Raw genomic sequence first — 144179 nt, forward strand, 5'->3', positions numbered from 1 at the left:
TTTATGGAGGTTTTATACAGATAGGCACTGTGCTAAACACTTTGCATTTGTTTATTTATTTGTTTCTTTAAATCTTTGCTCATGAGATAGGTTCACTGTTATTTCCATCTTGTAGTTGAGGAAACTGAAGCTTAGAGAGGCAGAGAATCTTACCTGACTTCACCCTGCTAGTGTGTGGCAGAGCTGAGATTTGAACCTCTGCCTGAGTGGTAAAGAACCCACCTGCTAATGCAGGCAGATGTAAGAGACACCAGTTTGATCCCTGGATCAGAAAGATCCCCTGGAGTAGGAAATGGCAATCCACTCCAGTTTTCTTGCCTGGAGAATCCCATGGACTGCAGTTCATAGGGTCCTGAAGAGTAGGACACAGCTCAAGCCACTTAGCATGCACGACACACTGGCTGAGTCCAGAGTTGGTGTCTCAATCATAATGCTCTATTGTCTCTCTTGGAGACTGCTATGAAAAGAATTAACCACTAAACAATGTAAAAAAAATTATTACTAAATTTGTGACAACTCTAAGAGAGGTATTTAAGGTCTTTAGTCTGGGAACACAAGATATCTAACCAACAAGGTTGTTTTCAAGCCATTTTACCTTGTGTTAAAGTCATACTTGATCATCCCTAGCCAGAGATGATGATTCAAAGAGTATTCAGTGTCGGATCTGCCTTAAGATCTCAGCCCCAGAAATGGTTGGAGCTGGAAGATCATTTGGTTTAAACTGCCATCAGAAACCCCAGAAGAGGAAATGGCAACCCACTGCAGTATTCTTGCCTAGAAAATCCCATGGAAAAAGGAGCCTGGCAGGCTACAGTCCATGGGGTTGCAAAGTATTGGACATGACTGAGCAACTGAGCATGCAAGCACACACACTATAATAAAAGTGCAGAGAGCTTAATGTGCAAACCCAAGATGGTCACCCAGGCTCTTAACTAAGAGCAGAAGGCAGTCTTCCAGTTTTTCTGTTCATGAATCTTTTCATGCAAATGTGAGCTTTCCTGATTGTGGACTCCACCATCCCCAGCAACATGGAGATATCCTTTACAAAGTTTTTTTTCTCCAGACCTCCATGGTGATGCCATGTGACCTTCTTATGCTGATTCTTTCAATCTGGTTCTTCAACATCACCTCCCCTCTGGGTCCCAGACAGGTTCAATAGGAAAAATTGCACATCCTGGATGTCAGTAGAAGAGCAGATGTGAAACCAGAGGAACCAAGTCAGAGCTGCTAAAATGTGATGAATGCAGAGATCCCTCGTGCTGGGAAGGAAGGAATATAAGAGATTATGAAATCTGGTAAAAATTCCATTAATCACCAGCTCTCTGACGTCGCACGTCGGCATCATTGTGTGTGTGCGTGTGTGCGCTTACGCACGTGTGGGCACGTATATGAGCCTACCCTCCTCTCTCTCACTCTCTGTATCGCTTTCAGAGTCCCTGTTTCTTTCCCATACCTTCCCTTCCTCTTGCTCACCAATCCCTTTCAGACTCCTTCCCTCTCGAAACCTGTCTTTCCAGGTTGCTGAAAGACGGAGAGCTGACAAGACGACAGTTCCAGTCCAGGGCCCGGAATGGTGCCATCTCTCTGAAAGCCTCAGTGGTGACAATAACAAATGGTATTTACCTAAGAGTTATTAACACATCAACTGTTCTCCCCTTGACTATTTAGTCTTGTCATTCAGCACTAATGGACTTTTCCAATGGCAAACAGAGAGAGAAAAAGAAAAACAAACAGTGTATTCACACTTGATAGAGCCGGTGATCCCTGCTGAAGCTGGGAAAACAGAGGCGATCTCTTCATTTTGACCTGAGGCCACGCCTCACCTGAGTGGGGAGGGAGACACAGGATTCGGGGCTTGTGAGGGACTCTCCACTGAGGTGTCCTATGAGAGGGAAAACAAGAAGGAAAGAACGTGGCTATGTGGTACTGGGGGAAAAGGGCTTCCCACAGTCAACAGTTTTCAGCTCCATATGGATCAGAGCCCAGGTGCCATACACTGCACTAGAGGCTGCCAGTCTTGCTGCTCAAGACACAGTACAAGGCAAAGTCAGAGGATTGGTCCAAGTTCACGCAGCAGGTTAGTGCATGAGCCCACTTGACTTCCTGTTCTACACCACTGTTCTGCATCCACCATTGATGTTCATTCTTTCTTGAGAAAGGAGATATCTTTAAGTCACTGGAAAACAGACTATTAGAATAAAAAGTACAGGCTTCTGAATGGGAACAATCCAAGTTCCAAATCTCATACCTTCACTGACAAGCTGGGTGACCTCGGTGACCAATGACTTAACCTCTACACCTCACCTTCCTCATGAACAAGTAGGGATTCTAAGCCAGTGCTTATACTTTCTGGGGGAGACAGCCAATTAACCAGCATATTACATGGCAAAGCAATCCATAATAGGGACATGCAGGAAGATGGGACCTGGGTTCCAGGCAAGGCTCCATTACTAACTAGCCATGGGCCTTTAGGCAAGTTTCTTAAACACTCTTGCTTTGGTTTCTTCATTTGTAAATCAACAGGTTGGACTAGATCACATCTGAGGTTGTCCCAGATGGAGAGTTCCAAGAATTTATGAAAGTAAGTTTGAATGTAGTCTGAAATATATTTAAATATTTATGATTCTGCCCTGGGAAGCATTGGTGAACTAAGGTAAACGTGAAATTATCTCTGATGGTTTTGTAAGGCCGTGGAAGTGGGAAGGGGAGTCGAGACAAAAGCAGCAGAGCCTGGATCCTTGGACATATGTGGTCAACTCCAGGGAAAGCTGCCCTTCAGGATCTAAGAACTATATCTCCACCTGGGAAAGCAGCCCCTGGGAATATGACTCAAGGGTAACAGTGAGGGCTGATATTTATGGAGTGCTTACTCTGATTGGGATAGTACCATGCACTTTACTTATATGATCTCATTTAACTCTATGAAGTAGGTAAATAGCATTGTTACCATATTTCCCTTGGGAGGAGGAAGTGGAGACTTAGTATGATTAACCAATTTGCCCGGGTAGCAGAATTGGGACTTGAACACAGCTCCCAAGCAATGACATTTCTATTGCAAGAACCATTAAGCTGCTAGAGGAAGAACCTCCTGAAATTTAAACAGCTGAGCAAAGTCCCTTCTTTTGTTGAGTAGGCTTTCTTAGAATCAGGAAGTCAAATTTTACCAAAAATGCAAAAATAAACCGCTTCCTGGGGCACTGAGTGTAATTTGAAACTAAAAACTCATGAGAGATATCACCTTTTCTTGAGGTTGATTGGTCCCTGTAATGCTAACAGTGGAACACAGATGGGACATCCAAGGAGCTGCTACAGCAGGAATGCATTGCATGTCTACAAATAGCATCAGTCTCACAGAATATGTTTATGACATGCGAGTGCTGCAGAGTAAGGGGTATGGATGATGGAGAAGAAAGAAGTAATTTCTGGTCCTGACAGTCAGCAAAGTCTTCACAGAAGAGTGGGATTTAAATTATATCTGATCACTGTGTGAAAAAAGAAGTATGGAAAAACATGAAGAAATTAAAAAAAAACAACCTCAAATCCCACCACTCCAAATAATCATGTACACATTTGGTGGATGTCATTCCAGGCTTCTAGACTAATAAAAAGATAGATGAATTAAGGGCTGGGAGTTGGGAGGTTGGAAGGTTTTGGTGAAAGCATGATTTCACACTGTAGAATCTTACATATAAACTTTACTAATGGATGAGCTATTCAGTAAAAAAGAATATATAAGTTATATAGATGGAATTATTTTATATTATTTTTATAATTTTAGTTATTTTTTGGCTACACTAAGCCAAATACTGAAAGGACTTCTTTAGGAACAAAAAAAATTATTTCAGTCTGTAAAGAGCTGAAAAGTCTAGTCTTTTGCTCTGTCTCTGGGAACACAAAACTCCCTGCTTTCAAGTAGTTTGGAGCCCAAAGATAATTCATGTAATGTCTGCACATTGCATAGAATGAGCACTCAATAAATGCAATGAAGAGTTGCATGGTCACTATATTTTATCTAAAATATTTACCTTTCTGGTCTCACTGGATGAAGAATAGCAGAAAAATGTCTTTGTTCTGGTACATAAAGTCTTGGAATTCTACCATATCTAAGTTGGGAGGGTGATGGTCTGGTTCACTGCTTTGGTGTTTTTCCTGCTCTGACAAGAACTAGAGGAGGGATTCCCAGGATTCAGGGACTTCAAGCTGCTTCACTGTCATCATTTGCCACACTGGGACGAGTTTGGAAATTTTTCCTCTGTGTGTGTGTGTGGTTGTACACACACTGGACTGTAAGCTCTTCTGGGGCAGATGCTAGTCATATTCCTTGTTGCTTCTTGGTACCCCACAGTTCTGGGCATGCGGTAAATGTTGAATGAAGGCAAGGATGTGCATTTTAAAAATATTATTTATTTATTTGGCTGCTCTGGATCTTAGTGGTGGCACACGGGATCTTCGATCTTTGTCGAGGCATGCTGGATTTTTAGCTGAGGCATTCTGGATCTCTCAGTTGCAACATGTGAACTCTTGGTGTGGCACTCAGAATCTAATTCCCTGACAAAGGATCCAACCTGGGTGCCCAGTGTTGGGAAGTCTTGGCCACTGGACCACTAGGGAAGTCTCAGGATGTGCATTTTTTCAGGTTTTGTGATTATATATGCTTTTTTAAAGGTAAATTTTCTTTATTCATTTTAACCCAAAAAAATTTCTTTTTCCTTTCATGAAAAGTAAAAGAAGCAAAACCTCAGACTGGTGATCCAAGAGCTAACAGTGGTTTCCTTTCTTTTCTGTGTCTTTTACTGTTTGACGCCATTTTCAGCGATTATTCCATTTTCTCTCAACAACCTTCTCAGGTTGGGATCAGGGCTCCATTTTACATGGGGCAAAACATGCTCAGAAGGATGATTTTCCTTGCTCAAATCACACATGGGTTAAAGAAGAGAGATGTGATGAGAACCTAGGTCTATCTGATTTCAAAGCCCCATGCACTTTGCACTGCCCATATTGTCTCCATCCACGTACAGATGACATGGTCCTTTGGTCCCCAAATGCATGGCCTCCTTTCTCACATTAAGAGGTGCACATGTCAGAGTTTCTTGGAGGAGATGAGGCTCTGGCCCTCCCATTCATTTTCAACAAAGTGGTTTCACTTTTGTTGACTCCACACTTCAGGCTTTCCTATAAAATTTCATTTGAGCAAAGTGTTCCAAAGCAAAATCAAACCAAATCAAACTGGAACACACAAACCAGTCTACTGACCTTGAGATCAGGAAACCTCTAAGGATTCTCCTATAAAAACCGAGTTCAGTTCTCTCCTGAGCCACCAGCCTTCGGAGTCTCGGAGAGGCTCCTGCAATGCAGAGGAGAGAGCTGGAAGGCCTGGCATTTGCTGCATTCCTGTGCTGTTTAGGGCTCAGCACAATTTCCCCCAGGAAAGAGGGACCTCTGGCAGCATTACACTGAGACTATCTAGTGACTCAACTTTCACTAGCTGACCTATGAGCTACTATGTCCTGATGGTTAAAAGCACAGGCTTTGGACTCAGATATATCTACTTTAAATCCTGATTTCTACTGATGGTAGCTTTTTGTCTGTGACCAAGTTCCTTTATCCCCTAAGCCTCAGTATCCTCAGTGGTAGTGTTAGTCACTCTGTTGTGTCCGACTCTTTGAAATCCCATAGACTGTAGCCCATGAGGCTCCTCTGTCCATGGAATTTTCCAGGCAAGAATACTGGAGTGGATTGCCATTCCCTTCTCCAGGGGAATCTTCCCAACCCAGGGATCATACCTGAGTCTCCCACATTGCAAGCAGATTCTTTATTGTCTGAGCCACCAGGAAAGCCCAGAGACTTTGATAATAAGCAATTTATAAATTCATTGCAAAGCTGAAAGGGGACTGTATGTACAGTACCCAAAGCTACCATTAATCGAACACTTACTGTGGACCACTTGCTCTGGCCAGTGCTGTAGACACGTTGTCTTATTGCATCTTCACAACAACCTTGGGAAGGGACATGTTTGGCCTGTGACTGGCTACACGGGAAGCAGTCAGTAAGTGGGAGTTGTCGTTGTCTAGTTGTTGCTGTTACAGTGACAGGGTCCTGGATCAGCGGTGCCAGGTGACTGCAGGGCGCACACACATGTGACGATGCTGGGCTGGACCCTCCCATGTGCTGCCTCTACCTGGGTCACTGGCTGGGGAGGCTGACAGCAGCCCCGAACTAAGGGCTCTTCTCAGTGAGCGCTTCCTGTTGGATTTTCTCCTCTCTTGGCCCTAAGAATTTGTGCTCCCCTCCTCAACTCCGGTTCTGATTAGGCCCCTACCAGTTGGCATTGATTGGCAAGAAGGCAAAAAGAATTTTCAGAAAAACGCATTGGATTTTATTTTTGTAAGTAATTTTATTTACTTTGTTTTCCACATTGCATGGCATCTGGATTGTAGTTCCCCAACTAGGGATCAAACGCAAACCCCTGCATTACAAACACAGAATTTCAACCACTAGAGCACCAGGGAAATCCCTTGATTTTAAAACAGGAAACTGACTTGACTCTAGTCCTAGTTCTCCCACTTTCCAGACAGAAAATGGAGGTCTGTCATTCATTCACCATTGATGTGGGAGACCTTTGGCAAACCATAGAATCTCTCCTAGCCTAAATTTCCATACTTGAATAAACTGGAAAGAGAATGGATAAGGAATGAAACATTCACTGAGCACTTCCTATACGCCAGGAGTTTCATGTAAACTCTCTGAATTATCTCAGCACCCTGGAATTACTGCCACCAGCTTACAGATAACAAAACTGACAGTCAGGGAAATTAAGTGACTCCCCCAAGATCATACGATCATTAGGTGAGAGAAGCAGAACTTGAATGCAGGCTTTCTGAAACCAAGTCATAAGTTGTCTCTGCCACACCAACCAACAATTCCAAAGGCCGTCCAAGAGCCCCCTCTCTGGGCACATCAAAGACAATATCTCTTCTTCAGTCTTCTGATAGGGAAACATCTCTCTGCCAGCTACCCAAGACACTTGGGGACAGGTGCCTGCAGTCTTTCAGTGGAATTTCAAGAGCTGTCTTATCTCTACCTGTAGGCCGCCTATCACTCTGTCTTTTGCAGGTAATTTGGAATAATATGAGCCTCTGGTTTTTTCCCGAGATTTTTTTTCTTCTCTGAATCTACAAGCTTGGAACAAATGTAGCTTTGGCCCCTGTAAACAAACAGTGACACAGCTATATGACTCACTCACCAGTCATTTCCAGTGGCTTTCCACAGCATGGGCATGGCATGGCCCTGACCACCTGTTCTCATGTTCTGGGAAACTGGCTCCAGGACATGTCTGGGAGGACTAGTCTAGTTCACACATCAGGCAGAGTGGGCTGTGCTATCCTGGTAGAAGAGGTCTGAAGAGGTGAGGTAGGAAGTCTGAGAGTGAGGGGAAATTTATGGCTTTGCTAGGAAGAGAAGAAGTCTTTTTGCTAGAAGAAATTGATCACTGGGCAACCAATTGATTTAGCATCTGCCAAGAGCCAGGTGCCTGGGATATAAAAAGGGGTGAGTTCACAAGATCTTAGAGGTAAAACCAAGGTTGGAGCACAGTGCCTGACCAACACAAGTGGTAAAACATTCAGTAATAGGACTGTTTAGGGAAATCTGGAATCCTGCCAGAGGTTTAAGGACATGAAATTCTGCAGGTAAGTATATAGCCTTTTGGTAAAAGAAAATGAAGGTGCTGCGGTTGAAAGGTCCTTCTTTCCAAATCTCCTTTCCCCAAAATTGGCCTCCTAAAATTCCACCTTGATATTTTTCTTTTTTGTCTTGAGCCTGAAGTTTTGATCTAGTGATCAAATATGTTAATAATTAATGTATAAATATCCTGGGGAGGAATAATGCATGGGACAAAAGATAGGCTTTACCAGTTTGTGCTATTTCAACTGATTAGAAGGAAAGAGCTGGACTATTGTTATAAGGATTGTAAATATCAGGTATTAATAGAATCCAGGGTGAGAATCACAGGTTTTGTTTAACTAGCAATGTCCTTAGGCTAAAATAAGAAGTGGCAGGACTGATGTTTTGTAGCCACATTGAGGGTGCATTTGTTTCCTCATTCAATGGTGGTACCCAAGTATGAAAAAAGCATCTAGGAATAAATCATAAAAGTAATAAAATACCTTTTTCCCATTAAAATTAATTTTATAGAGAAGTTAGGAAACCAGGGAAATACAAAAAGAAAAAAGAATCCATAGTTTTACCTCCCAAACGTGTGTTATATATGTTAACACATACATGAAAATTTTGATATATTTCTTTGCAGTATTTTTCCTACACATTACTTTTAAAAAATATATTTGAGATTATAGTAATGTTATCTCTTGTTTTTTCATTACATTATACTATGAGCACATACTATATTATTACCAACTTTTGGGGATTCCTTGGTGGCTCAGATGGTAAAGAATCTGCTGCAGTGCAGGAGACCCGAGTTCAATCCCTGGGTCAGGAAGATCCTCTGGAGAATGCAACCTACTTCAGTATTCTTGCTGAAAAATTCTATGGACAGAAGAGCCTGACTGGTTATAGTCCATGGGGTCACAAAGAATCAGACATGACTGAGCATGCTAACCCTGTGAGTGCAGTCTATATTCTTACAAACTTTTCATTCATCATAAAATTTCCAATATATTTTAAGTATCAGTGGTCATTACGTACTAGTTCAGTTCAGTTCAGTTGCTTGTCGTGTACTACTCTTTGCAACCCCATGAACTGCAGCAGGCCAGGTTTCCCTGTCCATCACCAACTCCCAGAGCTTGCTCAAATTCATGTCCATTGAGTTGGTGATGCCATCCAATCATCTCATCTTCTGTTGTCCCCTTCTCCTCCTGCCTTCAATCTTTCCCAGCATCAGGGTCAATGAGTCAGTTCTTCACATCAAGTGGCCAAAGTATTGGAGTTTCAGCTTCAGCATCAGTCCTTCCAATGAATATTCAGGACTGATTTCCTTTAGGATTGACTGGTTGGATCTCCAAGGGACTCTCAAGAGTCTTCTCCAACACCACAGTTTAAAAGCATCAATTCTTCAGTGCTCAGCTTTCTTTATGGTCCAACTCTCACATCCATACATGACTACTGGAAAAACCATAGCTTTGACTAGACAGACCTTTGTAGACAAAGTAATGTCTCTGCTTTTTAATATGCTGTCTAAGTTTGTCATAGCTTTTCTTCCAAGGAGCAAGCATCAATTTCATGGCTGTAGTCACCATCTGTAGTGATTTTCGAGCCCAAGAAAGTAAAGTCTGTCACTATTTCCAATTTTTCCCCATCTATTTGCCGTGAAGTGATGGGACCAGATGCCATGATCTTAGTTTTCTGAATATTGAGTTTTAAGCCAACTTTTTCACTCTCCTCTTTCACTTACAACAAGAGGCTCTTTAGTTCCTCTTTGCTTTTTTACATAAGGGTGGTGTCATCTGCATATCTGAGGTTATTGATATTTCTCCCAGCAATCGTGATTCCAGCTTGTGCTTCATGTAACCCAGCATTTCTCATGATGTACTCTGCATATAAGTTTAAAAAGTAGGGTGACAATATACAGCCTTGATGTACTCCTTTCCCAATTTGGAACCAGTCCATTGTTTCATTATGTTCTAGACACCGTGCTAAACACTGTGTTTTCTTCTTGTTTAATCTCTACACAGACTTCTCTACTGTTTTCTCATTAGAAATGCTGACACTGAGGCTTAGAGAGGTTAGTTCATGTGTTCACAGCCGTGTAGCTAGAAGTAGAAGGGTTGGGACATACACCCCAGCTTTCCAGACTGCTGTATTGTTTTTTTAAAAGACTCCATTATGTCATAATTACATTGACAGTGTTTTTCTTACTTAATGATACATAAAATAATGGAGTATCTTACACTCAATTAACATAGATGAAATCAAGTAGTGCTATGCCAGAATTACTTATGTTGCCTCTACAAATCTCTATGTCCTCATCCAATCAGTCTTGAAAAAATCTTTTATTATACATATTTTTTCCTGCATGATCTCCCTCTGTCAGCAAAAACCATTCTGAATTCCTAAAGGATTGGTAGAGGTGTGGAATTTGTGAAATACTGCTTGCAATGCAGATGAGACAAATCACCAGAGATTCCAGCCAGAACAACTCATGGGGAGAAACTGAGATCTGCTTGTGAACCTATGTTTCCAGCCACAATGTATCACCCCCACCTTAGTGCTCATTCTTCCTCTTCTACTTTAATATAATTTTCATGAGTCTATAATAGTCTATCAAATGGGAAACATCATTGGCTTAGCTATTCCCCTATTTGGGGGGCATTTTTGTTATTTCAACCTTTTCACCATTTAAATAAAGTTGTTATTGTTGTTCAGTCACTAAGTCATGTCTAACTCTTTGCGACCCCATGGACTGCAGCATGCCAAGCTTCCCTGTCCTTCTCTATCTCCTAGAGTTTGTTCAAATTTATATCCTTTGAGTTGATGATGCTATCTAACCATCTCATCCTCTGCTGCCTCCCTCTCCTTTTGCCTTGAATCTTTCCTATCATCAAGGTCTTTTCCAATGATTCAGCTCTTCACGGTATGTGTCCAAAGTATTGGAGCTTCAACTTCAGCAACAGCCTTTCAATGAATATTCAGGGTTGATTTCCTTTAGGATTGTGAATGAAGTGAGTGAAGTGAAAATCACTCAGGTGTGTCCAACTCTTTGTGACCCCACAGATTATAGCCCACCAAGCTTCTCTGTCCAAGGAATTCTCCAGGCAAGAATACTTAAGTGGGTAGCCATTCCCTTCTCTAGGGGATCTTCCCACCCAAAAGACTGAACCTGAGTCTCCTGTATTCCCGGCAGATTCTTCAGTGTCCAAGCTTCCAAGGAACCCCAGAAAATCTTTAGGATTATTCTTGTTTAACTAAAGTTGAAAAAGTATTAAAAGATGATGGGGGAGAAATTCTAGAAATGAGAGAGAAAAGAGAGCAAAGGAAAGGTTCATTTTCTTTGTTGGTACTTTTTTCTTCTATAAAGTCATAAAATCTAAAAACGTAAACAAATATAAGAAATAAACAGTTTATTGATGCTGCAAAAGATATAGACTCACATTTCTGTCACTTATTATCCAAAGTGCTGATGAAGACTGCAATGCCTTAATGAATTTCCATCAATTCCCACACTTGCATCTCTGATGTGTTGTGCTTAGATTTTTATTGAATAAACTGTTCCATTAATATACCTCCAGAAGAAGACACCTAGGATCTTCTGTCTGTAAAAAAAACTAGATGTTAGTCACTCTATATTATGCTGTGATACATCCTATATGATGGCTTTTATTATAGTCTGCCTGGCTTAAATAGGAGCATCTGTATAATGAGTATCTCTTCTTTGCCAGATGGCGTGTGAATTCCTTAATACATATACAATTTCTTTAACATTTGTAGTATCTTTTTCCCTATGAGAGTATAAGCACTTACAGGGCAAGTGTATCTTCAGTTGCAGAGTTAATCATACTCTTCAGTTTATGGGACATAATTATTAGTGGCCCCTCAAGGGTTTCTTTTTTACTTAATTTATGTATTTATTGTCTTTTTTTGTTTTCATATCCACTTCCATGAACAACCATTCTATTCTATCTATGTGTTTGTTGTTGTGGTTTACGTTTAGGTTTTTTTTTTAAAAATATGTGTTCTTCAAATATATATTGTATGTGTACTCTTTCAATTTTATGTAAATTATGTTTGATTATACAGGAGGGCTTCCCTGGTGGTTCAAACGGTGAAGAATCTGCCCACAATGCGGGACACCTGGGTTCGATCCTTGGGTTGGGAAGATCCCTTGAACAAGGAAATGGCAACTCACTTTAGGATCCTTGCCTGGAGAAGTCCAAGGACAGAGGCTACAGTCAATGGGATCATAAAGAGTCAGACACAACTGAGAGACTAACATTATGTGTATTATTTCTATTTTATGTAAATTATGTTTGATTATATACCTCATTCAATTTTTTATTTTTTACATTAGGTATGAAAGTGAAGTGAAAGTGAAAGTCACTCAGTTGTGTGGGACTCTTTGTGACCCCATGGACTACACAGTCCATAGAATTCTCCAGGCCAGAGTACTGAAATGTGTAGCCTTTCCCTGCTCCAGGGGATCTTCCCAACCCAGGGATTGAACTCGGGTCTCCCACGTTGCAGGCTGATTCTTTACCAGCAGAGCCACAAGGAAAGCCCAAGAATACTGGAGTGGGTAGCATAGGTATAATAGCGTTTTAAATTCTCTCCATATTCTACAGTTGATTCTGTTAATTTTATAGTTTTAGTGCTCACATTTAGGTTTTTCAGTTCAGTTCAGTCACTCAGTCGTGTCCGACTCTTTGTGACCCCATGGACTGCAGCACGCCAGGCTTCCCTGTCTATCACCAACTCCCGGAGTTACTCAAACTCACGTTCATTGAGTCGGTGATGCCATCCAACCATCTCATCCTCTGTTGTCTCCCTCTCCTGCTTTCAATCTTTCCCAGCATCAGGGTCTTTTCCAATAAGTCAGTTTCTTCACATCAGATGGCCAAGTATTGCAGTTTCAGCTTTAGCATCAGTCCTTCCAATGAATATTCAGGACTGATTTTCTTTAGGATGGACTGGCTGGATTTCCTTGCAGTCCAAGGGACTCTCAAGAGTCTTCTCCAACACCACAGTTCAAAAGCATCAGTTCTTCGGCTCTCTGCTTTCTTTATAGTCCAACTCTCACATCTATACATGACCACTGGAAAAACCATAGCCTTGACTAGATGGACCTTTGTTGGCAAAGTAATGTCTCTGCTTTTTAATATGCTGTTTAGGTTGGTCATAACTTTCCTTCCAAGGAGTAAGCGTCTTTTAATTTCATGGCTCAGTCACCATCTGCAGTGATTTGGGAGCCCCCCAAAATAGTCTGTCACTGTTTCCACTGTTTGCCCATCTATTTGCCATGAAGTGACGGGACCAGATGCCATGATCTTAGCTTTCTGAATGTTGAGTTTTAAGCCAACTTTTTCACTCTCCTCTTTCACTTTCATCAAGAGGCTCTTTAGTTCTTCTTCACTTTCTGCCATAAGGGTGGTGTCATCTGCATAGTCTGTCTAAAGTCTACCCTTATTAATGGGTTAGTAATCTAGCTTTAGTATTTTTTCCTATAATAGTCAATTTTCTAGTTTCTCAATGTTGTTTATTAAGCAAGTGTCTCTAAATCTTTCAGACTATCTATCTATCTGTCTTTATATAACACTAGTTTCTTCTCTTCCACTGATTGATTTATCCGTTTCTGTTGAATACCATACAGTTTCTATTATTAGTCTTCTAATGTGTCTTAAAACTAGTAATGTTTTAATTAGTTGTGAGCTAATGTAAGTGTTAAAAGATAAAGTTCCTAAAAACAATCTGACTGAAATTTTTATTGGGATTGCATTACTTTTACAGTCTTCACCTGAAACCCAAGAGATTTGCTTTGACTGTTGTGACCTCATGACCATGGGCTGGATGTGGCAGTAGGTGTTGGGGAAGGTTGGTGATTCTAGCACATCTGGTGAAGCCAGCACTTCAAGGCACTCCTCAGACTCCTGGAAATCTTCACCGATAGAGATGACTCATGGTTTCGTGAAAAGCTGCTGATCTCATTAGTTTCAGAAACGATTTCAGGGCTGGGCAGGGCCTTTCAGGTAGAAGCGGTGCTGACTGGGTGTCTCTAGAGCAACACCTCTCACCTCTCCTGAGATGGTGAAATAGCCAGAAACTGGTTCTCATCCAAACCCTGGAAACCACCATGGGTGGGGCCATTCCGCACATGCCACGACCTTTGTGAGGTTACCATCTGCATGGTCCAGAAAATCCTTTTCCACCAAGCATTCTAGAAAACTGATGGAGAAAAAAAATGTCTCCAGTTGTGTTGTCATTGTTACTATTAAGAAATATGTGCTGTATCACACACACACACATATATACATGTTATATCACACATACACACACATATATGTATGTGTATACACACACACACACATATATATGTATTCATATACACATCCAAAATATTCAGGTAGCAGAAAAGCCTAATTATTTAATATTCAGAAAAAAAAAAGAATTTCTTTCTTTGAACAACAATGAAAAGGAGAAATCCTAAAACAACAATAAAATAGATTCATATACTCAGAGAGAAGCACTGTCAACTCCTTGATTTTACTTTTCCTTCTGAATTTTTAAATCATTGTGAAATATTTCAAATATAAAGAAGCAGATAGGCTTTTTTCTTTTTGAGAAATAGAGAATTACATTGACAGATACAAATGGAATCCCCTGGGTGCCTATCCCCTACTCTATTAGCTTCTTTCTCTTCTGAAAGATAACCACTCTCCTTAATTCTCATGCTGAATTTAATACTTTTGCTATTTATGTATCCATCTCTAAGCTGTAAGTAGCAAATTTTGCACAATTTAAAATTTTATATAGATGGCTTTATGCTGTCTGTATCATCCTGTAATTGATATTTTACCTATATATATATATATATATATATATATATATGCTACTCTCTCAGCTTCATTTAAAGTGCTGAATGATGTTCCATTATATAAATGTATCACAGTTTATCCATCCTTCTGATAGATATTTAAACCACTCCCAAGTTTTTACTACCATGTAAAAGCTGCAATAAGTATTCTCGCACATGTTTTCTTGCACTCATGTGTTAAAATTTCTCTAGAATGTTGTATTGGAGAGCACAAATATCTTCTGTGTTCCCAGATGATGCCAAAATGTATTTTCTCAAGCAGTGGTATCAATTTACCCTCCCACCAACAGGCATGAATGTTACCATTGTTCCATGTTCTCATCAACAATAGGCACTGCCATAATTTTGAATTTTCATGAATGTGAGGGATATGAAACTATATCTCATTTTTGTTATAATTTGCATTCCACAAATGTTAATGAGGTTGAGCACATTTTCATATATTTACTATCATTCAAGTTTTCTTACCTGTGAATTGCCAGCTCATTTACATGAACATACTTCATTGCATTGGTTATTTTTCTTATTGACTTGTAAGCATTTTAAATAACATGCTGGATAGGAACCATTTGGGGTTATAACTTTGCAAGTATCTATGTATTTATAATCAGTACATGCTTTGCTTTTTAAAAAAAAAAACAATATTTTTAGAGCAGTTTTAAGTTCACAGCAAAATTGAGAGGGCAGTACAGAGATTTCCCATATACTTCCTGACCCTACACATGCACAGCTTCCCCCATTATCAACAACCCCCTCCGGAGTGGTACCTTTGTTACACTTGATGAGCCTACATTGATGCATCATAATCACTCAAAGTCTATTATTTACCTTCAGATTCACTCTTGGTGCTGTACATTCTGTGGGTTTGGACAAATATATAGTAACATATGTTTATGATATTCATTATCATACAGAGCATTTTCATGACCTTAAAAATTTCTTGCTTGCCTATTTACTCCTCTCCCTCACTTTAATCTGGGCCAACTTTTTTTCAAAAAATTTTTTTATTGGAGTATAATTGCTTCACAGTGTTCTGTTAGTTTCTGCTGTATGATAATGTGGATCAGCTGTATGTATACAAATTCCTGTTGCTCCATAGACTTGTCAGCATCTGGTGTTGTCAGTGTTTTGAATGTTGGCCATTCCAATAGATATGTAATGGTATCTCATCATTTTGATTTGCATTTCCCTAATCACAACACACAGACTGGTTCCAAATAGGAAAAGGAGTACGTCAAGGCTGTATATTGCCACCCTGCTTATTCAACTTATATGCAGAGTACATCACGAGAAACGCTGGGCTGGAAAAAGCACTAGCTGGAATCAAGATTGCTGGGAGAAATATCAATAACCTCAGATATGCAGATGACACCACCCTTATGGCAGAAAGTGAAGAGAAACTAAAAAGCCTCTTGATGAAAGTGAAGGAGGAGAGTGAAAAAGTTGGCTTAAAGCTCAACATTTAGAAAATTAAGATCATGGCATCTGGTCCCATCACTTCATGGCAAATAGATAGGGAAACAGTGGAAACAGTGTCAGACTTTATCTTTTTGAGCTCCAAAATCACTGCAGATGGTGATTTCAGCCATGAAATTAAAAGACGCTTGCTCCTTGGAAGGAAAGTTATGACCAATCTAGACAGCATATTAAAAAGCAGAGACATTACTTTGCCAATAAAGGTCCGTCTAGTCAAGGCTATGGTTTTTCCAGTGGTCATGTATGGATGCAAGAGTTGGACTTTGTGGAGAAAGCAGAGCGCTGAAGAATTGATGCTTTTGAACTGTGGTGTTGGAGAAGACTCTTGAGAGTCCCTTGGACTGCAAGGAAATCCAACCAGTCCATCCTAAAGGAGATCAGTCCTGGGTGTTCATTGGAAGGACTGATGCTGAAGCTGAAACTCCAATACTTTGGCCACCTCATGTGAAGAGTTGACTCTTTGGAAAAGACCCTGATGCTGGGAAGGATTGGGGGCAGGAGAGGGGGATGACAGAGGATGAGATGGCTGGATGGCATCACCGACTCAATGGACGTGAGTTTGAGTAAACTCCGGGAGTTGGTGACGGACAGGGAGGCCTGGCGTGCTGTGATTCATGGGGTCGCAAAGAGTCAGACATGACTGAGCAACTGAACGGAACTGAACTGAACTGAATGTCATATTATGTAGAGCATCTTTTCATATGTTTAGTCGTCATTTGTATGTCTTCTTTGGTGAGATGCTTGTTAAGATCTTTGATTCACTTTAAAATCAGGTTATTTGTTGTTAAGAGTTCTGTATATATTTTGGATAACAGTCCTTTATCAGAGATGTCTTTTGCAAATATTTTCTCCCAATGTGTGTCTTGTCTTTGCAGTCTCTTGACACTGTTTTTTTTTTCAGGGCAGAAGTTTTAAATTTTAATGAAGTCCAACTTATTAATTATTTCTTTCACAAACCAAGTCTTTGATCTTGCATTTAAAATGTCATTGCTACACCCAAGGCTGTCTAGGTTTTCTTCTATGTTATCTTCAAGGAGTTTTACAATTTTGTGTTTTACATTTAGTTCTGTGACACATTTTGAGTTAATTTTGGGGAAGGATATTTATGTCAGTTAAATTTGAATTTCAGATAACAATGAGTAATGTTTTAGTGTAAGCATGTCACAAATATTGTATGGGACATATACTAAAACTTGTTATTTTTCTGAAAATCAAATTTAATAGGTTAGCCTGCAATTTATCTGGCAATGTCAGTTTGAAAGCAGAGGGAAAAAAAGTCATGAAGTACACAATGGTTCTGAAACAGAACCACAGAAAGTTCCTTTCAGTGGTTCTGAAAGGTTCTGGAAGTAATGTATATTATTACCAAATACATTGCACTGGCCAAAGAAGTCCAATGACCAAGCCTAATGTCAGTAATTCAGAGAAGTATTATTGTTTTAAAAGCAGGGAAACCTCACAAGAAGCATAAACTTTGTTGAATAGAATTACAGCTTGCCATACATACACAATGGTAAATTTTTTCTGACAGTCCAAAGTTAATCAATGCCTTATATGTTTACTTTTTCATACACAAGACTCAGAACTTAGCATGCCTTAAGTTTATCCACTGCATATTCCTCATCTTGTTTGTGTTGTGTGAAGTTTAATTTTTACCTTCTAAAATAAGCAAAATACAATTTTAAAATAAAGTAAAGTAAGTAAAGTCACTCAGTTGTGTCCGACTCTGTGACCCCATGGACTATAGCCTACCAGGCTCCTCTGTCCATGGGATTTTCCAGGCAAGAGTACTGGAGTGGGTTGCCATTTCCTTCTCCAGGGGATCTTCCTGGGCCAGGGATCAAACCCAGGTCTTCAGCATTGCAGATAGACACTTTATCATCTGAGCCACCAGGGAAAATAAAATAAAAGTTATTAGTTAATTTAATTTATTGGCATATTTTACAAGTTTTGTGTTTGTCAATGCCATTCTTTCTATGGGTTTGCTTTACTTCTTGATGAAACATATCTTTTAATAGTTCTTGAGGTTGGTGAGGTAGTTTCTCTTGGTACCTTTGGGTCTAAAAATGTCTTAATTTTGCTTTCACTCAAATAATTGTTAACTGTTTATAAAATTTTAAATTAATGGTATTTTTCCTTATTAGTGCGAAGAAATTACCCTATTGTTTCTGGAAATCAATATTGCTGTAGACAGTATTGCTGTAGACTGTTTTTCTTTCAGTAGCTTTTAATATTTTTAGTTATCATTAATATTATACAATTTTACCACATTTTGCCTAAAGGGTAGATTTATCTTTATTTATCCTGCTTGACTTCAAATCTCAAATGTGAAGATTCAGTTTCTTTTCGAATCATAGAAAATTCTTAGCTCTTATCCTTTCAAATATTGCTTCTCTACTATTACCCCTTTCTCTCTCCTCTTTGGAGGCTTGACAACCTGTCTTTCATGTCTCCTATCTCCTCTCTTAATTTTTCAGATCTTTGTCTCTTTATGCTGTGTTTTCAAAGACCTTGCCAGCACATTATAATGAACTGATATTCTCTTTGTGTTAACTTAGAGTTGATTCTATCTTTTGCATTTCTTTCCTTTATGGCTGTATTTATTTTTTTATATTCAATATTTCTAACTACAGTTGACCCTGAACAACTCAGGGGTTAGGAGCACTGATTTCCTACACAGTAGGAAATCCACATTTAATTCTACAGTCAACTTTCTTTATCCCAAGTTCTGTATCCTTGGAATCAACCATCTGTGGATTATGCAGTACTGTGATACTTATTAGATGAAACCTTTTGCTCCTTTTACCTCCCAGGAACAGACTCTCAGTTATTACTATGTGCTTCCGGATCCAGAGCCAAGTGCATCTTTGACTTTAACCACACTCATAACTTTACATTTGTTGTGTTTCTAGTACATCTTATTGTTGAGCTCAACAATGTCTTTTCAATAGTTATTTTTAATATGGAAAGTCATTGTTCTGGTCTTGAATAAGATGGTTCCATCAAACATATGGAAGTCACTGAGATTCTTTTCTGTTTGTACACATTTATATATTTTCCCCTTTAAGAGATACTCTTTATGGCCTGATATTTTTCTCCAGTCTCTTTGCTAATGTACTTCTATGTAAATGGACACATTTCTACAGCATCGTGTTTTGTTTTTTTTTTCCTGGAATAAATCACATATAGTCATAATATACTATCCTTTTTATATATTTCTGAATTCAATCTGCTAGAATTTTGTTGAGGATTTTTCATCTATGTTCATGAGAAATACTTATCTGTTGCTTTTGTTCTCTTTTCCTCTTTGAAATATCTGTGTTTGAAATTATGGTGATGCTGGCTTCATAAAATGAATTGAGAAGTAGTTTCTCCTCATCTGTTTTCTGAAACATGTTTATGAATCAATGTGTTAGTTACTCAGTCATGTTGACTCTTTGTGACCCCATGGACTGTAGCCCACCAGGTTCCTCTGTCCATGGATTTTCTCAGGCAAGAATACTGGAGTGGGTTTCCATTTCCTTCTCCGGGGGATCTTCCCTATCCAGGGACTGAACCTGGGTCTCCTGCATCGCAGGCAAATTCTTTACCATCTGAGCCACCAGGAAAGCCCTTCTGAAACATGCTTTTTGGTTGATACACTTTCTTAATTAAATGTTGGAATATAGCAATGAAGCCATCTGGGCCTGGATTTTAAATGTGGGTACATTTTAAATTATAAAGTAATTTTATTTGATAGTTACAGGACTATAAAGATTTTAAAATTTCTTCTTGAGATACTTTTGGTAGCTTTAGATTTGTTTAAATTTATTGTTACAGTTGGTTATTATATGAACTTGTTATAATTTTAATGTCTGTAGGACTTGCATTATTGCATCTTGCATTGTTGATATTGATAATCTATACTTTTTCCCTTTTGCCTTGATCAGTACAGATTTGCCAAATTTATTAATCTTTCAAAGACTCAGATTTTGGTTTCATGATGTTCTCTATTGTTTGTCATTTTTCCATTTCATTGATTTCTGTCTTAGCATTATTATTTCCTTCCTTCTTGCTATTTTGGGTTTAATATACTCTTATTCTCTAGCTTCTTAATTTGAAAACTGAGACAAATAGCTTTGGATCTTTCTCCTTTTAATATAAGCATTTAATAATGTAAATTTCATTTTAGTGAAAGTGAAAGTGTTAGTCACTCAGTCAAGTCTAACTCTTTGGAACCCCATGGACTGTAGCCCGCCAGGCTCCTGTGTCCATGGAATTTCCCAGGCAAGAATACTGGAGTGGGTTGCCGTTCTCTTCTCCAGGGTTATCTTCCCAAGCCAGGGATCAAACCCAGGTATCCTGCTTTGCAGGCAGATTCCTTATCTTCTGAGCCACCAAAATTTCATTTTAAGCATTACTTTAATTATATCTGACAGGTCTTAATATATTTTGTTATCATTTTTACTTAGTTAAACATTTTCAAGCTTCCTTTATGATAGCTTATTTGACCCATGAGTTATTTAAAATATATTTTAAAACTTCCAAATGCTTCATTTCCAAACTTGGCATTATCCGTATATTTTTATTATGATTTTCAATTTAACTCCATTTTGTTCAAAACCAACCTCTGTATGATATCAATGCTTTAAAATAAATGAAGCAGATTTCTGACCAGGAATGTGGTCTAGTGAATGTTTCATGAATATTAGAAAAGAAAGTATATTCTGCTGTTGTTCTATAAATCCCAGCTAGTTCAGGTTAGTTTGATAGCATTATTTAGGTCTTCTTGGAAATCAGTCCTGAATATTCACTGGAGAGACTGATGCTAAAGCTGAAACTCCAATACTTTGGCCACCTGATTCGAAGAACAACTGACTCATTGGAAAAGACCCTGATGCTGGGAAAGATTGAAGGCAGAAAGAGAAGGCGACGACAGAGGTTAAGACGGTTGGATGGCATTATTGACTCGATGCACATGAGTTTGAGCAAGCTCCGGGAGTTGGTGATGGACAAGTAAGCTTGACTTGCTATAGTCCATGGGGTCGAAAAGAGTTAGACACAACTGAGTGACTGAACTGAACTCTGATGATTTAGGGCTTTCCTGCTAGCTCAGCTGGTAAAGAATCCACCTGCAATGCAGGAGACCCTAGTTCAATTCCTGAGTTGGGAAAATCCATTGGAGAAGGGACAGACTACCAACTCCAGTATTCTTGGTCTTACCTCATGGCTCAGCTGGTAAATAATCTGCCTGCAGTGCTGGAGACCTGGGTTCCATCCCTGGGTTGGAAAGATCCCCTGGAGAAGGGAAAGGTTACCCACTCCAATATTCTGGCCTGGAGAATTCCATGGACTGTATAGTCCATGGGGTCACAAAGACTCAGACACAAATGAGTGACTTTCACTTTCTGATGATTTGATCAATTTTATAAAATAATTCCTATTTGTGCCTGGTAATATTCCTTTTCATACTATTCATGGAGTTCTCAAGGCAAGAATACTGAAGTGGTTTGCTATTCCCTTCTCCAGTGGACCACGTTTTGTCAGAACTCTCTGCCATGACCCGTCCGACTTGGGTGGCCCTACACAGCATGGCTCATAGTTTCATTGGGCTAGACAAGGCTGTGGTCCATATGACCAGTTTTGTTAGTTTTCTGTGATTGTGGTTTTCATTCTGTCTGCCCTCTGGTGGATAGGGATAAGAGGCTTATTGAAGCTTCCTGATCACTACCATTTTGCATATTGGGTTCCTTTATGTGGTCAAAACCAGGTGTATTGTGAACTGCGGTTTTGTTCAGTAATGAAGATGGGTGCTTTCCATCCAATTCTTTCTCTTCAGTTATTACTGGTTCTTTTAAAATTATCTTTTTCTTTTCATTTGCATAAACAGCACTTTTGTTTTTTTTATAAATTCAGGTTCCTTTTCTGACTTAGGTTGCTGAGACTTTGCAAACCACTTTTGAGAAACATCAAGAGCCCCTTGTTGCAAGCATGCAACTGAACCACAACTATCTGCTTCTAGTACTGTGACCACTACAGATGAATCAGAATCTGTTATTGAGGTGGTAGCATGTTCTAGATTTTCTTTTTCTATTAGAGGACTTCTTTCGTTGACTATTTTTTTCTTTTTCATGAAGCTGCTCAGAGTTACTGCATTTTTGCAACTTTGCATGTATTTCAGTCCTACTATCAGTAACTTGAAGAACTTCAATTAATGGTGGCATCAGGGGTATTTTCTCTTTGAATGGAGGGCTTAGGACATCTTCAAGAAACTCATTAAAGTTGTCTTTACTGACAAATAACCTTTCCTCCAAACAATCATTGTTTAAGCAATCATCTCACATGCTAGCAAAGTAATGTTCAAAATTCTCCAAGCCAGACTTCAACAGTATGTGAACTGTGAACTTCCAAATGTTCAAACTGGATTTAGAAAAAGCAGAGGAACCAAAGATCAAATTGTCAACATCCACTGGATCATCAAAAAAGCAAGAGAGTTCCAGAAAAGCATCTACTTTTGCTTTATTGATGCCAAAGCCTTTGATTGTGTGGATCACAGCAAACTGTGGAAAATTCTTAAAGAGATGGGAATACCAGCCACCTGACCTCCCTCCTGAGAAATCTGTATGCAGGTCAAGAAGCAACAGTTAGAACTGGACATGGAAGAACAGACTGGTTCTAAATTGAGAAAGGAGTACATCAAGGCTGTATATTATCACCCTGTTTATTTAACTTATATTCAGAGTACATCATGAGAAATGCTGGAAAAGCAAAAGCTGGAATCAAGATTACTGGGAGAAATATCAATAATCTCAGATAGGGAGGTGACATCACACTTATGGCAGAAAGTGAAGAATTGATGTAAGTGATGAAAGTGAAAGAGGAGAGTGAAAAAGTTGGCTTAAAACTCAGCATTCAGAAAACTAAGATCATGGCATCTGGTCCTGTCACTTCATGGCAAATAGATGGAGGAAACAATGCAAACAGTGAGAGACTTTATTTTTTGAGGTTCCAAAATCACTGCAGATGGTGACTGAGCCATGAAATTAAAAGACGCTTGCTCCTTGGAAGAAAAGTTATGACCAACCTAGACAGCATATTAAAAAGCAGCGACATTACTTTGCCAACAAAGCTCCCTGTGGTCAAAATTATGCTTTTTCCAGTCATCGTGTATGGATGTGAGAGTTGGACTATAAAGAAAGCTGAGTGCTGAAGAATTGACGCTTTTGAACTGTGGTGTTGGGGAAGACTCTTGAGAGTCTCTTGGGCTGCAAGGAGATCCAACCAGTTCATCCTAAAGGAAATCAGTCCTGAATATTCATTGGAAGGACTGATGCTGAAGCTGAAATTCCAATACTTTGGCCACCTGATGCGAAGAACCAATTCATTGAAAAAGACTCTGATGCTGGGAAAGATTGAAGCTGGGAGGAGAAGAGGACAACAGAGGATGAGATGGTTGGATGGCATCCCTGACATGATGGACGTGAGTTTGAGTAGACTCCAGGAGTTGGTGATGGACAGGGAAGCCCGGGGTGCTGCAGTCCATGAGGTCACAAAGAGTCAGACATGACTGAACCACTGAAATGACTAAATATTCCTTATTGCAAATTCTCTTTTGCTTGATGAAAATATAGCCATTCCAGATATCTTTTGCTTGGTGCTTCATGATGTACCACTTTCTGGCATTTTACTTTTAATCTACCTGTGTCTTTTTATTTAAATTATGTTTCTTTAGACATAGTTTAGTTGTGTCTTACCTTCTTATCTATTTTGAAAGACTCTGCATTTTAAGTCAAGTGATTAGGCCAGTTACATTTAGTATCATTATCAATTTGATATGTTTAAATCTACTATCCTGTGATTTATATTCATGCCATGTGTCCTTTGTTCTTCTTTTATCTTTTCCCTTGTCTTGCCTTATTTTGGGTTAAATTATTTTTTTTCAGGATTTAATTTTATCACTAATACTGTTTTACTATTTATACTTCTTGGGCTTTAGTTTTAGTTTTCATTTCTCTTCATTCTTTAAAGTAGATCGAACTTTTCTTCTAGTTTCAATGTCCTTCCACTTGATAAACTTCCTGTATCAATTCTTATAGTGTAGATATGATGGCAATAACAGCTTTGGTTTGCATAAAGGAGATATTGAAATTCATAAAACTAAATGAGATCATCTGAGGTGTTAATGTAAATATAGAAGACATTTTAAGATACATTGGTCATGGTTTTACCAGTGTATCCAACCTGGAAATGTTGGAAACTGCTTTCCTCTTTGTTACCACTGTTAGTACCTAGACCATAATCACTTTCTATGGTACTGACCCTTAGTTGTAAGTAAGAGGGGTTCCTGACGCAGCCCCTACCCTTTGGAAGACTTTACTCTAGCCCTTGTCTGGCTAGGACACCTGGTCCATGAGACCAAAGGAAGGAGCTCACCTGAAGCCCAAATCCTTCCTTCAAGACGATGCTTCTAGACCCAAGAGGTCTTGAACTTGCTTCTGGGGATTGCCCAGCCTTCTTCCCTAGTAAGGACTATTCCTGAGGATAAACTCTGCCCCTGGGAGAGTTAGTCAACGGGCACCACTTTGTGAGAAGTATGGTGCAGCTTGAATGCGTGGGCTAGGATATCTACATTTATGTGTATGCAAGACACTCTTGGTGCAGGATGGAATCAGGGGGAGGAGGGTTCCTGGAAAATACCAGGGACTGGTTTTTCTTGAGCACCATGTTGCAAAGTGCTGGAGTATTCCAAACTTGAACCTCGTCTTCTGTGTCGTTCTCAGGGTTTATTCGTCAAGGTAGGAGGATAGAACATATTTTAATTAACTGGGTATGATTATCATTTACAAATGTTAAATATTTAAAAATATGATGTGTTGGTATTCATTTTAAATTTTGCTTTGATTTTACCTAAGTGTACACCCACCCAAGATACCTTGTCCTCCAACCCAGCATGGTTGGGGCAGATAGCACTTGGGATCTATTCCTTATGGAAGGAGCAGGGAAAAGTTAACCATTTCACACTAACTCCTTGCCTGCAGACCTGGATAGCTGGTGTTATTCAACATGACCAAATCAAGTTACATGGTTAGGGGTTTTTTATTTCCTGCCAGATCAGTGGGTTCATAGTGCTAAGGAAGATTGAAAAGGTCTTGGTCTTGGCTACCTGTCCAAAATGCTGTGAACTTGTGGTTTGGCATGGTTGGTTTTTAAAAAAACTCTTCTCTTGGTAAACCAGTTTGAAGTTCTTTTCTGACGTTATTGCGGTTTCTGGTCTGGCACAATCTGGTTATAACCTTGCCACAGAAGTAAACTGTGGCCAAATTGAGATTTTACCAAGCACAAACCCATCAAGCTGAATAAGACATATTGCTTGCCCTCACGTAGTTTGTATACAGAGATAACTGAATTATAAGATAAACACCATAATTGGAGATACCAAGTGGGAACAAGGAGCAGTAAAATCATTTCCAGACCAAGGGAGACCACAGGGACAAAACCTTTGGGAAAGGAATAGGATCCTGATATGTTGACAGATAGAGGTGGAGGGGGATAAATGAGTGATAAGGACAGATCAGGCAGAGGGAACAAGTTGAGCCCAGATATTACTGTGGAGCTGTTCAGGGAACAAGGATCGGTCCTTTGCTGCTGTTGCAGAGTCGGTGAGAGGGAGCAGTGGGTATATTCACCAGGTGTTTTCTTGTTTCACAGCCTTCCTACCTGGGATGCTCTTCCCACATGCACATCACATTTCACTATCCTGTAGGGCTCCTATCTCTCCTTCACACCACAATGTAATTAAGTATCATGTAATTACATGTTAATATTTGCTCCCCTTTGCTAACATATTCCACAAAGACTGAGATCATAAGATATTCCCACTCTGGGCATGGAGTCTTGCCTATAATAAGCACTCAAAAAGTACTTGGATAATGAACAAATGTATGAATGAATGAGTTAATAGAGAATTGATGCACTCATTAATAATGCATTAATTGAATAATAAGGCTGGAAGCGTGGGTTGCAGTTAGATTGTGGAGGTACCTGAATGACATGCTAATGAGTTTGGACATCATTTGGTAAATAAAGATGTTTTATTTATTTCTTTATTCACACTCAAATAAATATCCATTCAAGTGTTTATTTTGTGTCCGGCATTGTGTTAAATACCAAACGTAAAATGATCATTAAAACACTCTGCCAGGATCTTGCAGAACAGTAGGAGGAAGCAGATAAGCAAATCACTATAATAAAAAATGTGGGAGATCTTTATTAGACGTATGTTCCAAGTATTTGAGAACATAGACAATGGGCTCATTTATTCTGCTTTTGGAGAGGGGGAGAGAGAAAGAGAGAGTGAATGTTACCCAGAAGAGATGACATCTCAGTGAGAAATTTAATGATAAGTGAGGGTTCTCCATCTGAGAAGGAGATGGGAATATGTTATGGAGACTTCTATTTCCAGAAATAGAGGACTGAATAGTGTAAAATCCTTCTGACAAAAAAAAAAAAAAAAAAGAAAGAAAGAAAAGAAAAGAAAAAGAAAGGAGGGGAAAAATGAAAAATGCTAGCTAAAAGGTAAAGTAAAAATATTAAAACAATCTAGCAGATTTTTCAAGAAAGGAACCCCTCAGAGGCTAAATCCAAAGTTGCAATACAGTCCCAGAGAGTTAAGCACTAAATCTGGTAGTTTCTCCAACAACGTACAACCTATAGTGTTTTGTTTGTTCTTGACAACTATCCTGGTAACACATGAGGAGGAAGACAGGACTCGAGAATGCTCAGAGTGGGAGTCAGAATAGAGATTCCTATATAAAATCAGGACCCCAAGAGGGCTGCTCCCTCAGAGAAACAGTATCTAGGAAAACAAGATCCACCCAGTAAGCAGGTTGGCAAGGAGCAAGGTGTATTTCAGCTATGACTCTGAGTAAAGAGAAAAATTGCTTCCTCCAAGAGTTTCTATTCATAAGTAAGTCATCATATGAACTTGGATTCAAATTCATACTACCTGTGTGTTTACAAAAACACTTCAAACCAAATATCAAAAGTAGTTCCTGAGTTCATTCTCTCGAGTAACTGGCAGGAGAAAATACTAATCTTCTGTGGTGGATTGCCATTTAAACCCGAGCACAAGGGACACCCACAGGTAATGTTTTAATATCGTGTAAATAAAACTTCCAATGTACATGAGAAAACAAGCCACAATAAATGAGAAATAGGCCCATATTTGGCTCATGCTGAATAAAAATTAAATATTAAAAGCCTGATGAATGGTAGAGACAAATTTATTTGCAAAGCAGAAATAAAGTCACAGATATAGAGAACAAACTTATGGATACTAAGAGGGGAAGGGGGGTGGGATAAATTGGGAAATTGGGATTGACTTAAACTACTACTATACATAAAATAGATAACTAATGAAAACCTACTGTATAGCGCAGTGAACGCTACTCAATGCCGTACAGTGACCTAAATGGGAAGGAAATCTAAAAAAGAGAGGACGTATACTTATGTGTAACTGATTCCCTTGGCCGTGCAGCAGAAACTAACACAACATTGTAAAGCAACTATAAAAATCAATGAAAATATTTTTAAATGTGATGAATGAATATGATGAGCAGGCAGGTTTGGATAATAATAAAATAGAACTTCTAGAAAGTAAGAAAACAGCAACGAGTCAAAATCCTTATAGAATTAAAGACAGATCTGAAGAAATTGTCTTAACACATTATTGACTGAGGGATTTTTTTTTTTTTTTTTTGGAAACTAATGCCTTCGGTTGGCAATTTACTATGTAGGTGAATATTGAAATGTCTCTGGTCAACGAAGTTTGGGTAACAAAGGACATATTAATACACCTCTGGTCAGTAAGTTGTAAATAGCCTACAGAGATCAAGATGTGTAAAATATGAAAAAAGTATAGAGACACAAAAGGATGTAAGGGGAAATTGGGTTAGTGACACATTGGGAAAAGCTAACATATCTAACTGGAGTTGCAGTACAAGAGAATAGAAAGATTTGTAGAAAGCAATATTAAGAAGACATTGAGGATTAAAAATTTTCCATATCTTAAGAAATAAAGCAATTAGATTCAGAGAGTTCTATTTCAATAAATTACAAGCAGGATAAATATAAAGAAATTAATAGCTAAAATGGTTGTAGTAAACTTCAAAGAATCCAGGAATTAGAAAAGACAACAGGGATTTAAAAAAAAAATAAGGAAAAAGATCTTAAAAAAAAGTTAGAAATAACAAAAGAGGATCAAACTGAGATGCAGCAAAAGCTATGATGATGATAAGACAAAGCTGAAATTGTAGACAGAATGGACCAAAATTATAAATACCAAAGAATACAGATCAACAAAACCATTTATGAAAAAATTACAGATCTGAACAGCTCTGCGACCATTAATGATAACAAATCAAGTGTTAAATTTTACCCCCAAATAAAAAGAAATTTGATACAGATGGTTTTACAAGAAGTTCTATCAAACATATTCAAGGAACCCATCATTTTAATTCTTGTGCAAACTCTTTTAGAGGGTAGGCTAAGAGGTAATACTCATCAATTGATTTTATGAAGCTGGTATAACCATTAATACCAAAACCAGGTACATGCAATATGAAAAAGAGAAGTACAATTAATTTCACTCAGTGTGGAGGCAGTATTTTAGTAAATGACATGAATAAAAATGACATGACTCTATACCATGAATGCAAAGCTGATTTAACATTAGGAAAACAATATAACTCACCACATTAAAAGATTTAAAAAGAACTTATATCTTTAATAGATACTGAACAATAATAGGTAAAATTTAACACATAGTCATGTAAATTTAGTCTACAAGCAAATTCGTTATCCTAAAAAAAAAGTTTATCAAATTAAATCTATAACCTAGATCCTATATAATGGTAAAATCAAGAACAAGACAAGGCTGCCCATCATCACCACTTCTAATGAACCTTCTGCTGTTCATCCTTACAAGATGGTAGGTCAGGAAAAACAAATTTAAAAAAATATAGAAATATTGAAAGACAGAAACACAAATATTACTACTAGTCAATGATATGATTGTCTGGGCTTCCCTGGTGATTCAGCAGTAAAGAACCTGCCTGCCAAGCAGGAGATGTGAGAGACACAGGTTCAATCTCTGGATTTTGAAGATCCCCTGGAGAAGGAAATGGCAACCCACTACAATATTCTTGCCTGGGAAACTCACAGACAGAGGAGCCTGGTGGGCTATAGTCCATGGAGTCTAAAAAGAGTTGGACACAATTTAGTGACTAAACAACAACAACAAAATCTTTGTCTCCCAGAAAACCCAGAAGCATTTACTAATAAATTACTAAAATTAATGAGAACATTAAAAAATGTTGCTGTGTTTAAGTATTTAAAAATTTTTAAAGGCAATATATAAATAATATTATATAATTTCAGAGTAGCAGAGAATGTCTTAAATAAGACACAAAAAGCAAAACCCTTTAAAATCTATTAATTTAATATATTAAAAGTAAAATATGTTCATTGAAGGGCATAATAGAGTGAAATGCCAGCCGCAAAATGAGAAAAAAAAAATATGCTATACATATAATCCACAAAGAGTTGGTAGCCAGATTATCTCATATATAAAGAGCTCACACAAATCAAGAAAATAGATGATCCAAAAGTAAAATTGGAAACTATGCATACGGGTTTTACTGAAGAGGCAACATGATGGCCAAAATCCATGAAAAGTCGCTCGGTCTTATCAGTCATCAGGAAAATACAGATGAAAACCACACTGAGACACCATTTTACTCTACTAGATTGGAAAAAATAAAAACTTTCACAAAGCTAACTTTTGACTAGAAAGTAGAGCAAGCAATTTCTCTCTCTTTTTTTTTCACAGTCTCTCAGGGTAGCTATTTCAGTCGATACCATTTTACTTAGTAAAGATGAAAATGCCCTTCACTAGAGGAAACAGAAATGCTGCTTCTAGATGTATTACACAGAGAAAGTCTTGCTCATGGGCCCCACTAAAACATGGATAGAAGTATTTATAAGTAAAAGTGGCTTCTAAGGGTTTAGTTTTCATAGAAATTTGAGAATAAATAGTTTAAAAAAAAAGAAAAAGATACCAATTGATAGCTTTTGTGTACTGATGACAATACTTCTTACATGGGCTTTAAGGACTGGCAGACTGGGCTTGAATCCTGACCCTCCTGTTTGCTGCATGTTCGTGTCCAACTCTTTGAGACCCCGTGGACTGCAGCCTGCCAGGCTCTTCAGTCCTTGGGATTCTCCAGGCAAGAATACTGGAGTGGGTTTCCATTTTCTTCTTCAGGGGATCTTCCTGACCCAGGGATCAAACATGCCTCTCTTATACCTCCTGCATCAGCAGGTGAGCTCTTTAACATGAGTGCTACCTGGTAAACTCTTTTGACCTTGGGCAAGCTGTTTATACCCTGGAAGCCTTGGTCTGTGCCTCTATAGACTGAGGATATGAGACCTATCTTAAGGATTGTGGTGAGAATTAGATATACTACAGACAAAACACCCAGCACATAGTGATGTTCCAAGGATGTCAACTACTATTATTATTCCTCCATTGAACAGATTGGACACGACCTACTAAAAGGGAAAGGAGAAGAAAGGAGACAGCTACTTACAGAACATTCCCAATGTTTCAGTCATTCTGTAAGAGGAGGACTGATAAAATCTTTAGGGCTGGGAAAACTGAAATTAGAAAAGAGTATTCTCTCCAGGTAAAGTGTGAAGTGCAGGCATGAGGATGTGGTGGAAAAGCACAGACTTAGGGACTCACGACCTGCATCTGAGTCCTGTCTCCACCACGTATTGGATCTGTCATTTAAGCTTCTAGATCTTAGTTTATTCTACTAAAAGGAAATAATAAAAAGAAATTCTAAAAAAAAAAAAAAAGAAATTCTAAAAAGGAAATAATTCTAGAAAGGAAATATTAATAATAATGTACTAGACTCCTGTGAGGATTTGGAGAGAAAATATGCACAAAGGCTCCAATCTAAAAGGTTATACAGAAGTCTTTTGCTTTGTTTTAAAATTTATTTTTATTTGTAGGACAATTGCTTTACAGTCTTGTGTTGGTTTCTGCTGTACAACATGAATCAACTATAAGCGTATATATGTCCCCTCCTTCTTGAACCTCCTTCCCACCCCTCACCTCCATATATAAAAGTCTTAATAGTATTAGCAATACATGTTTCTAGTTTTCATCCTTCTCTTTATAGGATTCTCCTCTCTGAACCTTTTGGGCACCAAGCATTCTTGCTGTTCTATGGTTGCTGCTTCCTTGAGCTCTTCCTCCCATTCATTAAAAGTTACAGACCCCAAGTCTCATAAGTCAGGGTCATGGTGGAAAACTGGCTCATCTGATGAACCTATTTGTATTCATCTATACCCTGCCCACAATGTGGGAGACCTGGGTTTGATTCCTGGGTCGGGAAGATCCCCTGGAGAAGGAAATGGCAACCCACTCCAGTACCCTTGCCTGGAAAATCCCATGAACGGAGCCTGGTAGCCTACAGTCCATGGGGTCGCAAAGAGTTGACATGACTGAGCGACTTCACTTTCACTTTCACTATCAATAGATAGGGACTTCCTAGGTGGCACTAGTGGTAAAGAACTCACTTGCCAATGCAGGAAACATAAGAGATGCCGATCCGATCCCTGGGTTGGGAAGGTCACCTGGAGGAGGGCATGGCAACTCACTCCAGTGTTCTTGCCTGGAGAATCCCATGGACAGGGGAGCCTGGCAGGGTACAGTCCACAAGATCTCAAAGAGTCGGACAGGACTAAACATGAATGCATCAGTAGATAAATATGGATTCTCCCACTCCTCCTCCATCTTGTTGTCATGTTGGCTATTAAGTAGGCATTTTAAAGATGAACCTTCCCTCCAACTAATAAAAGAATTTAAAAAATTTAAAAAAAAAAAGAAAAGAAAAGAAAAATAAATAAATAAATAAATACACTATAGAATGTGGGCTGATAATATAAACAGTCACAATAGCTACACATTTAGGAAAAGTATATGTTATTGTTTAAAGCTCTATCTATATTTATATTTATTGTATTAATATAACATAATATATCATATTAGATTTATTTATACAGTCAAATCTGGATAATGTGAGATACTCTCATAAAAAGCTATCTATTAAGATGTGAGGAAAGCTGAGCACCGAAAAATTGATGCTTTTGAACTGTGGTGTTGGAGAAGATTCTTGAGAGTCCCTTGGACTGCAAGGAGATCCAACCAGTCCATCCTAAAGGAGATCAGTCCTGGGTGTTCACTGGAAGGACTGATGCTGAGGCTGAAACTCCAATCCTTTGGCCACCTGATGCAAAGAGCTGACTCATTGGAAAAGACCCTGATCCTGGGAGGGATTGGGGACAGGAGGAGAAGGGGACGACAGAGGATGAGAGGGCTGGATGACATCACCGACTCGATGGACATGAGCTTGAGTAAACTCCGGGAGTTGGTGGTGGACAGGGAGGCCTGGCATGCTGCGATTCATGCGGTTGCAAAGAGTCGGACACGACTGAGTGACTGAACTGAATTGAACTGATTAAGTTATCTCACTGAAAAAATAGCAAAGATAAATAATTTGTTATCTTTTGAAACAAATTACAATATTGCAATGTCAAATTAAGTCTTCCTCTTTACCTGAAAAGTGGCTTATTGGGATTTTAGAAATTATAATAAACTGATTTTACACAGCAAAAAAAAAAAAAAAAAGATGAACCTTCAAGAGGGAAAGTCCTTTAATGAAAACACTGATAAGTGCTCAAAATTTTAGGTGGTCATGGCAGACAGTTGGGTGAGATTCAATGGATCAAATAAAACTTCACATGATACCCCTGAGGCATCTTCTTCATTGATTCATCACGTCAAACTTCTCAATCTCCAAGTAAAGTTTGATAAAGCTTCTGGAATAAATAGGTACAGTTTCAGACATTGATATTAAAGATCAGTTACAAAGATGGTATCCTACTAGCATTTTATGCTGCATGAAGAACTTTTGTATCTGTTGTCACATTTGGTCTTAATATCAGTCCTCAGAGAAGGGAAATAAGATGGGGCTTTCGACTCCATTTTGTAGATGAAGAAGGTGAAGCACAGAAGTTTAAGGAAATAACTTGCATAAGATCCTACATCTCCTTAGTGGCTGAGTTTAACCACACCTTTCTTGGGCTCCACCTCCCTGTCTGGTCTCTGGAGTACTTGGTCACACCTACCACCTGGGCCATCCAAAAAAGGATGGTGGGTGTGAGTTGCTAGGACCAGTTCCTCCTGTTAGTGCTTGGTATTCCTAATTCCTGGAAAAACTAATTGCCAGGGAGGATGGTGGTGAAAAGACCAACAGCCAAACCAGAAGTCTAGAAAACTCATTGCAGACTGCTGGTCCTCATACATCCTGATACATACCAACATGGTATGACAATCTGGTTACTCTGGATGCAGAAAGACCAGTTTTCCATCATAGGCTGAGAGCAAGTGGTGAGGGCTACACCTGTATCCTTTCCATCTTCCCATCCCATAGCCTTCTCAAAGTTTTTCCCATGGAGTGCAACAGGTGGTTGCCCCTTCCACTACCAACTTTTGAAATAATAATTAGCCAGTCCTCCTAATGACTTAATAATCATGCCTTGCATGTCAAAGAACCTGGTATTTTCAGGTCCCTTTCATAGTCATTAATTACTTCTTCACCCAGCTGCCTGGAGCTGTAGGTCACCTCAATCACCTTCAGGATGTGGCTTAGTCACCAAGACAGGCCATGGATCTGCCGAAGTTCACCCAGCAGTGCCTATAGCTCAGTCACCCCACCAGTCAGTGGAAATCAAGTTTATGAAGTCAGCCCTGCTCTCATACCTTCCTCCCCAGGGTCCAGTGCTCTCCTACTGTCTAACTCCCCATTCCAGTTATCCTGGTAAAGCCTCCCATTCAAACTTCTGTGTCCTGATGCCCTGAGGGCCATGTTAAATAATGAGGCCATCCAATGCAATAATTTACATGAATGCATTACTGGTTAATAAGCCTTACATTATTCCCCCACAGGTATGTGCATCTTATTTTATTTATTTATTTAGGCCACACTGTGGGGCATGTGGGGATCTTAGTTCCCCTACCAGGGATTGAGCCTGTGCCCCTTGCATTACGAGTGTGAAGTCTTAACCACTGGACTGCTAAGGAAGTCCCAGTATGTGCATTTTAACAGACGATATTCTGCTACTCTGAAGCTTTCAACCACAGGGATGAAGTTCTAATGGTAGAACTCTAGGCATCAGTAGACAAACCACGTCAGCAATGGAGCTCTCTGGGCAGAAGTTCCTCACACAGCCCCACAGGCCATGTAAACATGAATTTTGTCCTGGTGCGGCCTCATTCCCCTTGTCTTGCTTGGACTTGGTCTAAGAGGAGCAACACATTTGGATGCAGGTGTAACACATTAAGAGCCAGAAACTGGGTCTCCCTTAACCTTAATTAATTCCACCTGACTCTACATCCCTCAGACAGCCAAGCTGTGTGCCAAACCAACCTCTACCTGGTATGATCTGGACCAGCCCAGCGTGAGGTGCCAGATTTTGGGAGACTCAGACACATGACTCACAGTGGCTCAGTGTGTGCATGTGTGTGTGTGTCTTTGTGAGTGCTCATGCACACATGCACGTGTATCTGTGTGTGAGGCAGGTCAGCAAGGGTGACACCTACCCAAGTCTTTCCAGCCAGGAGGCCTGTGGGAACCCAACAACTGAAATCTAATGAACTGCAGATGGATGACAATGATAGTTGAATTTCCTCTAAATCTATTCTCAACTTTGTGTTCTAATGAGGAGCTTGGGAGGTGCAAGCACTCAGTTGTTAATTCCACAGTATTTACAAGGGGTTGAGGGGGAACTGAGTGGTTGCTGGAAGATCTCTTATTTATTCTGAAGTTATTAATATCAAAAAGGAATTGACCAAAGCTAGAAGTTAAGAGAAACAGGCAAAAGTGGAGGTGACTACAGTTTGGAAAAGCCATCTTGAATAGTTGTGATTTTCTTGCAGATCCTTCTCTGAATGGAAGATTTGGAGCAATTTATCTGGGTGGAAAAAATTGGCCCTGAGTTAGTGCGGCTGATGAAAGAAGATTCTGAAGCAAACTGTCTTATCCTAGACTAAAAAAATATCCTGTGGAATATTTGCTCTCTCTTCTTTTTCTCTTTTAGGGAAGCACTGACTTTGGGTTGTAGATCAAATAAATTTGGGTTTTTATAAATTCACCCCTTCCAAGTTATATACATTGATTACATGACAATTCTCCAAGCCTCTGTTTCTTTCTGTAATGATTTGGCAGAGTTTCTGTAATGATTAAGCAAGACAATAATAGTTATGATTCTTGTTTATGATATGATCATTGTTAACATGTATTGACTATGTTTATATTAGTAGTACTAGTTTACAAATACCCTTGAGTTACAGAGCAGGAAACTAGGGTTCAGGAGGTGACATACAGGTACTTAATAAATATTCATGTTCTCAAGATAGCATATGCAAAGTCATTCTATTCTGGTAAAATTGAAAGGTATTTGTGTGGAAATAAAATGGAAAGGATATTGTAAAATACTGTGATTTATCTAGGAGGTAGGTCAGTGCATAAATTTTTTCTTGTTTAGTAACCTGTATCTTCTAAAATGATTACCTATTACATTGTTAGGATGAAAAAAGTCATCCTTCACCACGGGGTAGAGGGTGTGGGTGGCAAGGATTAAAGGCTTCGCTCTCACCTACCGCCTGCGTCATCCGGGGCGGTTTGGGCTCAAAACCCTGTTCTGTTCATTTAGCAAACCACCACCACAACCACATATGAGCTACAGCCTTGCAGAAAAAATTCAGAATTGGGCACTCACTGTTATTTCTGCTATATGTGTTTTCCTTCTTTCACTTGCTTTTTAGCTTAGAATTACAAAGTGTATCAAAATCAGTAATTCTACAAAGCACATTTGCTCTCTTTATGTACACATACATACATACACAAAAGCCTATTTATTCCTTCCCCACTTCTCTGAAGATGGGTTCTGAACATTTGACCAGAGTTCAATTATCTGTGACATCCACGTCTATATTTAGGGCCCAGAATTTTTAGCCTGAGAAAAGAAGATCTGGACACATCAATCTCACTGCCTTGGATCATAGAAGTATGAATTGGTAAAAGCATCTGGGCATTGAAGAGGTGCCTAAGACCCCTTTGAGGACATGGGAACATGATTTTGTTTGAGGTCTGATCTTGGTACCATCTTTTTGTCCATCATGGTTAACCACAGTATCAGGGCAAGTTCAGAGCATACAAAGAGAGTTTTTGTAGAGGCGGGCTCTCTCCTTAAGGTACAGTATGGGCATCTGGTGAGTGGGAAAGTCATCCATGCAATCCATGGGGTTGGCTTTAGTGGTAGGAGAGGAGGCTGGGAAGAATTCTCCTGCAGCCCACCTGTCTGGTTCTCCCACCCTTCAGGGCAGGTGACCCAACCACAGCCAGGAAAGACATGGCTGGTAATATTAACAATGGTACCCTTCATTAAATTTTAAACACCTTAAATGTTATCATACATAAGCCTCTGAACAACCCTATGAAATAGGCATTATTGTTAGCAGCTTCTTTTCACAGTTTAGGAGTTGAGGTTCACAGAGGTTAAGTCACTTTGCTCATTATCAAACAGCTAAGTGAAAGAGCTGAGCCTCAAACCCAGGTCTGTCTGATTCCACAGCCCCCGTGTACTTTTTCTAGCAAGTCAGCCAGTCAAGTCTGCTTCAACCTCCCGTCCTGCCTTGTGTCTCCCGAGGCTTCACTCCTTTGCTGCAGGCACCCACGTGCGGTTCCCTGAACACAACAGGCACAGATTCACTGTTCTCTTTGTGTGTGCTTGACCCTCAGCCTGGAATCCACCACCACAAAATATACTAAGTTATAAATAAATATATATACATATGCATAGATATACAATTTATATTTATGTATATATAGTTTTTAAAACTCCCCATGGGAAACAGAAAAATAGTCCTCCAAGGACATCCATGCCCTTTTCCTTGGAACCACTGAATAAGACACCTTGCGTGGCAAAAGTGACTCTGCAGATACAGTTATGACTAAAGACTTTGTGATGTGGGGATTGTCCTGAGTTATCTGGGTCGTCTCCATATGATCACCATGTCTTTAAAAGCGGAAGAGAGAGAAGAGTGAGTGTAAGGGATAGTTAGGGAGTTTGGGTTGGACATGTACGTACTGCTCTATTTAAAATGGATGACCAACAAGGACCTGATGTAGAGCACAGAGAACACTGCTTGATATTATGTAACAACCTAAATGGGAAAAGAATCTGAAAAAGAATAGTATAGGTACAACTAGGGGGCTACCCAGGTGGCTCGGTGGGTAAAAAATCCACCCGTGATGCAGATGTAGGAGACGCTGGTTTGATCTCTGGATTGGGAAGATCCCCTGGAGGAGGGCCGGAAATTCACTCCAGTATTCTTGCTTAGAGAATCCCACTGAAGGAGTAGCCTGGCGGGCTACAATCCATGGGGTCACACAGAGTTAGACCTGACTGAACCAACTGAGCGTGCACACACACAGGTATAACTGAATCACTCTGCTGTACATCTGAAACTATCATAACATTGTTAATCAACTATCTTCCAAAATAAGACAAAAAGTTTAAAAAAAAAATAGAAGAGAAAATCAGGGAAGTGGGATGTAGAGCCATGAAACAAGAAGGACTAGACCTACCACTTTGCTGGCTTTGAAGTTGGAGGAAGGGACCTATGAGCCAAAGAATGTAGTAGTCTCTAGAAACTGAAAAGAGTTCTCAGCTGACAGCCAACAAAAGACGGTACGGCAGTCCTACAACCCCAAGGAACTAAATTCTGTCAGCAAACTGAATAAGCAGGAAATGAATTCAAGATTGTCCAGAAAGGAATGTATCCTGCCAACACTTTGGTTTTAGTTTAGTGGGACCTATGTTAGAAGTCTGACCTACAGAACTGTAAACTAACACATTTGTGCTATTTTAAGCTGCTAAAGGTGTTGTTATAGCAGCCATGGAAAACTAATATACTTTCATAAGGTGTTATAATTTTATTAGAGCACGTGGGTCACTGTAGCCACTGTAATTGCTTGAGCATGTGTATTTTCTCTTGCTAATCTTTTATTAAATTGGCCATTTTAACAAAAATCTTATCCATTTTTATATTTTTCTCCAGAGCCTCAAAGAGCACCTGAATTCTATTGCATTGCATTATCTTCTGTACTACCTGAGTGACCACAATGTGCCAAGCATCATCCCAGGTTTAGAAACAGGAAGTTGTCAGCAGGTGAATCAGCTGGGTACTCCACAGATACTCTGGATGCTAGCTCCTTCCAGACACATGGGAAGATTGCATCTTTCTGCCTCCTTAAGTTCAGAGTGGCCAAGAAGTCTGAGCAAACACTTTGTCCCTCTCTCTTTTCCCTTCATGTGCTACCTGGTAATGTTCAAGATGGCAGTGATCTGGCAGCCTGCATCCCTTCGAGATTTTGATGTTTAGAGCCAGCCAAGCCCACAACGGACATGTAACAGAAGCAAAAAAATAACCTTGCTGTTTCAGCATCTGAGATTTTGAGGTGGTTACCACTGTGTAATTTAACATCCTAATGGGTAAAATCAGTTTCTGCCTTTCAGATTGTTACTATTTGTTGGGAGGGAAATAAATATTTGCATAAATAACTATTATACTATAATACATAGTATGAACAAATACTATTATACCATTCAGTCATGATGGGATTAATTGTACATGTTAGTAGTTCAGTGTGTGTTCTTTCAGACTTTACACATACATTCTCTCACAAAACACTTGCAAGTATGTCTACTAAAAGAAGTGCCTATTTTTAAAAGAGTAAGATCATACTGTATTATTTTGTCATTTGACTCTTTGGCATTGGCATTTTGAGAAAGGGCACTTCTTAGTTCCCTTTCATGACAACTTAGAAGGTGGACATTGTCCCTTTTTAATAGATTAAGAAACTGAGCCTGAGAGATTAAGCCAAGTTTTCCAGGTCACACAGGTGGAACTGAAATTTGAAGCCAAGTCTCTCTGGCTCCAAAATCATTGAATAGCACCATATAGTCGCCAAAGCAGGACACACAAACACCTTATATGTATGAGACAGCACATGCTGAGTCACACCAGCGCCATGATTGCATGTGTTCCAAGTATTTTGAGTGAAGAGCTCATTCTGAGGCCCAGGGCAACAGAGGAACGGCTTCACAGAGATGGTGGGACTGGACCCGGCCTTGGAGGAAGGGCAGGACTTAACTAGATGAAGGGGAAGGCATTCATTCATCCACTCGTGGTGCATTCATTTACTCAGCAACTCTTTATTATCTCCTCAGTGTCAGGCAGTCTAGGTGGCAGACACAGTGGGGACACAGCCTCAGATGTGGGGATGATGAAGAACAAAAGACAGCTTGGGCTTGAAGACTGAGGTGGAGAAACATGGGTGATAAGGCAGAACAGGTGGATAAGGAAACAGCCAGAGGAGATCTTGGTGCCCTCCTCCACCACTGCCCAAGAATGACCTCAAGCATTGGAAGAATGTTTAATATGACCACAGGCATTTAGGAACACAACTCCTACTCCAAGATTGCTGAGAGATGATGGAGCAGAGAACGGAGCAAGGCAGAAGATTAGAAGTTACGATTTTCCCTAAACCTGATTTCACTAGCCCGGAACTTCAGTTTCTCTCATCCACGATTCTCTAGTCCATTGCTGGGCACTCCGTGGGACCCAAAGGAAGGGACACATAGCACCTGACATGGCTAAAAACAATAGAGTCATCCACAAGGCAGTATATGGTCGCTGCCAGAATGGGGGCTCCCAACCAAAAGCCAGAATGGTGGAAAAGCAGCCTTTTGCACGAGAAGTCCACAGACTTCTCAAATCCTGGCTCTGTTCCTTCATGGGTAGGGCAGACAAATCACAGAGTTCAATTTCTGCTGTTGAGAAAATAGATATAATAACATCTGGCATGCAGAACGGTAACGAATGGGAAACAACGTGTATAGAAAGTTTAGCAAGGTGTCTGGTGTATAGTAAGTGATCTATAGCTGAGACTGATGGTCAATGTCTTGCTCTGAGAATGAGCAGTTAATTTGGGGCAGATAGTGCCACGTTTCAGGGATGTGAACACGGCTGTACCTAAGCCATAAGCTAATTGGAAGGCATGTGAAATGCAGCTCGGGACTGTGGGGGGGTTTCCAGAATCTGCCCTAAGGAAAGGCTTTGTCTACCAGATGGCTCCTGATGGGAGACGCCCTCTCTGTGACCTCCCGGCTTGATGCTTGGATGCTTCTTGCAACAGCACAGAACAAGCCCTGACTCACCAACTTACGTGGGTGGCTGGGACCCTTGCGGCCACAGCCAACAGTTAACCTCCGGGCCACCTGCAGCCAGGTGTGCTCAAGCCTGTGCCACAGAAACGATAGACTGTAGGAGCGACGGATGCAGAGAGGAGGCTGCTAGGAAATTGTGCCTCTGGGGAAAGCGTCTTTCAAGGTTTACCCTTGGCTTGCTGAAGCCCTTTCTTTCTTTCTTATCCTAGATACTCAAAATACCTTTTGGTGGATTTTCTTTTAATTGCAGAGCAAAGCATTGTGGAAAACAGAGATAAGCAAAAAAAGAAAAAAGAAAAAGCCCAACCAACCTTTACTCTACCAACCCAGAGATAACTGCTCTTAACTCCTGATATATTCTTTATCAATATTTTTGAAATACATGTAGTTATATACACACACATATGCATGAATGCACGTATACATATATAAAAATAGTATATATCATAAATATCTTTCTACATCAAGGGACACGTTTCTCTTACATAATTTTTAATGGCTGAATGGTATTTCACTGAGTGAAGGCACTGCCCCAATTTTTAATTGGGGAAATACATAGGTTATTTTGAACAATATTAATTTTCTAGCAGTGTTTCAGTAAATATCTTTAAGATTCTCTCTTTTCTCATATCTTTCATTATATCATAGTTTCTAACAGTGATACTTCATCTCATTTATTATTTCCTAGGGATAAATTCTAGAGTAATGTTGTTGGGTCAGAAAGGGAATGTATTTTTTAAGCACAATGGCTCTTATTTTGGTTGGATCCCTTTCTCGTAGTTTTACTTACTGATAATGAAAAATACCTCTGGGAAGCAAAGCAGAAGTGAGTGTTCTATCTTAATGTTACTGAGTCCCTAGCACAGGGTTAGTGTCCCAAATAGCCACATGAAAGCAGTATTTCCCTTATGGCTTTATTAGCAAAATAAAAACAATTATTATCGTTGTTGTCATTGTTGCTATTGCTGTGATACTATCTTCTGTACTGTTCTCCTGCTCTGAGGTCCCCTCCAGTTGGTCTCACGAGAGGGGAGCGGGCCGTTTTCTGGGAGCTCCACCGACTTCCCTTGGAGCATAGCACAGAGGTTCTGGTACATTCTTTGTGTGAGCAGGTGAGGTAAGCTTTTCCTGAGCCTTCAGAGCCCCTCAACTCTAGACAATAGGTCTTCTATGCTGTTTGCCCAGTGACACCTGCAAGAGTCCAGTGTTCATTGCTGTGCCCTTCTCTTGGCAGACTCATCTATTGAGTTTGGCGTCTGCTGACTAAAGTAAGGGAAGCTGACCTAGTTGAGGAGAATAGCTTGAAAGAAAAGTCTTAGTGTTGCTATATGGCCTGAGGCCTCCATGTGAACCTGTCAAAATAAATACACATGAATTAATCATCCCACACCAAAACAAGTCCCAGCATTGAGCACAGTACATGGCACACAGTGCCGGCACCTTTCCACAAGCATTTGCTAAGTGAAAATGGATGAAGGACAGGGTTAATTATCTCTTGCTTTGTCTTGCGACAGATGGCATGTCATGTACGCAGAGCCAGATATTTATGTCTCCAGGAATCCTTTCACAAGAGAGGTGGAGGATCACGCCTCATATGTGGAGTTAAATACACATCTATTCTTCAACTTTTGGGCAAAGAGCAAAATACATGGATCTAACAAGTGCCATAGAATTTAAAGCAAGGAAAATGATTGGTCTGTCAACTATAAATTGTGTGAGAATATAGTAAAAATATTTTCAGATATGCACGTTCTCAAAAATTCACTTCCCAAGCATATTTCTTTGGGAAGCTACAGGAGGATGTATTTCACTGAAAAGGGGGAGTAAATGAAGACATAGAATCTGGGATCCAGGGATCCAGTCGAGAAGGGAGGTTCAGAGGATTCTTGTAGTGGTAGTAGTGTTAGTCACTTAGTCGTGTCCGACTCTTTGCGATCCCACAAACTGTAGCCCATCAGGCTTCTCTGTCCATGGGATTCTCCAGGCAAGAATACTGGAGTAGATTGCCATTTCCTTCTCCAGAGGATCTTCCTGACCGAGGAATAGAGCCCAGGTCTCCTGTGTTGCAATCAGATTCTTTACCGTTTGAGCTACAGGGAAGACTCAGAGGACTCTTGGGATGATGATAAAAGAAAGACTGAAATACTAGCAGCACAGCAGAGTGAAAAAGCAACTAATCCAGAGGGGAGACGGACCAAGGGTCTCCGTAAGGGATGTAGTCCCAACAAAAGAAAATTGAAACTTTTAGATGATTTTGATTTCATTGAGGGAAGTCTTAAATTCTACGTGAGAATTTGTGAGATTAATTAATGTCAGGTACACAAAACCACAAAGGAAAAATGAGTCAATAGGTAACTATAGGAAGAAATATACAAGAGAAAAAATATAATCATGGTACAGTATGTGACTCATCTGTGAACAATATTTTTATAGATGTGATCAAGTAAATAGTTGATATTAGGTTAAGGAAAAACTAGTGCAGTTCTCTGTGAATGAATAGAGGTGGGGCAAGTGTGTGTGTTGTGGAGGGACATGGGAGGAGCTAAAGAAAAGTGTTGTAAAGAGCTGGATGCTTATCTTTCATCATAGAATGTCAAAAGATAAATGTCTGAGGTTGAAAAATCAAGAATCAGCAGTATAAGCATGCCATTTCAAGATAAAGAGGTAAATTCCAAAGAAACAGCTAAAAAGGTTAAATGTCATTGCCTTTGGGGAGAACAACTCAAGGGCAAGAAGAAGTAGAGTGGAAACTGCTGTTTTCCATTTTAAGACTGACTTTAAAAAAACTAGGTACACAAATGATTTTTAAAAATTAAATTAATATAAAAGTGCCCGAGGATGAGTAACAGAGGGAGTTAATGCAAACTTCTTTTCTTTGAGGCTCTTGACAGCTAAGCCTGTTTGTTTGTTTTTTTTTTTTTTAAATAATATTCCAACAGTTGCTTCAAGGACAGTCACAGAGGGAAAGGAGGAGCTGAGAAGGTATAGCTCTTCAACACTTTTTTTGGTTTAATGTGTTGGGGTTCCTGGTGAGATTTCACTTATATTAAAAACTCAATTATTTTAAAAACATTTTTTTTTGAAGTTTGAAAGCACAGACCTAGACTCACCTTTCTAGGGACTAGATTTTTTGATTGTCCAGTGGGTCCTTGTATCAAGCCCAGGGGCTCCCTGACCAGGGGTAGGAGAAGGACCTCTCTCTCACCACTATGACCTTGAGTTTTGTTTTGGTTTTTTTCCCAGTGGAAGACAATATTCATGATGCCCTGTTTACTTTTATTTATTTATTTATTCCCTTCTGGGACCAAAGACCTTTGTGTGTGAGATGAATGCTTTGGAATTGAGAATGTGGTATGATTCCAAAAAGAGACAGAACTAATAGACAGACGTAAGACCCTGAGCTTACGGTCAGCCTCGGTGTCCCACTGCCATACCTGGCTGACCCAAGCCACTGAGAATTCAGACCTGGGAGCACAGTGATGTTGCTCTTATAGCAAAAAAGCAAGCAATCATTGCCTCTTTGTACCTTGTTAGGCACTGTTCTACGCCCTTCACGTTACTGACGCCTTTAATCACCCACAACTAAAGGTGCTATTACTCTTCACATTTTACAGATGAGGAAACTGAGGCCCAAAAGTGATAAGTTGCAAGGGCCAGGGAGAGGATTTAAACCCAGAGTTCGTGCTGTCGGTAGCTTCACTCTTTTGACCCTCTGATTCACACACTTTAATATTCTTTTCCTCACAAGCACCCATATATCCTTTCATGGAGACTTTCAATGACTCTTTCAATCATCTAGCTTGTTTTTAATTAAGTTGGAGTTTTGGCAAACATGAGACTCACACAAAACCAAATCCGGGAGAGAAATCCTTCATTGACAAAAAATGCCTGGCACTCACAAGCAAACCATTTGAAGTCATCAGCAGCAATTGGATACCCATGTTGTAATGGTTTGGAATTAAGAGTTTAAGTCTCACACCCAAGGGCTGACACTCAGAGAAATCGTTCACTAATCTCTGTGTTTGGTGCTACAGTGGGGAGGTAGAGAGCTGGCTTTCTCCTGGGGAGGCCATGTGGAACTCTCAAAAGGTCCCCCTCACAGCAGGAATCCCTTTCCAATCCAGCCCCAGATAGTCTTGAATCGGATGTACCCAGGCACTTACTAAGGGGTGCGGCACTGTGGATGGGCTTGGCAGCTGGGGGAGGGAGGCAGCAGGAAGTAGGCTGCAGGTGGGCCCTGCCTCCGTGACCTCTTGGTGCACCCTCCATATCCCTGTCTCTCATTCCAGCCTCAATGAGACTTCTTTGTATTTCTCCAACCTGCCAGGCCTGCACCTACCTCCGAGCCTTTGCACCTGCTATTCCCTATGTCTGAGATGCTCTTCTCCTGCCTCTTTCTCTCCATGTGGGTCTCATTTCAATGTTACCTCTTCAGAGAGGCCAACCTGTCCACCTAAATTTAAAGTGGCCACCTATTTTCCACACTCATTGATTTCTCATATCCTGTTTTAGAGAGAAAAAAAGGACTTCATAGCACTTATCACTAGCTGAATTTATGTTTTTATCTTACTTATATATTTATTTTATGCCTTTTCCTCTGTGTGAAAACAAGAACTTTGTCTTGTGTAAATTTCATTACCCCCAGAGCCTTAGAACACTGCTAATACACAGTAGAAATCTAATGACTATTTCTGACATAAATGAGTGAGTGAGTGAATGAATGATGTCCACAAACCAGATAGGGGGAAGGTTCAATCTTGAGTCTGTGTTGTAGGAGGGAGAGCGAGGACTTTCCAACTGAGGAATTATCCTTCTCGTTGGCTTTAGCAAGTCTCCTCTGTTTCCATTCTCTCTCCTACCTACCCAGCATTGACGGTCTTGCTTCCATGCTCAGGGAGAGAGCATAAAGCCTTCCTGTTGGGGACCCTATGACTCTTAATCCTGATTAAGGTTATGATTGTGTCAAGACAAAGAGAGGTCTCAGTCCTTTTTAGCCCTATTGTTAGAAAGTATTTTGTAGGGGGTCATGAAGGGGAAAGGGCCTCCTTCACCATGCCTCCCTAATCCCAAGGCTGTGACATGTCTACACCATGACAACATGGCTTCTGTCATTGATCTTGGGCTGTCCAGTCAGTGTCTTCCTGACGTCTGTTCCTCTCCTCTGAGTTCTTTGGCTAAGGACATCTCTAAGCTGACAAGCAAGGCCAGGCATCTCTTGAACTAGTAGCTGTAACTTACTTACATCTGGAGACGTTCCTCTCTCTTTCTTCATTCTGATCTCCACAGTGAAAATACTCATCCCTAAGACCTTCCTGCCCAGCCAGAATCATGGGGGCCATGATAGTCGGGGAGTAAAACCCAGCTTCAGTGGGACTTTCAGCGTAAGCGTTTTCCCTCCCTCCCCTCCAGCCCCACCCCAGTATGGTGCAACCTCATCCTAATAGGTCACCAGACTGGTGAAACCTGAACAGTTGGAGGCCAAAAGAAGCACTTGATGACAAGAGGGTGGGAGGAGAGAGAATGGAGGAGCAGTGGGGGGCTCCTGAGGGGGGCCTGGCAGAGGCACCAGGGCTATTTCTTTTCAAACAGAGATGGATTTTCTATTTCAGCCTCATTGTTTTTATCATAGTGAAATCTTATGAGGTTGATGTGAACGGAGCCCTGTATGCATTGTTATGCTATTTGGTTTTGATAAAAAGTGGCATTGTACAAGATGTTCCTTGGCCACGTAAAATCTCGCTGCATAGGTGATGGTGGCACAGAGCCACACCACAAGTTGTGCAACGTGGTGGCAGGGAACACAGAGCCGCTTCTCAGGGATTAACTCTGGTATTTCAATTTGAACTTTAAAAAACAGGCTGACAGTACAGAAGCAACAGCAAGAGATAAAAAAGAAAAGAGAGAAAGAGAGAGAGGAATGAAGGGCAGGCATAATGGAAGAAAGGATTATAAGGAGGACTGGAAGAGAAAGGCAAGAAAAAGAAAGCAATACAGACATTTAATGGGGGAAGAATTTTTTGTAGTATGGGAGAGAGCTGGTAGGGTCTGAAAGAAATGACATTTTTTTGCTCTTTTTGCTCGTTTCCTTCCTTTGTCTACCTTTGTTCCAGTACATTGCTCTACCTGTAAGTTTATTTTTTTTTCCCCTCCTTCTTTCCATGAAAGAATAGGAGTCAAAACATCTAAGGTGCTTCTCTTAGTTTTATACATTTAGGATAGTCTAGCACTGCTCTTTCATTAGCTCCAAAGCCCAGACTTTATTCCTCACTTAAATCTCAACCTGGAGCCGTGGGTATTTATCAGTGGCCTCCCTATGTAAGAGAAGGAGACCACATTCTTCTCATTGCCTTCTTTTTATTTTTGCTCCTTAGAAGCCAAATGCTAAGACGTACCCAAAGTTCTATGAGAAGACCCTTCAGACGCAAGGCAAGTCAAGTGGGATGAGTATGTTTTGGAGAAGGCAGAGTGCTGACAAAGTTAGAAAGCAGCTCGTACAATTTAAGTGTTAGACAACTTTTGGTTTCCTTATTGACAATTCACCTCGTCTCACCAGAACACTGTGGATCATTGCCTTGTTTTAAAAAATTCTATTTTTAAATCTGTAACTCCTATCCTTCCACTTGAGCAACTAACTTGCAGAGAGTAAAAAATCTGGCCCCATTTCTAAGAAAACTCCACCACAGTGTTGGAATTCGAACAAATGGCTTCCACCTGTTGCTGTCTCTAATGACGATGATCTGACGTAGAAAGAAATCAATCCAATTGGTGTTGAGTGCCTGGAAAACCACGTCCAGATTCATCACATGGAACAGAGCTATGACCTGTCAAGGTCAGCGGTTGGCAGTTGAGTTGGGCCATAATTGAGTCTCTCTTCTGTTGTCACCAACAATTGTGCAGCATCTGATGTCCTCCCTTTCTGAGCAGATCTACGTTGGCTTAAAGAAAACATATCTAGGACTTCCAGCTCCTTCTCTCACTGGATCCTCCACACTGTACCCTCCACTCCTACCACCCTGACCCACTTGTGTTTCCAGATTATGCAGGACTACTGTACGTACCCAGGTCTCTGCACACACTGTTCCTTTTGCATGCAGGTCCCTTCTTTACCGCTTCCATCTGGTGAGTACCTCCTCATCTTTTACGATTCAAGTCCAGCCTCCACTCCTCTGTGCAGCCTTCCTGACCACCCCCTGGAAGAATCCACGACATCCTTCTTTGGACCTCTAATGTACCCTGAATGCACTTCTCTCATAACCCCTGTGCCTCCTTCCAGTTACCTGGATGATTTTTGAGCTTAAAGACAACATCTGATTCATATCATATCTGTATAACCTAGCACTATGCTTGACACATAGAGTGGGTCAAAATTTGACTGTCGAATGAATCAATGAATGAGTGAAGTAAATGATAATTTTACCCACTGAAGAAAATTTCTTTTTTTTTTTAAATTTTTTTATTTTGAAGAAAATTTCAATCTACTGATAGATCTAAAAAAGCAAGAGATCAATTTTAGCATTCTGAGCTATTTTACCTTTGTAATAATTACAAATTTATTTAAACTTTCTTCTAATGAATAACCAGTACTTTTACCAGGTATCAGTACTTCTGACAGACAAATATACAGGTTTAAGACGACATGTGCTTCCTAAATAAACAGAGGAAGAATGTGAGTTCTTATAATTCTATAGAAATCTGTTATGCTAGTATGTGTGAAAATCATTCAGTTGTGTCTGACTCTTTGCAACCCCATGGACTATAGCCTGCCAAGCTCCTCTGTCCATGGAATTCTCCAGGTCAGAATACTGGAGTGGGCAGCCATTCCCTTCTCCAGGGGATCTTCCCAACCAAGGGATTGAACTGGGTCTCCTGCATTGCAGGTGGATTCTTTTCCAGTTGAACTGCCAGGGAAGCCCCACTACGCTAATAGAGAGGGAGGGAAAAAGAAAGAATAGAATAAGAGAGGAAAGAAGATTAAATCTTTGAACCAGAAACTATAAGGAGCTTTTACACATAAAGTTTCATTTACTCAACAAGAGCCTGTTGAAGTGGCTATTATTATCCCATTTTATGCATAAGAAATTCTGGCCCAGAGAATGTTTATACCTGGTAGATATTGAAAGTTGATCAAAACATGTCTGCCTCTTCATCCCAAGGGTTGTAGAATTCTAGAAGTTGGGATGTGAAAGGTTGAACATATCATCTAGTCTTACTTTTGAATTGACTAATGAGAAAACTAAAGCTTGGGGACATAAGAATCTTGCCTCAGGTCAGCAGTTGGTGGAAGAGGTAGGATTCAACCTTGTGTCCCTAAAGCTCAAATATATGAGGCTGTAGAACAATTGTTCCTGAACAGGGCACCAGTGTAAGCCCATTCCACTATGGTGTCTGAGTTAGATTTATGTACCTGGAATAGCTAACATTAGAGTTTGGAGACAAAAACAGTGTCAGAAATCAAGCAACTTTAGGTTGATTCTAGGAAAAGGGAGAGAATAGCCTGCGTATTTGAGTGGTCCAAGTTGTTTTTTTCTCACCCTCTTAAAATAAGTATCTATTTATGCACAGCCAGAAGGTATTATGGGCTTCCCTGGCGGCTCAGACAGTAAAGGATCTGCCTGCAATGCAGGAGACCTGGGTTTAATCCCTGGGTGGGAAAGATCCCCTGGACAAAGGAATGGCAAGGCACTCCACTATTCTTGCTTGGAGAATTCCATGGACGGAGGAAGAGGAGCCTGGTGGGCTACAGTCCACGGGGTCACAAAGAATTGGACATGAAGATACCATAGGCTAAATTACCATTTTAACCCATTACCTGTCTCTATTTTTCACTTTGATATGAGCTGGTCTTGTAATGGTATGTTAGAAGATTTGCAATTATTTCAGTGAATTTAACATTTCCTGTATCATCTTCCATTAAATGATAAATATCAAAATTTAGGAATGCATGAAGAAATTTCCTTTTTTTTAATCCAGAGTTCTGCAGAATCCTTTTTGGTTTTCAGAGATGTGCACACTTGAATGAGCTGACTTGGCAAGAAGAGCAAACGCTCACCTGGGCTGACTGTCTCCTAGGTGATGTTCCAAGTGCCTTATTAGTTAATTTAATGATAATAAGAACCCATGAGGGCTTCCCAGGTGGCCCTGGTGGTAAAGAACCTGCCTGCCAGTGAAGGAGATATAGAGATGCAGGTTTGATCCCTGGGTTGGGAAGATCCCCTGGAGGAGAGCATGGCAACCGAATTCAGTATTCATGCCTGGAGAATCCCATGGTCAGAGGAGCCAGGGCTACTGTCCATAGTGTTGCAAAGAGTAGGGCATGACTGAAGTGACTTAGCACACATGCACATACAAGAACCCATGAACTAGTTATCTTTCTTAAGTCAGTTTTATAGAGCTACAATTTAAATACAGTAGGGGTCACATTTTAGATGTATAATTTGATGAATTTCAACAAATATATACATGGATATAGCCACATCATAACTAAAATATAGAATATTTCCATTACTCCAAAGAGTGAGTCTATGTCCCTTAATGATCAATCCTGTCCCCTCACCCCCCAAGCATTTACTGATCTGCTTTTTGTTGTTTTCCAAAATATCATATAAATGGAATAAAATAGTATGTAGCTTTTTGTTCTGGCTTCTTTCACTTACCATAGTGCTTGTAAGATTCATCCAAGCTGTGAATTACTTACTTTTATTATCCCACTTTACATATGAGGAAACTAAATTTCAGCCTTTAATGACTCACTCAAGCTTCTAAGTGGAGGCAGAACTCAAACCCAGCCAGCCCGATGCCAGTGCCTGTGTTCTTACTCACCTCTATTCCTCTGCACTGAGAGTCAGGGCCACTTGCCTTAGCCTTGATTGTGTCATAACACACTGAGTGGTCTGGGCTGAAATGCCTCACTTGTTTGGGGTTTCCTCCACTGTATAATCATGATGCTGGTTTTACTCATGGACCCCCAGATGTTGTGCAAAAAGCACGAGCTGCTGCTGCTGCTTTTTTTTTTTTCATTGTCAGGTTTGAGCAGAAAATGTTTCCATATAAAGCTATATCATGGAGAAGGCAATGGCACCCCACTCCAGTACTCTTGCCTAGAAAATCCCATGGACGGAGGAGCCTGGTGGGCTGCAGTCCATGGGGTCGCTAAGAGTCAGACATGACCGAGCAACTTCACTTTCACTTTTCACTTTCACACATTGGAGAAGGAAATGGCAACCCACTCCGGTGTTCTTGCCTTGAGAATCCCAGGGTTGGGGGAGCCTGGTGGGTTGCTGTCTGTGGGGTCACACAGGGTCGGACACGACTGAAGTGACTTAGCAGTAGCAAAGCTATATCAGAACAACTTGGTGAAGAAAAATGAACTGTTTGCCTGCACCCTAAGGAGATGTCTGTTCTCTGCCCTCTGAACCCCAGTCCTTAGCTCTGGCTGCCATGCAGTTAGAATCGAATGAGTATTTACTGAATGGTGAATACTATGCCTATTCCATCACAGGCTAGTTCAGCCACTTGCCGACTGGGGGATCTTGAGCAAGTGACAGCCTCTTGGAGCCTCAGTCTTACCTGTAATATGGGGCTCAAAGGCTGTATTGAATGTTACGTGACGTCATGCTTATAAAGCTCAGGGCCAAAGTCTAGCAATACTTCCATCAGCATTAGGCTCTTCATGTTTTCTCTCTGTCACTATTACCTCTAGAACTGAATTCAAGTCCAGGTGTGATGAAATGTGTAAACAACTATGAAAACAGAAGATGTGATAAATTCACTCAACAAACATTATCCATCACCTATTATGTGCTTGACCCCGGGCTAGCCTACGGATGCAGCAGTGAACAGACAGGCTCATGCTATCAAAGGAGATGATTATACTGCTGTCTTGAATTACTTATGACCACAAAAGACCCCCAGCATATTAATTTTGTCAAATATATATCAATCGTGAGAGTCATAATTGCTAACACTTATCAAGCCCTTTCTGGGTGCCAACTATGGTGCTTAGAGCTCCTTGCATACAAGTTATTTTATTTAATCCTCCCAATAATCCTCAGAGCCTCCAAGATTCCTGTTTTCTAAGTGAGAAAAAAGAAGCTGAAAGCCCTGAATGGCATTACAGGCAACTGGCTGAGCTGGATTTGGAACCAAAGTCTAAGTTTTAAATTGATGTATTCAATGGTTTTTAATTATCTCTTATTCACTAGAAATTGAATAGTGAGAGCTGCCAGCAGGGCTGTTGTGATGCACAACGCCCAGGATATACCATTGCCTTCACTATCTGCGTGACTCATTTTTCTGGAGTGATGCAGGGCATGGCTGAGCCTATGGGAAGCCCTGGCTGCCAAGAAGAAGGCAAGGGCTACTCTTGGCAAACTAGTCAGGTAGGAGTTGCTCGACACCTGGTATGTCCCTAATAAATAGTAGTTGAATTTTTAAAAATGAACTTGGCTTTCTGCTGGTTTAAGCATTCACACAAAAGTTTACAGTCTGAAATAAAGACACCAATGCTAGAGAGAAGAAGAGCATACAATTACTGAAGAGTGGAGGTCGCCAATACCAGCTGAGTTCACCAGCTCTCAATCCTGCCAAGGCGCATAGCTCTTGTTCCTGGTGTTTGAGAAGGTAAGGAGAAAGATACAAAATGATGTGGAAAATTCTTTAACAGATAGGAATACCAAATCACTTCACCTGTCTCCTGAGAAACCTGTATGCTCCAGCTCAAGAAATAACAATTAGAACCAGACATGGAACAACAGACTGGTTCCAAATTGGGAAAGGAGTACATCAAGGCTATGTATTGTCACCCTATTCATTTAACTTATATGCAGAGCACATCATGAGAAATGTCAGGCTGGATGAAGCAGAAGCTGGAATCAAGATTGCCGGGAGAAATATCAGATATGCAGATGACACCACCCTAATGGCAGAAAGCAAAAAAGGAACTAAAGAGTCTCTTAATGAGGACAAAAGTGGAGACAGAAAAAGTTGGCTTAAAACTCAACATTCAAAAAATTAAGATCATGGCATCCAGTCCCATCACTTCATGACAAATAGATGGGGAAACAATGGAAATGGTGACAGACTTTATTTTCTTGGGCTCCAAAATCACTGCAGATGGTGACTGCAGTCATGAAATTAAAAGACCCTTGCTGCTTGGAAGAAAAGCTAAGAACACTCTAGATAGTGTATTAAAAAGCAGAGGCATCACTTTGCTGACAAAGGTCAGTATAGTCAAAGTTATGGTTTTTCCCGTAGTTGTGTACAGATGTGAGAGTTGGACCATAAAGAAGACTGACCACCGAAGAATTGATGCTTTCAAACTGGTGCTGGAGAAGAGCCTTGAGAGTTCCTTGGACAGCAAGGAGATTAAACCAGCCAATCCTGAAGGAAATCAACCCCGAATATTCATTGGAAGGACTGATGTTGAAGCTGAAGTTTCAGTATTTTGGCCACCTGATGCGAAGAGCCAACTCTTTGGAAAAGACCTTGATGCTGGGAAATATTGAAGGCAAAAGGAGAAGGCGGTGACAGAGGATGAGGTGGTTAGACAGCATCAGTGACTCAATAGACTTGAATTGAATAAACTCCAGGAGACAGTGGAGGACAGGGAAGGTATGCTGCAGTCCATGGGGTCATAAAGAGTCAGACACAACTTAACGACTAAACAACAACAGCTTTCTATTTTCTATCCATGCTCCTCTGATCCAAACAGATCCAGAATCCTTACAGGAACTGATATGGATGCTGAATGAGGGACTCCATCCTAAAGAAGACATAAACTTGGGGCTACCAGTAGCCATATTTCCCTCTCTCAGAGAGAGCTTACCTGAAGAGTGGGGTAGGGTAGAGAGATGAGGGGAAGAGGGATGGGAGGGGGAGATGGGAGAGAAAGACTGATGAAATAATTCTAACATTCTGGATCCTACTCTATTAAATCTATCCAGGGGTTACTTAAGCTAATAACATTTCTGTTTTGATTCAACCCAGTTTAAGCTAGTCCTTACTAAGCTGGTTTGAGTTGGGTTCCTGTCATTTGCAGTTGGAAGGGTCTTGACAAATGGGCTACAACCTGGAAGCAGAAAAACTCATCAGGGGATTCTCTTCACATTTTCTCCTCATATCTGGCTACAGGCTGGGCCTTCATGGGCTTCAAGGCTACCTGCCCTGGCTGCTGGGGAGAGAAACATCACTTTTCTGGAGATTTCCATCATCCCCACCTTAATCTTCCTGTGCAATCTGAGAGAGGCATTGATTCTCACCCAGCTGGCTGGATGGCACCCACTTCCTGTCCTGTGAATGTCGGCTGCCTTCCCAGGCTGTTATCTGACTCCACTATCAGCCAGTGGCATCCAGGAACACATTGGGCTTCTAGGAAAAGTGATGTTCTACAAGAGCAAATGCATGCAGCCAGACCTGATGGTAACTCTAGCAGATGTGCACACAATGAAGCCCTGGATGTTGTTCATGGCCTCTTGTGTTTGGGAGCCTGGCATGAGCTCCAGCAGGCAAGATAACCAGTACATTGATAGGCATTTCTGAGCTGGCTAAGGCAAATCTTTGGAGGCTGTAGGAACTGATCAATGTAGGACATATCACTGCTTGCAAGGAGTGTTACCTGAAGATTTTAGCATGTGTTATGTCCCAAACCAGCCACCTACTAGCTGGGAAAGTTCCTTCACCTCTCAAGAGTGTCTGCTTCTTCAGTTTTAAGTAAGCTTGATAACAGTAGCTGTTAACATATATTGAGAACTTACTGTGTACCAGGCATGCTAAGCACAGTACATGTATTCACCTCTCTCTTCAAGGGCTGATACGTTTTGAGAGTTTTTTCCCCCAAACTTTAACATTTTGAGATTTTATTCTGGATTGGTCATTGTTATTGTTATCTGTGATAAGCATAGGAACCATCGACTTCAATTTGATCTTTTAATAAATAAGGAAATTGGCACCAGGGAGCAGTGGAATGGCTTGCCTAAACTCATAGAGCATAATCAGTGACAGAGTAACATTAGAACCCAAGTCTCAACTGAATTGTTACATGCTCCAAAGCAACAAAAGCTATAGGGTATCTATAAAGGAACCTGGAATACCTGTGACTTCCATGGAGAAATATTTTAAATTCTATAGAAAAACATAAAACCTGACCTGAATATGTGGCGATTTGAGATATTTTACACTCTTCAGTGGGTGTTTTGAGATTATAACAGTAACAATTATTCCCAGATTAATCCATACATTTAATGTGATCAGATACCAGTTGGGCTTTTGGAGGATGTTGAAAACAGGTGTTTTGTTCGTTTGCTTTGACCGCACAGTGCGGCATGCAGGATCTTATTTCCCCAACCAGGACTGAACCTGAGTCCCTGCCCTGAAAGCATGGAGTCTTTACCACTGGACCAGCAAGGAAGTCTCAAAAAATGGTTTTTAAACTGTCTTTGGAGGAAGAGAGATCAACTAAGTCAACTTTAGGAAAGAATATAAGGGAAGGATGATTGCCTTATTTTGTCAACTTTAGGAAAGAATATAAGGGAAGGATGATTGCCTTACCAGTCATTGAGATGCATCACAGGGTGATAGTAATAATATACAGTTTGGGATTGTTAAAAAATGGACAAATAGATCTATGAGACATCCAGAGAGTCAAGAGTCAGACACATGTGTGTATGGAGCATCATATATAGCATAGGAAGGCATGGAAGTTCTATGAAAGAAAGGCCAGATTGTTTAGTAGAAGGAGTACAGGAACGTACTTCACCATTTGGAGAAAAATAAAACAGGATCCCTACCTAAAGAGGTTTCAGATGAATAAAGCATTTAAATGTGAAAGACAAAATATCAAATGTCAGGGAACAAAGCAAAACATCTTTGTGATCTGAGGGTAGGAAAAGATTTCATGAGCAAAAATAAAGATTGCTTTTCAACGAAGGACATTATGGACAAATTTACTTGACAAATGACAGGAAAGATAAAGATTTTCATAATATCTAAAATTAAAAAGGTATTTATACATGGCACATCTCAGAGATATTGCAGGTTTGGTTCCAGATCACTGCAATAAAGTGAATATATCAGGAAAGTGAATAACATGAATTTTTTGGTTTCCCAGTACATATAAAAGTTATGTTTACACTGAACTGTAGTGTATTAAGTGTGTAATAGCATTATGTCTAAAAACATGTATACCTTAGTTAAAAAATCAGGTATTGCTAAAAAATGCTAGCCATCATCTAACAGTACCACAGAGCCCATCACTGATAAAACATGGCACACAACATAGGATATTGAGAGATCAGAGTATGCAAAAGATTACACATTCACATGAAAACATGGCTGAACCTCAAGAATAGTGTTTACTGAATACTAAGAAATAAAGTCATATATATAACCATTAGCATAAAACACAAAACTACAACTATTTATTTTGCAATAATACATACCTATAAAAAGATTAAGACAGTGGCAGGATTGCCTAGGGGATGAGAGAGGTACGAGAGTGAGATATGGAGATGAATTGAATTTTTAAGTGTCCAGTCATTTTAACATGTAGAGTAATTTGAAAAAAAGAAAAGGAAAACGGAGCTATAGCTCTGATGGCGTTTGATGCTTTTTCTTCGTACTTCACTGACTCTTGTATTAGTCATATTCCCAGAATAACAATAATGCTTTAAATCATAAATTGCTTAGTATGTTTTAATTACAGTATTTCCTCTGATCTCCAGAAGAACTCTGTAAAATGAGGAGGCCAGATGTCATAATTCTCATTTAACACATTTTTAAATGGGGCTGGGTGTCCACTGGTTTTGCTAGTAAGAGATTCATAATAGCTCACCCTGACATAGCACACAGTATGTGACAGGTGCTATTCTGAGCATTTTGTAGGTATTAACACATTGAAATCTCACAATCCCAAGGGTGGGTCCTTTTATTATCATTATCTCCTTTTTATAGCAGAGGAAACTGAGGCACAATGGAGTGACTTGCTATAAAAATGGTATGTAGTCAGTATGGGATTTGAGTCTAGACAGTCTTGACTCAAGAGTTAGAGTGACTACATATTTTAAAGCCCTCATTGGGATAGTTCTAAGAATTAAAAAAGGAGCTAATAAGAATTACTTTGGGGATACAACCATATAGCAAGATGTCTTGGGAAAAAATAGGACATATGGCATAAGGCCAAATCCAAGCTTCTAGACACTCTGCTATGCTGCCTCTCAAAAGAAAACCCCGGGCTCACGAGTCCTTCGGCTATTGTCCTTTCCATCACAGCAGAACTGTTTAAAATCAGATCTTGCCAATTCCCTGCAAAAACAACAATAGAAATTGGCTGCACGGATATTTAGAAAATGGAAATGGGAAATGTGATCTGGTTTCAGAGCTGAAAAGCAGTCGAGTTGGGCCCTTGGGGACTTGGGAGGAGGCTGTCATTAGCAGGAGGGTAAAGCCCCATTCAAGTTTTGGCTCCAAGCCAAAGAAAAAAAAGGATAAAGAATCTGGAGATGTGAGCTCTTGCTCCTGATCTGGAACTAAATTGGCTGGTTGATGGAAATCACTTATCTCTAACACATGCTCTCCACCCCTGTAAAATGGAGCTATTAACACTACTCCTTCCCCACCTGACCACCTCAGGAAGAGTGAATGATGACAGTGTGATAGCTACTTTCTCTCACTGCTTTATATCCATAATCTCCATTTATCATCTCATTTATGCCATGCGTGTGTGCATGCTAAGTCGCTTCAGTTGTGTCCAACTCTTTGTGATTCCATGAACTGTAGCCTTCCAGGCTCCTCTGTCCATGGGATTCTCCAGCAAGAGTGGGTTGCCATGACCTCCTTCAGGGGATCTTCCCAACCAGGGATTGAATCCCTTTCTCCTGGGTTCCTGCATTGAGGGTGGATTCTTTACCCCTGAGTCACTAGGGAAGCCCCATTTATCCTATGAAGCAGGTATTATTATTATTGTTATTATGATATTCATTTTACAGATGAAGAAGCTGAGGCTAAAAGATGCTCAATTGCTTGCTGAAAGCTATACATCTTATAATAAATCCAGGTCTATCTGCGTTATAGCCCATGTTCTAGGACACATATTGGCTCTCCATGAGAATTCATTTTAGCAATTCTTACCCATTTCTCAGAATGATACCTGGTAGGCAAAATGGGGATAACAATTTCTCACTGTAACTCATCTATGAATGGTGGTGGTTCCAAAGATTAGCTTAATTTCCCACTGTTTTAGGAAAATCAATGCACTCTCAGACTTGAAAATGAATATGTGTTGATTTGGAATGGAAACAAATATCAAGAGAAACTCTTGGGCTAATTTTTTAGTACAGAAAGAATTGGGGATGAATAAAGTTACAGAAAAGGAAAGTCTCCTCTCAGAAGGGAAGAAAGGAAGGTACCATGATATAGAGAAATTGAGTCACCTTAACTGGCATAACGTTAATGCTCCATGCTGCTGAGAAAACTTCTGCGCAACACTTGAAGCTATTGACTGCAGCATCTCAGAGCCCCTTGGGCATCCTTATGTAATCATTCAAATTAAGAACAGCTTTTCATTGGCAGGTCCAAGGAATCTCACACGACTCCAGTTGACTTCTGAAGCTCAACAGTCTTTATTATTTTGTCTTAGTGGTTCAGACGGTAAAGAATCTGCCTGCAATGTAGGAGACCCAGGTTTGATCCCTATGTCGTGATGATCCCATGGAGAAGGTCATGGCAACCCACTCTAGTATTCTTGCCTGGAGAATTCCATGGACAGAGGAGCCTGGCAGACTATAGTTCATGGGGTTGCAAAGGGTGGGACACAACCAAGTGACTAACACAACACACTTAGCTTCTGAAGATGGATAAATATTAAAGGACTTGGTGTTGGTGTTTAAAACACCTAGGCAAATAATCCTAATAATTCATGTGGAACCACAAAAGACCTTGAGTTGCCAAAGTAGTCTTAAGAAAAGAGATTAGAAAGTATAAAGCTGGAAGTATAACCCTATCAGACTTCAGACTATAGTTATTTAGACTATAGTTATCAAAATAACATGATATTAGTGATTTAGTCGTTAAGTCGTGTCTGACTCTTGCAACCCTGTGGATTATAGCCCACCAGGCTCCTCTGTCCATGGGATTCTCCAGGCAAGAATATTGGAGTGGGTTGCCATTTCCATCTCCAAAATAACATGATACTGGCACAAAAATAGACACATAGATCAACAGAACAAACTAGAGAGCCTAGAAATAAATCCTCACATCTATGGCCAGTTAATCTATGACTAAAGAGGCAAGAATATACAATGGAGAAAAGACAGTCTCTTCAGTAAGTGGTGCTAGGAAAGCTGGACAGCTATGTGCAAAAAAAAAGTGAGGTTAGAACATTTACTCACACCATATATAAAAATAAACTCATAATGGATAAAGACCTAAAAGTAAGACCTGAATCCTTAAAACTCCTAGAAGATAACATAAGCAGAACACTCTTTGACATAAATTGTAGTAATATTTTTTGGGGGAATCAGTCTTTGAAGGCAAAAGAAATCAAAGCAAAAATAAGCAAGTAGAACCTACTTAAAAACTTTTGCTTATGTACATATCATATGCATATGTACATTGCCATGTACAATATGAAAAGACAATCTACAGAATGGGAGAAAATATTTGTAAATGATGTTACAGACAAGGAATTAATATCTAGAATGTACAAACAACTCAAACAACTCAATAACAACAACAAAAAGTAACTCAATCAAAATATGGGCAGAAGACCTGAATAGACATTTTTCTAAATAAGATATATAGATGGCTAACAGGCACGTGAAAAGATGCTCCATATCACTAATTGTTAGAGAAATGCAAATCAAAACAATGATATATCACCTCATACATTTCAGATTGGCCATCATAAAAAGTACAAATAAAGATTGGAGAGGATATGAAGAAAGGGATACTCTTGTACACTATTGATGGGAATGCAAATTGCGGCAGCCACTATGGGAAACAGTATGGAAGTGCCTAAAAAAACTAAAAATAGAACTACAATATGATCCAGAAATTCCACTCCTGGGTATATATTAATGGGAAAAAATGCAAACACTAATTCAAAATGATACATAGCCAAGTAGCCAAGACACAGAAGCAACTCAAGTGCTCATCAACAAATAATATGATTAAGATGATGTGACATATAAATATTTTCTTAATTATGAAGATATGATATATATGATATGATATATATATATATATCAGAGACTATTTATTGCTCAGCTATAAAAAAGAATGAAATCTTGCCACTTGCAGCAATGTGGGTGAACCTAGAAAGTATTATGCTTAGTGAAGTCGGTCAAAGACAAATACTGTATAACTTATATGTGGAATCCAAAAAAATTAAATAAAACCACCAAATGAATGTATACATAAAGCAAAAACAGACTCACAGATATAGAAAACAAATTTGTAGTTATCAAAGGGGAAAAGAAAGAGAAAGAGGGACAAATTAGGGGTATAGGATTAACAGATATATATCTTAATGTATCAAATGGATAAGCAATATGAATATACTTTAAAACACAGAGAATGTCATTATTTGGTAATAACCTTTATTTTGTTTTTAGTTGCTAAGTCATGTCTAATTCTTTGCAGCCATGTGGACTATAAAGACTGCCAGGCTCCTCTGTCCATGGGATGTCCCAGGCAAGAACACCGGAGCGGGTTGCCATTTCCTCCTCCAGGATATATTTCTGACCTAGGCATTTCCTGCTTGGCAGGCAGATTCTTTACCACTGAGCCACCAGGGAAGCCCATAATAACCTATAATGGAGGATCATTTGCAAAAAATACTGAATCTCTAGGTTGTACATCTGAAACTAATACTTATATCAACTATACTTCAATAAAATTTTAAAAAAATTTTAAAAGCACATTAAGGTTTATTTTTCCAGTGTCAGACAGTGATGATCTCCTTCCCTCATAGAGGTTGTATCTAGGATAATCCAAAGGGACCCTGTGTTCCCTTGCTTGTATGTGTCATATTGCAGCTTTAGAAAATGACATTTACTCCTGTCTGCTTTGCAACAGGATAGACCTTACAGACCTTCCAATCTCAACTCTTCATTTGTCTCATTATTTTTTTACCTTAAATTCAGATCTTAAAAACTGAGAAATGGAGAGAGCTACAGTCGACTTAGTTCTGTCCCCCTCATCAACTATAACTGAATGACATAACCTCTTTGTAACTTGTTTCCTTGTCTTGCTTCAATAGGAGAAAAAAATGAGATTTTTTAAAGTTTAAAACAATTTAATTAAAAAAAAAAATCAGAGAAAATCACTTTGAGAATCCTTTAGCTGCTTTGGGGTAAATAAGATTAGCTTCCTAATAGCAAGTTTTGGCACAATTCCCTCAGCCAAAATAACTAAACTGCATAAAAAACTAACTGATGTGGTAATGTGAGGGTAAAGTCCTGGTGGCTAGGAAAATTATTTGGCAGCTTCCCAAGGAAACCACGCAAATTTACAAAGGCAGTACTGACCCTAAACCTTATATTAATAGGTAGAACAAAATTATTATTCCTTTTCACACAGTTTAACTTCCATAACACTCTTCAGTGTTGGGAAATTAGCTTGGCAAATGTTCAAGTAAACAGAAGACCAGAGCTAGCTTTTAAGATATTAGAATTACCAAAAGGCAGAAAAGAAAAAGTGTTAGATCCCAGAGGCAGAAATGCCCCAGCAGAAATGCTGCATCGCTGATCCATCTACACCAAGACAAGAGGGTTTCTTCTCTCTAAGTCACTTACTTAATGTCATATTTCTGAAGAAGAGACCCCTGGAAAGCAATTGGTATTCAGTTGGTTAGGACTTTACTGATTGGAGGAAATTCCCCTAAGGCACAAGCATCCTACCTTCTGTTTTCTTCTCCCTTTGAATATTAATACACCAGAGCACAAGAGGAATCTAAATATCAAGTCTCCAATTCTATGGAAGTAGCAAGATGATATTTTAAAGTGTACTGTGATTTCTTATTTCTACTTGCTCAAGCAAAAGTGATCCCTTGTCCAAAGAGGATTGGGCAAAAATGACAGAAAAAGCAAAAACTTATTATATATATGTATTCAATCACTGCTTTTTAAAAATTATTTGTTTGGCTGCACTGGGTCTTAGTTGCAGTACATGGGATTTTTAGTTGAGGCAGGTAGGATCTAGTTCCCTGACCAGGCACTGAACCTGGGTTCCCAGCATTGAGAGTATGGAATCTTAGCCCCTAGACCACAAAGGAAGAGTCTTTCTTAAGGCCCTGGCAATATTCTGACCACTTTATACCTTTGTGATTTAGTCGCTAAGTCGTGTCCAACTTTTGTGACCCCATGGCAGGTAGCCCGCCAGGCTCATCTGTCTATGGGATATACTGGAGTGGGTTGCCATTTCCTTCTCCAGGGGATCTTCCTGACCCAGGGATTGAGCCCACATCTCCCTAGAAAACTTATGAGATGAGAATTATTATCTCCATTTTATTGATGAGGAAATTGAGACACCGAAAATGTAAATAAATTATCCAAGATCAAAGAGCTAGGCAATTCAATGTTCAGTTTTAGAAACTAGTCAGACATGACTTGGTGACTAAACAGAAGGAACAGTTCATTTAGGAAATGCAGAGAAAATGAGTAGAGAGGCGAGGAGATGACAAACGGAAGGGTAGGTAGCCAACAGGGGGCTACTCAGGTGATATGCAAACACATTCTATTCCTTTTGGATTTCCCTGTAGTGATGAACATGCTGCTTTGCACTCATCAGGGATCCACAAAATGGGGAGACAGATATTAGTGCAGGGGAAATCTTCTGACACCTAAAGAATGTCAGTTGATCTAGCAAAGAAATGAATTGCCTCATGGAGCTGGAGAGGACTTAAGAGTCCCTTGGACAGCAAGGAGATCAAAGCAGTCAATCCTAAAGGAAATCAATCCTGAATATTCATTGGAAGGACTGATACTGAAGCTGAAGCTCCAGCACTTTGACCACCTGATGCGAAGAGCTGACTCTTTGGAAAAGACCCTGATGATGGGGATAATTGAAGACAAAAGGAGAAGGGGGCAACAGAGGATGAGATGGTTGGATGGCATCAACAACTCAATGGACATGAATTTGAGCAAACTCTGGGAGATGGTAGACAGGGAAGCCTGGCGTGCTGCAGTCCATGGGGTTGCAGAGAGGTGGACATGACTTAGCAACTGAACAACAACAGTGACTCTACAATCTAACATACCATTTTGTTGACTTGTTTGTTTTTTTCTAACTTCTCTTAGATGTTCTTTCTTCTGTTATTTTCCTCCTTGTGGGTGATGATTATCATGGCTCATATAAGTTGAAATATTTGCCCTACCTAGGAAAATAGCCAGATAAGTAGCCGTGATCAGCAGTAATAAGAAAGACAGAAGGGCAATAAAATGGTGGTAATGACCAGGGGTGGAGTTTGCATTCCTCAAATCCCTCTGTGACTAATTTGCTTTGAGCTGGATGCCTCAGGACTCTGGGCTTCCATTTGCCTGTTTACCTTAGGTACAGCACCTTGCACCTTGCACGTAGTTACATTTGCTAAATGTTTGATTAATAGTCTATAAATCTCTATTCTGAAGAAAAGGTTGAAATACCAGTCCATTTCTATTTCCAAGGTCCTTCTTCCAAAAATGCTTCCTCGGTCTTCCATTGCCAAACATGTTTGAGGAAAACTTACTTCTTTCTTCTTTCCTTCCTTCCTTTCTTTCTTTCATAGGGAAGTGGGTATGGAGCTTAAGCTTTAAGAATTAACAGTAGAATAAAACTCAGAATCAGCATCTATTAAAGAAGGTGATATCACTTCAGTGGTTCCCAGCTTGGGTACTCTGAATTCTTAGGGTTCCATAAATTTAAAAATAATGAGAATCGTTGAACTTTTGTGGCTGTTATCTATTGGAAGTTGTAATAAAACAGCACAGGTTAGTAGAAATATCTCTTTATTTAGGGAACAGGAAATTGCAAGTGATAGAAACCTAATTCAACTTGCTAAAGCAAAGAAGTTAATTTATTTGTTCTTATGACTAAGCAGTAAAAGATAAGCTGTCTTCAGACCCATCAAAATCCAAGTGTTCAAATGATATCATCAGGGCTCCATTCCAGGATAACTGACCATTCTGGTTTAGTCGGGGACAATGAAAGTTTTCCATCTTGGGAAACTCCTCTGTCTTGAGAAAACTGGGGCATTTGGTCATCATTTCCCTTTCTTCATTCATCTGTGTAGTTGGTTGGTTTTATTCTCAGGTAGATTCTGACATGGTAGCAAAGATGACCACTGGCGGCTTTTGACTTGCATGATCCTTACAACTGGTAACTCCAGGAAAGAAAGACTACCTGTATCCCAATAATTTCAAAGAGTTTCTGGGGATCATTCTGATTGGCTTGCCTTGAGTTAAATGACATCTTCCAAACCAATTACTGGGCCAGAGTAAGCAAATGCTCAGTTGGACAGCCTGGGTCATGTGGTCACCCTGCCATGGGACACCCTGCAAAATATATCTATATGTATAGCTATAGCTATATCTATATATAACTTGTAAATATATATCACTTATCATTTATATATATATCAAATATATATATCACCTATCATATAGGATAGGGTAATTCCCAAATATAAAGGCGCTGGGGAAACAAAAAGAGTTAGCCATGATATTGGATTATTTCTTGATATTTACTCCATGCCAGGAGTTTGTAATATCACTATTACTAAATAAATGTTTGACAGGGGAAATCTTTTAAATAACAGAGAATGGGGAAACATTGAAAGAATTCTTATCGGTGGAAAGTTGGAGAAGAACTGAACTTGACCCTGGTCAAAAACCAAGAAGTGAATTTTGCAAAGTACTATTTAAGCCCTTTATGGACAAGGGCACTTTTGGCACTTCTATTCTGCCCAGCTCACACACAAAGGATCAGGGTACTTGTGACCTTCCTATGTATCATCATTGGGAAACTATCACATCATGCAAATCAGAGAAGGCAAAATACTTCTGTGATCCATCACATGGAAAGAATTTGAAAGCTTCCCAAGGACCACTTGTCTCCAGTACTTTTCTCATTTATTTCTTGGTTCCTTGATGATTAAAATTCCATTTGCAGAATTAGAAATATGTTCTAAAACACCTTTAGCTTTAAGGGATAGGAGATCCTTAGATTGAAAAATCAAACTAACATGATGCATGGCTGATATTATATCTTTCAAAGCTGATTTGGCTTTGGTGGGGCAGTGAGGTGGTGTTGGAGAGGAGATAGCTGAGAGACTTGGGGAAGGTATCTGGAAGAACTTGGAAAACAACAGCCTAGGTTTATGCTGAACAAAATGGCAGAAGCCAAGTCATGATCAGGTCATGGGTTCAGGGGCTGAGACTCCCCAGAGTTCTTGGAAGGCCTGATCCCTGTGTTCTTTTTTCACACATGGAGGGTCTGAATATTAGATCAATTTTATCAGTAAGAAATTCCAATTCTTGGAAATAGGGCAATTTGAAAAAGAAAGAAAAGCATATTATGACTCATCTGGGGAAGGATAGTCCAGGGGAAACCCCTCCAGATGCCCATGATACCAGTGTACCCTCAGAAGCACACCGCTCGTTCCCCCAAGTAGCATGAAAAATCAACAGCACTTGAATCCACCACAAAATGAGACCAGTGACTACATGGGTGACTTCAACCTTAGCTCACTTGTACCTGACCATGGTTCAGTCATTCGCAAAATGTAGAGTTTCACATGGATTTACTGGTGGCTTGGGGGTCAGTACAAGGTTTAGTAAAAATCAAACAAAACACCCAATAGCAACCCTGTCTTATTAAATGTGAGCTTTCCTTCAAGCTTTTGGCCAAATGACAGATTCTCAGTGAGACATTCACTAAATGGCTGTTTGAAAATTGCAGCACCCTATACCCAACTCTCTCTACCCCTTTGCCCAGCTTTATTTCAGCTGTGTAATGTACTATATAGTAATAGTGTTAGTTGCTCAGTCGTGTCTGATTCTTTATAACTCCATGGACTGTAGTCCGCCAGGCTCCTCTGTCCGTGGAATTCTCCAGGCAAGAATACTGGAGTGGATTGCCATTCCCTTCTCCAGGGGATCTTCCTGATCCAAGGATTGAACCTAGGTCTCCTGCACTGCAGGCAGATTCTTTACCATCTGAGCTTCAGGGAAGTCCTAATGTACTATATAATCTGCATATTTATTTGCTTATTGACTTCCCCAAGGAGTGTAAGGTCCATGAAGGCATGGATATTTGAGGGTTGTATTTGTTGCTCTATGCCCAGAACTTAGAACAATGCATGGCCTAGGATTACATGGTTAAGAAGGATTTCTTAAATGAGTGAATGAATTAAAATATAAAGATTTTAGAAAAATATCCAGCAGACAGTCAGCATTCATGAATGTTAGCTTTTACTATTTTCTTTGTAATGTTTGAATTTCAACAAAGTAGGAATATTTGTTATAAGTCCCTAATAATAAAAGAAAATGAAAAGTCTGTTTCATGATTTTTAAAAAATAAGGTCAATACTCTGTCCCTAATGCTTTCTGATGTTTGTACCTGTATTCCTTCTGGGTCCAAATCACTTTGATCTTACATTGCCTTGATCTCTGTTGTATACTGTCATCAGGGAGGGGATGTGTTCATGTAACTATATAAAGAAACTCCATAAAGCCAATAATTACTTTTTTTTGAGAATTAAGGGCATCGATCAATGAACAAATAATACATTTCAATAAGGAAAATGGTTCCAGATTTTGTTTGTGCCCCAAGATGCTTGCCAACCTGAGGCATATTAGGAACCAGAGAGTAAAATGGAGCCATGCGCTCTATGTCAAATGAATGTGACCCCTTTCTGCTTCTAAGCTGTGTCTTTCTGGTCAGTTAGCGGTTCCCAGGCAACCTGTGAATCCTGCTTCAGATACCAAGGGGCTCTCTAGAGGCTTGAAGTGATCTTTTTGTTCACTGTGAACTCCTCCCTCAAAAGCAAACATGGTGAGAAATCAGGTTGTCAAAGCTTTGCTCTCACCCACCCTTTTTAAGAGTTATCAAACTGATTCATGGATGTGGTCTTTGCCAGGTCACTTAGAAGTAGATGGGGACAGGAGGTGAGGTACATAGGGAGGGGTCCAAAGGCCTTTAAAATTGATCAAAAGAAGTTGCCTAATAGGTAATGAGACTGTCTGGGAGAGGTTCCTAATGTGGAGGAAGTGCCCAAGACTCAGGAATGGGGTGGAGAGTGTTGTGGCAGGTGACAGCCATTAAGAAGAAAGAGCTGCTTCTCTGAAGCAGAACTGGGGAAGATGGTCCAGAGTAGGACACAGTGAACAGCATCACGGGGCTCCTTGGGGCAGGAACCTCGCTGACCCCCCTCGTGATCATTTCATATCAGGTTAGTAGGAGTCTCAAGGGTGGAATTGAAGTCAGCCTCTATTTATCTTGTACTTATTTGTGCTGCCGTCCATTTCCTGTAGATGCAGGAGACCTCCTCTATGGAAGCTATGCCTTGGTCCAGGAATAAGAAGGGACAGTTCTCATCCCAATCAGGATTACTTTGTAGAGCCAGAGCTCCATTGTGGAGGTAAAGAAGGTGAGAAATGACTCAATTACTCATTCATTTGTTTGCACATATTTACAGGGCACTGGGCTAGGTGCTGCAGATAACAATAACAATAATAAAATGATGACTACATGGGCTAAGACTATATCAAGTGGCTTCCTTGATTAGTTTATTTGTCACAACAATCCTATCAGATAGGCACATTGTTCATATTACACAACAGAGAAAATTGAGGCGTGGGGAGGTCAAGTAACTAGCCCAAAGTCGCATGTCTAGTGAAGGTAGAAATAGGGTTGAAATCCAAGTCGGTCTGATTCCAGATGCTCTGCTTTTAACCACCATAAAGACTTGGGTGGATCTCACAATCATGAGGTTCACATCCTAGGGAGAAAGACAGACAAACAAACATGCCAGAGATGTGGTAACTGCTTAAGTGTGGATTAATTTCAGCCATGGTGCAGTAATTCCCATAGCACAGAAATTACTGTCTGAAGCTTTTCATTATAGCTAAATACCATTTATATCCTCTACAACAGGGGTTCTAAATCTCAGCACTTCTGACATTTTGAGCCACATAATTCTTTGCCGTAGAGATTGTCCTGTACACTGTAAAGTGTTTAGCAGAATCCCTAGCCTCTACCCACTAGATGCCCGTAGCACAGACCCACTGGTTGTGACAACCAAAAATGTCTACAGACATTGCCAAACGTCCCCTTGGGGACAAAATCGCCCAAAGTTGAGAACTACTGTTCAGCTAGATATAAGCATTTAGAGGGCAAAATTATGCTTTATTCATTATTTTATTCCACTTCATTACTTTGCCGACAAAGGTCATCTAGCCGAAGCTATGGTTTTTCCAGTAGTCATGTATGGATGTGAGAGTTGGACTATAAAGAAAGCTGAGCGTCGAAGAATTGATGCTTTTGAACTGTGGTGTTGGAGAAGACTCTTGAGAGTCCCTTGGACTGCAAGGAGTTCCAACCAGTCCATCTTAAAGGAGATCAGTCCTGAATATTCATTGGAAGGGCTGATGCTGAAGCTGAAACTTCAGTACTTTGGCCACCTGATGTGAAGAACTGACTCATTTGAAAAGATCCTGATGCTGGGAATGATTGAAAGCAGGAGGAAAAGGGGATGACAGAGGATGAGATCGTTTGGATAGCATCACTGACTCAACGGACATGAATTTGAGTAAACTCCGGGAGTTGGTGATGGACAGGGAAGCCTGGCGTGCTGCATTCCATGGGGTCACAAAGATTTGGACATGACTAAGCTACTGAACTGAACTGATTCCACTTTAACATATACGCATTTATAGAGCATTCCACTCAACAGTGGAATATACATTCTTTTCAAGCACCCATGAAACATTCTACTTGGATAGACCATATTCTAAATCATTAAAAAGTTCCAATAAATATAAAAAAATTGAAATAATGACATTTATGTGTTCTGGACCACAATTTAACTAAATTAAAAATCAACAACAGGAAGGAAATATTGGAAATTTCCAACTATCTGGAAATTAACACATTCATAAATATCCCATGGTACAAGAAGAAATCACAAAGGACATTGGAAAATACCTGAACTGAAGGAAAATGTAAACACGGCATATAAAAGTTAGTAGTATGCAGCTACAGCAGTTCCTTAAACACTTACATTCTAAAGAAAAAAAATTAAAATTCATTAATCTGAGCTTCTATCCCAAGAAACAAAGGAGAGCAGATAAAATTTACAATAAATGGGAGGAAAATAAGGATCAGGGTGGAAATTAAAATAAAAACAATAAAAAATTAATCACACCAAAAGTTAATAATTTGTAAAGATTAACAAAATTAATAAACTTTAAGATAGGTTTATCAAGAAAAAAGGACAACCGAAAGTAATAAAATCATGACTAAAACTACTATACTATAACCATTATTGAACTTACAGAAATTAAAATGTTGTAAGGAAGATTATGAAGAACTTTATGGCAATAAATTCAATAACTTAGAAGAAATGGACAACTTCTTAGAAAGACATAAATTATCAAAACTGACTCAAGAAAAATACTAAATCAAAATACTAACAAGGAACACTCCAAAAAAACAAAAAGATTAAGAAAATAATTCAATTCATAATAGCATCAGACAGAATAAATACTTCAGAATAATTTAACATTAGCAGTGAAAGATACTCAAGCCAACAAAATATTGCTGACAGAAATTAGAGATATAAACTAATGAAAAGCCATTTTTGTAGATTATAGGACTCAGTATTGTTAAAATAGTAAGTCTTCTGAAATTAATTTCTAGGTTCAGCATAGAATCATACAAAATCCCTGAAGGCTTGTATGAATACATTGAGAAGTGGATTCAAAATTGATATAAAAATACAAAGAACATAGAATAGCCAAGAGACTTTTGAAAAAGGACCATGTTGGGAGATTGATATAACTTGACTTGAAGACTGACTAACTGCAAACCTAAAACACTCAAGACAGAGCAATATTGGCATAAGGGTAGACACATGAGGCTCCAGAACAGAATAGAGAATCTAGAAATAAATTCATATAATTTTGTTCCATTGGTTTTCACCAAAGATACCAAGATAATTCCATGGGAGGGGGCGGGTATAGTCTTTTTAAAAATGAAGCTGGAATAATTGGACATCCATGTGAAAAAATGAACTAAGATTACGCCTTCCTTTACACGTAAATTTTTAATTAAAAAGAGAGTGTAGACCTAAACTTTAGAGCTAAAAGGATAACATTTCCAGAAGAAAACATAGGAAAAGTTCTTTGTTGCCTTGGGTTAGGCAAATAGTTCTTAGATGTGACATCAAAACTACAATCTGTAACAACTAAAAACATTGGCTAATTGAACTTCATCAAAACAAAAAAACACTTTTACATCTCAAAAATGTGTCACTAAGAAAGCAAAAAGACAAGCCACAGACTGGAATAAAATTTTGCAAATGATGTGTCTTATAATGCAGATATGTCTAGAATATATAGAAAACTTTTACACTCAATAATAAGATGACAAACAACCCACTTAAAAATGGGTAATGTATTTGAAAGAGATACTTTACTGAAGAAGATATGTGGACTACAGTAAACACAGGAGAAGCTGACCATCATATTTCATTAGGGAAAAACAATACCACAAGAAGATATGATTACTTATAAACCAGAATGAGCAAGGGCTTCCCTGGTAGCTCAGATGGTTAAGAATCTGCCTGCAATGAGGGAGACCTGGGTTTGATCCCTGGGTTGGGAAGATCCCCTGGAGGAGGGCATGGCAACCCACTTCAGTATTCTGGCCTGGAGAATCTCCATGGACAGAGGTGCCTGGCGGGCTACAGTCCATGGGGTTGCAAAGAGTTGGACACGACTGGGCAACTAAGCACGTCCAGAATGACAAAAATGTAAAAGACCAACACTACTGTAGGCTGACGAGGAAGTGAATCGGCTGAAACTTCCATGCACCACCGGCAGCAATGCAAAACGGTGCGGCTGCGTTGGAAAGCAGTTTAGCAATTTCTCAAAAAATTAAACTTAAACTTACCATATTATCCAGAAATTCCACTCCTAGGAATTGGCTCAAGATAAGTGGAAAACAAATGGCCACACAATGACTTGCACACAGGTATTTATAGCAGTATTTTTCTTAATAAAAATTGTGTGTGTATTTAGGGTGTACAACATGATCTGATACACAAGAAATAGTGAAATATTTACCACCGTCAACCTAATTTATGTATCATCTCCCCACAGTTAAACTTTCTGTGTGTGTGTGTAAGATGAAAGCACTTGAAATCTACTCTGTCATAAAATTTCCAGTATTTAAACAGTATTCTTAACCATAGTCATCATGTACATTAGATCTCTAGACTCATTCATTCAACACAGCTGCTAATTTTGTACCCTTTGACCAACATCTCCCCATTTCCCCTAACTCCCCAACCCTTATAACCACTATTCTACTCTCTGCTTCCATGCTTTCTACTTTTTTAGATTCCACATACAAGTGAGATCAAGCAGCACTTTTTGGTAATAGCAAAAAAAAAAATTTAGTGCTCATCCATTGGTGCATTGATAAATAAATTGTGTTGTAGTCATACAGTAGAATCCTACTAGTGATGAAAAAAAGTACAACACAGGTAACATCATGGATATATCTCAAAAATATTATGCTAAGTGAAAGGAGCCAGATACAAGGACTACATATTATGAGTCCATTAATAGGAAATTTCTACAAAAGGAAAAGTTATAGAGACATAAGGGTCAGTGGTTACTTACAGCTGTGGTTGGGAGCAAGGGCTGAGTGCAAATAAGTATAAGAGAACTTTTGGCTGATTGAAATATTTTAAACTGGATCATGGTAGACAATTCTGTGAATTTACAGAAATACATTGCAACATTCACTTACGAAAATACATTTTATGGTATATAAATTGTACCTCAGTAAATGTGTCAAAAAATAAAAATGGTACAATTAAGTCCTAAGTGAGCGTAAGTCGCTCAGTTGTGTTCGACTCTTTGTGACCCCACGGACTATACAGTCCCTGGAATTCTCCAGGCCAGAATACTGGAGTGGGTAGCCTTTCCCTTCTCCAAGGGATCTTCCCAACCCAGGGATCAAACCCAGGCCTCCCACACTGCAGGCAGATTCTTTACCAACTGAGTTATCAGGGAAGCCCAATTAAGTCCTGAAAGCAAATTATAATACTTGAGTTCGGGGCTATTATTTTCTGTTTGCCCCACTTCTGAAAATAAATGTTTTCTCTATCATACTAATTCTATGAGAGAAGAGATAGATCAGAGAACAAGTCTTTGAGATGTATGTTAACGATTTCTATCTCACCTTTTTACTGCTTATCATTAAGTGGCAAAAAATTAGGGAAGTTTCCTTGAAGTTCAATATCTCATGTTTTGAGCTTACTTTTAAATCATAAATAGGGAAAAAGAATTAAATAATGATATGCTAACCAAATTATACATAATATAGATGATGTCCAAGACTACGGAAATGACTTTGGATCTGTAAAAAGTGTTTAAAAGATAACTTGTTATATAGACTACTTGTGCAAAGTGGCAGCGACCTACCACTGAGTAGGTATGAGGCTTGAATGAAGTCCTTCATCTCTTGGTTGGTCTACTTCTAGGTGTATTTCCAAGTGTGATCCCTAGACCACCTGCATCTGAGTCATCTAAAGACCAACTCCTGTCTTTAAATCTGCCAGCAAAAGACAGATTCCAGAACTTCATGCCAGAATTCATGAATCACGTATTAACTAGTTTGTGATCTCTGGTAGGGGTTTAGGAATAATAGCCAGTATTTACATTTTTAACAAGCTCCTTGGGCATTTTTAATGAACATTAAATTTGATCTAGGTCTTGACCTAGGTCTTTCATCATTTGTGAAATGGAGGGATTGAACTAGAATTATTTCTAAAATTGTTTTTTAACTTTATGAAGTTGTGTCTTTTCCTTTTACCCATGTATTTCACCAGTTTTTTTAAGCTCCTAATTTTCCTCTAATCAGACTTTTAAAACTTCATACATTTACTTGTAAAGAAAGGATTGGGGCTTCCTTTCAGTGCATTCATCCTTTACTCTGAGAAGTCCACTTTTTAATCACTGTCAATGCACTGTCCATCAGTTTGTGCTGTCAGACTTTCTAGGTGTCTCTCCTGTTTTCCACCATTTAGGCAGAAGGATGAGCTTAGTACTTAACAATCCGTACTTCGCCATCTAGCTCTCTCAAAGGGGCCTAGTGAAGGGGTAGAGGATGGCTGCTAGGGATTTGGGACCTTCGCTCCCCTTATCCTGGCTCAGACAAGCTCCTTGACCTTTCTATCGCAGTTCCTCCTCTCTGAAATGAAGATAAGAGTATCCTTACCTCATAGGATCTTTATGAGGATTGGATTAATACTTGTAAAACACTTGTGATTGTACCTGGCCTACAGTAAGGGCTATGTAATTGTTTGTTAAATAAATGTACTAGTTTGAGTTGGTTTCAGGTATACATTTCCTGTGGGACAGTGTTGAGGTGTCAGGGCGGTGCTCTGGTACACGTGTCAGGTACAGAGGTTTGCTTTTGAGTTTCAGTATTTGGTCGGGGCGGGGTGGGGGGGGGTCTTAACCCAGCCAGAAGGGCATCTCCAAATCTACATTCCAAGGAGACCCAGAATTCCATAGTGTGTGTTCATACGTGTGTGCGAATGTGTATATTTGGTTGGAGAGGACAGAGAGTGAACAAGTAACGTGCGATGAACAAGATGACCTTAGATAATACTATCAAGAGGTGAACAAAATGGAGTAATGTGATGACCAGCATAATTCTGGTCTTGCTGAATTGTTCCTTTGTTTCTGCCTCTGTCCCCTCCTTCTCTGATCCTACCTAACCCCTACCTCCCACCTCAGCCATCCCAAGATTGGCCAGCCAGGGCCAATCTTAGGCCTGACACGTGGAGTCCACGTTGGCACACTTGGTTTGGTCTGCTCCTAAGGGTCAAATGGGCCAATTTCCCACATCCTGTGCTTCTCTTTATTTCAAAGCCCCAAATGACTATTCCAGTGACAACCTTGTGAAAAATTTTCCTTGAACTTTGGGCTAAAACCTTCCTTTATTTAATTTCACCTTAATTGCATCAATTAGGCTGCTTTCATGTTTGCTCAACAAACTCTTTTGTTTATTTCACTCAGCTCTGAGCAACAGCTGCCAAATGGAGCCTTTGTTCTGAGGACATTTTCTAATAGTTTTCACACCAATTCTGTTTGTTTTCCTCAGTGGCAGCTCCTACCCAACCTGAAAAAAGTGTGACCATTAAGCCTCTCAGGACAAGCTCAGTTGCCAGCTGCCATTTACCCCCCATTCAGTTCCTGGAATGGAAAATGATGCCTTTCTCCTCTCATTTTGAAAGGAGATATTTTTGGTTGTGTGGGGAAGGGTGTCAGAAGCCCTCAGAGAACTTGAAGTTTCCTCAAAGTCTCACTATATGACACCCATGTCCAATGACCAGCCTTTATCCCTCCACCCCCAGATCACTTTTGCTCTTTAAGGCTAGAGTTCTGATCATAGCTCACTTCACCTCCCTGCCTCCCATCTCATTCCGCTCCACCCTGTTCTTCAGGGTCAGATGTGGATGATTCCGAAATGAATTCCATCATTCCACAGTCTTACCTCCATGTCACTGCTTCAGTCTTCCCGTGGCTTCTCACAGAGCTCAGGGTAATCACTCTGTAGCTTGCTTCTCCCAGTCCTTCAGGCTCAATTCTCTCAGTTCCAATTTCTTCAACCCCTGAGACTCACTGAGGAAGCTTTTCTTCAAGATGGTGCCTGTAAAATTTCTTTCCTTCTATAGCCAACCCCATTCCCCCATTTAGGAAAGGGGCTATTTCTCCCCTTTCCTTGAATCTGGGCTGGCTATAGTGACTTGCTTGCTCATTAAAATACAGTGAAGGTATGTTCTGGAACCTCCAAAGCCAGATTGTAAGAAGATTTGCAGCTTTCACTTGGGCCTTTTGAAATATTCACTCTTGGACTATTTGCTCTGGGGAAAGCTGACTGCCGTGGTAGAAGCCCAAAGATCCTGAACTGGCCATGTCATGAGCAGCCCAGACCATATGGAATGGCCGTGGAAAATGAGATACCATGTGGAGAGGGAGAGAAGCTGAGAAATACAAGGCACCAAGAAGTCGATGAAGAAGCCATCTTGGAGGTGGACCACCAGCCCCAGATGCCCCAGCTGATGCCAAATGAATGAGAGACTTACCATCCAGCCAAGCCATTCCATACCCTTTACTGATAAAATTACAGTGAAAGCAAAATGATTGTCTTAAGCCTCTAAATTTGGGGGTAATTTGTTATGTAGCAATGGACATCTGGAAAATTACTTCTTCAGACAATTCATTCAGACCTTTGTGAAGTCCACTCAAGACTTTGATTCATACTCCCATTCACTGTCCTTGAACCTGCTACATTCTGTCTGAAAGACCCTTCCCTCTCCTCTCTGCATCGCTCACTCTTACTTTTTCCTTGAAAACCTAAGTAGCACTTTCTTCAACTAGACTTAGTTTTTTGACTTCCTAGTCTGTGTAAAATGATTCCTCTCTAAGATCATTCAACAAATATTTATTAAGCCCCTCCTATGTGTCAGACACTGAGGAGTCAATACTGAAGCAGGCTGTCAGGAGGCTGTGTGCGTCCCTCTGACGTCAAGAACTCCGTGTTCTGTTTGAAATGGCTTCTACTTTTGTCTGCAATGAGCTCCCTCCAGACAGAGGTGCTGTTTCTCTCTCCACATTCTGAGGATCTACACTAACACAATGTTGGGATATAGCAGGTGCTCAATAGAACTCAACCCAAGGAGCCGACAAATTGTGACTTTAGTTTGCGTTTGTATGAGCTGTTCACTTTAGTTTTGGCTGAGTCAGTTCAAGCTGATTTTGGCCAAGTCCAGCTTCCTCAGGTGGAAACATTATCAAAACTCTGAAATGACAGTGGTGGGAATAAAGCCTATAGCAAATTCCCTGATTTGGGTATACTTCAAATGCAAGTCACCAATACAACAACATTAAGAATCCAATGATAGAAACCCTATAGAAAGAACTGGGAAATGCTAGCCCAGAAATGCACAAGGAAATCTATTTTGAAGGTGAGATGGACATTTAGGAAGATTGGTACCATTCTTGTCACTCTGAACGGTAGGTATATCATGGAACCTCTGAACCCAGTCCCTCTGTCTCTTCTGCTTTAGGGTAACAAATAAATAAGAGGATGAGAAGAGCCTAAATTCTGAAGGTTTTTTGTTTTGTTTTGTCTTGAATACACCAAGCAGCTGAGCAAGAGAACTAGCTCAGAAAGTCAGAGTCATATGCTCTTGCCTGAGGGTGGATTCAAAGGAAAGATTTATCAGAACTGAAAAACCAGATCTGCTGTTAGGTGGTTCTATCTTTTGATGCTCATCACTGAAGTGTGTTAATAGCCTCCCAGACAAGGCTGCAGCTGCTTGTCAGTACAGTACAGAGAAACAGCAAGCAGTTTGCTTGTCATTTCAACCAGGGGTGATACTACCTCCTTGACTCCAGGAGACTTGGCAAGGACTGGAGATGTTGTTGGTTGTCCCAACAATTGTTGGGTGAGGATGGAAGCTGCTGGAATCTAGTGGTTGGAGGCCAGGAGTGCTGTTAAACATCCTACGACACACTGGACAGCCCCTTTATAGAATCATTGAGCCCAAATTGTCAACAGTGTTGAGACTGAAAATGCTAGCATTGGCTTCACACTTTAGTGCACATCAGAATCACAAAAGCTTGTGAAAATACAGTTTCCTAATTTGGTAGCTCTGGAGTAGGATCTGAGAATGTCCATTCTGATATTTCTAGAGGTGACTGATGCTGCTCTTGGGATCACACTTTGAGATCTGCTGGTCTAAAACTTCCCTTCCCTATGTGGCAGAAGCTCAGAGAGAGTGCATGATGGGAAAATCCAGGAAGGAAGTCTCCATGCAGGCCTTTTTGGGAACCTCTCTGATCTCACCATGGGTCAGTGAACTTCCTTTTAGTTCAGTCCAGATACCTACTTTGGGTTGGAACTGAACAAACAATACATAACACAGCAAAAACAAACAACAACAACAACGTTCCTGAAAAAAAAAAAAAAGCACCCTGAACAGAAGACGGAAATCAGCCATCACTCAGGTCAAGTTTTTGGCACATTCCATGGAAGGACTCCTGGAGCAGATAACAAAAGCTCCAGTTCTCTGGAAGGGCAGCCAGACCAACAAAAGTTCAATTAGTAAGTCTTGGCAAATAGACACAACAAACAGTTTGGCAATAATAAATTAAGGCCATGCTTGGCTGACACCCAGGCTCGATACTGTATCCCTGCCAGGCTTTGTGAAAGGGTAGCTTTGAAAGCTTCTGAAAAGGGTCCATTTCTCAAACAATTCCAGCTTTTGTTTGTGGCCACCTTCTTTCTTCACTTACAGTGAAGGGCACAGACATGAGAGGTAGGTTCTGCCATTCAAGACTTTGTCAGGTCCCTTCCTTACTTCCCAAGATGGTACCAGGAGTCCATTGCCCACCTCCGCTGTTGCCATGGAAGACACCAATGGATGGAACCTAGGGGCTGGGAGACTCAAAGAAATGAACTTGCCAGTTTAAAAAAATATCCCATTTCCAAGAAAAAAGAGGACAAAGGCTACTTACACTTAGAAACACTGTTTCCATTTTGAATCTGTGTTTAAGGGGTAGAAAAGGAAATAATTTAGTGAACTTGGTAAGCACCTTAAGCCTTGAAGACTGTAGTGCAGAATCCACATTTCTCAAAGTTATCTGCAACCTGTAAGATGCTGTTAATGACATTAATGATGATAATGACGTTATCTAATATTTACTGAGATTTTGCTATTGCTTGACATAATTCAAAGTGTTTTACATTTTTAATTTATTTTTTGAAAAATCAAGATAGACATTTTATTATTCTCATTTTTACAGATGAGCAAATAGAGGCAGAGAAAAATTAAGTCATAGAGCTAGAAAGTGAATAGTATCTCTGAGATGGGGATAAAGATTTGATTTCCCTGTGAAAAAATGCAGTCTGACTCTTGTCAGTTTTGTAACTATTTGTGTCTACACTCCATGGAGGGCCCTTATAGCAACAGATATTCCTGCTTCAGGCAAATATGTAGCTGGACACCAACTCTTAGCTCCATGGGGTGAGGTCTTGCTGGCAGGAACTTGGCATTACAACTGTGCCCTGGCTGCTGGCATTGATAGCTTGGGACAAGGAGTAATGCTGGGTTGTACTTAGGATGCACTAAATGCATGGGGAAGAGAACGCAGAAAGGCAAAGGGCCTGCCAACCAGGAGGAAACGGCAAAACTGGTTTATTGCTGAAAAGCGAACATAGTGACTTGAAGCTTGATGTTAGTGATCATCCAGGTCACCTCTCACCCCTCATCCCAGTGTCCCCACGGGGCAATGGGGGCTCAGGTGATGAACCTACGTGAGGATACACAGTGAATGGTAGAAGGAAGACTGGAACCTGAGACAACCAACTCTGATCCCTGAGCTCCTGCCCTTACCCCACTCAGCCTCCTACTGTTGGTAGATCAGTGGCATGAGCCGCGTGGAATTTCCGTACCTGGCAGGTTTGGTAAAATTCCCAGAATCTTAGCATCCAGAGAAATTTCACCTGGTTTGATGTCCTACCTTCTATGAAGCTGAAGTGAGAGTGGCAGCGACATTGAAAGGATGCTCCAGGGTCTGCAGTGAGAGGTGTGAGCTCCATCCGGCAAACACGCTCCAGGCCGCTGACACCCAGGACTGCCGTGAGTTAAGTAAGGTGCTGCTGTTGAGGCAGCTGTCCTACAGGACCCTAAGATCAATGAGCCGACATTGTCAGCTCCCAGAGAGCATCAGGAAGACACAGGAAACAAACATGGGGAAAGAAATCTAAGACTGAGTTGTGAGGGGTCTCAAATGTCTGACCAGGCAGGCTTGACTTCACTCTGAAGGCAACGGGAGACTTCCTGAATAGATTTTGACAAAGGAGAATTCCACTTTGGGAAAAGGTATATTATATGGCTTGATGCCAGAAAATGAGGGCTGACAGCAGGTGGCAGGCATGGTAGCTAGGAGAATTCTGCAGCCATCCAGAGAAAAACTAATGTGAAGACTCAGAAATTTTACATTTAAGATTATCAAATGGAAATGAAAACATAGGTCCATCAAAAGGTTGTACAAAAATGTTCATAGTAGTTCTATTCACAGTGGCCTAAAATAGAAACAACCCAAATAAATATCCACAATAGTAGAATGGATAAACACATTTATTCATCTAATGGACTGCTACTCATCACTATTTAAAAATGAGCTACTGATGAATGAAACTAAGTGGAAGAATCTTACAGACATTATCCTCAGTGGAAAAAGCTGCCACAAATGAGTACAGAGTGTATGATTCCATTTATATACATTTCTAAAACAGCCAAATTCATCTAAGAACAATAAGTCACAACAGTGGTAACTTTGGGAGAGGGGAGATATTGAGTAGAGACAAAGAAACCAGAAGATAAAAATATTCTGGATCATAATAGAAGCCTGCGTTAAATGGATGTCTTCATTTGACAAATTTGTACAGCAAAGATGTGGACTGTGTAAATTTCGCTTTACTTAGAAAATAATTATAAAATAATAATAATAATTGATCAGGGAATGGAAGATGGCATAATATTGGTAACTGTGGAAAGTGAGTGATAGTTACATAGGCTTTCATTCTGTTTATTTTGTATGTCTATGAGACTTTCCATAATGAAGTATTGAAAGTAAATAATGGGCTTAGACAAAGGCAGTGGAGAGAAGCCAGGAGGATGAAAGACATTGTAGAGGTGGATTCAAAGAATCTTGGCAACTACCTAGACGCATGGGGCAGTTTTCAAAGGTGAGTGTTGAAAATGATGGTTCAGTGGCGATATCTCTAACGAAGTGAGGAACAGGTTTCAGAGGGAGGGTGGTAGGTAGGTTCAGTGTGAGATATGTGCACTCTCAGTAGTGTCCAACTCTTTGCAACCCCATGGACTATAGCCTGCCAGACTCCTCTGTCCATGGGATTCTCCAGGCAAGAATATTGGAGTGAGTTGCCATTTTCTCCTCCAGGGGATCTTCCTGACAAAGGGGTTGAACCTGTATTACCTGCGTCTCCTGAATTGCAGGCAGATTCTTTATCTGCTGAGCCATCGGGGAAGTCCATTGTGAGATATATTGGTTCTGAAATGCTGATGAGCAGATGAGATGGAAAATGGAAAGGAGGAAGGATGGTGTCCTGCCATGAGCATCCTGGTTATTAGGTTAAAAAAAAAAAAAAAGTGGTAACTTACTACACACATTTCAAAATAAAGCAAAGCAGGGGAAAATAACTTATGACTAGGAGATCACAGACTTTTAACAGAGAAGGAAAGCAAGTTTGGGAAAACTCATCATCTCTTTAAGATTGCATAGCTTTTAAACAATTTCAGTTGGTTTCTTAGAATTCTGAGTTATTTGATTCCAACTCAGGCGTCATGAGCTAGGCTTCTTTGTCTTTAATTCAGTGCTGTTTCTGTGACAGTCCTCCAACTCTTCCATATTTACTGTGGTTGGAAACACTTGCTCATTCCCTGAGACTGCTTTTCCACCCCCTTTTGATGTAATGAATCTGGCTACAAGGTCCTCAGAGTGGACAGAGGCCATTGCTGCCCTTAGTGTGAGCCCACTGCAATACATATGCAAGTCAACCTTAGAAAAATGGCACCAGTAACTTGCTATAGAAAGGCAATCTCCACATCAATTAGGCCCTTTACATAATCTCTGATTTGTGATTACACACATTTTAAAAACACGATTAGTTATGGGCCAGAGCTATAGAAGTCTTTGATGCATAATTTGCTCTTTGTTTCCAGAAAATTAAGCAAGGAAACAGTAACACTCAGTTGGCTCTACAAGCCCCCTTGCAAACACACACCCTAATCTCTGCAGCTATCAATCTGGAATCAAGATTGCCTGGAGAAATATAAATAACCTCAGATATGCAAATAACACCACCCTTATGGCAGAAAGTGAAGAAGAACTAAGGAGCCTCTTGATGAAAGTGAAAGAGGAGAGTGAAAAAGTTGGCTTAAAACTCAACATTCAGAAAACTAAGATCATGGCATCTGGTTCCATCACTTCATGGCAAATGGATGGGGAAACAATGGAAACAGTGACAGACTTTATTTTGGGGGGCTCCCAAATCACTGCAGATGGTGACTGAGCCATGAAATTAAAAGACGCTTGCTCCTTGGAAGAAAAGCTATGACGAACCTAGACAGCATATGAAAAAGCAGAGACATTACTTTATCAACAAAGGTCTGTCTAGTCAAAGCTACGGTTTTTCCAGTAGTCATGTATGGGTGTGAGAGTTGGACTATAAAGAAAGCTGAGAGCAGAAGAATTGATGCTTTTGAACTATGGCATTGGAGAAGACTCTTGAGAGTCCCTGGGAATGCAAGGAGATCCAACCAGTCCATCCTAAAGGAAATCAGTCCTGAATATTCATTGGAAGGACTGATGCTGAGGCTGATACTCCGATACTTTGGCCACCTGATGCAAAAGAACTGACTCATCGGAAGAGACCCTGATGCTTGGAAAGACTGAAGGCAGGATGAGAAGGGGATGACAGAGGATGAGATGGTTGGATGGCATCACTGATTCAATGAACATGAGTTTGAGTAAGCTCTGGGAGTTGGTGTGGACAGGGAAGCCTGGCGTGCTGCAGTCCACAGGGTTGCAAAGAGTCAGACACGATTGAGCAACTGAACTGAACTGATCCAGGATTAAAGGGCTTTGTGTTGAGTAGTCCCCTACTCGCCTGTCCAACCCTGCGTTTTTCTAAATGTGTATGGGATTATGTCATTTCCTGGCTCAAAACCCCTCAGAAGTTCCTCCACTGTACTTGGGACAATGTCCCAACTCCTTGGCACAACCTATGAACCTCTTCATGCTCTGGCCTCTGTTTCCAACCTTATCATGTCCTGGCAATCCTGGCCTTTCTGATCATGGAATCTCAGTACCACAGCCCATTAAGAAACCTATATTCATTCATCTATTCTTTGGTTCATTTACTAATTCACTCTGTGAATATTCCGTGTGACTTTATTAGGTGTCAGCCTCAGTGCTAGGCACTGAGGATTAAGTTAGGAACTGGGGAGTCAAGGATCTTTCATTCTCAGAGGAAGACATTAATCAAATCATCACACATCTACATAATGACAAATTGTGGACACAGAGAGTTGGAGAAAGGACATTCCAGGCAAAGGAAACAGCTGGGGAGCAGAAGAGTTTGGCATAATTGAGGAAATGACAGCAACATCACAGTGAAGGAGGGAGAGGTTGGAGAAATAGCGAAGGACCAAATCATGCAGTGTTTTGTAAGTCAAGGTAAGGTGTTTGAATTTTCTTCAGAAGGTAGATCTTTAAGTAGAGAGGATGACACAATAACACGTGATATCAAGGGATTGCTGCTGGCTACTGGGTGGAGAAAGAATTAAAGACCAGCAAATTAGGAACATGGGAGACTTGTTAGGAGACTCCTAGAGAAGACTGGGTTAGTGGAGAGATCAACCATCCTGGTTTACCTGTAGCAGAGGGATTCCATGGGGGTGGAACTTGCACCACTAAAACCTGAAAAGTCTCAGGCAAACCAGGAAAAATTAGTCACCCTCCAGGTAAGACATGATGATGTCCTGAATCATAGGATGACACTAAGTGGAAGGACATGAATGGTCTAGAGACAGAAGACTTTTGTTGAGGAACAGGACTAAAGGGATAGGTGGCTTTTTTAACCAGTTGGTAGAAACTGCTATTGAGAAAGAAAAGAGGAACCGTCAGGCTCCTCTGCCCATAAGGATTCTCCAGGCAATGATACTGGATTGGGTTGCCATTTCCTTCTACAGGGATCTTCCCAACCCAGGGATCGAACCCAGGTCTCCCACATGGCAGGCCGATTCTTTACCGTCTGAACCACCAGGGAAGCCCAAGAATACTGGAGTGGGTAGCCTATCCCTTCGTTAGGGGAACTTCCCATTCCCAGGAATTGAACCAGGCTCTCCTGCATATCTGGTGGATTCTTTACCAGCTCATCTACCTGGGAAGCCCTTTCTCAGGGCTTTTTGAGCAGAAAGCAAGCTAACCTAGAAGAATAACGAAATACAAACCACCTCCTCATTGTGTACTAACTTCCAAAACTTCAGGCAAATAAACAATGTCTTGCACTAGGGTCAAAGCCATGGTCAATGAGGAGTACACTTGGTGTCTTGTTTTCAAAGAGGTCAAAGCAATCTACAAACTTGTACGATGATCTTAAGATCCCATGTGGCACCAATGAAGAGACAGGCAAGGAGACAAACTGAAGGAGATCAAGTTATCATCATTATTGCTGGTAAAGCCAGTGTTGCGCTATGCTCCCTGGATAACTGATAGCAGATGAGGATGCATCTTCTTGCAGAGAGCTGCTTCCTCCCCAGGGAGTGCTGTGTGGTGCAACGAGCACAAGCTTTGGGCTCCAATCTGCCCTCAGTCACTTACCAGCTGTGTGACCTTGGGCAATTTACCTAACCCCATGAGCCTCTATTTTCTTGCCTATAAAAGGAGGATAACTACCTACGTTGCAAGGTTATGATGAAAATTAGAGATAAGGTATGCTGTGTAATAGGCTTTCCATAATGGTACCTTTCATTACCTCTGTACCTCATCTGTCAAAGAAGGATGATCTCACTTGTATCTACCTTATAGGATCTTTGTGAGCATTGAGTGAGATTATCCATGTTCAATGCTTAACACAGGTCCTGGCACACAGAGGGAACTAAATGTTAGCAGCGACTACTGTTACTAGTGGGAAGAGCTGCTGCTGGTCTCCTAACTCTCCATTCACTTCTACTCATGATTGATACTAGGCTTGTGTGGATTAAGAGAATCCTCACCCTGCACAGAAGTCATTTTCCAAAGGTAATATGCAAGATGAAAGTCACAAGTATTCAAAATTCCCCTTGAGAATACTTTCCAGTTCCCCCAAATTTCCATGTACTTGGTTTTGTACTTATGATTCTATCAATTAATGTTTACATATAAATGTATAATGCATTCAGCATCTTACAGCACATAATAAAAAATTTATATCCAAAATTTCCTTCTGCAATGTCACACATTGTATTTTAATATTTTTGCCAGTATGAATAGTTGAATTCTTATGGGTTAAATCACACATAATGTGATTCTACCATAATCATCAAGAGTGAGGGTGTTTTGTTTTGTTTTGCAAAACTAGTACTTTTCTCTCCAAAACTAGAGACAATGTATGCTCAGTCACGCCAGTAGTGTCCGACTCTTTGTGACTCTATGGACTGTAGCCCAAGAGGCTCCTCTGACCATGAGATTTTCCATGAGTGGGTTGTCATGCTCTCCTTCAGGAGATCTTCCCAACCCAAGGATCGAACCACATCCCCTGCGTCTCCTGCATTGCAGGTGGGTTCTTTACCACTGAGCCCCAGAGACAATAGCTATAGTATTTCCTGTGTCTCAGATGCTTAGTCATGTCTGACCCTTTGCAACCCCATGGACTGTAGGCCGCCAGGCTCCTCTGTCAGTGGGATTCTCCTGGAGTGAGGTGCCATTTCCTTCCCCCAGGGGATCTTCCTGACCCAAGGATCGAAAGGGATTGAATTCATGTCTCCTGCATTAGCAGGCAGATTCTTTTACCAGTAGCGCCACCTGGGAAGTTCAATGCTGCCACAGTCATACCATTTTACAATTAAAATGTAAATAAGCACATTAAGTCATTCAGCTAACTACAAAAAAAAAAAAAAAAAAAAAAAAGCTATATCCATCAGCATTTATTGAGCAGTATTTATTGAGATGTAATAAATCAGCATGTATTGTAATGCATGCTAGACACTGCTAAATGCTTTACCTGTGTTTGTGAGAAGCAGCAAAGCTCTATGATTGATATTTTTGAATTAATTACTTGGGATCCAATCCTGGCTCCACTATTTTCTGGCTGTGTTTGAACAGATGCTTATCTCACCTGAACTTCAATTTTCTAATCTGCAGAATGGGGATAATAACAGCATATGATTCATCAGGTTGTTATAATGAATTAGTAATTAATGAAAGTACCTTAAATAATGTCTATAGAAGGCACTCAAATATTAGCTTCTGTTTTCAGGACTTTGTACATTAAAACTATGAGGTAGGAACTATTCCTAGTTTATACACAAGATTGTTAGGACAGAAAGTTTATATAATAATGTTTCAGTTCAGTTCAGTCGCTCAGTCGTGTCCGACTCTTTGCAACCCCATGAACCGCAGCACTCCAGGCCTCCCTGTCCATCACCAACTCCTGGAGTCCACCCAAATCCATGTCTATTGTAATAATGTTTAGGTAGTATTTACTATAAACCCAAGATAGTCAGAGTGCTTTATATAGATTCCCCTACTGAATTCTTACAGCAACCCCAGGAGGTAGATGCTGTGTCAATCCCACTTTTCAGATGAAGACACCAAGACTCAGAGGGATCATCAATGAAATCTAAGGAGGGACTTAGAGGATAGCCCACCTGAATTTCTAAACAAGGGGCTAGAATCTCTGCTTATTCTATAGGTAGCCCTTTTCAGTGTCCCTTCATTCTGAATCAGAAGAGATTATTTTCTTTTTAAAAGTGTTCTGTCCGCTCACCTCTATCGTTCTTTGCCTGACTGCTATGTGTGTAGAGTGTGGTGAAATCAGTGGCTTATTCATTCTTTCAACAAGTTTACTGCAAGCCTGCTGTGCCAACTTCTGGGGACACTGCAATCAAAGATCTGTTCCCTGTCTACGCTTGCACCAGCACATTAGGAAACTGAAAGAGATTAACAATTTCCCATAAAGCAGTTATCCACACATAATCTCTTGAGATGCCTGATGGGAGAGGTTTCCGGGGTATGCATAACCCAGCCCCCGAGATATTGACCACGTGAGCTCTTCCTAATTGCTCACTGCTCAACAGGCTTTGATTAGCTCTCCAACCAAGAGAAGGCAGTCTTTGGTGATGGGACACTTCAACCAGAGAAAACACAGATAAGCCTGACGTGTTAGAACTCGTGGTGGAAGCTCAATCATTTGATTTGTCTCTACTTCTACAGAATGATTTTTTTTAATGTCTTCAGATTAAACTGGTTTACCTGAGTTGCTCTGATCTGCATCAGTGCTTCCAGGTTATTGACTAACAAACAAGTCGGGAGAGCAATATAGGGTTCTGGTCAACCCTGAAGTGTCAGCAAAATATCTGAGTTTTTACAGAAATGGTATTAGTATTCTCTCCAGATCTATACATTGTGATTATAGCATGAAACAAGAAGCATGGAAAGTCGAGCTGAAGTCTTGCTTTGCCTTGAAAAATCATGTGACCTTAAGTGGGCCATTTATCTCTAGCAGCCTCAGTTTGGTTTTTTCCCATTAGAGTCAGTCAACTGTTGGGTCTCTCTCAAGACCTCTATCAATATGATTCTTGGATTTGATTTCTAGGTATGGTCTAGCCCCCTGGAAACCCCCACCCTTGGGGACTAACTTTGCATATTACTGACGGACTAGACTTCTGTGCCCTAGTAGCTAGGAAGAAAAATATGGAAAGTACTCTAGAGCTAGGAAAACTGCACATAAACTCCTCATTGGGTGGTAAGAAAGAAGTTTTGTTTTTTTTCTGTACTGGGTTACAATGGTGGCTATTTTTATTTGCCTCATCATAAGATGTTCTAGGAATACCCATGAGTCCAAACAAGCAGAAAGGTGAAAGCATTTTCTTAACATTGGCAACCCAACATACCACTTGGTGCCAGAGAACATGGGCACTTTGACCAAGACATGTGAGACTAGTTAGGTAGCCAAGACTTTTCCCATCAGGTTCTTCTTCCTTACCTGCTTCGCTCTTCTAAACCTAATCGGTAACCACAAGAGCATGGCAAAGGTGTTAAATAGGCATTTTAGAGCCTAGGATTCCAAGAACTGTACCAAGCCTCTACCAGGACTGTTTTCAGAGCCAAACCAAGAGGAAATGACTTTTTCTGTTTCCACTCCACCAAAAAAAGAACAAAAGAAAGAAAGAAAAGAAAAATTTCCGAACCTGGTAATGCCAAAGAAAAAGTGCATGGCTGAAAGGAGAAAGCAACAAAACTGAAACCACTACCCCTACTCCTACAACACACACACATTCTCTCTCTCTCTGCTGCTCCACTTCTTTCCTAAGTTTGGCCAATGGACAGTTATATCAGTATTAAGCTCAGAAAAGAAAAATTGAGAACTCTTAGAATTTCCCTCAGATGAAGCTCTAAAGCATAGCAAATAATTCCATTCATTACCACTGAACTCTGGAAAAGGACACTCTTAAATTCCACCAAAGAAAACAACAAATCTCTTCTTCCCAACTCTCTTAATCTCATGCCAAATAAAACAGTCACTGTTTTTCCCAAACTCTAAACACAAACCTGTTTGTGATGATGAGGTTAACAGTTTGTCAATTTGAATTTCAAGTGCAATTTGAATTCATGAATCAGTGGAAACAAAACTTGATAAACTGATTGTTCTGCTTCTAGATGACATTGAGTACCTTGATCCATGGGGATGTTATGATCTAAACATAGGGAATTGAATATATTAAGTGAAATTCATATTACAGCCATTTGTTTTCCATCACTTCCCCCCCACAGACTATATGTTTTTTAAAATAAAACAGCAATTATTGGCTATAAATAAATGTCAACAGAAAAATAATTAAAAATTATACCTGTGATGCCAATCTTTTTATAAGAAATATTAACTTTAGGATAGAAGGCAGTGCTAAATGTCTAAAAGACTGGAATATTCAAAATCTCAGTACCAGAGCCATCTCTGCAAAAATCAGTTGCATGACTTCAGCTAAAATATAACTTGGCTGCATTTTCTTCAACCTTTCAGTCAGTTCAGTTCAGTCGCTCAGTTGTGCCCAACTCTTTGTGACCCCATGGACTGCAGCACACTAGGCTTCCCTGTCCATCACCAGCTCCCGGAGCTTGCTCAAACTCATGTCCATTGGGTCCGTGATGCCATTCAACCATCTCATCCTCTGTCATCCCTTTCTCCTCCTGCCTTTAATCTTTCCCAGAGTCAGGATATTTTCCAATGAGTCAGTTCTTCACATCAGGTGACCAAAGTATTGGAGCTTCAGCTTCAGCATCAGTCCTTCCAGTCAATATTCAGGACTGATTTCCTTTAAGATTGACTGATTTGATCTCCTTGCATTCCAAGGGAATCTGACCTTATTCATCTGTAAATAAAAGATTTGGGATGGAAGGTTTCTAAGTTTATTTTAAAAATCTAGGTTTCAGTGACTATTTTGATAGTCTTGCTGCCTTTTACCATCAGTAACTGTCACTTAGACTAATCCTGAAATTATACCAGACGTTGATTAAAATTCTTTATTGATAACACATTTTTTATTATGTAATAACAATGGGATAAAAGTTTGGGACTTCAGGTCAGCTTAATATCAAAAATCCTTCCCCATGACACCCCCTCCAGGTCTGACAGTTTCTAACAATTTCTGGGTAAGGTCCTTTTGTGTAAGCAATCATTCCTTTATCTGCTCTCACTTGTGGACTGTTATGAAATGTGTGCAGAGGAGTTTCAGGTCCTTGCTGGCTCCTCCTTACGCCCACCTTCAGGGCTGTAGGAGAGACAGAGAGAGACAGAGAAAGGAAAAATCAATAGACACACAGGAGAGATTATTCTGTACTGCAAAACTCTGTGACATTTCTAATCATAAGTGGTAACTTCTACTCCTTTTTAATAAATACCTACTATCAGTTTGTCAATATGCCTTAAACTGGGAGCTGTTGGTCAGAAGTTAAATGAAATGAATATATTGGGTGTCTCATAGAATATGCTTTTAATATACCAATTTAAAAACCTTATGAATAAGAGAATATTTCTTAGGGGCTACTCTTAAAAGGAAATTGCCCCTTCTGTTGCAATACATTTAAATACACTAAACACATTTTTTAATGTTAAAAGTAACTTGTACTCATTATAGAAAAGTCATAAAATACAGAACAGTGTGAAGAAGGAAAACTAAAATTACACGTACCCAGTATGGGATTAATAGGTACATACCATTATATATAAAATAGATAAACAATAAGGATTTACTGTATAGAACAGGGAGCTATATTAATGTCTTGTAATAACCTATAAAGGAAAAGAATCTGAAAAGAATATGTATGTATTACGTATGCTAGAATTCTGGGATTTTTTTTTCTTAATTTAATATGTGTATGCAGATACCTGATGCTGAAGCTGAAACTCCAATACTTTGGCCACCTCATGCGAAGAGTTGACTCATTGGAAAAGACTCTGATGCTGGGAGGGATTGTGGGCAGGAGGAGAAGGAGACGACAGAGGATGAGATGGCTGGATGGCATCACCGATTCAATGGGCATGAGTTTGAGTAGACTCCGGGAGTTTGTGATGGACAGGGAGGCCTGGCGTGCTGCGGTTCATGGGGTTGCAAAGAGTCAGACACGACTGAGCGATTGAACTGAACTGAACTGAACTGATGCAGATACCTGTATTTACAATGCAATGTATTTACCTGTATTTTCATAGTTGAGATCATGCTGAGGCTATAGTTCTCAGTGATTCAATGATGACACATCCACCCATTTCTTCAAAACATCATATAAAGCAAGGCTTGCTGCAGATGCATCAAGGCTAAGAGTGTGAGGACCATTGTCCAGAGTTAGCTGTCCCTGGGGAATTTTCTTGTACCAGGTGCTTTGCATTCCATTGATTATACTTATCACACATCATAATTTTCCATGCTTCCAGGAGAGGTATGATGTAACCCAGACTCCTTCAAAGAAACGTCCCTAAACAAAGACGACATTTATATCTGCTAAATCCAGCACTACTTCTGCATGCATGTATGCTCAGTGACTTCAGTCATGTCCAACTCTTTGTGACCTGTGGACCATTGGCTGCCAGTCTCCTCTGTCATGGGATTCTCCAGGCAAGAATATTAGAATGAGTTGCCATGTCTTCCTCCAGGAAGATCTTCCTGACCCAGGGATCAAACCCACATCTCCACCTGCACCTACATTGCAGGTGGGTTTTTACCCACTGAACCACCTGTGAAATGCAAATGTTTTCAAATCTTTTCTCAAATAGGTTCTTGACAATTTTGCAGGTACAGTAGTATTATAACACCTCATGTCTAGCCAGTCAAAAAGATCTTTCCAATTCTTCTACTCAATTTACATTCAAAATTACACATAAATCTGTATCATATGAAATAGCGATTCATTCCAACTTTGATGTAGCAGGTGGGGGAAGGTCTATGAACTCACTGAACTGAATTCCATGTTTCCTTATCACAAACTGCTACAAGGCATGAGCAATTTGCCTGCTTGCTGACAGCATTCTCCTTAGGATCCAGCACCATTCCTCAGAAAGGATGGTTGAATTGATCTTAACGTGCTCACCAAGGAAAGAATGGTTAGTGTTATCCCCAAATATCCTACAGTCACTGTTTGGTTCCATCTTGGGAAACAGTTTCAAGGGAGGTGGAAGCGCCAATGTAGTATGAGATGGGTGAAGAAAAACCCTGGAGAAGAAAGAACTTGTCTTAGAATCACAGCAGGAGGCTAGGGTTAGAATGCAGGATGTCGGGTCACTACTTCATCTTATCCAGTCACCATGACTTTTGCTGCATTTAACCTTTTGGACATCCTAAAGAGTTCTGTTCTCTTTTCTACTTTGTTTATGGAACTTTTCAATTTGGTTATTTCTTCAATTTCAGAAACATTTATTGAGGACCTAGTATGTGTACTGTATATGGAAAGTAGTTCATATAGTATGTAGCTCTGACATATATTCAGTATAATTTAGGCAGAACTGAATTCAAACCTCAGCTCTACCTTTTACTAATTTATTAGATTAGGCAAGAAAATCTCTGTGCCTCAATTTCCTCATATGTAAAATGAGGATAGTAGCAATATATAACCCTCAGCATTGTTAACAGATTAAATAAATAACAGATTAAACTATTATCGTTATTTTTTGTATTATGGCTTGTGCTAGACACCATGAATGGTACCAGAGAATTCAACCGTCAATCTCAGAATAGACATCTTCTGAACTAAAAGAAATTAAAAACCAAATGGGGTAGTTTGTGCTGTTTTAATTCAGAGAAGGGAGAGTAAGCAAAGCCTTGAGTAATAAAAAAAAAAAAGAAAGATTTCATGGAGAAGGAAAAACTTCAATTGTGTTATAGAAAAGAATATAAGTGATTTGGTTGAGAAATTAAGCTTGGAGAATGGATGAGTGGATATGGCAAGGGATAAGTTTGAAGCCAGAATGGGGAAAGATTGACTATCCAACTAATGATTTTAGATTTCCATTTGTTAATTCATTCACTTATTCACCAAGTATTTATTGAGTAGACATTGTTGCTTTGATGATACAATCATAAGCAAGGCACAGTCCATTTCTTTTTATAGATCAAATGAAAAAACCAAAGGTTATTTATTCTGAGCTTGCCATAGCAAAGGAGTCAGCTGCATTTTGGGCTTCACAGATGGCCCTGGTGGCTCAGCTGGTAAAGAATCTGCCTGCAATGTGGGAGACCTGGGTTCGAGTCCTGGGTTGGGAAGATCCGCTGGAGAAAGGTTATCCACTTCAGTTCAGCTAAATGAGGAGAATTCTGGCCTGGAGAGTTCCATGAATTTTACAGTCCTTGGGGTTGCAAAGAGTCAGACACGAATGAGTGACTTTCACTTCACTTCAGGTGGTGTCAGTGGTAAAAACCTGCCTGTCAATTCAGGAGATACAAGAGATGCAGGTTCAATCCCTGGGTTGGGAAGATCCCCTGGAGGAGGGCAGGGCAACCCACTCCAGTATTCTTACCTGGAGAATCCCATGGATAGAGGAGCCTGGCGGGCTACGGTCCATAGTGTTGCACAGAGTTGGACACGACTGAAGCAGCTTAGCAGGCAGGTAGGCAGGCAGGCAGATGCATTTTGGCAGAAGCTCAAAGGCTGATAGGGGAGTGGGAAGGCTTTAGAGTGGAAAGAAAGGAAGACTTCATGTATGGCCTGATTGGAGGCTATTATCATAGGGAAGCTACAGGCACCCAAACTAGAAGCAGGGCATCCTATATAATTGATTAGGGATGCATATTTGACTTCCTTTGATTTAGTCCTAAGTTGGAAGGAACCTACAAATTCGAGTCATTAACCAACTCTTGGCATTTGGGGCCAATTGTCACAGAAATATTTTTTAACTCTCTAGATTGTCATTGGAGATAGAAATCTGGCTTCCTGCAAGTCTGACTTAAAGCAGTCTGGCTTCCTGGGTTGTTTATTATAGATAAAGGGGTTGATTTACTGGGCTGTTTGCTGTAGGTTGTAAGTCAAAGTTCTATTTTTGTATGTAGTGTGGCTATTGTCCATTTGTACATTCAGTCTAGTGGAGAAATAAACTAAAAAAGATTTTAGGAACAGAAGCAAAATAAAAGAGGTTAGACTTACAAAATCAATGACTTTTATAAGGAATTAGGGAATGACTTTGAAATAAAGTATTCAGGGAAGGCATTACTGAGGTGGTGGCAACTATGCAGAGATCTTAAAGGTGAGAGAGAGCCAGACGTTTGAGGAGCAGATGGAGGAGCTTCCAGGCAAAGGGGCAGAGAAAATAGTCTGAGCCAGGAAGAGCATGTGATATTCAGAGAAATGAAAGATCAGTGCAACCAGACAAGAGTAAGCAAGTGGAGAGTGCGTGAAATGAGGTTTGAGAAATAGGCAAGATTCAGGTCAGATAAAGTTTTGTATGCCATGATGAATAATAGATTCCATGCATGCAGGGGCTTAAGCAGAGAAAATTAAGGAAGTCATTTCAGTAGTCCAAATAAAAGGTGTCAGTCATGGTCTAGATTGAGGAAATAGAGATGAAAAGAAGCAGTCAGTTCCTTGAGATGTCTTGAAGAAAGGACAAAGAGATCTTGCTGATAGCTCAAAGATGGAAGCAACAGAGGATGGAGATAAAGGGAAGAAAGAAAGAGAATCCCAACAATTGTGGCACTTACTGAGGTGGGAATACTGGATATAGAGAAAAAAAGGTTTTTAGAGGAGAGGGAAATCAAGTTTAATTTAGATACTGAGATACTGAGAAAGGCATTAGTGTAATAAATGGCATCTAAAGAGACAGGATGCTGGATGTATTCAAGAGCCAGAGATCTCTGGGTTGGACTTCTGTTGACAGTTTGTACTTCATTTAGTTGAGCAAATGATGCCCAGATAAAGGACAGGGAAGAAAGACAGACAGACAAGAGCTATAAAACTGAAGCTGAAGATGAACTCCAGCTGGGAATATCTTGCCCCAAAGTTTCTGGTCAGTTCAAATAAAAAAACAAATCAACAACAACAAAAAAAATGGAATTGCTTAACACTATGTGGTCCAACTAGCTGATCTATTGGCTACATTTGAAGTATCACTTGGTGATAGCCAAATACAAGGCCCGGTGCATTGCAGCTTGTAGTTTAGTGAAGATGACAAGAAATAGCCAGATTTAGGTGAGCTGGTAGTCATTAATAGTGAAAGCTCTCTCAGCTGTTGACCTTGATTTCTACTCACATAGAAAACAAAAGCAATCAGAAGAAAATGTCCAGATGTCCACCACAGCATCTACCAACTGCTAGCATTGAGACCCACATATTGGGCCCTCCCTCCTGTTATAAGGGCCTCCCTGGTGGCACAGAGGGTAAAGAATCTGCCTGCAATGCAGGAGACCCAGGTTCAACCCCTGGGTAGGGAAGATTCCCCTGAAGAAGGGAATGGCTACCCACTCCTGTATTCTTGCCTGGAGAATTCCACGGACAGGGGAGCCTGGCCGGCTACAGTCCATGGGGTCACAAAGGGTCGGACACGACGACTGACTAACACTTTCACTTTTACTTTCCTGTTGTAAAGAATATTGCCCATGCTCCTTTCTGAAAGCAGTACGTCCACCTGGGCTCAACACTTCAGGGACTTTGTCCCTTTAATTCTCTTCTCTCACTGTTGGACTATTCTTGTCAATGAACAAACTCAGTGCTCTCACTCCATTGTCAAAAAATGACTGTAAAATAAAATCTTAAAGCTTCACTTCACATTTACTTGACTTCACCTGCCAGCGAACATCCCATTTCATCTCTCATTTTTAGTGAAACTCCTTGAGAGACTTGCCTCTTTTTTGGTGTCTACATTTCCTCTCTTACCATTCTCTTTATTTTTCCTTTGCTCAGGTGTATTGAAATACAATTTACATACTGTAAAATTCACCCTTTTGAAGTACACATTTCCATGAGTTTCAACAAATGTAATAAATAGTCACGTAGCCACCATTACAATCTAAAATACATAAAATAGCCATTACTTCAAAAAGTTCCCTTGTTCCCCTTCACATTCAACACCTTCTCCCCATCCTCATCCTTAGTGACCACTGTTCTGATATTTGTCCCTATATTTTCACCTTTTCCCGCATGTCAAATAAAAGGATTCCTACAGTCCTACAATTTTATGTATGCGGTACATTTCTCTTGTGTGCTAAGTTGCTTCAGTAGTGTCTAACTGTTTGTGACCCTATGGACTCTAGCCCGCCAGGCTTCTCTGTCCATGGGGTTCTCCAGGCAAGAATACTGGAGTGAGTTGCAATGTCCTCCCGCAGGGGATCTTCCCAATCCAGGGATCAAAGCCCTGTCTCCTATGTCTCCTGCATTGGCAGGTGGGTTCTTTACCACCAGCACCACCTGGGAAGCCCCCTGCCTAGGACATTTCTCCTAGCACAATGTTTTTGAGACTTATCACACTTGTCTTTAGTGTGTTCATTTACATTGCTGAGTAGTATTTAAGTGTGTGCATGTACCAAAATTTGTTTATCCACTAGCCAGTAAATAGATATTTGAATTGTTTCTTATTTCTGGTGATTATGACGAAAGCCTACACAAACATTTACACTTGCAGTTCTTTGCAAATATTTCCTCTAGTCTATGGACTGCATTTTTATTAGCATTCTCTTTCAAAGAGAAAAAACTTTAAATTAAATTTGATTATAGGAAATTAGTTTTTGTTTTTTATATCATATCTAAGAAATCTTTGTGTAACTCAGTATCTCCAAGATCTTTTACATTTTATTCTAAAACTTTTATTGTTTCAACTGAAATTTATGTCTCTGATTCATTCAAAATTAATTTTGTGTATATGACCAAAAAAAGTTCAACATTTTTGCATATGGATGTCCAATATTTTCTGCACCATTGACTGAAAAGGCTATTCTTTCCCCACAAATTACCTTGGCATCTTTGTCAAAAATTAATTTTCCTTAAATACATAAGTCTATTTCTGTGTTTTTATCCGTATGTTTATCTTTACACATAGAAGAAATTACTTTAATTATTATAGTTTAATAGTTAAGTGTTGAAATGTGAGTCCTCCAATTTTGCCCTTCATTCTAAAACACAACTGAGCATGTGTGCTTGGTAAGTTATAGAGACAATAGGACCACTTCATGGAGAATGGAGAAAGGCAAAATCACTCATACCTAACAAGCTTAGCATAATTGCTCTGAGCTTTTTAATATAATTCCTTCCAGTCTTCCCTCCACCCCATCAAGTCCTCTGTATAACCTTTTAAGATTCTGGCAGGTGGGTATGAAGATTTACTCGTCTTGCAGCCCCTCAAACCAAGCCATGTACTTAAGTCTCCTTGCTTATTAAACCTGCCACCTGCCCATCTAAAGTGGTCTGCCTCCCTCTTCTTTCTCTCCTTGTGCTTCACGTATGGGGGCCAGTTTCAAATATCATTCAGGAAACTTCTGAGGTTGTGAACCAACAATCACGAATACTCAGACTATGACAAAGTCAAAATACTTTTCATGTAGAAACATATTTGTAAGTTTAATGTCCATCAAGTGACCATATCCTAGTTTCCTTAATCATTTCTCCTCTTTGGAACATTTCTCTTGTTTTTAAATTTGCACGTTTATAAGCAAGGTGTGATAAATATCTTTGTACACAAAGTTTTTCTGTGGTTAGGATTATTTCCCAGAAGCGTAGATACAAGGTCAAAGATAAGAACATGTACTTGGCGCTGGATCCCATTACCCAGTGGTTTTCCAAATTGGCCCACTTTCTCTCAGTAGCCAACAATTTCCTGTGTGCTTGTGTGCTAAGTCGCTTCAATTGTGTCTGATTCTTTGCAACCCTGTGGGCTGTAGCCCGCCAGGCTCCTCTGTCTATGGGATTCTCCAGGCAAGAATACTGGAGTGGATTGCCATGCCCTCCCTCTTCCAGGGGATCTTTCTAACCAGGGATCGAACTTCTGCATTGGCTGGTGAGTTCTTTACCACTAGCGCCACCTGGGAAGCCCAGCGACTTCCTGACTCAGTCCTGGATGCTGAATGGCTCCCAACAAGTTCTATTTTTACCAGCCCTTCTGGAGATTCTGATATTGTTTTGGAAATGTTTGGCTTATCCGAGTGTCTTCCTTTTCTCCGTAAACACTCTAGGGTGTTGGATGAGTTAATTCTTTGTCACCACCTTCAGGAACAAATCCATGAAAGTAACTCCAATTAAATAGAAGTGGTTGCAAGTACTAATTCATTCAACAAATTCACTGAGCATATATGGATGTTGATTGAGGTGCCAGACATACAGTGATATAAGACAGTTCTTACTCTCATGGGGGTTACAGTTGGGTATGATTTGGCAGATAGTACACAAGAAAACAAATCAGTTTTGTTACGTTTTTTTAAAGATGATTTCAGAGAGTGATTTATGTTGCAAAGGTAGCAAATGTGATGAGTGTGCTGTGGAAGTGCAGGATAAGTTACCTCACACAGGAGGGTCAGAAGTGAGACTGTGAAATGATGGATGAATAGATGTGCAGAAAGTATTCCAGGCAGAAGAAACTGCAAGCCTGAAGTGTTTGAGCAACAGAAGAGGCCAGCAGGGTTAGAATGTGGCTGGCGAAAGGCAGAGGGATGAGGAGAAGAGAGGGAGGCAAGGACCCGAGGATGCAGGGCTCAGAGACCTAGATAAGGAGTGACCGTGGTTACATTTGGGACATCACTGAGGGGACTGAAACAGAGGAATGACATGTTGTGATGCATACGTTAAAAACAGAAAAATCACTAAAGTTCCTCTGTGTCAAGGGAGTGAAGAGGGGAGGGGAGAAATTGAGAGACTTCTTAGGAAGCTTCTGAAATTCCAGGCAAGAGATGATGGTGGGTTGGCCTAGAGTATGGTCATAGGGATGCAGAGAAGTAAATAGATGACAGTTGTATTTGGAGCAGAGGGATAGGAACACTCCACAGAAGAGCTTTCGTTAGGAGCAGACATGAGAAGTAATCCCCTCAAGGAGTGAACTGAAGCAGAGAGTCTTGGATTCTATCTTAGTGCTCTCATCACCCAGCCCTGTGACCTTGAACAAGTCACTTTATCAGCCCTAGCCTCCCTTTCCAGGGTTGAAATAAACATGTAAGATCTTTCTAGTTCCAATATTTTCTTATCGATTTTTGATGTAATATCCTCTACCTCCTTCATTCGACAAATATTTAATGAATGTGTTCTAAGTGCCAGCACTGAACAGGCATACCTTGTTTTATTCTACTTCACAGATACTGTGTTTTATTACAAATTGAAGGTTTATGGCAACTCTGAATTGAACCAGTCTATCAGTACCATTTTTCCAAAACCATTCACTCACTTCATGTCCCTGGGTCATGTTTTGGTAATTCCCTCAGGATTTAAAACTTTTTCATTATTAGCATATTTATTATGGTGATCTGTGATCAGTGATCTTTAATGTTACTACTAAAATTCACTGAAGGTTCAGACAATGGTTAGCCTTTTGGGGCAATAAGTTATTTTTAAATTAAGGTAGGTACAGTGCTTTTCTTAGATATAAGGCTATATTGCACACTTAAGAGACTGCAATATAGTATAAACAGAACTTCTGTTTGCACTGGGAAACCAAAACTTTCATGTGGCTAGCTTTATTGTGATACCTGGTTTATTGCGGTGGTCTGGATCTGAACAGGCCCTATCTCTGAGTCCTGACGGATCCATCAGACACTCTTCTCCTCCGTGGAGCTGACAGCTTTGGAGAAGGGACTTGTATTAAATGTATAATTGTACTGGGAATTATAAGAGCTACAGTGGAGAATCACAGGGAATGTAACCCAGACTGAGGGTAATGGAAGAATTTCCCTGGAGAAGGGGCAGTTCAGGGACTTCCCTGAACTGTGATTAAGACTCTATGCTTCCAACACAAGGGGTGTGGGTTCAATCCCTGGATGGGGAACTAAGAGCCCACATGCTGTATGACGTGGCCAAGAAAAAAAATAAGAAGGGGCATTTGACTGTGGTGCCTGGTGAGGACAGAATCTGCCTGCTAGGCTCCTCTGTCCATGGAATTTTATAGGCAAGAACAATGGAGTGTATTTCTTACTTCACCCTATAGGGCTTCCCAGGTGGCACTAGTGATTAAAAAACAAACAAACAAACAAAAAAAAAAAAACAAAAAACCTGCTCGCCAATACAAGAGACATAAGAGACTCGGGTTTAATTGCTGGATTGGGAAGATACCCTGGAGGTGGGTATGGCAACCCACTCTAGTGATGCAACTTAGCACACATGCACTCCATCCTGTGAACTGTAGCCCAGTAAGCTTCTCTGTCCATGGGATTTTCCAGGCAAGAATACTGGAACAGGTTGCCATTCCTACTCTAGGACCCAGGGATTGAACCCACATCTCTGGTGTCTCCTGCATTGACAGGCAGATACTTTACCACTGCGCCACTGGGGAATCCCACAGTCTAAGACAAATCGGAACCCTCATAGGCTGTGTTTTGTGAACTTTGACCCCACAAGCCCAATCACCTTTAGAGTTAGCTGCTTGTGAGACTGAAGTGAGTCCAGCTCAGGCCTGCTGCAAGGGCCAAGGGGTCCCAGGGACATTCTCTCCTGAGGTCAGCCAGTTCTAGTTTGATAAAGCAAAACATTTTTCCTAGAACTGAATGTCATCAGGAGGCATATTCTGTGACCTGATGTCATGATACCCCAGAGCAAAGGAGGCCTCTGGCAACACACTGGCTACCTCGGTCTCTCTCTGCCTCCACTCAGGGGTCTGGGACAGAATGCCAGTTGCTGAGCCTCTTTGGGCCAGATTTGGCCTGTCCATTTGGGAAAAAGGCACACTTCCCATTTTCCATTTTGAGGATTAGATCAGAAATGAATTTCTCCAGGACAAGAAAAGAGAAAAGCATGTCAAGAGGCTCTGTTCATTTTGAAAGGGACCGATTACTCCAGTTGCTCCATCGAACCCCATCTCCCCACCCAACCATCACATGAAGACACTGAGAGAGGCTCTTTATGGGCCTAGAGTTTCCAGGGCCTTGGGACTGATGGTTTTAGTAGCAGGAGAAAGAGAATGATTACAATGTTTTCTTCCTTTAGGGAGGCTTCTAGGCAAGCTGACTCTGTGTGAGATCACCCACTGGCCAGGTCCAGGGTGTTAGCAAGCCTGGAAACACTGTACATGGAGGAGGAACCCCTTTTCAGGAGCTGGAGAGCATAAGGGGAGAACAACTGGGGCTCTGTCCCAGGTCCTCGTCCCAGTGTACCAAGGAAGGCACGCAGCCCATCAAGAGAGTGCCCGATTCACCAATGGGTTTCCCAATCAGGAATGCTGAGAGCACTTTAAAATCCATCTTTATGGAATATTTCCATAACTCTGAATAAAAGCCCATATCAAGGCAACATGGTGCCATGACTAGGAAAGCAGATTCAGCAGCCAGACTGCTTGGGTTCGAATTTTAAACCTTCTGACTTTAGACAAATCATCCTCTAAGCTTTACTTTCCATATCTTTATATGAAACTGGTAAGAGCACACCTATCATAGGTTGTTGATTTTTTAATTGAGATATAGTTGACATATACTGTTTATTAGGTTCAAGTATACCTATTGTAGGTTTTTTTTTTTAAGTTTTTAGGTTTTAAATTATGAAAGTATGATAACACATTTACAGGAGACTTGGAAAACACAGAACAAAGTTACATATAGTTCCACTATATATGACAATTATTTTTTAAGTCAGTAAATTAAGATTTGTAGTTGGATTTTCAGTATCAAAATCTTAAAAATTAATAGAATAAATAGAAAGGTAGAAAGACACAGTAGACCTGAAAAACACTATGAACCAATTCAACATAATTAAGATTTATACAATTTTCACCCACCAGCAGGGTACAAATTCTAGTCAAATCCCCATCGACTATAAACCAAGAGATATTGGAACATATCCAGGGATGTAAAACAAGGTGCAAAAATTTCATGGTCTAAAGGGATTGAAATCATACAAAAAAGTCTGTTCTCTTATAACTGTGAAATAATGTTAGAAATCAATATCAAAAGATACTTGAAAATAACCCACATATTTTCAAGTGCAATGTGACATTTACCAAGAGAAATCTTGGACTTAGCCTCAAGAAGGTTAAAAGACTGAAAAAGCACAGAGAATGATTGCAAAGAAGAAAACATTTAAATGAGACATAGGTTTGTTTGTTTTAGGTTTTTAATTTAAACAAAGAAATGAACCAATGTAGGTAATGGACTGCAAAGGAGATCCAACCAGTCCATCCTAAAGGAGATCAGTCCTGGGTGTTCATTGGAAGGACTGATGCTGAAGATGAAGCTCCGATACTTTGGCCACCTCATGCGAAGAGTTGACTCATTGGAAAAGACCCTGATGTTGGGAGGGATTGTGGGCAGGAGGAGAAGGGGACGACAGAGGATGAGTTGGCTGGATGGCATGACTGACTCGATGGACATGAGTTTGAGTAAACTCCGGGAGTTGGTGATGGACAGGGAGGCCTGGCGTGCTGCGATTCATGGGGTCGCAAAGAGTCAGACACGACTGAGTGACTGAACTGAACTGAACTGAAGATAATGTGTATATAGCACAGGGTCTGAGCTCCATCACTGACATCATGTTTCCTGCTGTTGCCACAGTTGCTGAGGGATGGTCTAGTCACTAGCTACTGAACCCAGGTGGTCACATGGTCACTGGAAAGCTTTTCTGACCGGAAGCGGGAGACCTGTTACCAATTCTCCCTGTAACCTTGGCCAAGACACTACATTTGACAAGGAAAAGAATGAAAGAAAAAGGACTCAAAATTTTTTTTTTAATTTATAAGGTTGCACTGGATCTTAGTTGCAGTAAGTGGAATCTTCGATCTGGATTGCAGCACGTGGGACCTGTAGTTGCAGCATGCAAGCTCTAGCTGCTGAAGTGTGCATGTGTGCTCTGTTGTGATGGACTCTTTGCGACCCCATGGACTGTTGCCCACCAGGCTCCTCTATGCATGGAATTTTCCAGGCAAGAATACTAGAGTGGGGGGGGGTGTTGCCATTTCCTACTCCAGGGGATCTTTCCCACCTAGGGATCGAACCCATGTCTCTTTTGTCTCCTGCATTGCAGGTGGATTCGGGATCTAATTCCCTGACCAGGGATTGAACACGGGCCCCTTGCATTGGGAGCTTGGAGTATTAGCCACTGGACCACCAGAGAAGTCCCAGGGCTCTAAGATTCTAATCAGCACTTTATCATTTTCTAAGAGGACTCGAGTGAATCAATGGTAGGAAGATAAAAGTTTCAAATTGATGTCATCTTTCTTTTTCCCTTTCAGCAACTTCATCCCACAGGACCATTCCCATCACCCGAGGCTTCCCCAGGTGCCCCTGTCCGTGGCTGAATGTTCTCTACTGAATATTAGTGCCAAGGGTGACTCTGGAGGTCATCTGTCATGGCTTTCTCTTTGCAGGTGAGGAAACCAAGGTCCAAAGACTTGAAGGGATGGACCTACCATCATACAACTACTGGGCCCAGAACCCAGACTGGAACCCTCCTGTTCTAAGTTTGCCACACCCCTGCTTCTCTTCCACCCAAATAAAATAAGTAGCAAGGTCCCAAGGAATGAGTAAGGCCTGGCTTCTTGTCTGAGGAGCCTTGGTAGGAACAAAATCTCCCTCAAAGAGGCCAAAGCAAGAATTGGGAAGTCTGTGCCTGTGTTGCCTCCAGTTCTGGGCCAAGTTGGCTGTGTGTTTTGAGTCAGCTACCTAACTCCTCTGGTTAGGTAGTTGACTAACCTGACAATTTTGTAGGTCCAGTAAAACCGGATGGATGATTTGGCAGGATAAAACTCCTCTGGGTCTTTTTCCTCACCTCAACCCCAGCTGCTCTTCAAGCATAGCTTTCCCTCCCCTGACCAATCATTACATGATAAGGCCCTAAGGTGATCGAACCTTGTATCAGATCTGAAGCAGCTCAAAGGGATTATTCAGGCCCTGACTCCTGAGGGAATCTGTTTGAAGCTTAAAGCCCCGTTCCCAGGGTATCGAGCTTGGCTTTGGAGCTTTCTCTTCCAGTGAGTGAACAAAGCCCATTTAGAAACTTAAACCTGCCCTCCAGCCCCTGGGGTCCAGGCCCAGCTCCTGGATTTATGCTGCCCAGAGAGGAAAGCTCCTGCCGCCAGCTTGAATGGGCCCATTATGCACGGCTAATTCCACCGCAGAACACAGTGTCTCCAAGGGCCTAGCAGCAACTGGTCCTACCTGTTTAGAGTCAGTACATTCTGTTTGCTGGAGGGATGAAGAGAGCGCAGCACACACCACCTCTCACCATCATAAATGCCATTTCGGGTTAATGATTACCAGGTACAGTGGTACTGTAGTCAGACTCTGCACACGCTGAGCGCCCTTCCCATGGAAGCCAGCGGGCAGCGCATAAAGGGGGTCATTGTGTGCCGGGTGAGGGAGGGAGGGGTGCCTTCGAGTGCCAAGTGTGGTCTCATAGCTCACATACGCGGGAGGGGGAGGTTGGGACGCTGTGCACGTATGTTCTCATTTTATAAGACAATCTATTTACATCCACTGTTGACACTGGGGTACTGTTACTGAAACTGGAATTTGTGTCATTCAATAAAATGCCCGATCAGACTAACCCGACATTACGGGACATCAACTCGATCCTACACACACACACACACAAAAACAAAAAGTTCCCATCTTTGGCCAGAACTGGCTCTTTTGTAGCCAGAGCCATCATCCTGCTGCTGGGGAGCCGTGTGGACCTGCCTGCAGGCTGACAGTTAAGGGGTGTTTCTCACCACCTGAGTGACTGAAGTTGATGACTGTCAGGCCCCAACCAGCCTCTTCTGTCTGCCAGAGAGAAAGCAAGAATGTTCCCCTCCTGAGGTCTCAACTTACAGGCTTTTCACACTGTCAATAGGCAAGGGTTGCCACCTGCACTCCTATTTAAGGGTTCCTCCCAAGAGAGCCCTGACATTGTCTTGAATCAGCCCAGCCCTGACTCTACCTGTTTCTACTGCCACCTCGAGAAAGAGGGGATTGCTTTAGGGATAGAAGGTTGTGACCTTAGCCAATTTTGTAAGTCAGTAAAATCAGATGGATGATTTGGCAGTGCCTGAAATTCCACCTTTGGATTACAATTATTTTGTATCAAGTATTGTCCTCTCTTGCAATTCTCACTTCAAGTCTAAGGAACTCTGAGATAATAGGAATACAAATGTTTAGCCTTGAAATACATTTGTCAGACTGGAAAAGACAGCATGAAAATCTTGGGTGTTGGAGGTTGGAGGCTGCAGTGAAATTGGAGAAAGGGAGTCCAAGGAGCTTGAAACAGATTGAGTGCCAAGGAAGAGTTGAGGGATCTAAGACACATGAGAAGGTTTCCTGAGTGGCCAGAGTTACAGATTCTTGTTTCCTCTTCCCCCTTCAAAATCAAAACCAAAAACATAGGTTTTCACATATATGAATTCATAATGACTGTAGCAGACACTGTTGTTTGCCCATTAAGCAAGCAATATTACCCTTTATTTTGGGAAATTTCTTTCTGGACTCTATGTGGTTCAGGTGAGGCTGACTTCATCCCCAGGCTATAAGCATCGTTTAGGCCTGGTCCATCAGATCACAGCATCCCACAGGCTCATTGGCCACAGTCATTATTACATAGATAGGCAGGCCCGTGGTCTGAGCTAGGCCAGTGAAGTTCAAATGTAAAATTTTTGATAAAACTATTGGCAACAGGGACTTGCCTTTCTGCTCGTGGTTCTCAGCTGACCAAATGTGGGCCTAGATCACCCAGTGGTCTTCTTATCATGGCATGTGAAGAGCCTGCTTGGGAGTGAAATCAATTCAGAGGTGCACAGAACTAAAATTTTCAGAGCCATTATTTGTATGATAGCATTGAAACCTCTACCTCCAACTATATCTGCAGCCAGCATAACCTCAGACATTTTAGTTACATGGGTCAAAAAATGTCCCCCTCTTCCTTAAGCCAGCTTGAGTATCTGATAAAATAGAACATTTTCTCAGTATTACACTCACTCTGCTATACAGTTCATGATGGTGCATGTCCCCAGCTGCTGGCAGCATTCTTCTCTACTGATCCTGCCACATTCCAGAGAACTTGGCTCAAACCTTGGCCTTGGTGTACCCATCAGCTAACTGGGGGTAATAATGGGGCACATAGGAGGGAAAGAGAATTATTGAGGTGGAAAAATTATTCTCTTCTTGGAAGAAATACACTGCAGAAATTCAAAGTCTTATGTTGACAAAAGTAGACTTCACATTTTGTCCTTGAGAGAACTCTGGAGCTTTGCCACTCAAAGTGAGGTCCCTGGACCAGCATCAGCCATCCCCTGGAGCTTGTTAGAACTGCGGAGCCTCATCTTTATTCCAGACCTACAAATCAGCTTCTTCATTTGCATAAGGGCATCGAGTGGTTTGTGTACAAATGAAAGGTAGGAAACATGGCTTACAAGACCCCAGGAAGACAAGACCCCAAGAATACTTCTATTTTATATGCTGGGGTATCATGTATGATCTCAGTTAAAAGTGGATTCCCCTTGCTGTCTATTAGTTTGAAAAATATTATTTCAGTCTCCACATTTCACAGAGAGATAAAGTAAGGCTGAGAAGGGATGAGTGACCCATCTAAGATGAGAATCAGCTGTGCAGTCAACATGAAAAGCTGGTATTCTGAACTTTGTGACCTTGGGTAAAGATTTCTTAAATATGATATCAAAAGCATTATCCATTAAATTTTTTTCATAAATTGGACTACATCCAAACTTAAAATCGCTGCTCTATAAAAGATACTGTTAAGAAAATAAAAAGACAGGTCATAGTCTGGAAGAAAATATTTGTAAAGCACGTATTTATTTGATAAAGGACTTTTATCTTCTCAAATTCAAATATTTAAAAAAAAAACAATTAAAAATGGGGAAAATATTTGATTAGATACTTCACAGAAAAAAGTTATATAGATGGCAAATGACCACAAAAAAGATGTTGAACATCTTTAGTCATTAGGAAAGTGGAAGTAAAACCACAATGAAACATCTATACATAGATACAATTGGCAAAAACAAAAACAGACCAAGTGCAGTGGGGAAGGGGTGAAACACCACTTAAAATATTCGTATATTGCTGGCAAGAATACAAAGATAGAACAGCCACTTTGAAAACAAATTTGGTAACTTCATGCAAATGTAAACCTATGCTTATCATGTGACTCAGGAATCCCACCGTTAGGTATTTATCCAAGAGAAATGGCCCACCTGCAAAAAAAGTGTTGTATGTGAATACTAATGGACAATTTAGTCACAATACCTAAAACCTTGAAATAACCTAAATATCCTTCAACTGGTGAATGGATAAATAAAACTGTGGTACATCCATAAAATGGAATCCTCCTCAGCAAATAAAAAGAATTAAAAAAAAAAAAAGTAACGTGGATGAATCTTAAAAGCACTATAGTAAATGAAAATAGATTCAAAAGGCTACATACATAATCCCCCTTACACAGCTTTCTGAAAAAAGCAAAGCTATAGACACAAAAATCAGATCCGTGCCTGCCAGGTGCTGAGGTGTGGCAGGTGGTGGACTGTAAGGGGGCTGTATTAGTTTGCTGATAACAAACTCATACAAAGGGTTGCCATGACAAAGTGCTTCAAACTGGAGGGGTTACATGATAAAAATCATCTGATGGTTCTCAAAGTCCGAAATCAAACTGCTGGCAATGTGGGTTCCTGCTGAGGGCTCTGAGGAGAGGACCTGTTCCAGGCCTGTCTCCTTGATTTGTAGGTGGACACCTCCGCATTCACATGATATCCTGTGTGTGCATACACATGTGTCCGAATATCTCCTTTTTACACCAGTCATACTGGATTAGGGCCCACTCTAATGGATCTCATTTTGACTTGATTTCCTCTGTGAAGACTCTGTCTCTAAATAAAGCCATATTCTGAGGTACTGAGAGTTAGGAGTTCACCATATGAATTTTGCAGGAACACAATTCAACCCCAAAAAAGGGCACAAGGAAACTTCCTGGGTCTATAAGCTTTTGTTGCAGTTGTTACAATATTGCTCCTATTTTATATTTTGCATTTTTGGCTGCAAGACATGTGGGATCTTAGCTTCCCAACCAGGGATCGAACTCACACCCTCTGCATTGGGCGATAAAGTCTTAACCACTGGATCAGGTGGGAAGTCTCTGTTCTAGATCTTAATTGAGGTGGTGGGTCCATGTATGTATACATTTGTCAAAACTCATAAAACTATACCCTAAAAAGGGTGCATTTTATCCCACATTAGATAAATTTTAAACTCAAAAAACAAGGTATATCTCCTCAATTTTCCTTCTAATGATTATTACTCTTTCCAACCTACCATGCTGTCCTGACTATACTGTGTGTTCCAGCCATCTGTAAAGGTGAAGGATTATTTCCCAGAACCCCAAGAAGCTCATACTTTCACAGAAAAAGCTGTTTTTCTGCCATATGAGTGTATCTAAAGCAACACACCTCCAAAGCATGAAGGTTGCACCTCATCAAATGGCACATTTAATAAATTGCCTGTCTTGAGTAGGAAGAAGAAATACAAAGGGAGGGCTAGCTGGGACGATCTGGTTCGGGACCTGCCGAGGTTAGCTGGAGCTGGGCTCCCCTCCCAACAGGTAGGAGCTGAACATTTTACCCATAAGCCTGTGGCATCTCACCTGGGGCCACGCAGAGGACACCTGCAGGAGAGAGAGACAGGCGATCAAACCACCTGCCAGCTATACTCAGACACATAGCAAAGAACTCAGGAGGTGACTTCATCTCCGCGGGAGGAGAATGGGTGGATGGACCTGCTCCACCCACTTCATTTGAGCTGGGGTGGGGGTGGGGGTTAGATAATACAGACTTTGCTTCATAACAGAGGAAAAATGTTCAAAGGGGCCAGAGATAACAAACCTTGGAGCCCTCCCCCCCCAGTCCACCCCTCTGCTTTCTTATCTGTCTTATTCTGCCACCATCTGACTCTAAGCCATCCTGCAGGTCCCTGAGTGAACTTTGTCAGTTCAGATGGAATCGCTTGATGAGTAGTGGACGCAGGAAGTCTTGTTCCTTCCTCTTTTGCTGTGTGCAAGCATGTGTGTATGTGTGTGTGTGTGCATGCACATGTGTGTGTGTAACCTAAGTCAAGGTGTACAGGGATGATTAGAGAAGAGGAGCCATGTTTCTGGAAGGATCCAGGATGTGTTACAGCATATGCTGATTGCCCAGCCCTCAGCTTTCAGGAAAGGGGCTCGCTTTGTAGACGGTGCCTTCTGAACACTACATCGCTCTGCAGAGGAGGGTGTGGCCGAGGCCAACTGTAGCCAACAGGGAGCCAGCTGGAAAAAAGGGAGCACAGAGTGAATTTTCTCAAGGGGCTTGATGGGAACAGCCCCCGAACGAGGCTGAGCAGGGTTGGGAGTGAGGAGCCTCACGGCAGTGCTCAGAGAGGCGCAACACGGGGACTGCTGTTGTCATGTTGGCAGCTGCCCGGCCAGCCTCTGAGAGGTATGACAACACGGCTTGTTCTTTCCGGTTAGCTGTCAGAAATGAGTTCACTGTTTTGTTAACCTTCTCAACCTTCCCATTTTCATGGATGCTCTGTCTAGCTTGTATTTAGTCTGGCCCTGCTGTGTTGTCCCTGTGTTTTTATTTCAGATGCTTTCCTTTGACCTCTTAAATTTTATTTTTCCTAATTTAATTTCCTAAACTGGAACCAAAAAGCCTTCCATCTCCATGGCCTTAGATTTCTTATCTGTAAAATGGGGCTAGAGGAAAGGTGCTTCTTTCAGTCACTCCTGGGTCCAAAGAGCCAGAGATTCAGACTCAGAGAGTCTGTATTTCCAAGGTTTTATATCCCACGTATTTATAAAGACTACAAGGGACTCTGTGCTCCCTCCCCTTTAGTCTTTTTAATATCAGAATAAGGTACCATTATTATCCTCATATAGGAGATAACTGAGATGCAGAATTTAACAGACTCCCACATCACATAAGTACTCCAAGGTGGAGGCAGTCAGGGTTTGAACACCAGGTAACACTTTTTTTTTTCAGCTTTGTTGAGACATAATCGATATTTAACAATGTACTTGGTTTAAGATATACAAGGTGATCATTTGGTATATGTATATATCGTGAAATGATTACCACAATAGGGTTGGTTAACACATCCATCGCCCCACATAGTTACACTTTTGTGTGTAACTAAAAGTTTAATAGTTCAAATATACAATATAGCATTGTTAGCTGGAGTCACCATGCTGTACACTGAAGAGTTATCTGCACTCCTCATGTTTATCGAAGCATTATTCACAAGAGCCAAGATATGGAAGCGACCTAAGTGTCCATTGATGAATGAATGGATAAGAAAATGAGGTATGTATACACAATGGAATATTATTCAGCCATAAAAAGAAGGAACTCTTGACATATGGGACAACATGGATGATTCGTGAGGGCATTATGCTAAATGAAATAAGTCAGGCAGAGAAAGACAAATACTGTATAATCTCACTTATACGTGGAATCTCAAATAAATGAACTCACAGAAAACAGAGAACAAATTGGTTGTTGCCAGAGGTGGAATTTGCAGGGGTGAGAAAATGGGCAAAAGTGGTCAAAATGTGCACACTTTCAGGGTTCATGCTCTTAGCCATTCCATTCCACAATTTCAAGGCCAGTTTTGCATGTTTTTTTGTTTTGTTTTTTTGTTGTGTCATAGCTTGTGCATCTTTTGGACTCTCTGAGCTAAACTTTCCACTCTTCTCACTTGGCAAGGGGAGAAAATTATGATTCTTGTCTGAAATAACAAGCAGGTGGTTGTTAAAGTTGACTAAAGTGCCCACGGTGTCAGCCATCCATAAGAGTGGTCTTTGAAGGGTTTTATTTATTATTTGTTTATTTATTCATATATTTTTGGCTGCACTGGGTCTTCATTGCTGCACACGGATTTTCTCCAGTTGCGGTGAGAAGGGGCTACTTTCTAGGTGTGATGCATGGCCTCTCACTGTGGTGGCTCCTCTTGTTGCAGGGTACAGACTCTGGCTGCTAGGACTCAGTAGTTGTGACGCATGGGCTTAGTTGTTCTGCAGCATGGGGAATCTTCCTGGAGAAGGGATCGAACCTGTGTCCCCTGCATTGACCAGCATATTCTTAACCACTGGACCACCAGGGAAGTCCCTATATGAAATGTTGTATATGCACATTCAGACATGTAAAAATGTGGGGAAGGAAATAAGCAGGTTGATTGCTCACAGCCTGTGGTCTACTTTTGAGTGAAAAAATAGGTTGAAAATACTGCCTCTGCTGTGTTTAAATGTCAGCTCTTCACTTTCAAACACCAATTTAGCACTTTGCATTGCTCTGGGCAGAGAAGCTCCTCAGTAAATTAGTTGCAGAATTTCTTCTAGCCTCAGTTTCCCATCAGGTTTCCATCAAGGACCTGAGTTACTCACATTCTGGAAAGGAACGAGGTAGAGCCAGCAGAATGGCCCAAGTCAGGAGCATAATGGGTTCCAGGAGGCTCACAGACCCCCAAAGCCCAGAGGTGGCGGACAGGAGGTGTAAAGTAACTGAGCAGTAAGAATCCGGGCCTATCTCAGGACGCGCCCAGCCCATGATGTAAGACAGATGAATCCAGTGGTAAAGCCTGGCCGGCCTTCCCAGAGAGGTGCCTGCCTATCTCCCCACCACCTTCTCACCTCCTGGCACGTTTTTACTAACAACAAACCAGTAAGGCTTTCCTCCCTATCAATTAACTTCTTCTAAGATATCTAACTGTGAATAGGTTTCATAGCTGACAGTATTTGAGTTTTAACAGAGGATTTCTGCAGACCCCAAAGACTTAATCACTGAATTAAGGCTTCTTGGAGGGGGAAGGATTAACCTGACACCTAAGCAAAGGTTCATAGATTCACATGTCTCCAGGCGCAGGCAGTAATTGCGGATGTCTGAAGCTGGCCCTAGACAATAGGGAGTGGTGAAAGATAGTGGCAGAATGTAGAACTGTTCCTATCTAAAGGCTTCCAAATTTCCCTCTTAAAAACATTCTTCGGCAAAGCAGCAGAAATACAAACAAAGAAAAACAGCTACATGTTAAATGCAACATGGTATCCTTGGTCCACAGAGTCAAAGCTATGGTTTTTCCAGTAGTCATGTATGGATGTGAGAGTTGGACTATAAAGAAAGCTGAGAGCCAAAGAATTGATGCTTTTGAACTGTGGTGTTGGAGAAGACTCTTGAGAGTTCCTTGGACTTCAAGGAGATCAAAGCAGTCAATCCTAAAGGAAATCAGTCCTGAATATTCATTGGAAGGACTGATGTTGAAGCTGAAGCTCCAGTACTTTGGCTACCTGATGAGAAGAACTGACTTTTTAGAAAAGACCCTGATGCTGGGAAAGATTGAAGACAGGAAGAGAAGGAGACAACAGAGGATGAGATGGTTCGATGGCATCACTGACTAGATGGACATGAGTTTGAGCAAGCTCCGGGGGTTGGTGATGGACAGTGAAGCCTGGCGGGCTACAGTCCACAGGGTCACAAAGAGTTGGACATGACTGAAGCGACTTAGCATGCCTGCATGCACCACCTCACACCCACCTCAAATCATTAGGATAGCTACTACAAAAAGGAAAGGAAAGGAAAGGAGAAAGGATAGGGAAAGGGAAGGAACAGAATGAAACAAAATGAAAAGAAGAGAAAAGAAAAAAAACTATTGGCAAGGATGAGAAACTGGAACCTTTGTGCGCTGTTGATACAAATGTAAAATGGTGTAGGCACTATGGAAAACAATATGACATTTCCTCAAGAAACTAAAAATAAAATTATCAAGGATTCAGCAATTCCACTTCTAGGTGTTGAAAAGAATGAAAAGCAGGATCTCAAATAGATACTTGCACACCCATGTTTATAATAGTCAATCCTAAAGGAAATCAGCCCTGAATATCCGTTGGAAGGACTGATGCAGAAGCTGAAGCTACAATACTTTGGCCACCTGGAGCTAGCTCACTGGAAAAGAGCCTAATGGGTCTTTTCCCTAATGGGAAAGACTAGAGGCAAAAGGAAAAGAGGATGGCAGAGGATGAAATGGTTACATAGCATCACCAATTCAGTGGACATGAATTTGAGCAAATTCCGGGAGATAGTGAAGGACAGGAAAGCCTGGCGTGCTGCAGTCCATGGGGTTGCAAAGAGGCAGACACAGCTTAGTGACTGAACAGCAACATTCCCAAAAACTAAAAGATGGAAGAAACTCAAGTATCCATGGATGGATGAATGGATAAGCAAAATGTGGTATATACGTACAATGAAATATTATTCAATCTTAAAAAGGATGGAAATTCTTATACATGCCACAATATAGATGAAGGTTGAGGACATTATGCTAAGTGAAATAAGCTAGTCACCAAAAGGCAAATGTTGTAAGATTCTACTTATATGAAGCACCTAGAGTTGCAAATTTATAGAAGAGGAAAATATATTGGTGGTGGTCAGGGGCTAGGGGAGGAGGGAATGGGGAGTTACTGTTTAGTGGATATAGTGTTTCAGTTTGGGAAGATGAATGGTGGCAATGGTTCCACAACAAAGTGAAGGTACTTAATACCACTGTACTGCACACTAAAATATAGTTAGGATCATTAATTTTATGTTAGATGTGTTTTACTACAATTAAATATAAAATAAAATTTAAAAAATTTAAGGGGCCCTAAAATTTTCAGTCATCAAGAAATAATATTCTAATGCAATACTTTTTCTTTTCTAGTCTCTTTTCTTTTTAAATTTTTAATTTAATTTAATTTAATTTGGGAAGAGAGCATGTGTGGGGCATGTGGGCTCTTAGTTCCCTGACCAGGGATCAAACCCATGACACCTGCATTGGAAGTACAAAGCCCTAACCACTGGACATTCAGGGAAATCTCCGAATGCAGTATTAAAAAAAAATTAATGCAAAAAAATCCACAAGGAAAAAAATTCCAAAATTTAGAAAGAAAACAGGATCAGGGACAATGTCATATCAAATTATATTGGAGTTTGAGGCAAGAGGAAAACTGGCTACACTGATCCTGGACACACCTCTCTGAGTGCATATGGGAGTCTTAGGGCTAATGGAGCATGGGATACACAGTGAAAAAAACTTACATGACCCTGATATTCAGCATCCCATGTCTCACCCTCCACTCCCAAAAAAAACAGAGAAAAGAAAACTTTCAGCATCGACTAGAAGAAACGGAGATCCAAAGTGGTTAACTTTCACTTATTGGAGGTCCTTGCTGGTTAGCAAATGAATTCATGGTGGAATGCCTGGGAGCTCAGTAGCCCGAGAAGGGGCATCTGATGCCTCATTCCAGGGCAGTTCTGCCTCAGGGACCTTGTGACCCCAGCTTTGAGGTGCTCAATTGGACACCATGCCTACACATGTGCGGCCAGATCTTTTGGACATGTCCACCAGCTCCAGGCTGATTTTAAAATGTGTTTCAGATTGCACCACCCAGAACCCTATCCCCTTTGCCAACTCCCTTGGGAGTTACAGGTGGGGAGGCAACATCGGACAAGTTTCTGCAGCAACACCTGGGGTTTAGGAACCTCCATTAGCAATGCAAATGCCGGGGAGTGTCAGCTGATTTATTAAATGGAGCCCTTGGCACGGTCGTCTTGCCCCACTTGGTTCATCAGTCATCCACTTGTCAACTCTGCGAACTGGGTTCATGGGCTACATGTGCTAACCTAGCTCAATTACCGTTGTCTCAGGGCTCTGGATTTACAGAGGCTTATTTCTTAATATTTGGATCCCAGTGATCAGAGTCATGAGATCCTGTCAGTAGCCTGGTAGGTGCCCACCTTCGCTTTCTCTGCAATTTTCTGTTTTCTTTACCAAGGGGTAGACAACTCATTTCCTTCTTTCTCAGGTTTTGGGGTCTGGCCCCATCCGCCAGTCCCTCCAACCACAGTGCTTTCTCACCCTGGGGTCTTTGGAGGTGTGGCTCCTTCCATCTGACTTGCCTTTCCCCTTTCTGCCCTCTCCCTTCCCCAAACACCTGGACTATTCCCGTTGTTCAGTGGTTCTCAGCTGGAGGTGATCTTGTCCTCCTGGGGACATTTGGCAATGTCCAGAGATATTGAGATTATCACAACCAACATGTTGGGGCTGGTGCTATTAATATCTAGTGAGTAGAGGTCATTGTGAGGTGCACAGGACAGCCAGCCCCCACCCCCAGAAAGAAGGAATTATCTGGCCCCTATGTCAATACTCCCGAGGTTGAGAAACACTAGCCCAGCTAACCAGACTGATCAGCTGTAGGTCAAGCATTGCCTTCTCTGACCAAAGCCATGTCTGACCAAACTTCCCAGCCATCTTCATCCCACCCCCACCCCCACCCCCTGAAATGCACACCAGATTGTGCCATATTTAGGGCATATCTCGTCTTTCTTCTAGGGTACTTACCCTAATTTGTCAGTGAATTTCTGTGCTTTTGTTTGATTAATGTCTGCTCCCAGGCTCCAAGCTGCGCAAGCTCAGACACCTTTGTTTAGGCTCACTCACCTTTAGATCCCCAAAGCAGAGCAGGTGGCTTGATACACAGTAGGTTCTAATGAGATCTATTGGATGAACTAATGGATACATACTCCTTCCATATTCCCAGTGAAGGGCCCTCCAAGTTCAAGGCAGTCCTTAGGACCTATGGACTGAAACAGCTGGGAACTCATGTGTGTATCCCTGATCACTGGGAATGGGGGGCGAACAGATCCTGATTAAGCCTCTCCCCATCCCTCACCCCTTCTCTTCTTCTGCCTCTCCCTATTTCTCTCACCTTTTCCCTCCCAATAGACAAATATTTATTGAGCATCTACTGAATATCAGGAACTATTAGGTATTACGTATACAGCGATGAACAAGACATACACAGGACGTGACCGTGTGGATCATTGTCTTCTGAGAAGATAGTCATTAAACAAGTTTCCACAAGTGTGCTGAATGTCCCAAAGGAGCAGAAAATGGGGCTATGAGTGTCCGTGCTAGAAGAATCTGAACTGGGTGGGAAGAATCAGGGAAGGATTCCCTTTTCTTCCTCCATCTTCCCCCAGTCTTCCTATCAGACCTCTATTCCTATCCCTGGGCTGGGATTAATGTGAATAATATGTTAAATTGTAAACTTTGAAAATTACCTCTAAAGTGTGTAGACATAGCACAAGACAACTGCTGTGGGTAAATAGATGTTACAGCTTTTTGTATTTACTTTCACTTCACGCTTGATTGAGTTTTAATTTGGAAGTCTGTCTGATGATGCACTTAATTGTCTTTGATTGAGTCTCTGAAACAGACTATGAAAATACAAAACTATGTGCAAGTTTGTTAGGGAGTGCTCTCAGGTGATACAGCCGGGGGAGCTGACTTGAATGCACATGTGACAGAGGCTGCAGCCCTGGAACAGAGAGCTCTGGAGCTGGGTGACCCTTAGAGGGGTTCTGAAATAAGGCAAAGGAGTTGGGTTTTTGCACCCCCCTCAGTCACTGGCTGCCGGCTGCACCCTGGAAGGGCATGACCTTGGGTGAGAAGTTTCCTTCAGCCAAGGGCGGTTTCCAGAGAGGAATGCAGCTGTGAGCCTTCAGCAACTGATCTGCCTTCTTCTAGGAACTTTTAGAAGCTGGAGGAATCAGCTCTAAAGAGGGGCTCTGGGCAGATCACCCCAGTACCCACTATAGGAATCTGATCATACAGCAGGGCATGTGAGTTTCACACAGATACACATACACTCGTGCTTAAGGGATTCTGTGCCCCCAGACTGTGTGTTACACTGATAGGGTTATGCCACTCAGAAAGTTTGAACACCACCATTTTAGAGTAGAGGGACCCAATTGATAAAATGACCCATTTTTATCAGTTTACCTCTACACTTCCATTTCTATTATGGGTCCTATGTTTCAAGAGAGCTCCTCCCAAACTACTGTCTTAGGTAATGCATTTATTTCTCCATTTTGAAAGTAATGAAAGACAGAAAGAACTCTGGATGATAGAAACCAAGAAAGGGAACACCAAAAGCACTCTGATTTGGACTCTGTTATGATTAAATTTTAGCTACTACAATGGTTAAGAGTCTGCATTTGAGCCCAGTATCTAGGTCCAGATACCAGTTCTACTGCTTGCTCTGTGAACTTGAGTTAAGTCAGTTAACTTGCCTTATTCCTGTTTCCTCTTCTACAAAGCAATAATAACATAGCACTTACTTCATGGGATTATTATGAGGATTAAATGAACCAAGGCACGCAAAGTGCTTAGGATAAAATCTAAACATAGTAAACCCTCAACAGATGTTACTCAATATCATTAACCTGCATGGTACTTTTTCCCAGGGAAATGGAAGATCTTGGCTTTTGAAACTATTGAGGAGGGCCTTGTATCAGTTAAAATTAAGCTCAACTGTGACAAAAACCCAAAGTAAGAGGTAGAAGTTTTTTTAAATTTCCCTCTTAAAGTATGCATTGTCACCTAGTATAGCAACTAAACACTTTTCAGACCTAGAGTTCTAGCGGTTGCTTGTTTATCTTCAACAGGAAGATCTTACCTCATAGTCCATATGGCTGCTCCAGCCTCAACCATCACATCTACATTCCAAGCTAATTGGAAGGAGAAGGGCACACCCCATATATTTAAGAACATTTCATGGAAGTTGTACATTGGCTTTTGCACCTATCCTGTGGGCCAGAACTTAACCTCACAGCCAGCCTTAGCTGCAAGGGAGTCTGGGAAACATAGTCTTGTTCTGGGTAGCTGCATGTTCAGCTAAAATATGGGGAGCGGTCTTCTGCTTGGGAAGAAGGAGAGAATAGATATCAGAGTCTCTGCCAAATGTCCCAACTTTGCTCTTAACATCAGAAGGGGAGGAAGGCACAAACCATCAACTGCAACATTTCACTGATAATTAATGGTGAGTCCAAGACACATAGAATATACTCTTTCCTTTGATCTGAAGTTGACCACTGTGATCCCTCAGAGCCCAGGAATAGATTTTGACTGAGTCACCAGTTGAAGGGTGTCTCATCTCCTTGCCCTACAGGGAACCTCTCTCTTTTGGGGCCTCTCTAATCACACAGAAGCTGCACACCCATGGGCCCCTGGATCCCTAAATCCTTCCACTGTCCTCTGCACCCCACCTTTTGCCCTCCTTGTCTTGTAAGCTGACTTTCAGTGTTATGCTGTCCTCCCAGGCTGGAGATGGAGAGGACTTAGGATAGTGGTGAGGTAAACCTGACCCCAGGGACTGCCTCCGACAGCCACTCCTGTTGTTATTCAAGGTTGTCTCAGTCTCTTATCCACCTTTAGGTCCTTTTGACAGAGGTCCCCTCTCATTAGCCTTCCTGCTGTGTGTCCACCTCAGGAGAAGCACCCACCTCAGCTCTGTCCTGGAACAGATTCCCCACACCCCACTTCAGGGACCACTGAGGACTCCAGCTGAGAGTCGAGCGTATGGCCCATGACTCAAGTTACTCAAGACAACCCAGAGGGCAGTAGACTTTATTCCTGTGAAAGTATTAGTTGCTCAGTCATGTCAGACTCTTTGCCACCCCAGGCAAGGTCCAGGCAAGTCCCGTGTCCTGTCAATCTTTGCATGACTTTTCCCAATAATGTATTACTACAGGGAACTCATGGGCTCTTCTGGGGGGTCAGATGGTGAAGAATATGCCTGCAATGCAGGAGACCCAGGTTCAGTCCCTAGGTCAGGAAGATCCTCTGGAGAAGGGAATGGCTTCAACTCCAATATTCTTGCCTGGAGAATCCCATGGAGAGAGGAACCTAGTAGGACTACAGTCCATGGGGTGGCAAAGAGTCAGACATGACTGAGCAACTAATAGTTTCACAGGGAACTAATAGTTACTAGATATCCACTATGTGCCAGGAACAGTGCCAGGGACTTGTTCATTGAATCCTTTCAACAGTTCTTTGAGACAGAAGATTTTAACTCCACTCACAAGTGAGGAAACTACAGCTCTGAGAGGCTGAGAAACTTGCCTAAGGCTACAGGTCTTGAAAACAGTGTGGCCAGGGTCAGAACTCAGATCTGATTCCCAGACTATGTTTTTAGTCCAGTAAGAGTTGTCTGTTACTTAAATTCATTTGATTAGTCAGTGGTGTGGGGTGTGGAAAATCAAATTAATGCAACATATACTTCATAAACTATTACTAAGTGCCAGGCATTGGGAAAGTGAAAAGAAAAAGACACAGCAGGAATTTCATGGGGATCCAGTGGTTAGGACTCTGCCTTTCACTGCTGAGTGCCCGGGTTCAATCCCTAGTCACAGAACTAAGATCCCACAAGCTGTACGCACAGCCAGGAAAAAAAAAAAAAAAATCACACAGCCCCTCAAGGAACGTCAGTTTAGCCAAGGAGACAGTCATAGATACGGATCATTTGGATCAACATAACCCATACCTGGCTGTAGATTTAAGGGGTGTTAAGAGTCATAGGAGGCTGTCTGGAGGGCATCGTCTCTGAGTTGAGTCTTAAAGTGTGAATTTGATGTAGCCAGGTGAAGAGTGGAAAGGCTTTCCAGGCAGAGGGCATAGGACATGCAACAGTCAGGCTGTAGGGCCAACATAACATTCCAGGCATATGCCCTATAGATATTGGCTCTAGCGTAGCAATCTAATACAAACTCAGTAAACATTGTGCACCAGCTAAACCCATTTTCCTCCTGGAGTACCTGAAAAAACCTTTCCAATCTCTCTGTTGATTTGTTGGTCAGGTTCTTATCTTTTTCAGCTGTTGTCCTGGCTTGTATTTCCACTTCCTTGCCACCTCCCTAGATCTTTATGGAAAATGTTCCTTTTCACCAGCAGACATTTTTTTGTCATGTTCCTGAGACTCTGTCTTGCTTTCATTCACTGGAAGCTGAATGGATTTTGTATAGCTGGGGCTTCTGCTGAGATGTTGGGTGAATGAGAGCAGCCATCTTGAGTGAGCCGGGTTTTGCAGGGACTTGGACCGATTTTAGGAAGACTGAGCCCATCTGCTTCCTCCATCCTTCTCAAACATGGTTTCCATGAAGCTCTGGTATCAGCTCAGCTCATTAAGAGAGATTTGCCTTGTATTGGTCCCCGAGTTTCAGTTGCCAGGACACCTGGGAGGGAGAGAGAGTTCTTTGTGTCTTCAATTCCTCCAACTTCGTGTTGCTATGGCTTCTCCACACCTCCGAACTTCTCCAGTTCCTCTTCTCAACTTACTCGTCTCCTCTTTCCCTTCTGCTGCCTCCGCCATGCCCACACACCTTGTAACCTATACTCAGAAAATTAAGTGTTATAGGCTTCAGTAGAAGCAGGAATTTTCTAAGGGTGGGATTTTTCTATCAGGGTTCCAGGTGATCTTTCCAAGCATTTTCTGGGCCAGTGGTCTTCTCAGAGGGCTTCCCTGGTGGCTCAAAGGGTAAAGAATCTGCCTGCAATGCAGGAGACCCAGGTTCAATGGTTTGATCCCTGGGTTGGGAAGATCTCCTGGAGAAGGGACTGGCTACTCACTCCAGTATTCTTGCCTGAAGAATTCCATGGACAGAGGAGCCTGGTGGGCTACAGTCCTCAGAAATCCCAAAAATCATAGCAGCTTGTTAAAAAGGTGGTACTCTATAGAGTCAGGAACATGGGCTCTGCCCTCAGACAAACCTGAGTTCCAATCTCTGCTCTGCTGTTTCCTGGCTGGGTGTCCTTGAGCAAGTGACTAAAACTTTCTAAGTTTCTGCATTCTTGTCTGGAACACAGGGATGATAAAAGTTCCACATCAGTGAGATATAGGTGGTTAAGATGAGAACATATATGCAAAGTGCTTGGCCTGGAATAATGGAAACCATTATTATAGCACCTCTTGCCAGTTTCTTGGCAACTTTTGCTCATGCATTGATTCATTTAACAAATGTTGAATGCCTGTTGTGCATCAGATGCTGTTCTAGGCCCTGAGAACACAAGAGTGAATACGATAAAGTGACCATCAGTTGTGATGATCACAATGCATGAGGACACTGGGAACAAGCATCTTTGCCTTTGTGGCTAAATTGCTCATAAAGGGTAATACCCCTATTCTGTGCATAAGCAGAAAGTTTGCCATCAGTCACTCTCCCAGTCTGACCTGGCTTCCTCCTGAGAGTTACAACATTTTATTATATAGATTTTGGATTTAAGAAAAGCATCCTAAATAAGTTCAATTAGGTAGAACCACTGATCCCTGTGTTCTTGGATGTCTTGCAAAATTGAGGAACATGCTTCTTGGAATTCAGGAAAATGCAGGATGATCATTTAGGCAGAAGAATCTCTGATCTAACTGAATGTGTATTCACCTGGCATAACTATAATAAATATATTTAAAAATTATTCATACATTTTGTGACTATAATATCATATATGCTCATGGTAGAAAGGTTGAAAAATACAGAAGACAAAGAAAAATGTATAAAATGATTTATAGTAACATTGACTTAATGCAATGTCCTCAAAGCATGGTCCGAGGACCCACTGGGGCCCCCTGAGATTCTTTTAGGAGGTCCACAGAGCCAGAATTCTCTTACTACTAATACCAAGCCATTGTTTGTTTGGTTTACTCTTATTGTCTCTTGGGTGTACAGTGGAGCTTTCCTGAAGTTACAGGACATGTGAGTGTATCATCACTCTAAAAGCTTATGTGCAGGTGCATACCTATGTTTTTAAATTTTCAAATTTTAATTTGTTAATATAGTAACTATCCATAGATATAACTCACACAAGCAAAAGTTCTTTGTGATAATTTTCAAAAGGATAAAGGAGTCCTGAGAGCACAATGTTTGTGGTTTAATGGTTTATTTTTTTCCAGGCTTTGACCTATGAATATCTAATCGTAAAAAACCTGGCACCATATTATATGTACTTTGTATCCCATTTTTTCACTTATCTGATACATAAATATTTACACAAGGCATTAATATACCTTTATGTTGTACCTCCTAAACAATAATAATAGCTCTTCTATGAGCCGGGCACTGTTTTAAGCACTTCACATAGCAACCCTTTGAGAGAGGACCTGTTATAATCTCCCTTTTAAGAAGAGTAATTAATGTTAATTAACTCTCCCAGGGTTATAGAGCTAGGGAAAGAAAGAATTGGAATTCAAACTCAGGCAATCCTGATGTACATTAGTTCATCATCTAAATGTTCCAGAATTTGTGTACTCATTCCATAATTTTTGGACATTTATGTTTTCAACTGTTTTCAGTTTTTTACTAACATAAAACAATACCATTTGGATGTCTTTGAACATAGTTTTTCTTGGTTCACTGATTATTTCTTTGTAATCAGTCCTTAGACATGGAATTATTAGCTTGGGGGAGGGAGATATCAATTTTTTTCCAGAATTTTGATACATATTGTCAAGTTATCTTCCAAAAATCATGTGCCCATTCACACTTCCACCCTGTGAAGAGTATTTATCTCACTTCATCCTCACAAGATAGGCAAAGGAATTATAACTCTTTGATTTACTAGATGTGTTTTTAATTTCTAGGGAAGCCGAATGGCATTTAAAATCTTTTTTTGGCCATGTGTATTTCTTCTAGTGTAAATTGTCCATTTTATAATCTATTTTTGTATAATGAGAGTAACCTGATTTTCATTCACACATTCTTGTGTTTATGCCTCCAAATAAGTGCTGCCAACATCTGAGTGATCACCTAGACTGTTACTCTAATGATAATACCATTTGATATAAAGTATTTGGAGTCCTTTATGGACCTTGGATGGAGAAGGCAAAGGCAACTCCCATGGACGGAGGAGCCTGGTGGGCTACAGTTCATGGGGTCGCTAAGAGTCGGATATGACGGAGCAACTTCACTTTCACTTTTCACTTTCATGCGTTGGAGAAGGAAATGGCAGCCCACTCCAGTGTTCTTGCCTGGAGAATCCCAGGGATAGAGGAGCCTGGTGGGCTGCCGTCTATGGGGTCGCACAGAGTCAGACACGACTGAAGCGACTTAGCAGCAGCAGCAGCAGCATGGACCTTGGATGCAGAGTAGTTTATAAACCACAAAGGAAAACAGGAAATTCTTTGTATAGAGCATTATTATCACCTTTAAACAATGTTATTTGTATTTAAAAAACAACAACAATACTATATTGTTTATTAAGCTGATTTACCATGTTGGATCCAAATGACTTTTTGGCTATCTGCTATTAACAACTCTTAATCCTCGGGACTAGGAGTGATTACAGAAGTTATCTGGAGTGATCACCATCAGTGCCTTGTCTATTTCCCCATCACCTGGCTGGTGGGCCCATCCCCCGGGTGCTGTGGGTAAAGCTACCCCAGCCTCAGAGCATTCTCTGCTGACCAAGAGTGGCCAGCCCCATAGATGAGACATGCCTTCACACCCTGACAGCAGCCTAGCCAATGACAAACAGAGAGATCCAAAAGGCTGACATCCCTGCCTCAAGGGAAAACCAACTATGTGGTGGAATTCCTGCTCCAGAGCTTTCTGTGGGGCCAGACTGATGCTAGTTTTCATCTGAGAACATATCCTTACTTCTCTTTTTTCCTCTTGCCCCACTCTGCTTCCCTCACTTCTCTTCTCCTGCAAGCACTTTTTCAATGAAAACTCCCCACCTTAGGCTCTGCTTTTAGGGAATTCTTCCTAAGATGGTACCAGTCACAGCCATGGGAAATAGACTAAGAATTTCGGAGGTGTATCAGTCACAGACCACATGACAATGAGGACCCCTCCTGTCAGTAGGTAGGGTATTGATAGTTTCTGGCTTGCTACAGCAGTGTGGTGGTTAAGAATTGCACTTTTGGTGAGCAGGGGGATGTAGGAAGAAATGGCTCAGGCCATTGAGAACTACGGAGCTAAATCAAACAGTGTGCAACTGGGAGGCTGCTGCTAAGTACTGTTGATTCAGTGAAGAGAGACAATGCAAGGCTCATATGCGTTAATCAGTGACTTAAAGCTGAGGTCCTCTTTGATGGCACTTAGAGACAGTGCTTCTTTGCAGCCAGAGGGCAAAGAGAGCTGAAGGGCAAGCACAGAACCTAATGGCAAGGACAGCAGGACTTTATAGACTCAGGGCTATGTCCATGTCCCTCTCTGTTTAGAGTGTAGTCCAAAGAGACTGAAACGATCTGACAATTACGCAGAATAATATTGGGTGAGACATGCCTTCACACCCTGACAGCAGCCTAGCCAATGACAAACAGAGATATCATTTTGTCAGTGATGAAAGTGAAAGTGTTAGTTGCTCAGTCATGTCCAACACTTTTGTGACCCCATGGACTGTAGCCTGCCAGGCTCCTCTGTCCATGGGATTCTCCAGGCAAGAATACTAGAGTGGGTTGCTGTTTCCTCCTCCAGAGGATCTCCGTGATTCAGGGATTGAAACTGAGTCTCCTATATTGGCAGGCAGGTTCTTTACCACTGCGCCACCTGGGAAGCCCATATCAGTGATGAGAGGTGGCATATTCTCTGGATGCCTTGACAACATTCATGTGCTTCAAGGAGTTGGAAGTAGGAGATAAACACTGCAAAGATTCAGTGACTCGCTACTATGGTGAAGTTTTAAGGGATCCAGTGATCTGGGCATGCTGAATTATCCTATCTAAAATCAAAGTCAAATGTTTGTACTTTGTGTTTTATACAATTAAGAATAGGCCTCTTTGGGTTTAGGAGAAAGCATATTCTACCTCAAAATTGATCTGTTTATTGGTTGACACAGAAGTATCCTCGATCGAGTGGGGGCTATAACATTCTTCCAATGAATCTCTTTACTAGAATTCCCATCTCAGGGTCTGCTTCCAGGGAACATGACATGAGACAGATGCTTCAAATAAAGCCAAGCTGTTCAGAGCCAGAAAACAAGACACTTGGGTCTTAGTTCTACTGAGTTCTCTTCTAGCTGAGTGATCCAGGTATGTTATTTTGCCCCTGCAGGCCTCCATGTTCTCATATGTAAAATATGGGATTTATGTTGGTTCAGCATTTCTTCACCTTATTTCATCAGATAACAGACATGACAGAAAATATTTACATGCATGATACACTCCCAAGGGTGTGCCCCCCAGCACCCATAAAAGAAGCTGCAGGTTATATGCGATTCCCAGCAAGCTGGCTATAACTCCATCCCTCCCTCTCATTCAAGAATCCAAATTGGAACACAGGGTAAGATTACTTTCCACCCCCAAACTTTTAGATTCTGAAAATGAGTCCAAAAAAACCTAGAGTTCCAAAACCCTTCTATTAATATATTGGTGCCTCTCTGATACTTGAAGTAAGAGCACTCATTCGTACATAAAAATTTGACTGTAAGTTGAACATACATTTGATAGTAGCTTCACCTATTGTGACACCTGTATGGAGTCACACTCCATATTTACCAATTACTTACTCCTGTGCCATTTCTAAGATTCTGGAAGTCTGAGTTGTGATGAGCTGATTAAAATTTAGCCTTTGGAGTAACATATCAAAAAGTGCAGATTGATAAGTATTGGTGGTTTAGTCGCTAAGTCATGTCTGACTCTTGCAACCCCATGGACCATAGCCCGCCAGGTTCCTCTGCCCATGGGATTCTCCAGGCAACAATATTGGAGTGGGTTGCTATTTCCTACTCCAGGGGACCTTCCCAACCCAGGAATCAAACCTGGGTCACCTGCATTGCAGGCAGATTCTTTACCAACTGAGCTATGAGGGAAGCCCAAGTGAAAGTTGCTCAGTCGTGTCTGACTCTTTGTGACCCCATGGGCTATACAGTCCATGGAATTCTCCAGGCCAGAATACTGGAGTGGGTAGCTGTTCCCTTCACCAAGGGATCTCCTCAACCCAGGGATCAAACCCAGGTCTCCTGCATTGCAGGCAAATTCTTTACCAGCTGAGCCACCAGGGAAGCCCAACAATACTGGAGTGAGTAGCCTATCCCTCCTTCTCCAGCGGATCTTCCCAACCTAGGCATTGAACCAGGGTTTTCCTGCATTGCAGGTGGATTCTTTACCAACTGAGCTATCAGGGAAGCCCAAAATAAGTATTAAAAAGTGCAAATTAATAAGTATTAAGAGAGAAAGGGGTTCTGTGATCAGAAAATTTTGGGTCAATTAGAGATAATAAGATATCTTTACTGAAGAACCCCTCAAGACCTTTGATCTAATCTATTAATATATCTTGTGAATCTCCAGGAATGAAATTTAGTTTGCAGTGTTTCCCAAAGATTTTGAACATGAAACTCCATAGAACAGATGTTTACAGAAACCCATTTTGAAAAAGTCTGCTCTACAGCCAAACCAGGTTTCAATGGCTTCCAAGTAGTCTGAGATAATTTTTCAGGGATACCATTCATGCTGGCTTACACACCATCAATAGAATGATACTCCTGAGTGATGTACAGCGCTGTCTACTAAATGTGTTTCACTCCCCTTCCGTACTTCCTTCCTCATCTGTAGTCCAGATTCCACAAGAGCTAACAGTGGATCCATTCTAGAAAGTGTATTGCCACTCCTCTCAAGTACTGACAGACATTTGTGGGGTAATGTGCATGAGTGCTCAGTTGCTAAGTCATGTCTGACTCTTTGTGACCCCACGGACTATAGCCCACAAGGCTCCTCTGTCCATGAATTTTCCAGGCAAGAATACTGGAGTGGGTTGCCATTTCCTAGTCCAGGGCATCTTCCCGATCCAGGGATCGAACCAGTATCTCCTGCGTTGGCAGGTGGATTATTTAGCGTTGTGCCACCTGGGAAGCCCTGAGGGGTAATGTACCAGTGGTCAAAGGACTCAGTTCTGGACCTTGCTCTGGTACCCAGTAGAAAGGTAACCAGGGATGAGAGACTAAGAATGAATGAGATACAATAATTAAAATGTGTGGTTTTGTTTGTGAAATGAGTTGGTTTTTTTTTTAATGTTGTTGCATAGATGTATTTTTTTTTAAATAAAATGAAGTATCTACTGCATTTTCAGGCATATATTCTATGAGGATCTTAAAGATAAGAACCTGAAAAGTAATATTATTAAAGGTTCCATTTATGGAACACTCTATGCTTGAATTATGCTAAATAATTTATAATAGGTCTTCACTCATATGCCACCTCCTCAAAGAAGCTTTTCCTGACTGTCCTATATCAAATAGTTTCCCTGTCACTGTCCATACCTTAATCAGGCTTTATGCTTTATAGAATTTATCTCTGTCCAGCATTATATTATTTGTGCTTATTGTTTATTTCCCCAGATGGAATTTAAGCTCCATGAGAAAAAAGGATTAGATATTTTGTTCTCTGCTGTATCTCCAACATCTAAAACTGCCTCAAACATTATAGTGCCTCAATAAAGTATGTATACAAGGAAGATATAAATGAATGATCTCGTGGAATTCTCACCACAACCCTATGAGCTAAGTCTTATTATTATCTCCATTTAGTAATTGAGGAGACTGGGCCATAAAGACCATTAAGCCACTTGCTTAAGGACATAGTAAGTGGTAGAGTCTGTATTCAGATCTAAGTGTGACTCATGGCTTCAGCCACCAGGCTATACAGCCTTTTAATAAACACAGTGTTGCTTCTCAGAAGGTGGTATCTGGCCTCCATGGGGACTCATTAACATGTAGATTATTGGGGTTCATTATGATATACTGAAATAGAGTGAGGGAGGATAAAGGGTAGGAAAAGGGAGAGGTAGAGAGAAAAAAAGTACATCTGTTTCAGGTATCAGTTCCCCAATGAACCAGTCTGATCCCTTGGGTCTCTTATCTGAACCCTCCCAAAAAGAGGGGAGAAGGAGCTGATTTCACGGGGACCATGTGACACCTTGGATGCTTTGCTGCCCAGGTAAAAAGATACTAACAATTTGGCACCTTCTAGGTTAGCAGCTCTGGCAGCGCCATGAGATACAGCCTTGGCCCAGATGTCAGGTTTGCGTGGAGCTTATGGAGGGGATCTTAGGAAGTGGACATCAACAGAGAGACTGGATGGGAAACAGCAGAACTGTGTGCAGATGCCTACGGAACACGCCCTGAGGGCTCCCAGAAGAGCTTAAAAGTCGGGCAGAATTTGCTGGAAACTGGGTTTCTGTGTTTAAATAAGTGTGGACAAGTGCTAGCTACTGATGATTGAATTTTAATTGCTACAGTGATTCCATCAGTACCTACAAGTACTATTTTTCCTCTTCCATGGTCCCTGTTTTCCTTTGTTTAGCTGTGCCTGGGGGCTTCTACTCCCTTGGGTCATGCTGGTCTATGGGGCTTTCACTCTGATGTGAACCACAGGACATGACAGAAGTTTATCATTGGTCCCGGGGAATAGAAACAACAGATGATTCAGAATCAGCTCTGGAGCCCACCTCCTGGTGTCTCATCTCTGTGGACATAGGGGAACCCCAGAGAGAGAAAGGGGCCTTTTATCCTCTCCTTGGTCTGGGCCCACTGAACTTGCCGAGCCCATATTCCACAGGGTCACAGGATCTGAGTCAAGTTGCCCTCAATTTCTAGTAGCTGAGCTTTCTTGAGAAGTCCCTCCAGTACTGAGCTGTTAACTCACCACTCCTTTATTTACATATTAGGTAGATGAAGTACACCCACTCAGATTGTGAAACACCATTCATTGTTTTTGGCGAGTTGCTCTTAGGTGTTGTCAAGAAGTCTTATTCTGAGGGTTTCAAAAGTGTTTCATAGCAATGTCAACTCTAGTTATGGCCCTCAGTAAAAACCTTGACCTGGGAAATGAGAAAAACTCCCAATAGGTGAGGTAAGTAATTAAGCAAGGGACTGCATTTTACTTTGTAAAGTATAGTACATTTACTGTAAAGCTAAACTTCCAATAACCCTTTTAAAGTCCTCACAGGTAATGACTTAACCATGATTAGTAAGTTCCTGGGCTGCAGAACAGAACACATTTGTCCTTTAAATGCTATTGGGAAAGGGAAACTAGATTAAAATTGAAAAGAGCAGTTTTCCCAGGTTCCAGTCATTGAAGGTTTGGCTTGGGTTCAGTGGTGGAATCCTGGTTTTCCCCCCGAACCTCCCCAGTACTGTATGCAAATCTTAGGTGTAGCAAGAGCTGGGCATGAAATCAACTGCAGCTCTGGAATGTTTGAAACGTACATGCAACTTGGTAGAATATTCTCTCTTCTCCTGGGCCATTTTGCTTCCTGTTTATCTCGAAATCAAAGGCCTATGACCCATTGTTTTCAGACCCGCAAAGGGCAGATCCCCCTGCCCAACTCCAGGGGGGGCACTGTTGACCCTACGTGGAAGTTGCCCCTAGAGTTGTGCAAAACGCCAACTCTGATTCCTTTATAATGGAGTCATTCATACCACCACCTGTAAAAATGATGTTCATTCCAGCTGGATATTCCATCCCAGGGTTCTTTCCCCACAGCCTGGTTCAGGTTCAAGGCAGCTTTAGTCTCAGTCTATTTTTTACCTTTTTCTGTGCATCGTTCAAGGACGGGACCTCTCCTCCATACCAAGGGATGTGATATACAACATCTGCCACAAGTGGGGTGAAAAAAGAGAAAAGGGGTCTAAATTGCTCCAAAGAACTTGGAAAAGCTATGGGAATTTGTCCTAGAAAAGGCATAAGAATCGACTCTGTGATGGAAGATAATAATTTCAATTCCAGATCTTGTATCTGGTACTGAGTGTTAAGAGACTTTGACATGAAATGAGGGCATGGTGTTCCTGGCAGATTATGAGAAAAGCAATGTGTCTCGCTTACCCCCACCTCCCAGCAGAAAGAGGTTTTTTGTTCCTTTTGCAACAGGACTTTACTTACAAAAAAAGCTGGTTCCCTTAGGAAATGTGTATCCAACTAATCCTCCACATAAATACTTGGCTTCAGTAGAGAAAATAAGTTTGTCATATTCAGCATAAAACTTGATTGCACTTGCCTCCAGGCCTTTGAACAAGCTAGGCTGTTTTGCCCATTGGGCACCATAGGCATAGTGCCTAGGCTGGGACCCAAGAACATTTCAAGAGCTGATTGAAATACCTGAGACCAGGAAAAAAAAAGAAGAAAGAAAGAAATGTTTTGCTTCCAAAATATGGAAATTGTGAAATCAAAATTTTAAAATGTTTAGTGACATTACTGCAAATTATATCATATATCAACTTCAATAATTAAATTTGATATTCATAAATATCTCATTACAATGAAAAATAATTTGTAGATTAGATTTTACAACTTAAAATTTCTCATGGGTACCCAATGATGACTGAGAAAACACAACCAAAATTTTGAAGTTATGACCAAGAAAACCATAACCAAGTAGGAATCAAAGGAGTGGCTCACAGCAAATTTCAAAAGCCAAATTGGAAAATGTCTTTCAATTTTTTCCCCCCAAGTTATGGTAAACATAGGTCTCTTTGAAGGTTTGATAAGATATGTGTGGAGCTGCCTAGGACTTAAGAGGATCCTAGAGTGGCCTGTATATGGCTCATTTCCCCTGCGTGGGATACCTTCAATTGTCTCAACAATCCTTGTTCTTTCTTGAATTTAAATCTTTAAAGAGAATACCCTCAAGATTTTTGTTGTTGTTGTTCAGCTCCACTGGTCTTCTTGACTATTTCTTTAACAATTACAGATATAAGGACTTTGTACTTGCTTGTGTTATGGACAACTTCTATATCTTTATTTTTATTTTGAGGGCTTTCTTAAATTTATTTTACGTATTGATGGTATATTTCAACTAAAGTGAGAAACTTGGACAGGAAAACATGTATTCATTCATTTGTTCATTCAATGAAGCCACCATATATTAGGTGCTTGGGAAACAAAGTTGTGTAAAGAACAATATCTGGCCCTTTCCTTCAAGGCGTTCAGTCTAGGAAAGAAGACAGGAAAGCAGATAAATGATAGCACAATAGCTTCCTGGAGGTTTCCTCTCTGATGCTTAAACTGCGACAGGGTTCAGTACATTTTCATTTATATAATAATCATTTTCTTTGTGTCAGACACTGTTTTCAACACAGGTCTATTTAACACTTTAGTAAATGCTGCACTATTTAACTGTTAAAGCAATTCTATGATGCGTTTTTGTTATCCCCACTTTACAGATGAAGACATTAGAGCACAGAGAAGTGAAATAATTTGCTCAAGGTCAGTTGCAAACATCAAATAAGTAGCCAAACCAGGATGCCAGCCCAAACAGCCTGGTTCCAGAGCCCACGCTAACTGTCTAGGATATGAACTGAACCATATGATCAGTACCAGACTGGTTTGTAGAAAATGCTACATAACTAATCACACACAGGAAAGATGAAACAGTCAGGGAATTCTTCACAAAGGAGATGATATCTGAATTGCTTTGTATGAAACAGGAATTTGCCCATCAGATAAATTTGAAATACGGGATTGAGAAATGCTTTCCAAATAGAAAGAAGAGCCTATTCATCACCTATATGTATATATAAAAATAATCCAAAAAGATATGAAGACTTGTTTTGGGAAATGCAATTAGCTTATTTGGCTGGAACTTTATGTGTGTGGGGAGAGTCTACAGAGATGGGGCTTGAGACGGAAGCAAAGAGAACACAGATGTATAGGCTATTTGGAGGAGTTTGGCTTTTGGTCAATTTTGACTTTGGTCAGTTAAATATTGATGGCCTCTCCCCACTTCCACCCATTTGAAATGAAAGAAAAACTTGATAAATTTGATTATGCAAAAGAATAAAAAATTAATATGCTTGGGAAAAAGATGACACAAAGTAAAAAAATCAAACAACAAACTAGGATAAAATATTTGCACTGCATAGCCCAATTTTTCTTAATGTACTAAGCGTGTTTACAAATCAGAGAAATATGTGTGGTGATGGATGTTAACTAGACTTATTGTGGTGATCATTTTGCAATATACACAAATATCAAGTCATGATGTTGTACACCTGAAACTAATACAATGTTATGCATCACTTATACCTCGATAAAAAAAATAAGGAAAAAAAGAGACCAACGCCTCAAGAGACAAAGGACATGAATAGACAGTTTCAGGAAAAGACATCTAAACATTTGTAAAGGTGCTCTGTCCAGTAATAAGAAAAAGGCAAATAAGTAAGAGATAATCGTCATTTTGGTTTGGCAAAAATCAAAAAACTTGGTAACACATTGGCCCTTCCAGGGTTTGGGAAAATAGCCTGTCTCATTCATTGTTGGTAGGAGGATAAATTGGCACATCTTCTCAACTTCTATAATGATAGTTGGCCAGCATCTACCCAAATTACACATGTGTATATTTTTTCACCTGACTGTTCCACTCCAAGGAATTTCTTCTGCAGGTATATTTACACATGGATATGATGTTGTGCATACAAGGCGCATATCTTACCATGTTGTCTATAAAAGCAAAAGATTGGGAGAAAAAAACCTAAATATCCTTCACTAAGGAACTGGTTAAGTCCATTATGATGCATCCATACCATAGAATTCTTTGATATCTTTGAAAAGAGCGAGGCTGTCCTGTATGTATTGATGTGAATCTCCAACATACAGTATAAAACAAAAACAAAACAAAATAAGGTACAGAGCAGTGGGTTAGGTTTGTTACCATTTGTATGTGCATGTGTGTTGAAGATTTTATATATATATATATATATATATACATACTATATATATGGCTGTATATATGACTTGAATATGTATTAAGTACTTACAGAAGAATTGAAAGCAATTCTAAAACACCAGAGGAAACTGTAGCTGGGGAGAGAGGAAAGATGAACATCTGCTTTTTTTGTATAATTGTGATATCTTTGGCTTTTTTTTTTTTTTTTTGGTTATATGTTTCTTGTTTTGAGTGGGATTTTTTGCATATATTTTCTGGTTTTTAAAATGAAATTTTTAAATTTTGGTTGATCAACTCCCACACTTCATCATTACATTGTTTTGCATAATGTAGGACAATCGATTGAGATATATGTTTCATAGTTTAATTTTCATTAAAACTCCAAACTAAGTTATCTCCTTGCAGGAGGGAAGAGAGGGGAGAACTTGGCTGCAATAAGCTGGAGCTGCAGGTTGAAGACAGCGCGGGGAGGTGGCTGTTTTCTGTCCACTTGGTGTGAGGACAGAGCTGCCCTGCAGGTGGGGCCACGGGGAGAGCCCGGGTGTTTAGAGGTGTTGAGGGGGATGGGGTGCACCAGAGTTCACTAGGAGTCTGGTTTAAACACCATTCCAAACCCTGGCTTTCTGGTTAGTTAACCCCAGAGACAAAGGTTATGAAACTCCCGTCTGACTTCGATTTTGGTTACAACCCTGGATATGTGTTCACTGACACATTCGGCATGGATATAATCTTCACTGACCTTAATTGGCGCAAAGCTTAATTTTGCTGAAAGGGATGAATTTATTTGTCCGTTTTTAGTGAAGTATCTGATATCAGTCTGCTTTGCTTCACTTATGTAACCTCACCAAAGGACTGATTTCCTCAACAAACTAGAATGAGTACACAAGACCTAAGTGCCCAGAGACTGTGTTCAGACATCTCAAGGTATAATTAATAAAGAGAATAAAGGATCAGAGAGGTTTTTCAACTGACAAGGCCAGGCCCTTCTAATTAGTGAAGACTGCCCAACTGCCTTGCAATGTTTTCTTTGCCAGGAGACAACTGCTCTCCTAAATGTTTAAGCGACTTCTTGTTGATCTGGTTTCGGAGGATTAAGCTCAGTGTAATTTCATCTTTTCCAGGTGTGAGACACTTGTATGTGCAGTAATCTGATTCTGTACTGTCAGGGAAAACAGCGTGTCTTTGTCAGCACCGTTTGACAGAGTCAAACCCCTGAATCACGACCTCGCTCTCGACAGGCATAAATCCTGTATGGTTACCTCTTGCCCAGCCGCTGAGTGCTGCGAGGCCTAGGCTTCCGGCTCTTGGTCACTCTGGTCAGCAGGGTGGAAATGTTGTGCCAGCAGCCAAGGTGGACTTCAGAAAGCATTTCCTTTCTGATTCCTTTGGATTCAGTGTCTAAGGGCTAAGCCATACTATCTCTATTTTCATCAAGGGTTAAAACAAAATGCACAGTAATTAATTTGTGTTTGGGTTAACTAGTAGAGATGTCAATTATTTTTCTGATTCTTTGGGTAATGCCCTCAAAGATGATTTCCTGCTGGATGTTTGCATTTTTGATATATAGTATGCACTCTAGTAGAAAACGTATTAGCTGCCACTTAATCATAATAATTGCTAACTCATATTGAGTTCTAAGAGTCATGTATTGTTCCATGTGCATACTTGGATTATTGGTTTGATGCTCACCACTGTAATTACTAAATCTATTTTACAGATTGGAAAGTGAAACGCAGGGAAAGTTAAGTAACCTGACCAAGTGCTCAAGGCTGGCAAGTGGCGGACATGTAATTCGAACCCAGGAGTCTTGAGTTTAGCATTTTAGCACATAACCACAAAGTTATCTACCACCATTTATTTTATGTCGGGCACATGACAACTCTGAGAGGGGATGATTGTCATCCCCATTTTACAGATGGGCAAATAGAGTTTCAGAAAGTTGAAATAAGTTATCCAGGTCACAGGGGTAGTAAATGGTTAGTGCTAATTAACTGAGATCCAGATCTGAGCTCTTAACTCACAAATCATGTGACAAACACAGGTAAATCTATTCTGGTCTGGGTCCACCTGGAACCTAACACATGCGATGGGCAGACAAGGATCAGAAATGGGATAGAGTTGTATGCTGAGCTAGAGAATATAGAAATTTGTTATTCTGAGTTTGGCCATCTTACAGGAACAAGGAATAAGAAGAGGCTTGAAGGGATGGGACCTTAAATATCACAGGTCAAACCGCATACTTTCACAAATGAGGAACAATAGCTTCAGAGACAGAAAGCAATGTATACCAAGTCACAGAGGAAATGTTAAGGGCCTTGCTGGTGTTAAAATCAAAGTCTGGTGACACTCAGCCTAGGGGTCTTTCTTTCATATCTTTTTGTTTTCACAGAGGTTTCCTGATTCTTGTCCTACAAAAATAATGTATGGGCATGGTTCCTCATTATGTGGTTTAAAGTCAATGTGTTCCTCAATATTGCACATTGAAGTTCCTTATCTGAAGTCTCTATATAGTTAGCCCAATTCATATAAATTTCCTGCTTTTGTAGTTAAAAAAGAGTGAATTTAGTCAACTTATTAAGATTCTGCTTGATGGCTTTTCATTTAGGAAGTAGCAACTAGCCTAGTCTGCCTTGAACTTAGTACATCAAGAAATCACGTTCTCTTATTGAATTACTTCTTTGCCCAATGGCATCACCTAAACCTATGTGGATATTTTCTAGTTTTTCTTTTTTATCCAGAAAGAAACATGGAACAACATGAAAGGAAGAGAGGAGAGTCCTCATACCTAAGACTTGGCCAAGGCTACTACACGTGATGAGCTATTAATGGTCTCTGTGTTCTTGGCCTTTAAACTTTAAGATATTCCTTCCCTCTACCATCATGGCCACCAAACCAGATCAAGCTTCCTTATCATATATTCTCACAGACCATAGCCCTCTTTAGAAGCGTTGTATTCTTCTGTTTCCTTGTGCTCTGATCTAACTAATTCCTTCCAGCTCCATGAGGGTAGGAACCTGACTGGTTTTGCTCATTCTGCATGTCCAGCATTTAGTCCAGTGCCCAGCACATAGCAGGTTCTCAACAAATACACGTTGAACAAATGAATAAACAAAAATAAAGCCACAATGTTTTGTTTTAATTCCTGTCCTCATCATCCAGCAACCTAATGTTAGAATGTTTTTACCTAAATTTAATCCAACAAGTTGTGGTATATGCATACAATGTTATATTACTCAGCCATAAAAATGAATGAAGTTGAGTTAGTTGTAGTGAGATGGATGAGCCTAGAGACTGTTACACAGAGTGAAGTAAGTCAGAAAGAGAAAAACAAATATAATATATTAAAGGATATGTATGGAATCTAGAAAATGGAAAACAATACAGATGAACCTATTTGTAGGAAAGGAATGGAGACACAGACCTAGAGAACAGACTTGTGGACACAGAGGGGAAAGGAGAGGGTGGGATGAATTGAGAAAGTATATATACATCACCATGTGTGAAATAGAGAGCTGGTAGGAAGGTGCTATATCACACAGGGAGCTCAGCCTGGCACTCTGGGATGACCTAGAGAGGCAGGATGGGGGTAGGGAATGGGAGGGAGGGTCAAGAGGAAGGGGATATATATATATATATATATATATATATATATATATATATATATATATATATATACATACACACACACACACACACATATATACTATGGCTGATTTGCAATGCTGTGTGGCAGACATCAACACAACCTTGTAAAGCAATTATCCTCCAATTAAAAATAAATATAAAAAAACAAGCAAACAAAAACCAAAACTGGTGAATTCTGAAAGACATACTTTTCTTACATGTTTGTATACAGAGCAGAAAATACTATCCATAAAATAAAACATTATCTTAATAATCTGCAAAAAAATTAAATCTGTAGGAAATCTGTAGGAAGATCCCATCTTATACCTTTGAGAGGCTCCTTTGTCCAGTGCTAGCCAATGACCTATGTCAGGAATCAATGTACTCAGAAGGCAGACCTGGAAAGGACACCCCACCCCTTAACGTTTCTTTGTATGGCCATGAGGCTAGTGTGTAGATTAAAATTTGGGTCTCAAGCCTTAAAGGGTTTTAAAACCCATCAGCCAGACATCAGAACTTCCATTCTCCACCAGTTCATTAAAGTCAGAGTTAGGACCAATTGCTGGGTAGTGGAAGATGCTCCGGAATAGATTTGGGATGGGAGACAAACCACAGTCTTCATCCTCCATTACTGACTCTCCCTTCTTCAAGAAAATGATCTTATCCTAGAGTTAATCCACAGCCTGTCAGTGATTGAGGAGTCAAATCCACACCAATGACCTAGATGCTGCTGTATGTACCTGCTTTCCAAAGTAGGACCTGACATGAAATCTGGTGTCACTGCAGAGACTTTTAGTGACTGTTTATTTGCCTAAGCTAACACATTGAAAGAATGGTCTTTCCCCAGCTGGAATGAGGGCACTCTGACCTGGCACCTTAACTACTTTTAACTGCCTTGTAATCTTCTAGTCAAGATCATTATCTGCAGGCTGGGCATACTAGAAAGTAGAGTTTTTCCACTGACATCTCAGCAGAGATTATGATCCTCTCTGTTTCTGGAACATGAGAAAGCCAAGCCCTGGGAAACAGACAGATTGCTTACTTGAGAAGCCAACTCATCAAATAGAACTTGGTTTAAGTAATTGACCTAAGTTCAGGTTGCATTTGACAGCAGCACAGCCAGAATTCTCTGTCTCTGTCTTTTCACTACCAAACTTCTCCAATTAATGTTCTACACCTGCTTTCAAGGTCTTCTCCTTGATCCTCTGACATCTGCCTTCTATTTCTCAGTCTTCCCCCAAGCTTGGCCATCTCCTCTTTTGGATCCCAGTTTGTTGGTTCTTTCTACACTTGCCTCTGATATTTCTCTTTTTGGTTCCCTGCTACTATCCCTGCCTCCAATGTCTGCTGCTGCTGCTAAGTCACTTCAGTCGTGTCCAACTCTGTGCGACCCCATAGACAGCAGCCCACCAGGCTCCCCTATCCCTGGGATTCTCCAGGCAAGAATACTGGAGTGGGTTGCCATTTCCTTCTCCAATGCATGAATGTGAAAAATGAAATTGAAGTCGCTCAGTCGTGTCCGACTCTTCGCGACCCCTTGAACTGCAGCCTACCAGGCTCCTCCATCCATGGGATTTTCCAGGCAAGAGCACTGGAGTGGGGTGCCATTGCCTTCTCTGCCTCCAATGTCTAAGTAAGGGCAAAAGAAAAATGTCTTGTAGCCTTCATAATTGAGGTGAGTCTGATGCTTGATTTATTCATATACTACACTGACTCTGAGAGTCCAATTCAGCCACAAGTTCTGAGTTGTGAGATATACTTTGCTTAAATTTCCAGTTGTGTGACTGAGCACATCCCCAAAGTTAAAAGCCTGAGGCATCTGAGCACTGAATGGGGGCCCTAAATAGTTATTACAAGTATCCTCTTTATTGCTCTTCTTCCTATGTCTGATCAAAAGGGCCCATAGTGGAAGATTCACGCTCTGAAGTACATAGACACTGGAAGGGTTTATGAGGGACAGCATACTGAATTTTGAAGTTTAAGGACTTTAGGCAAATTTCCTAGAATGCACCAATTCTTCTTTTTGTGAAATTCAAAGATGCCCCCCAAAAGCAAAATAAAAAGACAAACTTCTGTTTGTTAAGCAGTATACTTGACACTCATCATAATTGATCTCTTACCTCTCAATCAAAGTCATATCACCAATAAACGGTGGAGGTAGGACTCAAAGGTACATATTCCTTAGACTAGAGTCCATGTTTTAAATACCATCTACACATTTTTAGCAGGAGGTATTTTACCTTTTCTCTCCCTCTGCCATTCTCGTATCTTAAACACAAGGCTATACTCTTCTGGTTTTCTATCTACTTCTTCTTTTTCTATTTCCTTTGCTAGTTTCTCTTTTCTCTTTTATACTCTAGAATGTGCCCTGTAGTCAAGCATTTCTCCACACCCTTGGAAAGATCATCTATACTCATGGCTTCAATGAATACTTTCACGATCCCATCAGAGTCTAAATATAGGTATAATAGAGGCCAGATCTGTCTTATTCGCTGGAAAATGTTGAGCATACTGCAGAGTGCTTGACACACAGTAAATGTTCAATAAATACTATTGAATAAATGAATGGATGAGTGGATGGAAGAATTCACTGATCTGCTAAAAATTCTCAGATACTCCTTTTCCCGATGTTTAGATGCATATCTCCAGCTACCTACTGAATATTTTTGGCCGTTTCCTGCCGTTGCTATGAAATGGCAGTAACAGTTTGGTGGAATCATTGAGGGTTTGAACAATTTTCTGGGGCAGTCACACCAGTTGGACTCTCTCATGGTTTACCTTTGGAGACAGCTGTATTACTGTAGTGGATTATAGACATTCTGCAGAGGAGAATAGAAACTTGGTTCCTTTCAATGATGTGGGTTTGGGCTCCTTTGGGAGGACCCCAATACAGCTACTGGGTGGAGTCCTTTCTAAGTAGACATGGATGGAGAAAGATTGCTGGTAGAAGCCACTGGTAGTCATTTCAGGGTAACACCACACTCATTGGATAAATGCATCTTTGTGTTGAGTGCCCAAGGAGACTCAAGGCCAGGTCAAGTCCAGGCATGGAAGAACAATGAGCTCATAGCCATGAATAGTCATCCTATCAGGGCCTCCAGATCTGACTCTTGGTTGGCTCCTACTTCTGTGAGTCCTCAAATATTACCGTAAAACTTGGCCGTGAGTACCAGAGTTGGTGGCTGTCCTTAGTTATGATGGATGTGATCTACTGAAGGTTTGTTTCGTCTGAAATAATTAATCAGATGACCTGTGGGAGGTGCTATCAGAGAGACTTACAGGCTGGATGACATCTACTGACTGAGTCATCCTGTCCACTTCATTGTCTCATGCCAGTTCTATAGTATGTGCTCTGTGGTTGGCATCAACATGTGATTCAAAGATCTTCATACTTTGTGCTGCTGTCATAGATCTCTCCTCATACTTCTACCTCAGACCAATTTAACCCCCGCTTTCCAAACTTTCTGCTTCCAGACACATGAGCAGCCATCCTGGTCATTTGCTATTGCCAGTGAGTCTATATATATTTTAACCTTGAACCACTTCTTTGGTCCATGCAAAGTGGGTGACCAGATTCATCACCTGACACTCACCTCCCTGGAAGCATTTTGCCTCACTACTGTTTTTCTAGATCACCCCTGGGTGGGGATATAGTTTAGTTTGTGGCAGTTGCTGGTTTGCAAGCACATACTAACTTAACCATCCATAAATCAACCCCAGGCTTTTCCTTCTCTGTCAGCTGATTAAGGAACTCACCATGTGACCATACGTATGAAATAAAGGAGAAGTGCTTGTGCAACAATGAATGGGTAAAATCCTGAGCTCTCTGCTATTGCAACTGCCTTGTGACCTCTGGCCCAACTCATGCTTGATTCCAACTGCCATCTCAGGAACTGTGGATCCACCTAAGTGATGACTTGGTAGGTCTGACAAAACCTGGCTCATGATGACGTTGGATGTTCTGGATGCTTGGTCACTTGGAGTGTTAGTCAGGGTTCTTCAGAGACAGAGAACCAATAGAATGTGTGTGTGTATGTATATATATACACACACACATTCACACACAGATGTATACATACACACACACATATATACACACACATACATTTGGAGACGGAGAGAGAGATTTATTTAAGGAATTTGCTGACACAGTTGTGGGGCTGGCAAGTCCAAAACCTGCAGTGCGGGGACTTCCCTGGTGGTCCAATGGTTAAAACTCGTTTGCCTCCACTGCAGGGGGTGTGGGTTTCATCCACGGTCAGAGAACTAAGATCCCACATGCTGGGTGATGTGGCCAAATAATAAAAATAAGTCTAAAAAATTTGAAAAACAAAATCTTTGCAATGCAGGCCAGTCAGCTGGAGATATCAGATAAAGTCAGTGTTTCATCCAAAGCTGTCTGGAAGCAGAATTTCTCTTTAAAGTACTTCAGTCTTTTTCCTTAAGGCCTTCAACTGATTGGATGAGGCCCACACTTTTATGGAAGGTAATCTGTTTTACTCAAAGTCTACTGATTTAAATGTTAATCACATCTAAAAGTACCTTTACAGCAACATTTAGACTGGTGCTTGACTAGCATCAGAGCCTAACCAAGTTAATACACAAATTAACCATCATCCTTGGTGTTTCATAGGCTCAGGGGTACATTCGTTTTTCAAAAGGCAAATAATCCTTCATTGCAGAAGCCTGGGACCTGCATAGTGATTCTTCCACTGGGGCTTGGTATAAACTACACATGATAGCTTTTTCCACAACTGATTCTCAAATATCACAGGGTCTTGTGCATCCTATGGCCCCCCAAGTAGCAAGACTGCTTCCACCACAAGCTGTAACTGCTACAGAATTCTTTCCTGCACTGGGTGTCACTCAGAGGTGGCAGCCTTCCAAGACAACCAGTGTATATGTTGCAGCAGTACTCCCAAGCATGAAATATGTTGCCTCCAGAACCCAAAGAGATCTATGAGGCACTGGGCTTCCTTCTTTTTAGTGGGATGTATAAGATGTAATAATTTGTCTTTCATTTTGGATGCAATACACTAGCATGCCTTTGACTATCTGGTATTTAACATTTTTCCTCATGTGTTAAGCTCCTGAATCTTCATAAGACTTATCTTGTACCACTGGAGCGGATGCTAGCTAGTTCTTGCTCACCTGGCTCATTTAGCATAATGTCATCAATATAATGGGCCAACACAATGATCTGTGAGATATACAGAAAGTCCAGATCTCTTTGGACACTATTTTGAGACTGAGCACTAACACAGCCCTGGGCGGGGGGGAGGGCGGATATTGCCTGTGTCACATGGAGGTGAACTGTTTGTTATCCTCTTTTCTGATCTAGAAATTACTGGCTCCACAACTTGTATCTGAGGCCATGTTAATCTTCTCTAGCAAAAACACCATATCTGTTTCGGAGGCAGTAGTTGGGTTTATGGTAGTCTATTATTCCTAGGACATCTGACTGATTTCTACAGGGGTCCCAGTGGGTAAATTATGTGGAGAAGAAAAGGGGATCTCTACCAACTCCTTCACATCTTTAAAGATGGCATTAATTTCTGTCATCTCTCTGAGGATATAAATTTGTTTCTTATTTAGTATCTTGGCTGGGAACAGGATTGGGAGTATTAGCACTTTTAAAGGCTTCTCTTGGTCTCATCTACTCTGATAGACAATTTTTATCCCACAGGCCAAAAATCCAAAGTGAGGGTTGCATCATCTCCCAACCATGTCTATTCCAACCATACACTGGAAATATACAATGGGCCCCACAGTCAGTCAGAACTGATCAACAATCTGTTTGTAGCCTGGCTGCTTCTGAACCCACTGTAACAGGGAGGCAATGATACTTTGTGTCTTCAGCTACTAATGGCACTTCAGACCCTGTGTCCAACAGCGGTGGAGCATTTGAATAGCCCCCTTCCCCCTCCAAAAATAAACCAAGTCTCCCATAACCAGTCTTACATACCAGCTTTCTTTGTCAAGCACCATTGGAATTCATTCCCACAAAACTCCCCTGACTCCTGCAAGTATCTGTAGCTAGGTTTTGCAGCTCCTTGGGGATCTGTTTCCTCTCCTGGCCTAACACAAACCCTGACTGGGTTATTCTGTGACTTAACCCTGCTTATGTGCCTCGTGGCCAGAAGGGGAGCATGAACAGATCCTGCGGGAGGCTGCCTTGAGTGGGGAAAGGCAAAGGAGGAGTGCCAGCTCCTAGTCATTCCTGCAGGCTCAGAAAATTCAGGGAATCTGGAAATTAAAGATTTTCAGGGACACGAATACTGATTACTCCATTCTTTCCTAGCAAGACCCTTGATCTTGTCATGGCAGACTGGCCTTATTGTCACATTGAACATTCTTTGAATGTCAGATACTCTGATCATTAAAACCCGGACCTGTTCTTCTTTACTTTGCTACTTTACTTTGCTTTCTTTACTTTGCTACCGCAGGAGACGAGCATCTCCTGGCTACCAGGGAAACCCTCTGGCTTTCACTGTTGGCTTTCAGTTGCCTGTTAATCACTTTCAGTCTCTTGTTATCTTTTACTGAAGCAATAATCACAGTAGCCACCCAATCCCACTGTCCATGATGACCCATTTTCTCCATAATTTTCAAATGCCTGATATATTGTGTCTGCCAGGATTTTCTCTTCCTTGGTGTATGATCTTAACCATCAGTGAAAGTTCACAATTGAACTGTCCCTTTGTGTCAGAGGGTATTTTCTCCACCTATTGATCAGTAGGGTCTGCAATACCAACCTGGTGGTAAGAGATTCAGCTCTAAAACTCTATCTTATACCTATTTTCTCAGATCACTGTCACTCACTGAGTACCCCAGGAAGCAGATTCTGAGTCCAGGTTTAGTGAACAGGATGCTTATTAGGTGGTATCTTTGGGAACAGCACACATGGTTGAGGTGACCAGTTCATCCTTGGTTTTAGCACTGAAAATACAGCATCCTGAGAACTCCCCTCAGTCCTTGGAAAACTGGGAGTGTTGGTGACCCTATCTGTGGTAGACAGAGGGCAGAAGCGGGGTTGAATGAAGGGAAAAGCCAAGCTGTAATTCAGGCCTGATGACCTCAGCTAACCGTGAGAAAGAATTGGCCCTTCAGATGTAACCAGCACCAGGCTGAAATGGCCAGACCTTTACATTCCTGTTGCCTCAAACACTGGATGTGGGCTGCCCTGGGCAAGGCAAGGCTTTGGGTGGCAATCTCTGGATAGTCTGACAGCTAAGGGCTATCTGCTGACAGCACTTCTAGGACCACAAACCCTTCCATGGAAAGGGATCCAGGTGTTGTATCCCTGTCTAATACAGATTGATGTAGATATATTCTTCCATTTGCACAGACTATCTGTGGAGGACTGTACAAGAAAATAGTATCAGTGACTGCCTCCAAACAGAGGATATAGGTGACCACGAGAGCAGAGAGGGAAGAAGAAATGCTCTATGGAGACAGTCCTTTGTACAGTTTGAATTTTTCTGTTATGGTAAATGTATATGTACATTGCAAACAAACACGAGCTTGAGTTAAAATATCCGTAAATAAATAAAGATAAAAATAAGATTATAAGAAATACTGAGATCTGAGGATCATGCGTCATGAGTACGAAAGCAGCAAAATTCAATCTTGGAAATGGCCTACGTTCTTCAACAGACAAATTGTAAAGATAAGAGGTGGAAAAAGGAATAACCTTTGGATTCAAGGAAATTTAAAGGCTATGACAACTTTTTTTAATGGGGAACGCTTTAGGGTCTAGGGTGTACACTTGGGTAATATACTATTTTAAAATGCAGAGAAGCAATTACTGTAAAAGTCAGGATAGCCGCTACATTTGGCGGGATGGAAATGTTGTAGCTGGGATGGGACACAGGAGGTGCTTGGAAGTGAAATTCTCTCAGTCGTGTCTGACTCTTTACCCCGTGGACTATACAGTCCATGGAATTCTCCAAGCCAGAATACTGGAATGAGTAACTGTTCCCTTCTCCCAAGTCTCCTTCATTGCAGGTGAATTCTTTACCAGCTGAGCCACAAGGGAAGTCCAAGAATACTGAGAATCTGGATGCAATGAAGAAGACCTGGGTTCAATCCCTGGGTTGGGAAGATCCCCTGGAGAAGGAGAAGGCTACCCACTCCAGTATTCTGGCCTGGAGAATTCCATGGACTGTATCTGAGGTGCTTAGTAAAGTGCTATTTCTTGACTTGGGTAGGATTTCATGAGTGTTCACCTTGTAATAATTCATTAAGCTATATATTTTTATTTAATTTTCTATATCTAATTTTAGAATAAAAATGGTCTTAAAAGAAAAAACAAATTAAGAACTAATTCAGAACCTAAGAAAATAAAATGTTTTGTTTTTAATTACTTTCACTTAGCAGATATTTATGGAATACCCACTACACACCAAAGTCCTGGAGATCCAAGAGTGAAATAGAAACAAAAATTCTGTTCTTATGGATCTAAATATCTACCACATCCCTAGTTAATCAAGTGGGTACAAATATTTAATTCTACTAAGTTTATATTCTTATTTTTCAATCTAAACCAACATAGCCATCTGGGTTGTGTGAGATGAATAGTAATAAATGGTTATGGAATTGCCACTGATTTTACACAAAATCCAAAAAGTGTATACATTAACATGGGGCCTTACAACTTCATTCTGTTTTAGCCTTAACATTGCCCTTTGATGATAATGCCTATGTTTCTATTTCTTCCTTTCCCTTTCTGTCCCTCCAAATCGTCTTATTATTTAAAATTTTGTATGGTCCTCAGTCCTTTTCAGAATGAGTGTGGGTATCTATAAATGAAATATAAATGTTCTAATACCATATTTATGCTCTATGCTGTGTTGAATATAATAAAACATATAGAATCAACAAGGCTGAAGCAGACCACTAAAATTTATCATATCATGTAACCAGAATACCAATAAAAGCAATACTGCTACTAATAAAAATGCTGGCAGTTAGCTCTCTCCAGTATTTGCACCAAACATCACTGTTAGTTAACTATTTACTTCCTTATAATCCCATAAGATTATCTTCTTTGAGATGTAGGCCTTAGAGAGCGTTTGCTTCTGAAAGACTCTATTTTCACCAAATTTAGAAATCGTTTCCAGTCTAAAGCCTTCTTCATTAACCCATTTTTTATTCAGGTAGAAACACTGTTTAACAGTGTTAAACACAGTTTTTATACAGGTAGAAACACTGTTTAACAGTGTTAAACACAGTTTTTATACAGGTAGAAACACTGTTTAACAGTGTTAAACACAGTTTTTATACAAGTAGAAACACAGTTTAACAGTGTTAAACACAATTTAACAGGTAGAAACACTAAGGGCTTATGAAGCTACTAAATCAGCTCCCACCTGCCTTTGTTTGCAATGAAGAATGAACATGTGTCCATTTTCAACTTTACTCCTGAAGCTTTCATATAATTCTAAAGTTTTCTCATTAATTACGAGAGCTTGCCCTGGTTGCTTTAAACAATGTGCTGGGGGTAAAAAAAAAAGCTGTGTACAAACCAACACAAATTTCATGTTATAGCACTATACTAACATCATTTCTCTGTTTACCAGTTCTGTAGGAAGTAATGTGCATGAAAAACTCTGGTCCCATTCACATTAATGTGTTAGTCTTTTTATTTCATACAATTGCATAGCATCTACTCTTAGGTTTTGTATCAGTTAAGACTCTGTTAGGAAAGAACTCATCTCAAAATAACTCAGGTTAAAAAACTAAAGAAAAAACAAATTTGCTCGTTCCTTCTGACTTAAAGGTTGAGGTGAATCCAAAGGCACGACTGAAATGAGGTACTGAAACTCACTGTTTCAGTAGATAGTTCTCCATTAGAACTTTCCATTTCTGTATCTGCTTTTAGTGCTTCTCTTTGTGTGTTGGTTTCACTCTCTTCAAATCAAAGATACTTTTCTTCTATGAGGTAGGGAAGACGCACCCCGGCAGCATTCCTTGAGTCAATAACCGCATACTGAAACCACCACTG

At 40.7% G+C, this 144179-nt stretch overlaps 1 pseudogene; it reads right to left on the minus strand.

Moving 5' to 3' along the window:
* Positions 1 to 21663: 21663 nt before the first annotated feature.
* On the minus strand, positions 21664 to 118269 carry LOC133061480 (protein kintoun-like; annotated as a pseudogene).
* Positions 118270 to 144179: the final 25910 nt, after the last annotated feature.

This window comes from Dama dama, chromosome 1 (assembly GCF_033118175.1).
Source record: "Dama dama isolate Ldn47 chromosome 1, ASM3311817v1, whole genome shotgun sequence".
Classification (NCBI taxonomy): domain Eukaryota; kingdom Metazoa; phylum Chordata; class Mammalia; order Artiodactyla; family Cervidae; genus Dama; species Dama dama.